The following is a 118586-nucleotide window of genomic DNA, read 5'->3' on the forward strand; positions in this document are numbered from 1 at the left end:
TCGTTAGGGTTAGGGTTTCAGCATATGTTTTTGTTAAGGATAGGGTTAGGGTTAGGGTTGGGATCAGATTAGAGGGTTAGGGTTTCGAAAAGTCGTTCAGAACCAGCTAGAGAACGGGTTGAAAAAGTCACGTGACAGTCGAGTGTAGAGTGATTAATCATCATCCTAAAAAGCACAAGTAATAGCGTACGCGAGAAGCTTTTGTCGAGGTCCCTCGAAAGTGATCTTAAACGATTCCCCGTTCAATTTTGGTCGAGGAACGCCAACTTAGTGCACAACCAAGGAAGTTATAAACATATTACATATTTCATACGTATCAAATTGGATGTGCTTTTGGCGGAAATATAACGTGCGCCTTAACTTTAATTGACGATGTCAATTCATAGCAGCTCGGCGCGGCACAGTTAAGTAGCGCATCTCGCCGATCTAGCCAGGTAACGGCACAGTAACTAGCACAGTAACGCATCGCGCTACAAGCCTTAACTGTAACCCTAACCCAAATCCCAATCCCTATAAGTATAACTGAAGCATATTATACTAAAACCCCAACCCTAACGAGAAATTAGGCCGACTTCCATAGATGGTCTTGTCACGTGATCAAGACAGTTTTTCGCCGATATCTCGCCAGGGGAGCATTCTATTATATATTAATCCTATATCATGTGAAACGATTCGCCTTCGGAATCAGCGTTAAAAAATACATCAATACAAGTCGGTTTCAACTGTAGATGGTCCTGGGTCCTGTTAGTGTTAGAAAATTGAAATGTTCGAGTATTGAGTGATTTAGCATATTGCTCGAGGGCTGCAGACGTGACCCGGCCAGAACCACCAAATCAAATTAGCTGATAATAAGATAAGAATCCTAACTCGCCCCGCTGTTTACTTTTTATAGTGCAAACATGTGAACGTTATGAAGATCTCGAGTATCAACTCTAGAATTGCATTATCGAACCTTAATTCATGAATTGGGCACGCCACAAAGAGTCACAATATATAACCTGAACGAGCTGGGTTCATGTTATACAGGGTGATGCAAAAAGAATTTTGGTATTTTAAATGTCCATAATTTCTGAGACAAATTAAAAAATCGCTCTATGTACTCCCTGGCGCGTGGGGACACGTTTTTGCTAGTAGTAGTAGTTGGCTACGTTATTTTACGGGTATCGAATCTCGCGACTTCAACGAAGTCCTGGGGACAAGTTTTCAATAATCGATAATATTTTCAGCCCCTATCGTTCTAAACATCGTTAGGGCTTTCCCAGAAACTAACTCTCATCATCCTAGGATAATCGTGTGTCGCACAGCACTTGTTTCAGTAACGATAGTAGTCGCCTTAACGACAGAATGACGTGTACGTTTCGGTCACCTGTGAAAAAAGTAAGTGAGATATCAAAAATCTGAGAAAAACCCGTTGGATAAAAGCCTTTTAGGTAGGTGCTAGTCAAGATTTCATCTCTTTAGACCTTAAGATGGCTTCTAATTGATACATGTTTCGGCGGCGCGCGCTTCGCGCGCGAAAAGTGGCATGCAACGTATGTCAAGCTTCTAACACCTCGTAAAAACTTTTAAAAAGTAAAATTCGCCCGCGACTTACAAAAAGCAACATAAACGTGTCCCCAAAAATCTTTGGGGACACGTTGAGTCGAGCGCTTGAGGAGCGCGCTTGTTTCCAGCTAGCCAAGTAGCTACAAACTTATATTATACTAACCACGGAAACTGAAATTGTGGATATTTCGGTTCTCGTTGTGATAGGACTAGTTTGGTCATACATAACAATGGCACACAGTTAATTACTGTGAGATAATAAAAATAAACTACATTATATAACTGTAAGTGTAATATAACGAGTAAAATGTAGTTATTACAAAGTGTATTGTACTTATCATGAAGGTAGCCGAGACATAGAGGCGGTGTTTTGATTTCCTTGGAAGGAATTCAATGTATCGGTGAGTATGTGTGTGATAAACAACACATTCTTAAAAACTCTAGTTAACTGGGAACGACATACAGCCGGCGTGAGTGTATGCTGTGAAACGGAGCGCTGTCATTGGCTGCGCTGTCATTGGTTGCAGCGACCAATCAGGATCCAGCTGGCTGGCTTCCAGAATAACACCACGCCACGCTGCGGGCTTTTCAGTTACATCTGTTTCTATTTTAAGAATCTTTACTTTTGATCTTGTCGCCATGGTTAGGTGTTTTATCTGTAACGAGGAGTTTTCGACAAAAGCATGGGTAGATAAACATCTCAGGTTAGTCTATTGTCTTGCAGCGCACGCTTGCCTGATTGTTATTGAGACTTAAATTAATCAAAGTTAACAGAACAGTTGTAAAGCTTAAGATTGTAACCATGTCATAAGATAAATTAGATACCAGTTGTTATTTATACAGTTATTATAATTACAGAATCTTAAGTCGTGACATTCGCTGGATTAATTTATTTCCGGCTCAAATAATCGTATAATGATTAATATTTGCTATGCTTTACAGGTCCATCCATCCTGGAGAAAAATCAATTAAGTGCCAGGATTGTTCATCGCTGTTTCTTACCTATGATAGCTTGAATGAAGTAAGTGTTTCCTTGATCAGTTGATCGTCCAATTTCTGTTTTTATAAAATTGTATTTGAATTATGACTATATTCATGACTACAAAGAGCAATTAACTGGAAAATGATTGCACGTGCAAAATCGTTGGCTTGATAATTGATTGAAGTTGTCACAGCGACTGTTGAATTAATGGTAAAGAGCCAAATCTGATTAACAAATAAACCTAATTGCACGTGGAAAATCATTAGCATGTTTGCAGTCGTCATAGCAACTACCACTCGCAGTTGCCCACTGAAACTAATTTAAGGAATTTAACAGTTCAAACTTAGTTCAAACTTAGTTCAAACTTCTTATTTACCTACGTGTACTTGAAAAGGTCTCCTCCTAGTCGTTGGATCGAGTGGCCTGCACCACATAGTAACTCTTTTCTCCGGTGTATTAGACCTCTACAGTCTCCAGTGAACCCTGTCTGTTGCTTGTTGTTCTGCATCTTCTATCGTGATGTTATCGACACCTGTGAAGATTGCTGTATCCTCCCGGACACATGACAACCAGTTTTTTCGAGGTCTACCTCTTGACCTTTTACCATGCTTTGGGATCCAGTGCAGAAGATAGTTGGTTATTCTTTCTTCTGGCATCCTCATCACATGGCCAAACCATTGGAGCCTAGCTGCTCGTACGAAAGTATTAACATATATATATATTATACTTAATCTTAATCTTATAGTTATAGGGATCATTCACAGGGGAAAGCCCGGAAAGAATGTTGAGATAGGCCTTAAAAGATTAAAAGTTATAAGATTTTAACTTGATTTTCAAATTGACGACCCTCTAAAAATCATCAAGAATGAAGAAACCAGGTTCAACATCTTCAAACTTTTAAAAAATCTGCCTGCAAAAATCTTGTCATACGTTGTATGACCCGCCGCGCACGAAGTGCGCGGCTCCCCCTGTATCGTCGTTTCACCTAGTGAAACGACCGTGGGTGTCACAACGTGATACAACAAAAATCAGCCGAATTATGAATCAGGATCAAATGAGAAGCAAGAATGAAGTTCAGAACGTTTACGAATTGATAGCAACTTACATTTCAAAATCATTTTAAAAATCCCAACATTCTTTTTGCATCACCTGTAAATTATTACAGCTGTAAGTCAGTAATCTGCTGAAGACATTTCAGTAGGCTTAACGTCGTTATGTTGAGACGATTAAACTATTTCTAGTAGTCGTTCTGTCAATCTTCCTTTTTGATCAGTGCAGAAATTACACATTTACACAGTGCAGAAATTACACTTTTACATTCGTTGCTAAATTGTAGCAAGTAGCTCTGATATCGCTTAGCTTATCTCTGTTTAATATCCGACAAGGCTTGTTTAACTACCACAGCCTCACCTTGTAATGGATAGTATTAAGGTATTAGTACAAATTGCTTACTGATGCTGATAATTATTGTGCTACTGTGTCTACATGGATCCTGAATGCGATGTCAAAGATGAATAAAGATGAACTTGCTAATAAAATTGACAACTATGCTAAAATTGGTAAGAGGGATATTAACAAGTTGGAAAAGCCTGAGCTGGTCAAATTGTTGTTTTATGTGTTTTCCTAGTACACTGGTGAAAGTTTGGATTATGTTAAGGATTTACGGAATGGGGCCATCTTACAGCAGAACAGTCTCATAGAATGTCAGAAGCAGTTGATCAGTGTCCACTGTCCAGGCAGAGCTTTCAGACTGTAAAACTGAACAACTTGATACGTTGAAGAACACTGTCAAGAAGTCTGTTGTTGACTCAGTAACGTATGCGGAGGGTAACCATGGCGACGACACCATAACTGCTCTGCACGTGGAGAATATGCATTCAAATAACGTATGCGGAGGGTAATGCATGTTTTCCTTTGTGACACGTGACACGAAAAACCTGCCTACCCACTATACCCATTCTCAAATCCTACCACTTCTAACCATACTTATATTTTTTTAAAGAAAAAAGAAGTCGATGGAAAAAAATCTAAAAAAATCTGGATGGGTAATGAAAATACGGATTCAAAATACCCCACCAAGGGGTATAAATCAAGAGGCTTGCATATAATGAACATATTGACACGGGTGCAGAGTTGAGTCTGTACGGAACCTAGTAGTTTCAGATCCTTGTTTAACTTGCCGTACAGCAAGGTCATCCACTACTTTATGTCATAATATAGTACAAAGAGACGCTACTCAAATACAGTAACGAGATTAGAAACACTGTTAAGTTAACTTGGTTTGCAGTGTTCAGTTGTGGGTTTTCGTGACCTCCAAAGGCTTTCTTTATATAGATCATCTGAAGAACCATGCATACGAGCACGATCATTCAAGGCAGACCAAACTGAATTAAAGGCACAATTATGTCCATGATATCGTACATATGTGTTGCTGCGCCATAAGACAATGCAAAGTAACGCCCCATCAAATCCATTACAAATTGTATTGTGCTTTTCCCGATTGTTTCTAAGAGAGTGATAGTGTTCCATGGACCTTTGAGAGCACCACATTTTGGGTTATCATTATGTTTAGTTGTGTAATCATTCCAGAACCAAACATCAATAATGCACAGGACCAGGAGAATGGACGGGTAAATGAAAAGGACTATTTTCAAAAGTCGGTTATTCTGCCTGTAAAATGGACGCATTATGTTGATAGTCTTCACAACCGTTAGCACAAAAACACAAAACGTGGACGTAACGTAGCAGAGTACACAAAACTTTTGGCACACCAGAAATATCCAAGGATGCATCCTCGTAGAAGGGTCCTTCAAGCACAGTAGTGATATTGAGCCTCGTCCTATCTCTAAACACGCACTTCCAATGTCCACAGCAGCAACCAGAATGAAGAATAGGGAAGAAATCCTTCTCTGGTCCTTGTGGTAATCATATATGATCACGGAGTTCTGGATCATAATATAAAGAGCAATCGTGATATTGATTGGGGATATATACTGAAAGCCAAAGTCATGACCGTGCAAGATGGAGGTGGTGCTGGGAGGCAAGATTGAAGATATCGAACCTTGCAAGACGGACGTGATCAGTGTAAAAACGTGGATTAAGATAAAACTGCCCAAGGGGTTACAAGTAAACATTTTAACGAAAATAATGCCTTCCTCTGCATCTCCTTGCTATCTATAAGCAAGGTAGACAGGTTAGCATCAGGTGACTGTATTCCGAGTTTCGTATTGACGTGATACAGCTACGGGCACGTATCTACTCATAGACATGTTTCAAACCACCAGGCAATATTGTCTCCTTATTTGGATGTAAACAAACCGATACAATCGAGCATGCCGTCTCCATTGTCAGAACTTCGTGTTTACTTCTTGGCTCTGCACGTTTCTCACCAAGATATTGTACGGAATATTGTAAGTTATTATTTCTATAGGTATTACACCAATGTAGAAGAATGACTGGAATAATCATACTGCTACCTTCAATACCATATTATCTAAGTTAAGAAATGTTTCACAGTAATGAAACGGAAAATTAGTAAATTTTAACAAACATTTTTAATTTGGATCAGGACTGTTAGTTAAAGAGAGAGATTATAATACAGCAAGAGACATTTTTTTAGGTAATTTTCTGCAATGGTTTTTTAGAAAAGGAGCTTCTAATTTAGTGATTTAATAGCCATTTTGCCACTTATTAAATTGAAAACATTTAAACATCAAATCGGCAATTTGGGGTGACACAGGACGCTACCCTTTGGCGATAGAGCTATCATACCAAGTTTATAACTACTCGGAAAGATTAGATAAAATGGAGAAAGCTGGATCTAACAGTCTTGTGCGACATGCCTTCAAAGAGCAACGCAGCCTCAGTCTTTCAATTGGAATACCAACATCGAGACTGCACGGTCGGTTCTAAACCAACTCAATGGATATCAACTCGAACTCTCACCTTCACAAATCAAAGAAGCAATGCGTTCCAACTTCCAACTTCAGACAGATATGGAACACTGAGAGATATTTTGGAAGATTTTTGAGGAGGAGCTTTTTTGCCGTCCCATTGACCGAAATTTCGCGGTTTCGACTGAAATTTTGACCAGTGACCAATCAGTGAGGTCGGTGAGAGTGACACAAGTCGCCATCAAGGTACTGGAAGCAGTATATCCGGAGAAAACTTTGATGCAATGAAAATTTTGAATATGTCCCACCGGTAGGACATATTCAAATTTCAGCTGTTTGGATTCAATTTTTCTTGAATGACCAATTATTATTGTTATTGAGTTCACGCGCGGAGGATGGCAAAAAACAATCTGTCCGCGTTATATTTACTTTTACTTTTCTTGTTGTCATTATTTGACGAACGTGCAAAATAAAATAAAATTTAGGGTGCTTCCTTTCCTGTCAATTGCACCTCGCCGTCTAGACTCTAGTGGGACTCCGACTAGAAGTAACATTTTAAGTATCTTACTTATATAATCATAAATATCAATACGTAGTTGCTATTGGGTGGCGGTCACAATTTGGAGACATATCTGATTATCAGATATTTTCAGACAGGCGGAAAATAGTCGATTATCCGATATGACCTTACAGAATAATTAGCATTACGATACACTTGGAGACTTGGCACTGGTTGATAGGTCACGCGCGGAGCACGATTGAATGAGCTGTGGTTTATTTTTAGAATGTAACCGAACTGAATGCCAAACAAAATGCCCTCCCTTTAGCCCAGACAAAATCGTGTCATTAGTTCAATATTATATCACTGCTGTTCAATAGCTTCTATTAAATTTCAACACAGTGCAGTGTAGTATCAATTTTGACGGGTCAATAGTATACAATACTATAAATACTGTAAGCTATTATAATATCCTGTACATTTTGATTTAGAGGTCACCTAGAAGTAGAAGAGTAGAAGCCATGGTGAACCTCGTGATGTTTGAAACAATGTCTACGCTTTACCAATCACACGGAATGTCTCTATTCTTCACTCGAAACCAGAATATTTAACACTTCAGTGCATTTCTATTTCTGAATTGAGGTCAAACTCTTGCAGTTCCTAATTTAATCAAAATCAGACATCACGAGGCTTATATCATATATATTCCTTACTCAAAAATAAATCCAAATTTTCCTACCTCGCTGATCTGTGTGTTGTCCGACAAACTTCACCCACGTAATAATACTGTACACGAGGGAAGAGGAGAAGCTTTAAAATTTACCACTCTCGGATAGCCTTACAATCACTTACTTTGGCTGATAAGTTGCGAGGGAGACGTGAAGAGGCACGGCTTCGCGTCTGGCCTGGTCTATCTCCGTTTCTGATAAATTGTTTTTAATTAGAAATTATATTATCTGGCAGGAGAGTCATTTTTTTCTGTGGATTTTTCATTTTACTAATAATAGCGCTGAGACCTCAATATTATCACCTTTTGCATTGCTAAGAGTTAAGACGCATATTTTAAGATGCACTTCTGTAGACCACTTGTTCGCTCTTGAAGCCTAAAATCTAAGTAAACCTTTATACATATATATATGTATAAAGGTTTACTTAGATTTTATATATATATATGCTAATAATTTTATATATATATATGCTAATAAGTTCATATATTTTCGTTCGCCGACATCGCACTGACTGATAATGATAATGACCCAAAGCATAGCAGGTATTCATAACAGTTATTTCCTAATTCCTAGCCAGAAGTGCTTTAAGTGCCGGGTAAGAGTATTCATTAAAGCATTAATCAATAACCCTGCCTTTCTCGTCCTTCAATAAACCCTCTCACTATTTTACAAGGCTTGTCTCACCTTTAGCAGCTTAAGGTTTTATCTTTAAACTTAAAGTTCAATTCACCCTTTGTCTTTTCTATGAACAATGGGTTATGCCCCTATAATTATATAGTATATAACTATCGTATAATGCTGTGAAGTAAGAAGTGCTCAGCTTTTATTTATCTTAGCTTTATTTACCTTTGTCTGGCACACCCATGAGGCGTGTGCCTGGAATATTTTGTTTTTCTGGCCAGTTTCCGAGCCCATGTAAGATCATTAGTGATCTGTTGTTGTGTAGGGAAGCCATCTGTTAGTTCAGACTGGTACTCAAATCGTTCATTTTATTACTGTTTTACGAGAGCGCAATAACTTTCTCCATTGCTCCTTCATAAGTTCATAAAAACGATTGTTTCACTTAGTTTGATTTAAATTTGGATGACATTCAATTCAATGGGACCATATCAATTTCACGGTTGAATTCACCAAATTCTAATCAGAGAGCCATAATTCATTGTGAGGGTCACCGTCAATGCTGGCTAATTTCTAGGTCTAGAATTACAAGCCTTCCTGTGAGCCTGCTAGCTACGCGGGTCAATTTTCAGATAATAGAAAACCGCTTCCACTTCACTTAATTGTCGAAAATATTGTGCTGCCCTTTGCCAGACTGGACATAAATGTCCACGAATCGAGGGGGGAAGCAACGGCTAACTTTTATCAGTTTTGTCTATGTCTATTGTCTAATTGGTCACCACTTTCCCTACTTTTTTTCATTAATCGCTGTCATCCTCAGAGACGTAAAATTGCACTGAGTTTACCAAAAAATCCGGTGACAATGGATCAAGCCGTCAGTTATATGAATATTTCAATGAATATCCATATCGGAATTTTCTGCATAATGATAATTCAATGAACACGACCTTTGTATTGCTATTTTAAATTGTTTTATTGTGCCGTAAAAATGATTTATTGTTTTATCATTGATTGATTAAACTGATAAAGTAAGACTTATGAAAAATAAAATGGCCATCTCCTACATGCTCTCATCCGGAGCCAGCCGTGAGCACTACTCATATCTACATATAATTAAACTTTTCTATTTTGGCTCATTTTATTGCCAGTCACTAGCCCAGTAATGGTCCAAATTATCACAACATAAGCTTATGATACTTCGGGGGATACACTCACGTTTCCACGCGGGCTATAGCTCACACACAATTTCCGCTAACAAAATGGCAAATATAATCATCAAATCAGAGAGCATTAGTCATTTACCTTTAGCTATAACTGTCTTCTGTCGCCACTCGATAGTTGCTGAATTTAGTTAATTATGTGACGATTGACATCATATACAGCCCTCAGTTTGCACTCGTTTATTCTATTCACAGCCGCTCTGCGTGTATTTAATAAGACCGGTTTACATTTCCTGTATTCTGCAGTCGGATTTAGGTTATGAAGTGGCTCATGCACGTGGGTACTGACCAGGTAGTCTGAAGTGCACGTGGGTAGTGAGTACTGACCAGGTAGTCTGAAGTGCACGTGGGTACAGACCAGATAGTCTGAAGTGCACGTGGGTACTGACCGGGTAGTCTGAAGTGCACGTGGGTACTGACCAGGTAGTCTGAAGTGCACGTGGGTACTGACCAGGTAGTCTGAAGTGCACGTGGGTACTGACCGGGTAGTCTGAAGTGCACGTGGGTACTGACCAGGTAGTCTGAAGTGCACGTGGGTACTGACCAGGTAGTCTGGAGTGCACGTGCACGCTAGAAGATCAGTCTAAAGTGCACGTAAGAGCACTTGTCATTGCGTCACCTCATATCCCTCCACATTGTGTCAGGGTCGGCGAGTGTACAAATCACCGGCCCCCGGTCAACGCCACCTGCTCGAAACCAATCCTCAGTACCCGGAGCGGCCGCCCTCACAATGACAAATATCTCCGACACATTTCGGATAGTTTTCAGTAAATTTGTCGCTAGCGTTGTTACTGTTAGTGTTGTATTGCAAGTTAATCTGGTACACGTGTTTGCCCCATTTCTACCGTGGTTGCTGTAATTCTGTAGTATGGGATATGCGACTAGAATTAACACCCGCTCTCACCTCTTCAAAATTACTGCATAATACTATTTTATTGATAACATTACTGATACTCATAGTAGACATTTCCCATTATCGAGTTATCGGCAGATGTTGTTGCATGACTCGATGGTTGGCAGGCGAGAAGGCCATTTAGCATTCAACCTTCCGTTATTGTTGCCTGAGGCTAGATGAGTACCATTCATTATGTTACCTCATAATGACATAGTTGACGATCACTGACCCCATCAGACGACTATGTTGGTTGAAGCTATTCCAATGCGAAAAGTGAATGACCAGGTCACGTTTATAGTCCAACATCATCGGAGTTATCAAAACCACAACGCTTTCTTTATTGATATTGAGTGTCAATGGAATGTATGAAACCAACGTCCAACATGACACTGACAGTAACAATAATAATAGCTCAAATTCGTGGAAACTTTTGCAACGTATCAGTAAAATGCCATCCTCATATTCAGTACAGTATATTCCGTTTAGTAGAATATCAGTAACATTACTGCAGTGAGTAAGGACAGTATTTCCGCTAAATTGCCGTTTAGAAAGGATATATGGTTTACTGAAGAACGTGAGAAATCGTGGACAAAATTCGAAGTAATAACTCCGAAGTCCGGCGGCCGCCCACGAAGTTGCAGTTTAACCATGAGCGATCTAGCAGAAGTCCTGGTTAATGGTTAAAACAGTTATACCTCTGGTATTACCAGCAACCTGTCTTGCTGCAGTGCTACTCCTAATTAGAACTTTCCTTTCGATAGGGGCGCATTTTAATGGACATACTAATTACTAATTACTACATACTAATTACTAATACTATATAGGTCCTTGCTCACCATGCTGCTCAGTAGGTAACGCAGTCCGTAACCTGCAGTTCCAACATTTACATATCACAGTTGTTAGCGGCAGTAATGCGGCACTTTATTGTTGTAGACGGTATTAAATTACCGGGACAACGATTTAAAATAGCATCTAAAATTACAGCACTTATTATGCCATATTACACCGATCTGGGGCAGAAATAATATTCGACGCTTGCTAGTATAGTTAGTAAAAGTTGCTGCCGTGGCCTGGGTCAAGTAACATGGTGATAACTGATGAACATGCTACAAATCCCAAAGTTCACATTATTTGAACTTTACTCCGTAGATTCATGTCTGTTTTAAAGATTTGTAGTGAGCGTGAACTAGCACATAATACAGGTGAAGCATGAAATGTCAAGCTTTCATATAATATATGACCAGCGCCCTACTGACACTGTATACCGGCAGCGGTATCCCCTCAAACTACCGTGTATTGGCTGTGAAATACGAATTTTTAGCAAATGCGACAACGACCTTGCCTAGTTTTATGTCAAAGCTAAAGAGAAATCGTCAGGACTGAGGACAATAAGATTCCCAGACAAGGAGCTGATAGTAATAGTTAACTTATATAACTTCTAGTCGGAATTAAGTTCATTATTTCATTAAACTTCAGAGAATAACATTTATGTTATTTGACGACTGTTGTTATTTGACTTATATTATTATTAATATTAGGCTAGATTCCTTGGCTCTCCTTGGTTAATTAAACGATATATCAATTGACTGTGATAATAGTTATACAATTTGTTAGACTTAAGCTTAGAGTAAGCACACACCTTTGAGCCATTTCATTTTTAGCAAACTAGTTTTATCATACACTTACACACTTACTGTAACCGATGCCCCAAAAAGTCCCCAATCATGAATATTATGTAAGATTCATAATTTTTAAGGTGAACCAATGCACACCTCAAAGATATGATCCTTTTCTGACTCTAGCGAAAGCTGAAAACGATTTGTAGCATTAGACAAATAAAGGCCAGATGAATTGTTCATTAATTTGGGCATTTGCAGACCTCCCAGAGCATCTCATGCAAGTTACATCTCAGAAAGATCAAAACTTGGACTTTTGCCCGAGCTCCAATCAGTCGAAAATGGTTTGTCTAATAAGAAACCATGCAAAAACAAACCTTACTAATGCTTGAGCATGTTGAGGGCGTTTGGAATCAGTCTCATTTTTAATCCATTACCCGTTATTGAGTTACCAGAGCCCTATTCTAACCACTCATTTGTATTTGTTGTGTCATGTGTGTGCTTATATTGGAAAGTAATCCAATAAATGCCAGAATTACACATGGATATTATGGTTATCAGGTATAGGGTTGTTAGGCGACCCTAAGAAAGTTTAGTTAATTTGCAGCATCGAAAATTAAATTAGTGGGTGCCGCACCATTCATACATGCCATGGCATACTTCATGAGATTGCCGGTCCTATACCCCGAACATATTATTAATCCATCATACCGTTTTTCATCCCACAACAGCTCTTTCAAGCTCTTGAGGATCGAGCTTTGTCGATATTCATTAACGTTAATAGAATGCTTTTTTAATTAGAAGCTAGAGCTGGCATTTTTAGATTTGATTATTTCACGCGCAGTTCATCTGATCGATTGGAACCACGCTTCAGCGGACAGCGATAGAAAATGAAATTGGCGGCAGTGTTCTAGAATCCAATAAATAGTTAGAGTACTTTTAGTTTCTTCAGTCATAGTAAGCAGAGGGTAGAGTTACATGGACACTGCCTTCAAGATTTAAACATAACATTTTTGGCAATGCTTTGCAGGACAGTGACCACAATATATACCATTATATATTAACCACTCCTATATGTTTTACTATTAGGCAGACAGGTAAGAAAGGTTAAACTAATGTCATCACATACGTTTGATCGTTCTTTTGATCAACACTTTAAAACGTTCTTTACAAGGTCAGTGCTGTCTGCAATCGCACAAAATAAAGCGGCAAAACTACAAATAGTAGTGTAGGTTTTAATAGTAGTGTAGGTTTTAAACCTTCTAGCCGACAGAAAAATGAATAATTAATTGGATACAAACTGCCATCTACATGAAAAGAAGGGGGTACCCAAGACATGCCCAAGAAAGGTGAATACATAGTATGGGCTATAGCTGACAAAGTGACAAGGAGTCTAAAACTTATCATTTGCCCTTTTCTTGTATTACCTTACCTTGCTTTACCGTTGTATAGGAATACTGGATTCCCTCTACTTCCCTAGAAGATTTGATTAACACATACTGTAGTTCGACACATTAAAGTGATTATAGGGGAATTTTATATAAATATTTTTTGCTCTTAGGATTATTTAATTGTTATATTCATGGAAATTGCTTCTATTATAATTGCGGGTTCAATATGGCTGGCTGGAAATAGTTTCCCAATTTTTGTCTTCATTCAGATTGGGGCTTCAGATTTTTTTAAATCATTGTGTGTCCGTCACTGTATCACAACCATCACCTCTACCCTCCCAACCCCCTAACCTCCTTCTCTCTCCACGGGCTCTATGTTTATAAAACCAGTGTTTCAGTACCAGACACAGCTCATCACTCACACCTCCTCCCCCCCCCTCCTAAGAACCAAAACACAATGGTATTACTGAACAGTTAACAAAATTACCCGGTGTAAGTTGGACAGCATCCCACCAGCTGCCACCGGTCCTCGCAACCTCCAACATTCGCTTTGTGTGGCAAAGTACAACAAACCTCCGCCCCCTCCCTCCCTGCTGTCAGGACTCTCTTAATCGCTGTTTATGTCCAGACTTTGTCGTTATATATTACTACTTTTTTTACTATTATAGCTCAGTGGCGCGCGAGCGATCCTCCCAACATATTTAATTAATTACCGGTATGGGTGGGATATGATTTCGGCCTTGTGGTCACCGCCAGATGTCCCAGAGTTCACTATTCAGAACATTGTCCACCGCACATCCTTCAGTATATTCGTGTGGTCAACCTCGCTCACTGCCGACACGCAATGTTATCTTTAGAGAATCACTGAGCGGAGCTTTGGGCGGCTAGCACTAGTAGTACTAATGATATTGGAAAATATTTACTACTAATATTTTTTGTTAACGTGCAGTGATCATGCGATTGCAGTAAGTTATATAAGTTATCTAAAGTAGTTTATCGTCTACCTAAAGCATTTTTTGCGCCGTAACCTACTCAGTACTGCATTTTCTGGCGTCATGAAAATTCTTTGGAAAAGAATATATAATATACAGTGTTAAACAATCAATGAAAATATGCAAAAGTCGCACCTTCAAAATACAGCATATTCTTTTCTTCTTGATAGAATTAGATATGCATTTTTGTTTTTTTGTTAATTTTCATTCAGTTCATTAATTAAATACAGCATATTATTATTTTTCTTTTCGACAGAATTGCATTTTTTGTTTTTTGTTTTTATTCGGTTTATTAATAAACCACAGCTGTTTATCGAGATCCGGGAGTCTGCATTATACAGTCTACATCTTTATTGTAATACTTGTTGTATTGTAACACTCGTTGTCTGAATTCTGATTTGTAACTGTACTCGCAATAAGCTTCTTACGTAAGTATGTAAGCGCATAATTATACTTATCTATACTAAGTACCTATACTTATATCTAGACCAATTATACTTATAGCAGTTTAACTTCTCTCATACCAGTTGATACCAGTCGTATATGCCTAAAAAATCAAATCAAATTATAGGAGAGTCTTAGAAAAGGATGAAGCAAGCCTACATTTAACATTGACACGGCTAACTTCGTGTCATCGGCTTCTTAATAATAATCTGTTCTGATCTTCTGGTTTCCTGTTTCGGTGTTACACGGATATATATCACAGTCTGTGGTATTGTAGTTGTAGGTATCAGCCTTTTTCCGGTTAGACTGAGCTTATGTTTGTTGTTATGTTTGTTGATACTTGTTTTAGATCTTGCAGTTGTTCTGTTTCTAATTTATATTTTGTTTCTAACAGCAAATTGATTTCTTGTTTTCATTGATATAATCTAGTAGTAGCTCCTGAGTTAAATCCATGATAGTAAGTTATCATACAAACCTAAAACGACGTATCTCAGGGCGAATCGCAGTATTCGCAGATCACCCTGAATGGAGTCGTTTCAGGTTTTTAATGATATTACCGAATATCTGGAGAAAAATCCAAAACTACCGATAAGTTTTCACAGTATAAAAGAGACTCATGAATCATATCATGGTTACATGATTAGAGCTTTTGCGCTGACTTTAAAAGTTAGACAGATCAGTGCCTCATTAGAAAGTATTCCTATTTTCTGGAAATCTTGTCACACCTTAATCGGTTTCCAGTACATCGCAAGTGTTATTTACCCCAGAGGGCACGCTATTTTTGTATTTTAAACGGAACTTCATGATATAATCATGTTGTGTTGCCTTGAAACTTGATGCCACTAATACAGGAAAGTCGCGGTAAAAGTCTCCAGTAAGTACATGCTGTCTAGAAGTCTACATACAGAAGTTGTCTGGTTTTTGTCAAGTTGTCTGTAACTTTTCTTGCCCAGTTTGCACTTTATGTGTCTCCGCGTTGTGCTCGTTAGCAGCTCCAGGCTGATCTCTCTTACTTTAATACTCAGATCTGTCCCGGAAATCCTGTCGTTTTGGCTATGTTGGAATAAATTAGGGTTCGTGCTTAACTTCCGTTATTCCTTATTTCCTGCCTTCCTGGTTAAGTTAATTGATCGTTTAACTTATAACTAACTATTTATAACTAAATGTTTGATAGATCTGGCGTCGTGAAACAGATACTAGTGGGAGTTGTGACGCAATTGTTTTATCGTAACTTTAGTTTAACAGTGGTTGCATGTCTTGTCTTATCATCCATCTGTGGCCTGATATCAGCCTGTGATTTATCCCCTGTAATTCATATGCAGACAAACAGAGAACACACAAGACCCTAGATAAGGGTGTGATTATAAGCAATACCAGACGCGCCCAATTCAGCACGGTCCACAATAGTTGGGATAACAAATACCAGAGAACCTAACTCGTTAGTCAAAACAGTAGGCTCCATTCAATTACCACCACGGTTGACGTAAGAGCACTATCATAGTGCCCCCTCCTCGCGGAGCTAAGTGCTCATGGTAACAATACTTGGTGGCCGTGATGACGTCACGTGGTGCATTTCATGACGTCACAACATCACACACTAACGAGTTGTTGAGTCTTACTGGATAATGAGCAGGATATTACTGTCTGGCATTTCAGTAACGGCACATTTCCGGGACCCGCACGTCACTCCCTGATGAGGTTCTAACCAGACATCAGGTTTAGCACTGTAACTCTGAGCAGACAGTGTTTGAATAAGTTCAAATTTCACAACATCAAGATACTCTTCGCTAGGAGATCAAAATTACCAGTTCACAGTTCATTCCCCCGATTTCTGAGTTTGTACGTGGTGAGGATTATGGGCTAGAAAGCAGACGCAGCTAGACTGACAAGCCCTATCCAGAGCCTTAGTAGCACAGGTAGTCGTTTCCAGTAATCGAATTCAGCACCCTTAGCCCAGTGTTGGGTGCTGGTTGGTGGCACTCACTGCTGATTGCTGGTTAATAGCAGGCCTGTATTATAATAGTGGCAGTTAATTGAGAATTTGAGGGTACGTGGTGCCCTGATTTACTGACTGTATATTGTGAGATATAGTAGTGAGACCCAGTATAGAGTAGTGAGACCAAGAACAGCAGTCTAACTCACTCATTACAACGGTTCTTTCGCGAGAGAGAGAGAATAGTCGCCGTTATAACCAGTATAAAGAGAGCTAGAGAGAGAGAGAGAGGGGCTGAAGTCTGCCAAGATTAAACGATGAACTGACACCACTGTGCTCAGAGAACAGAGACAAACCCACCCATTATAAACCTATCCTGTCTCACTTGTTCACCGTGATGTGGGCAGCTAATCACTCCCTTCAAGCTTTCTGTCCCCAGTTACTAACCTCGCCTGAGAACCTGCTCACCATTTGAATACTGTGCCGCTCACTTGATGCGTCAATTGGTGCGTCGAAAGACTCGGTGGTATAGCCAGGAACGGTGGATGAAGCAGCCGTGTTTTGGTGAAAGCTCACTCGTCCGATATCATGTTACAGCTCTAGTCTCTAGAGAGAAGAACGAGTTTAACAATACTCTGGTGATTTTACAGTCTGGAATTGTTAGGTGAATCCTTCGTTAACTTCATGTTTTTCTTCCTCCGTTGTGACATTTAAACTGGGTGTGAACAGTTTCAGTGACAGTTTTACAGCGTGCAGTGTTTAAGACATCGTGCTAATTTGGAATATGGGTATAGTTTCAGAGTATTTGGGACGATGTATTGGAGTTCGTTTGGTGTTTGTGGAGGAGTTGTCTTTTTAAGAACATGGTTCATTCTAAATTCCTAATCTCCAATTGTTACTTATCAGTATATTAGTAACTCATTACATCAATGCAACTCATTGGGAAGATACTCATATTTCATTCTCAAGAAATAGAGGTAGGAAGGCTGTAAAGAGTACAACTTAAAGTGCTAAACCTACCCAATATTGAAGAGCTTAAATACTTTCAACAATCAACATTTATACAATATGTTGAAAGTATTTACTCAAATGTGTTGTTTATAATAAATAGCTTGAGTTATAGTGTCAGTGCCATCATGTTTCACTGTGGTTTCCTTGTTTTTAACATAAACTGAAACATTTATTTCAAGGGTTATTACATTTTTCTGCCGAAAGTTTGGTTCTAACGCCCATGATATCCGTTCTTAGTCTGCCGTTTTCTGACAAATGTGTTTAAAGACAATTTTTGAAATTGCAAATTCTTTATAACCCAAATTCCTTTTTTTGGGTCAAGAATTATCCCTGAAAACCATTAGAATCAATCGCTGGCTCCCAGAAACCACATTTTGAAACCCTTTTAAATGCAAAAATTTGTCATAAGTGCTAAGAAATCTCTGATTTTTGAGTGATCTTTGAGCACTTTTGAAAAAAACCGGTAGTATTCCATGCATAAGTCCCGAAACAAAAGTCAATAGTTATAAACGTTTCCGCTTAACTCATTTCAAAATTTCATATCTCAGCTACTAAAGTTTCTCCCAAAATCAAAGATCTAGCTCTATGAAACTATAAATCCATTAATGCACTTTAATTTCAATATTTAATATTCCAAGGACTGACTGGTCGGGTCCCAAAATCAGGACTCGAGGCGTGGCCTGTATGGGGTGTTAAAATCACTCTGTCCATTAAACCATGCTCATAAACCATAGATGTGGATACTGGCGGGGAGGTGATAATTGTTTGTTTACATTAATAGTGAGCACATGTTAAGCAGGCTGAGGAGGTGATAATTGTTTGTTTACATTTTAGGTCGAGCACATGTTAAGCAGGCTGATGAGGTGATACATATTTTGTATTATAGAAGGCTTGTAACACTTGTAACGCCCTCTTGTTACCCCTCTTTGAGGGCCCCGAATTATTTTCTGAACGAAAGCTGAAAAATAACCGAGAAATCGACCTTCTTATTAACTCATTTTGATGACTGTTTCTGACCTAAAATTGCACGAAAAATCGATTTAGCTAGGTTCCAGAACCTATAAACACTTCCTTATCCCTCAAAATTGATGTTTTATAGTTGATACGAGCAACAAGCAACATATGTTTTGATCCTTCGGTTCTACTCATGACCTAGGCAGTTAAGCTGAACCCGACAGATCGAGGCAATCCTCGCCTTAACTGATCAAACTGGTACTAACACAATTTTCAGATATAAATGTTCTTTGCGATACGTTTATTGCAGCTTTGCAACTTGAGTGAAGACCAGAGTACGAAAACACACAGCAGGTAAGCAACTCACTTTTGGTGACTGTTCCTCACGAACATTCTAATCCTGTAACATATGAACAGGGAGATCGTCTCCTTAACAAATCGAACAGGTACTATCACAATTTCCAGAGCACAGCATGGGGGCAGGGGTTGTTTACGATAGTCAAACAATCTTGATAGTGTGTTGGTCTCTCCCCCAACTGACTGTGGTGCTTATCGTCCAGTCAGGAACAGAACATTATCATAATTTATTAGTTATTTAAGCAGACCTGGTCATTTAAAAAAAATCACTGTCCACCTCCCTTAAAAAAACAGGGTTCAAATTGACAAGCTGGGCGCACACGAATGCGATGTCGCTCAGATAAGGCAGCATCTTCGCCACAACTTTGTTTCCCAAAATCTTGTACCGCTTCAGATAGCCAATGGAGCGTTCCACGTGGATGCGGGCGATGCTGACTTTTCTGCTGGCTGCTACTTCTTCTGGCGTGAACTGAGTCTTGCCCCACATCCCCGCTGGGATGTTAAGTGTAACTCCTGAAAATTATTCCGCTTATTCTTAACTAACCGGACGATGATTAATCACTCTACACTCAACTGTTACGTGACGTTTCAACACGTTCTCTAGATGGCTCTGAAACCTTAACCACCCACAATGACCCTAACCCTAACACAAACCCGATTTCTAACTTAAGCATATGCTGAAACCTTAACGAGAAATTAGAAATCATAGGTCATAGCATGTTATCTCGCCAGAGGAGCATCATTTGGGTGATTCACAATCAGCATACAAGACTCCAGATGTCAGGAGGTTAGTGGTCATCTACCCGTGGTTTGCGTGGAATTAAGACCTACGAGTGTCTTTCTTGATGGTGGATGAGCATGATACTGATAATTAACGACGTGGTTCAACTTCCGAGTGGGTCGTTATTGACCCAGTTGATCGATTTTAAAAGTTAAATCAACGTACAGGAGTAATGACCAAGATATAACATTTTTTATACTAGTATTTGTAAAAGTTTGACAACATTGTATTTAATTAATCAATTTTGTGGTCCTAGTGGGTCGCTAATGACCCATTTAACCGATTTTGCACTTGTGATGTCATGTTTTAGGCTGAATTCAAGAAGTTACATGGACATATGTAGTAATAAGCAAGTGAGCCGAGTGGGTCGTTAATGACCCAAATTCTTTATTTTTTTAAATTTAGAGTCACACAGTATTGACCATATGTTTTTAACTTATGCTACAGTTTTGATTTTATCCTAACGTCTTTGTTTCAGAAGTAATAGCCGAAAAACCGTGATGGGTCGTTTGTGACCCGGACGAGTGGGTCGTATACGCCCATAGCTGTATCTTTTAAAGTAAACGAGATACAGATTAGCTTTTTTGCATATCTCATTTTTGCTGTAAAGTGACCTAGTGTGTTAAACGGCATCAAAATCGGCAAACTTTAAAACTCGTCGTCCCTAATGGGTTAAAGCACAGTTCATCATTTGGAATCTCACTCAGTTCATAATCGCGACCTCATATTAGAGTAAATGTTTTTAATAATACTAATCTCCGCAATTGAACAATTAAACCGAAACATGCTATTTATAGCATTGTTTAGTTATAACTAAACAATGTTAATGTTCCGTTCATGATTGAACGGTTAGCATCACAGTCAGTTGGAGGAGCGACCAACACACTATCAAGATCAGTTGTTTATCTTAAACCCCACCCCCCCCCGCCCCCACCCCCCAACAGTTTGTATTGTACGTGGGCAATGGGCACGGTTATATAAGTGTACAACAATCACACTATTTCAAGTTCATGGCGTAATCATGGCGTGTTTACCGCGGTGCAGATATTGCACGCGGACCTTGCCGAGTCAAGATGTGGTAGAGATAACAATGTGAACAGAGGGTCAAATAAAGATAAGGAAAGTAAACACACGATATCGATCTGCTCACTTTTCCTGTTTGTGATTGGACGGATCGGTGTCACATGACATAACACCTCTATTACAAGTGGTCGCTCGTTGAGGATCACGGAGCACATCAGGGCTGCCCGTCGTCAGAATAAATTTAATTCAGTTGTTATATTAGTATGATTGTTATATTGTGGTGTTGGTAACCTACCTTCATTGTGTTTCTTTTGGCTTTGTTATCATGCTGTGCTCTGGAAATTGTGATAGTACCTGTTCGATTTGTTAAGGAGACGATCTCCCTGTTCATATGTTACAGGATCAGAATGTTCGTGAGGAACAGTCACCAAAAGTGAGTTGCTTACCTGCTGTGTGTTTTCGTACTCTGGTCTTCACTCAAGTTGCAAAGCTGCAATAAACGTATCGCAAAGAACATTTATATCTGAAAATCGTGTTAGTACCAGTTTGATCAGTTAAGGCGAGGATTGCCTCGATCTGTCGGGTTCAGCTTAACTGCCTAGGTCATGAGTAGAATCGAAGGATCAAAACATATGTTGCTTGTTGCTCGTATCAACTATAAAACATCAATTTTGAGGGATAAGGAAGTGTTTATAGGTTCTGGAACCTAGCTAAATCGATTTTTCGTGCAATTTTAGGTCAGAAACAGTCATCAAAATGAGTTAATAAGAAGGTCGATTTCTCGGTTATTTTTCAGCTTTCGTTCAGAAAATAATTCGGGGCCCTCAAAGGGGGGTAACAAGAGGGCGTTACAAGTGTTACAAGCCTTCTATAATACAAAATATGTATCACCTCATCAGCCTGCTTAACATGTGCTCGACCTAAAATGTAAACAAACAATTATCACCTCCTCAGCCTGCTTAACATGTGCTCACTATTAATGTAAACAAACAATTATCACCTCCCCGCCAGTATCCACATCTATTATTTGTGCAAAATGTCGGACAAATTTACTTTGATAGCTGGATTCGCGGAGTAAATTTTGAATTTGACTCAAGAAGTAACGCGTGCCATCTGTCAAAGCATAAACTTTCCCTTATAATAACCATAATATGGTCCATGTATTTATGAATTTACCTGCGATTACACTAGGGGAACCCGAACAGGCAGTCCGTCAAATATATTAGCAGAGGAAATGTCAGTTCACTCTAACTTAATTTCTGTCATTACTGAAAACAGGCGGGTGTTAGTACACGACACAGTCAGCTAGGCGCAGATAAATCAACCAAACTGCCAGGTTCTTGAGTAGTTTTCATTTTTCGGCCTGATTGATGTTAAATGATCAATTTTAATGAGAGATAGATCTAAGAAGTTTGTACGTGAGATTACGAATGTCGAATGATCGGTTTTTATAGGAGAATCGTTTTATAAACATTTATTTAATTTAAAACACACTGTTTCTTAAAGATGTTACTTTCAGTGAGGTAATCTCTATTTAACTTTTTATGAAGTTTGACAGTAAAATAGTGAGCAGCTGGACGACTGAAAAGATTAGAAATCTTGCGCCATTTCCCACACATTAACAGGCCATTAACAATCAATGACATGATCTAATTCGTCATCTTCCCATGGTAGCTTGATCTAGATTGGGCGCAACTGTCCGGCAGCCGGCTATTTACCTACAAATTTCACTATTTTAATCATTTCTGAGAATTACGTATTTTGAGAATAAAGCATTGTACCTATAGACAGTATATTTAAAGTCTCATCCTTACATACATAGTTTACTACCCGAATAATAAGATCGTGACCATCTGTAGTTTTCATGACCATCCTAGCACTTTGAGCCATATTCCTACTAACGACCAAAGTTCACGGTAGAATTGTAAACTTTACAGCTCCTTCATAAAGAAACTCGGAACATAAATACTGCCAGCTGGCGCACCTGCTTTATTTTCAATCACCTTGTGACTTGTAATTTCAGACCGCGCGCTGCCAGCACCGGTGCAAAGTCTCAGAAAGGCTGGGGTTTCACTAGTGAGCACTGAGCACGTTTCGGTTGACTAATGTTGTTGCGTCGTTACTTGAGTTCTATTATTTTGCTCATGCATGCTTGAATCGTTGTGAGTTATTGTGAGTAATACTAATAGTTATATAGTAGCTATAAGTATAAGTAGTAAATACAATTCACAGAGACAGTTGTTCGCGAATGTTCGCTTATATACGAATGTTCGTTATAACACAAGTTCGTTTCTCTTTCTCGAGAATGACCTGCAGGACCTGCATCATGCAAACCAATCTACTGAGACGACTAAAGGTGACTTGTTAGAAACTAACATGATACTACTGTCTGAACTTATTCTCTCATTAGATTAGTTATATACTCGTTTAAGCAGTACGTGTGTTTTAGAGTCGAACTGTTTTAATCTTTCGTGGGACGTGGACACCCCTATTATTTACAGATTACATTAGTTGAATCATGAATATATATCATGGAATGATTTCTAATATTCCTAACTGCCAATAAACTAAAAAGTTACTGACAATATACATTACAATATATATTACAAAAGTAATACCTCAGGAGTATCTGCGGCTTTACTGGACCTTTAAACTTTAAACTTATAAACAAACCAGTAGCTGTGTAATTCCGGCAGCATGGTAGCACAGTCAGCACACTCTTTGTTTACAGTGAGAATGATTGAGTGGTGCGGTATTTGAGAGGTAGTAACTGGAGCTAAAGAGGACAACACCTGGCGACCAATAACGCTGCCTCTGTATTCTCAACTCAGATTCTATTATTTCATATTCGGCTAGCTTCGTGTTGCAAACATTCTACAGCAGTAGCCGCCACATTTAATTGTTTTCTTGATTTGACTGAATCTGTTCGAAAATTTATTAAATCTAAAAATTTTTATCGAACAGTAATTTTATAGCAATTATGCTCCATATGTGGAGCAAAATATGTTTGGGCTGTAAAAGTGATCCACAAACTCCAAAATATAAATGCAATTAGGCCCCTATAATAAATGCAGGCCCTTCTTTTATGAGTTAGTTTTAGGCCAAATTAACTGTGCCCAAAACTTCATTCAGGTCTAATTGAGGTGTAACTAAGGTGTACCTAAGGTATGACTGTGCTGTTTTTGGATATTAAAACGCTGCGTGAGAGAAGGATTCAACTTCAGCAGATCGTTAATGGATTACCTTACAATAGGGGACAGCCCCATTGCAATGCACATTAGATCAAAAGTTGAGGAATAAATGGGCAAAATGAGCATCATTTTCCATCCATGGGCATAATTTTTCAGTCAAAATCGGCCATAAAACTCCTGTTTTGAATGTTTTACTTATCCTCTGTACTTGTATTACTGACCTACTCTTTTTAGCAAATAAGTTTGTTCGATTTGATGAAAATTTGTAAATTTGCTATTTTGTAATTTAATCAAATCAAATCAAATCAAATATTCCTGAAATCATACTTCATTAAGTTGAAATTTGACTCTATTCACTAATAAGAGGTCAGCGAACACGATGGCAATGTCCATTTTCATCATAAATCAAGTTTTAGCTGTTTTTAAGCCCATGCCAAAATATTGCCAATTTTACCAAAATTGAGAATGAAAAGGCATGGGATCACCCATCCCCCCGCCCCAAAATTTCACGGGCTCAGTAACTTTAAATGTCTTTAAAAGCCTATTTAATCGGAAACATGACATAATTCACAAACACTAGTAGTCCATCTATCACATTCCCTACTGCAGCTGGGCACTCATTAAGCCCGATTGCCCCCCCCCCCCCCCCCCCCCCGACTGACTGTACTCACCATGCTAATGTGTATGTGATGCAGTGCAGCTTGATGAGTGACCTACACGCCAACGCGTGGATTTTACCCTTAACTTAAAACCAACGAAAATATGTTAACGAGCAGAATATTGGATTGGTGAAAAGTAAGCATTTTAGGATATATGTTGCAAATGCATATTATATATGTTTATCAATAGCTTTTGTAAAAATGTTAAGTGTTATTTTTTAAGCCTTTTGGCAGGTTTTTATCATACTAAAGTTAGCAACAGTGGGGGGCTCAGTGGCACGCCTTAAACAGTTTTTTTGCGATTTTTTATCCAATTTCAAAATAAAACGGTTCAAGCCTTCAGGCAATATGTTGATTCGTAGCTACTGTATTCATGTGCAGATTCAGCTCAGCCTTACCCCATCCATAAGTCACCAGGACTTTCAAAAGCTGTAACGATAAAATTGCGCCGGAGGACGAAAATGTGCGTGAACCCCTGGGTAAAGCCCATAATGATAAAGCCATACAACTTTTACCCGTCTTTCTCTATAGAATAACCCTTTCTACGAGTCTGATAAGTATGAGACTTTTTGCAGGTAGTGAGCCTCTAATGGGCTTATATTAACTGACTCATCTTTCTACTGCACCTCTATTATCTTATTATAATGTGACCTCTGTTTTACGAAATGTGATAAACGCAACTATTCTAGACACGTATTGTGCCCACTAAGGCAGACACGCTAGGAATGGAGTAACTGTGATTTTAAGATTCTTTAGATAATTTTCAGCTATTCTTGATTAATAGTACGTGCTACTCTATAAATACTTTAATCTATTATTTTTCCGTTATAATATTTTGTTGCTCTTCTATTTGACGCTTGTTGCGATCCTTTTGAGACATTCTCATTCGATACCGTGAATGTGCTTTGTGACTTTATAAATAGTCAATCTATCATTTTGCCGTTATCATCTATTGTTGCTCTTCATTTTTGACACTTATTAAATATTTATTATAAGTCATGTACTCAACAAACTCTATAAATAAATCATTTGGCTGTTATTATGTCCATTTTGACAGCTGCAGACGTATAGATAGCGTTTGGGAGTTACTTTATCGTTAGAGGGAATTATTTTGGGTTGGAATGTTGTTCTTTAATTGCATTAAATACACTCCTCCGAATTCATGCTCGCCGTTACGGCGTGCAACACATGCGTTGGGTTTTGGAGTTGCTGTTCGAACAGGTGTACTCGATTTACTATTATTATTAATTAAATGCCCATATTGATCCTACTTTAATTAATTATACTTTAATTAATCACGAGTGTCTGCAGTATTATATTTATTACTGTTGGTATTTACCGTATTTACCTTATGATTTTTGTCCTGGCAACAATATTTATAATTTATGGAGAATAGGCTATTACTACATATATTAAAAGCATTAGTTAAGTTAAGTTGTATCAGCTTATGAGCTTATTCTGTTTGGCATCAAACTGCTCAACTACGCTGAGAAACCTGTCGTTATAATTAAGTTAAATGCAGTTTAATCGTTTTCTGGCTTTGTTTTAATTTTTGTGTTAAGCGTACTGATGGTTTTCTCCGATAAATTTTTCTCCGATAACTTCAAACTGTATCTGACTTTTGAAAGAAAGGCGTAGGCTACTATTCATATTTAGGCGATGAAGACCCATAAGTACAGAATCTTTAAATCTTAACAAGCCGGTATTTTCAGAAAGTTGTTCTTGCCATTTGGATTTTTAAGAGTCGCTTACAACTAACTTTTCCAATATTCGACAATCTGCCAAAAAAAAACATTTCGTCGAAGTATCTTTAGTCTTTACTTGCTGTTACTGTTACTGTTAGCTTTTATTCTTAACTTACAATTTTTCCAAGTGCTGAACATTTAATTTTTCTAAATAACCTGCCGCTAATTAAGCATATTATTAATATTATTAACAGCGTGATGTAACAGGTGTAATGGCAGGATCAGAGGGTATATGTGGAGAGGATTACGCGGGGAGGATGGTGGCTATCACCATCCTGTCCTCCGTGTGTGTCCTTACTGTCTTCGGAAACACCATGGTACGTACTTGGAGGTGTAGTAATTGGAGGTGTAGTAATCGGAGGTGTAGTGATTGGAGGTGTAGTAATTGGAGGTGTAGTAATTGGAGGCGTAGTAATTGGAGTTGTACTTGTAGTAATTGGAGTTGTAGTGATAGGTTTTAAGTTTAGATTGAGAGCTGCTATGTCACTGCACTGATATAAGAACGTGTTATTAAATATTAATCAGGTGTTCCGGTTTTAAAGCAGTCTGCTAATAAGTGACTGATACTAAATTGATAAAAATTAAAATGACTGATGATCCGATTGTGACTGCTAATAATTACATTTACGTAATCGCAATAATTACTCTAATCATAAATTATACCCAAAATCTCCTAATAATCTCTAAACACCTAAGGAAGTAAGGACTGGTAATGTTAATTAAACATAATTTGCAGGTGCTGCTGGCCTTCTTTCGAAACCGGAGTCTCCGTTCCTTTGGTAACTACTTCTTGATCTCACTGGCACTAAGTGACCTGGTTATGGGGTGCTGGACTTTTCCTAACACTATCGCTAACCTGGTTCTCTGCAAATCATGGATGTCGGTAAGATACAAACGCTGTGTTTTTAATACAAAAGCGATTGTTGAGTTGTAGTAATTTAAAGAGTGCACGCCGACATTTAATTTAAAGAGTGCACGCCGACAATTTAAGGGCTGAAGTGAAGAAAGCGGCTTTAAATTCTCAAAGGAATTTAGCACAATTTCCGGGGTGGTTGAAAACAATGAGTATCCTGAATATTTGAGATACCTAACATTTCACCCTATAAGGCGCTGCTATGCGAAATGTCTGGCTACATAGACAACGTCATCCTGACGAACAGTTTGGTGACGTTAGCAGCTTGTAGCTACGACAGGTACCTGGTGATAACCCGACCTCTCTTCTACAAACGGTGTATGACTGGCAAGCGTACCCTGCTTATCTTGTGTGCCACGTGGATCTACTCCATGTCGCTGTCACTGCCACCATTCTGTGGTATCGGCAAGTTCAGGTTAGATTTGATAAGTTCAGATAAGATACGGCAAGTTCAGGTTAGATTTGTTAAGTTCAGATAAGATACGGTAAGTTCAGGTTAGATTTGTTAAGTTCAGATAAGATACGGTAAGTTCAGGTTAGATTTGTTAAGTTCAGATAAGATACGGCAAGTTCAGGTTAGATTTGTTAAGTTCAGATAAGATACGGCAAGTTCAGGCGAAATTTGGTAAGTTCAGATAAGATACGGCAAGTTAGATTTGTTAAGTTCAGATAAGATACGGCAAGTTCAGGTTAGATTTGTTAAGTTCAGATAAGATACGGCAAGTTCAGGTTAGATTTGTTAAGTTCAGATAAGATACGGTAAGTTCAGGTTAGATTTGATAAGTTCAGATAAGATACGGCAAGTTCAGGTTAGATTTGTTAAGTTCAGATAAGATACGGTAAGTTCCGGTTAGATTTGTTAAGTTCAGATAAGATACGGTAAGTTCAGGTTAGATTTGATAAGTTCAGATAAGATACGGCAAGTTCAGGTTAGATTTGTTAAGTTCAGATAAGATACGGCAAGTTCATATTAGATTTGTTAAGTTCAGATAAAATACGGCAAGTTCAGGCGAAATTTGGTAAGTTCAGATAAGATACGACAAGTTTAGGTGAGATTTATTAAGTTCGTATAGTATGACACAGTGAAACTATCGGACTACGATGTATGGGGACTTTCCACCCCATGGCAACATAAGATACGGCTAGTACCGGCGAAATTTGATAAGTTTAAGAGGGAACAGCTTAGTTAGAGGTTAGATGAGATTGTTGAAGTGTGTGTGTTCAGTCTAAAAAGTTCAAGTGGCTATTTAAAAAAATTAACTAGGATGATCTATTTTGGGCAATATTTAGTTTCTGTCGATCTTTCGATGCCCATCCCTTGAAAAACCCCTGAAAAGATAACTTTTTAAGCGATATCAGGTGAGATTTGGCAACATCCTCACAATTTACAGCCGGGCACTGGAGATTATTTTTAGTCGTTACAAAATTTGATTCCGTTAGAAACTCAAATTATCAGAACTGGTGTTACATTATTCATCATTATATTATTATTTATCATGGGAATCTTCACCCGTTGAATTTTTGTTACTGATTCATATACAAAATGTTTCAATAATTTAGCAATTCAATGGCTAAATTATCACTTTTATGTGACTTAACCCCAATATTAAGTCATATTCTCACAGCCACTTCCCGCACTCAGACTATCAGAATTCTCCAGAACCTGCGCCCTAACAGTAACTAACACGGAACCTTTACAAAATTTCAAGATCTACTTCTCGTCCTACATTATCTTTACCTTTATTCCACCTCTCTCCATCATGATAACTTGCTACTACTTCATCCTTCAGACTGCCAGAGAGGTAAGAAATTATTTATATAATTAGTATGGGATTATTATTTATGAAGGAGCAATGGGTATCATATTCACTCTCCTCGCGTCCTAAGATGACGTTTCTCTTGTCGCATATATGATGAAATTTATCGATAAACTGCGAAACCTTTATAAAGTTACAGTTACGATATTTCACTGCTCTAGCCATTGAAATTATTGGATAGTTCCACAGTCCATACTTGGCAAAATCGATAAGCGATCTAAGAGATGGTTTATTCCATAAGATAGATAACCAATGCATCTGCCACGCCTGTTTGAATAAACCTTCTAGAACAAACCTGTTCTTCACAGCTGCCTCCAAATTGTAGGCACGCTACATAGTTAAATGTATAGCCGGACTTCTGACAGCATTCTAGCGCTATGACATCTAGGAACAGCCTCGCTCAGTACTGACATGCCTTAGTCATAGAGTCACAGGAATTAGGATTGTAATGTGGCTTACTAATTTTAACATGGAAATACCTCTTTTCAAGCTTCAATTAACACTAAAGATTGTTTCATTAAAATAGCATAATTTAAAGTTAGAGCCTACAGCTACCAAATATATAATATTGCTTGACCGACTATATTGAATTTTCAAATGATAAATATACTGCTATAATCTTTTACCATTATTGAATTTCCTTGTACTCAGGTTAACGCCAAGTTCCGTGCCCAGGTTAACGCCAACGACCCGAATGTAATAAAACAGGGAGGGGCATGGAAGGGTATCAAGAACTACAAGGCTGGTCTGATGATAGCTGTCATTATCGGAGTGTACCTAGTTTTCGTCCTCCCGGTCATGATATTCGCTACTCTACAAGTAGTTTTTAATGTGAGTACAGGTAGTATATAAACACTTAGGGTGATAATGATTTTAGTGTGAGTATTGTTTATACCAATACTGTATTCTACTGAATTAGGCCAGACTACTCGACTATTGGATTATTTATTTTATTTATAGATGTGATGACAAATCCCAGAATATCCTCTAATTATGTCTATAAATATAATATTCAATATATTTTCATTGGTTAAACATTGTTAATAAGGAGAAGTTCTCGTCTGCTTCTGCGGTTTACAAAAATCATTTGCCATGGCAATCCGCAATATATACAAACTTGAATTAAGATTAAACGAATGTAACTAACTTAATGTTAAGATAATCGTAAACAATAATCTCCACTTCAATTCACACATTTATCAGGTCCACGGAATACCAAAAGATGCAGCTCTGATAGTAGTCTACTTGGTCATGTGTAACTCCTTCTGTAACCCTATTATCTATGGGATCATGAACAAGGAGTTCCGTAAGGTAACACACAATATTTCATCTTATCGACTATAAATATTTCTACTATACTTTTTTCCACTAAGCCAAAAGCGAATAAACTCTAGTAAAGTTGTTGGGCCGATACCTATTATTAAATTATCTCCCCTGAATGAACTTCACCCAAACTGCCCATACCCCTCCCACTGACACCTTACCTCCGCAGACATTCAGGAATATCCTGTCCTGTAGATCAGACAGATCCTTTAGACAGATGAACTACCGGCGGGAGAGTCTGGCATACAGCACCAACTCTTGTAACGGTACCATGCTCCTGAGGAAACGAGATCTCAGTCAGAGTAATAACTCCTCTATTTCTCTCGGGTAAGTTTAGTTCAAAATAACTGAGACTATTTTTAATTGTTTCGGACCTTGATTTGCCGTTTTTACGTCTTGATTTTAAAATATAAGCATCATTTAGATACACTAGCAGGAACCCGTATAACCATGCAATGGTGTCAAAACTCAAGAGACTAAAATAATTATCATCTATTTAATTCGCGTTTTTGACACCACTTGGGGGTCCAAATTTGGGGCTCTAAAACTTTTATTTCTTGGCCAATTTTTTATTTTTTCATGCTATCACTATACACCCATAATCATATGATCAAAACACAAAGCTTTGAAATATACTTTTTTCTGTTTGAGATTTGAATAACGTTACTGTAATGTTCCAAATTATATTTTAAATGTTCAAAATGTTCAAAAAATGTTCAAATGCTGATTTTGAGGCTATTAAAGCATTTGGCCCAGTCAAAAAAGTTTCAGTTGTATATCTTTTACGGTTTTTGCGGAAAGTAGCGTTAAAGTTGATGCCGTGGTGTCAGTAAAATGGCACGGATAAACATATATCGTCTCGCTTTATATATAGTAAGATTTTGTAAATACAGTAAAACCCTGACTTACCGCCAACCCCTGTTTACCTCAGTTGACTTCTATACTCAAAATTCTGCGGTAAATCGGGGTTTAACTCTACATATATACTGAGGTTATCAAAATTGTTAAAAAATTAAATAACCCCGAATGACAAATACATTTTTTCCTGAAAACTATTGTCACTAAAATATCAAATTTAAAGCCCCGACAGGTCGTCCACTATGAGCTCAAACCAGAGTGTCAGCAGACAGAACTCCGAACTAAAGAAATACTTCAACGGAAAGAGAAACAACAGTTTAGGGGGGAACAAAGATCCCTGTGTCTTACCCCAAGCAGGCGGGACCATCATTGAACTGTCAGAGCACAGCACGTCGGACTGCTATCGGGAGCATGTCAATCCGAACTTTAGGACCAGTTCAGAGGCCGTAAAAAACTTAGCCATCTCAGAGTTTAATCCCTTTAGATTTATTTGGACTATCAAGAGTTCTAGTTATGAGTGTGTTTGTAATAGGAAAGGCAGGAAACGAACAATCTCTTTCTGAAATAATAGTATATTTAAAGTGTGATCAATTTGAGTTGGCACCGGTGATGAGAAAGGAGGAGATAAATTCCAAATAAAAAACTTCAAGATGCCATTTCCAGTGATCACATCCGGGCCAACTTTAACTGACAGCGCTATTATAATACAATTAATGAATAAGAAGCTCCCAACCGGACCCTCGTCCCTCTATGTTCCCTCTATAGAGCATTTTAATTTATCTTAATTGTCAATGATTATTGTAATATTCTTCAATCAACAATGTTTGTTTCAGAAAATCAACAATCAAATTTATGTACTGTAAGTCATGAATTTTGATAATTCGGTGAGTGAGCCTGTGCTCAATAACATTACGACGTCATGTTTTAATTAAATATCAATATAACGTGACCAATAATATCCCAAACCGCTTCACCAAGGATTCTCCTTCTGAAAATAATGTTACTGATTGAGAGTATTTGTTAAATAAATTATGTACATATGCATAGATCGTAGTTTAGATTTATTCAAGACTGAAAGATTAATTCAGTGATTGTGTCGCTCTTTCGATTGAACTTTATTGGTAAGAATTTGAAACACTTTAGTTTCAAACGAAAAGGGGCTATCAAAAAACGAACAGAAAATATACAACAATAAAATAACTGCTTGCAGGGTTAAAACTTAACTCCTATCTCATTCTATACGAGTTAGTATTTAACAAAAGAATAACACAAATAAAAAATACACGAACGTTTTTAATACTTAATGTATTAAAAACGTTCCAAAGATTGAGTGCAAGAGTTCTTATAGTACAATCGTCATCAAGTTCATGCTCGCATGGTCACATGAACTATAACGACGATTTTCTAAAAGAAATAGATTAAAACTATATTATAATGTTTTCTGTATGGAGTTAACACAAACTAGAAACTTTTACTTTAACTGATAACTGTACAACCAAGTCGACAAAAGCACCGACCCAAAACAGTAAATCCAAAATTTGCAAGGCACTGATTAATAATTACAAGGTTATCTCATTTATGGGAATATTTACACACACACACACACAATTTTAACCTAAATCCGTTCCTGAATATCTTGAGATATTTGCCGCCGAGTCCAGACCGGAATACAGCGCAAATTCATCTTAGAACTGTCATGACGCATCAAAAGTTAAAAAATCATTTTCAAAAATTTAGATACGTTTTAACGCATCTAAACAACACACGGACATAAAATACCTAAAAAAACAAATTTATCTCACGTATTAATGAATCTCGTTAAAAATAATGAAAACTTTCGTTTTCTTGACTCATTTTCACATGATAATACGAAATAAGGAGCATTTTTGTTGTTGGAAATAATAGCAGATCCGGATGAATTTCGTATCATCATGTGTTTACTTGAAAAACTTAGCATTAAAATTGACTTACAATGACTTATGTATACACACTCAAATAAATAAAAATTACAACAAATATATCATAACGAATAAAAAATCCTACTTTAATTCTGATTTAAGCTTTTTGTACACGCTGTCGTATTTGGTAAATACAGTGACATAATCTGATAGTTCGTCATTCAGAATGGTTTTTCTGATAAAACGCTTGCAGTCAGCAATCGAACTCTCGTTAAATTGAAGATTATGAAGCTGTCTCAAAGCAGGAACGAAAGTGCTAATTTCGTTAAGAATATCCAAAGAGGACACAGCAATTTCTGATGGTTTCCACTGAAGAGCGGGGTAGCTTACAGACATAAGTTCGCAAAGAAACTTGCCACAATAATACTGCTGGCGGGAGCAAGAGAACACTTTCACAATGTACCGAAGGAACTGGATCGTTGTTGGGTATCCCAGGTCATAATCAAGCGCTAGAAGAAACTTACTCTCCATTCTTTCAAGCTCCTGAAAATAATTATATAATTATATAAATGCGTGAGTGGTATTGAAAATTATCTTTATCTTTAATGCATATCTACAATGTTCAATTTTATGATAAGTTTTTCATGCACAAGAACATGTTTTTAAAGGAGCGCTGCTAACCTTAGGGGTGTAAGTGTCTTCGGTAATGTAGCATAGATCACTCATGCTGGGAACACATATCTCCTCGAATTTACATGCAATAAAGATAGCACCAATACCAACCAGCTGAAGATTCGACCTTTCAATCAACGTTGTCGTCAAGAAACGATCTATATACTGTATAGCATAGTACTGCGTCTCATCGGTTAATTTGAACTTAGTGCATGCTTGAATTATCCAGTCAACAAGAATAGATCTCATCACAGGCTTCAGATCATGCTGCTTGTCCATATAATGAGGACACACGTTTATGGACTGTTCTAAGCGAACAAGGTAGCCAAAAACATCTCCAAGGTAAGAGTCGTCTTTGGATGAATCGGATTTCTTTGATACAGGACTCACTGTTGATTTCTTAGCTTTCTTCGAAACCAAGTTGTTCCGCTGGCTGTTGCTGATGTTAATTAGCGGGGCTCTACGGCATCTTGTTACTCTAGTCACTTTGCCGTCATTGACATCTCCGAGCTCATGGTTTTCAAAGTTCAATGTGTCCATTTCTTAAGGTTTTTAACATTAGTTATGACGAAAAAAATGTTAGAATTCAAATTGTAAGGAATGGGAAAGTACAGTTATGGTACTCAGTACTGTTTTTTTGCGTTTAGCGACGTGATGAACAACCTTATACTTATGTCATGCATGATGATCGAAGGAACCCCTACAAATACACATATCACAACTGCTGAAAATGTTCCACTTGGATTGTGATTAAAGAATGATAGGCGTTACTGAAAAATAACAAAATTTCATAATAAATTATAACACAAGACAGTACAATTCCGGTAGATTTAGTTAAATTCAAACCAATATAAATAATGAAACTAAACGTTTGAATTCCTTATATGAAATACTGCCACAACATAAGGCCAGGGTCACATGGAGAGAGGCGTTATTGAGTGTTTAGTAATTCGTAATCCGCTATTCGAGTAGACAGTGGACACCCTAATAGCAACACGATACCGCCTTAAAATATCAAGCAATAAGCAGGAGATTGTGATTAGAGTTGAAAGCTAGAATGACCAATGCAAGAAGAGAACGAATACAATCACGAAGAGAGAACTTCATTGATTGTACAATTTTTGCTCCTTCATAAATTATCTTTTTCGTATGACCAGGTTCAAGTAGCACGAAAACATGCTTTGTAGGTTCCTTAATTTTGCTCACATGAATGATGATCAACTATAAAATCATGTAGCTGAGCAGAGCGCTGGCCAGCTCAGTTAATTTAACGGCTACAAAATTATTAGGTCGGAAGAAAGGGGCCGGGGAAACGTGACTTTTTATAGTGGTAAGGATAGTGCGTACACTGGAAATAAAACTTCGCCGCCGCGCAAAGAATTTACAGTAGACCGTTTGTGCGTTGAACCGCACTGGATAATAATTTTAAATTGATCTAAAAATCAACAGGAGAGGAAAATGACGCTCCTAAAACAGCCTATGAGACTTTGAAATGTTCACCAGCGCTGATTTTGCACACGTTCAATATAAGAAACTTTGCGTTCCATCTCTTCTAATGTATTCATTGGATATTGTCTCCTTAACACATACTTCTTCAGTCCTGGAGTAACCTGTGATTTTGAAGTGTAATGCACAATACATGATATGTATATCAATTACGTGAACTGGAGAAGGGTTGAAGTTTTTATCGGTCGATAATCATTATCTGATTAGGTTGTTGACAGCTGAAAATTCCCGGAACTACATAATGTAATATGTAATTTAAGTTAGTACTTAGTATAATATCTTACCTTGGTTGTCAACTGAACAGAATCCTGGATGAAGTTCATTTCTGGGGGTGCATCCTCGAGGAATAATTTCATGTTTCCTTTCTTTCCATGTCTCATGAGCTTCTGCCTGAAAATATAAATTTGTTGATTTTCAGAAAAACGCATGAAGATAAACTTTCCCCTTACAGACACATTCAAGTCATTGCACACCAAACTCTCTTAATTCAAATAAATTGTAGCGAATATGATTGTGATAGCTCACCTAAAATACCAGGCTCGGAGCCTCTTTCTGAACTTAAAACTTGGTGCTGAACCTGTAAAAATATTGATTAAATGGAAGATGGTACTCCATAATTTCCCCCTATTTCATTGAGATAACATCCAATCTAATAAGTAATTGGATACATAATATATTGAGGATTGGTATTGTTTTCTACATATCATGAAACAGATCGTTTGCCCGTCAATTTGAGTGTTTCTCTTTGTTTAAAATATAATGCTCCTGCTTGATTGCAGCAACTAACTAATAATTAATATATATTCTATATATCTTTAAAGAACTAGTTTTATCAGTTCTAGCCTTGAAACATCTTGGTTTCTTGGGTATCTTGCACAGTAATGAAATAATAATCGTGTGTTTACGAACCGACGGCTTTCTGCATGATTCCAGGCGGCGCAGGGGGAGGAGGAATATTTTCTCCCGCGGAAAGATTATCTTGAGCGACAACGGGCTCCTCATCGTGTTGTCCCAACTTGAATATCGGAGAATAAGGAGTTTCATAACCAATTGATCTTTTTGGAGTTTCCTCAGACTTTTTACCAGTGAGTTCTTCCAAAAATTCTAGTTCCGATTTTTCATCATGCCGTTGAAACCTTTTGGGCGATATTCCAGATAAATCTTCGGCAGCAAAGTCTGACTTTTTATTGTCTGTGATGTCATCCATTGTGATAGGAACGAGTGGTTCAAGACGGGGGAGTTCCTTACTCAGTCTTATATTCTCGGGGGGAGGAGAAGGTTTGTAGGGTGGTGGAAGCTTTAGGAGATCGTGGTTTGTACGTTGTATAATATTTAAAATGGCTGTACACCAACATGATATGGCATAGTGTAGACACATTACCTGAAAAGACAAAGATTATACGGCTAACTGAAAATATCTAGTATCTGATAACGAAATTTAAAGTATTTATTGTACTCAAACAAGTATATTGTACACCAGAGAAGTTAAAAGAAAAAATATCAAGCAAACAGAAATATTACCAACAGTGGGAAACTTACCACAGACGACTTCCCTATGAAATAAGCAAAGATACCTCCAAGTGGTGTTATTACCAAGTACAATCTAGGATTATACCATTTCTCATGTCTGAAATTCACCTGAAAGTTGATCAGAGCTTATGAGATTTGCAAATCAACTATTACACACTTTGTTAATAGAATTATAGATAACCAATTATAGATACTACAAAAAAGTTAATGAGAATGATAATGATATTAATTTTCAAGACATGAATTTCAGTTCAATTAAGTAGACCTTATGACTAAATGCTTCAAAGTTCAAGAGGCAAGACACTAAAAAGTTTTGTAGTAAGAAAAACCTAAATCATTATTACATGCATGATAGTTCCTAAAGCGGTGACGATGCAGATGGGGAGACAGTAGAAGCCTACACTTGCATTACTGTTAACTGTCATGTCTAGGAAAGGACCAAATCCTCCATCCAAGAGTGGCTGAAATAGTGAAACATGTAGTTTATATAACGAATATCATAACGTACAGAGCAAAGGTGCATCAAGCAGCCTGCAGCATACCACTCGATCAAATTATATTTTTGAATACCCCAAATTTATTAGTTAAATACCAAACAATAATAGCAGCAAATCTGGGGAAACTTGGTGGACATTGACTTTTTTCACACATTTTGAGTATGTTGACTTCAACATGATATTGCAGCTTATTGTGGTTAATCTCAATGTTGGAGTGATGTTTTTCTGGTGCACAAAACACTGCAGTACAGTTATGTTGAATAATTGTGGTTAATGAATCCTCTATGTGGCCACTATGGTGGTTAAAATAGCATGGTTAATAAAGGTCTAAAATTGACCTAAATCAGTGTTTTTGGTCGTTTTAACCGCCATACGGCCACACATTCTGTTGCATTATCTTTAAAATCACTAATTATCCTCCAGCTATCTCTCATAATCAAATATAATCAAAACAAAATAAGGCACCAAAAGTTCGGAGGTTGCTGAATAATGGTTAATTTGTGATGGCTTCTGTAGACCGAAAGTCCAAAATAAACATGTTTTAACCACATTGAGGCCACATCTAAGGTTTTATGGTATTGGGACCATAGCCAAAAGTTTTGGGCACCTGGATGGTGTCCTCTGCCTTTGAAATTATGGTGATATTTCAATGCTGTGCCATACCAGGTGGTTAAGTACGCGCAAGCGCGCGCTTTTAATATATCACAGTTGGTGGTTATGGAGGAGGACTGAGAAGGGGAGGACTTAGGAGGACTGACGAGTGGAGGAAGAGGAGGATTGAGCAGGAGGAGGACTGAGGAGTAGAAGGAGGAAGAAGACTGAGGAGGATCAGGAGGACCCAGGAAGAGGAGGAAGAGGAGGAGGACTGAGGAGGAGAAGGAGGAACCAAGAGGAGGAACCAGGAAGAAGAGGAGGAGGAGGACTGAGAAGGAGGAGTGAGACTGAGAAGGAGAACTGAGGAGGAGGAATGAGTAGGAGGAGGAGGAGAAGAAGGACTCAAGAGGAGGACTGAGGAGGAGGAGGACTAAGGAGAAGGATGAGGAGGAGGACCCAAGAGGAGGAGGACCCAAGAGGAGGAGGACCCAGGAGGAGGAGGACCCAGGAAAAGGCCCCAAAAGGAGGACTGGGGAGGAGGAGGACCGATGAGGACTGATGAGGACTGATAAAGAGGACTAAGGACGAGGAGGAGGAGAAGGAGTGAGCAGTGAGGAGGAGGACTGATGAGGAGGAGGTGTATGAGGAGGATGAGGAGGAGAAAGGAGATGAAGGAAGGAGATGAAGGATGAGGATAAGGAGGACTGAGGAGGAGGACTGGTGAAGAGGACTGATGAGGAGGAGGACTGAGAATGGGAGGACTTAGGAGGACTGAGGAGGGGAGGACTTAGGAGGAAGAGGAGGATTGAGGAGGAGGAGGACTGAGGAGTAGAAGGAGAAAGAAGACTGAGGAGGATCAGGAGGACCCAGGAGGAGGAGGAAGAGGAGGAGGACTGAGGAGGAGGAGGAGGAACCAGGAAGAAGAGGAGAAGGAGGACTGAGAAGGAGGACTGAGAAGGAGAAGGAGGACTGATGAGGAGGATGAGGATGAGGAGGAGGGTGACTGGGGAAAGGATTGAGGAGGAGGAAGACTGAGGAGGAGGAAGAGAAGAAGGACTGAGGAGGAGAAGGACTGAGGAGAAGGAAGAGGAGGATGACCCAGGAGGAGGACCCAGGAGGAGGAGGACACAGGAAAAGGCCCCAGGAGGAGGAGGATGACTTGGGAGGAGGAGGACTGATGAGGACTGATGAGGAGGAGAAGTAAGTGGATGAAGAGGATGAGGAGGACTGAGGAGGAGGACTGGTGAGCAGAAGGAGGAGGACCCAGGAGGAGAAGGAGGAGGAGGAGGATAACTGAGGAGGAGGAGAAGGACTGAGGAGGAGAAGAGGGATCCAGGAGGAGAACCCAGGAGGAGGAGGAGGAGGACTGAGGAGGAGGACTAAGGAGAATGAGGACTGATGAGGAGGATGAGGAGGAGTGTGACTGGGGAAAGGACTGAGAAGGAGGAGGAGAATGCGGACTGAGGAGGAGGAACCAGGAAAAGGAGGAGGAGGACTGAAGAGGAGGACTGAGAAGGCGAAGGAGGACTGATGAGGAGGATGAGGATGAGGGTGACTGGGGGAGGACTGAGGAGGAGGGTGACTGGGGGAGGACTAAGGAATATGAGGAAGACTGAGGAGGAGGAGGAAGAGGAGAAGGACTGAGGAGGAGAAGGACTGAGGAGGATGACTGAGGAGGAGGACTGAGGAGGAGGAGGAGGACTGAGAAGGAGGAGGACTGAGGAGGAGGAGGACTGAGGAGGAGGAGGAGGAGGAGGAGGAGGAGGAGGAGGAGGAGGAGTGAATAGGAGGAGGAGGGGGACTGGGCAGGACTGAGGAGGAGGACTGAGGAAAAGGATGAGGAGGAGGACTGAGAAGGAGGACTGAGCTGAGGAGGAGAACTGAGGACTGAGGAGGAAGAGGAGGAGGATGAAGAGGAGGTGGACCCAAGAGGAGGAGGACCCAGGAGGAGGACTCAGGAGGAGGAGGAGGATGACTGAGGAAGACTGAGGAGGAGGAGGAAGCATCTAAATATTATTTCCATTTTTGTTATTTTTTGTCCGTTTTTGTCTGTTTTTGTCCGCTCTATTTTTTGTCCGTTTTGATAATATAGGGTTCCGAACGAAAAAAACGGATAAAAAACAGGATCCCCCTGGAGGAGGAGGAGGAGAAGGATGACTGAGGAGGACTGAGAAGGAGGAGGACTGAGGAGTACTGAGGAGGATCGCTGAAGAGGATGGCTGAGGAGGATGGCTGAGGAGGATGACTGAGGAGGATGACTGAGAGGGAGGAGGAGGAGGACTGAGAAGGAGGAGGAGAAAGAGGACCCAGGAGGAGGACTCAGGAGAAAGAGGAGGACTCAGAAGGAGGAATGAGGAGGACTCAGAAGGAGGAATGAGAAGGAGGAGAACTGAGGAGGAGGAGGAGGAGGACTGAATAGGAGGAGGAGGGGGACTGGGGGAGGACTGAGGAGGAGGAGTACTGACGAAAAGGATGAGGAGGAGGACTGAGGAGAAGGACTGAGGACTGAGGAGGAAGAGGAGGAGGAGGACCCAGGAGGAGGAGGACTGAGGAGGATGATGAGGACTGCAGAGGAGGAGGACTGAGGAGGACTGAGGAGGACTGAGGAGGACTGAGGAGGATGGCTGAGGAGGATGGCTGAGGAGGAGGAGGAGGAGAAGGTGGAAGAGGAGGAGGAGGAGGAGGAGGAGGAGGAGGAGGAGGAGGAGGAGGAGGAGGAGGAGGAAGAGGAGGAGGAAGCATCTAAATGTTATTTCAATTTTTGTTATTTTTTGTCCGTTTTTGTCCGTTTTTGTCCGTTTTTGTCCGCTTTATTTTTTGTCCGTTTTGAAAATATAGCTGCCAAACGGACAAAAACGGACAAAAAAACATGAGCCCCCCCCCTGTAAAATAGTCATTTGAAATAGTCATGCAAAATTTCAGCTCTGATACGCTAAAATATCAAGTTAATCTTAAACAATCGACAATCTAATATGAATCCTCCCAATCCTCCCAGCCATATTAACTGGTGAACGGTGTAAATATAGAGCGGTATTTTAAAATGTAGCATTCAAAATTTTATGGATTCAAGTTGGCTCCTTTAGTCTAGATTCATTTAGAAAATTCTCGAAGTTCGAGTAATACAGTATTCTCAGGGTTTGGCGCTTAAGGAAGCTTCACATCCGAGACCGATTTCCACGAATCAATTTAATATTGTAGCTACTAGTCAACAACAGTGCAAGTGGGAAGGAAGTGAATCTAGCCATTGCTACTATATCAGGGGAACTCGTGTGTTCTAGGCTTAAGCAAGTTTCACATCCTAGATCATCTAGAGTACAGTGCAGACAACCCCCTCCATTATACATCCCTATCCCGCTTTAAGTCCGAAGTTTATCATTGTTAATTGTCCAATATTGAATCTAACCTGGCAGAAGCAAGCTTCAGCTCCAAAGTCAGGCCATTAATATCGACACAAGGTCGAAGCCACTTTCAGAGTAGCAAATCGTTAATCATGCTGATGTAAATTAAATCATAGAACTCGATGTTCCGAGTTAGTATGAAGAAAAGTATGGGAGCATCTGTGGGCTAGGCTGTATAGTTCTTTTAAAAAATATTTCCTTCCGTTTCAAATAAATTAAAGAATTCTCAGAAATTTTTTATTTAATTTCAAAATTTGCAATTGCATATTCATCCGGTAATTATTCTAATGGATACGCTAAGCATTTCAAACTAATCTTGACCTGGGAGAAGAGCTGACCAGTGACAAGTCGGCCGCAAAGCGGCCGAAAAACATGTAGCCTTTTTTTCTTCCCAAAATGGATTCCTAGTCATATTTAAAATTTATTCCACTGGGGACTTTGGGTGTTAGAGGTATGAAAAAATGTCCACTAACAAATCAGTCATATAAATCGACTACTTAACCACCTAACTCAGCACCAAAATGTTCTGAGATTTTTTTCGTTGCACTATCATAAAGCTATGACATTTTTGAACCTATGTAAATATTCAGATTACTAGAATTCATATTCTGTGATTTTTAAGGGGTGGTTAAATGCTTCATAGTGGTGTATTTCAAAATTTCCCCAGATTTGCTGCTATTGATGCATACAGAGGGATCTAATTCATCGGAACTAACGTTGTTATCTACATACATTTCAAGTGTAGCAGCAACTCAAAGGATATGTATCATCTGAACGTTATAACTAACCGTTAAATGACCTAAATGACGTAGACCTCTGTTGATGCTCATCATGATTAGCCCGTTAGCAACAAATGCTACCATCGTGGAACCGCCATTCATGTTTTTTGCTATTTCTTGCTGCCATTTCAGAACCTTTTTAGCCTGGGTAATTTAAATTGTTTAAAAGGGTATTAAGCATGACTAAATAATAAAAATATAGATGCGTAATTATCGAAACATGAAACAACTTGAACTCCTGAAGAGGAATACATTTAGAATAACTTGACAAGTGGTTAGAAAAATTTCAGAGATAAAATGTTCTGACACCTTTCTTTCTTAATTCTGTAAAAATACTCACTGTCTCTTGTTGATTATTCTTTTTCAGGACTTTAGCCATGTCACCGTACGACTGGTATGTTGGTATGCGGTCCCTTAACAGCGGCGCTATCCTCAGCGTACGTCTGGGGGTAAATGACAATTTGATGATCTGTGTGTTTGATAAAAGTCATCATGCATTACCAGTACATTACCAGTACATTACCAGTACATTACCAGTACATTACCAGTACATTACCAGTACATTACCAGTACATTACCAGTACATTACCAGTACATTACATGTATCTGTGTGAATCTGTTAAAACATTTGATCCCAAATACAGAATTTATCCTGTATTTTTCACAAAACAATTACCTAGTCAAAGGAAGAAGACAAGCCCTAAGGGTCAACGTTCCGAGACCAATCACCAGAAACCATTGTGCTCCACTATAATACTGAAACAAATATTTTTATGAGAGTATTATCAAATTGGTCCTAAATTGATCTCAATTGGATGAAGTAAGATATCAAAACTTCAAACTTTAATAACAAATAAAGAAATAATAGACTTTTGATTTTTTGTATCATACCTGAACAGTTTCATATATGGATGGGATGTAGAGATGAGTTAATTTAGGGATCACTACATCGTTCCAGACCACTTCACCTTTTCCCAAACTTGGTAACCACCCTTTTATATAATCAAACGCTCCCAAAACATTATTTCCAATAAATGCCAGTCCACTGTCTGAGGAAACGTTAATTAAATTGTAGTAATCTTATAAAGGCGTCTAATTCAAGAAAACAACACATTTTTTTCAAGAAAACAACAAACCAATCAGAACTCACTGCAAATAAATATATCCAATGATTTACTGTTCTGAAACGAATCTCAAACTTTCTTCCTCAAACATTGATTGGTGCTATATTCCCAGCTCGGGGAACACAACAGCAAATAGTTTAGGTACATAAGTAAGGTGCTGTAAATTTTGAAATTGAGAAGTGCTGGAAATGTAAAAATACTAACTTGAACCAGCTTCCAGCGCAACTTGGTCGATGCCCACATCTGCAAGGTCCTTGAGACTGACAGTTCCTTCAGGGGTGATAACTCCTTCTGGGGTACCACTGACTATCTCTGTCTTATCAGCATACAAGGGGCGGGAGGTTGTCAAGGTTCTACATCCAATGTTCCTGTAGTGACACAGCCGCTTTGACGACCTTATCTGGAATAATTTTAAATGTTAAATCATTCTTCAGCACATGATCATGGTAATAATAATGTAAACTGTTAAGTTAATCTATATTATTATATATATTATGTATCTCATAAAATAGCTTTATATAAGTATGCAGTGTGAGGCTGTGATTGCCGATAGAGAAGTCTTAGATAGTTGTTGAAGATCAGAGTTCATGTGCCAAACGTTGGAATGATAGATTAAACAGTGCCTCAGCAGCTTTCTAAATTTAATAGTAGAGGTTGCTTAATGCTTAGCTTACATAATATAGTGTGCTATCTAAGCTCTTTGCTTACGTACTGCAATTTTTGTAGTTTCAAAAGACGTGTATTTTAAAAATCATATTATGATAGAAAATTTGATAATCTCAATTTACTCACAGATGTCAGGGCCAAGTGTTGCCTCATTCCACCTAATAGTTTATCACAGCTGCTTCATAAAAACTTCATTACACTTGATGAAAGGATTTTTATTAAGGTTACTTCAAGACGTCTAGGCAGAAAACAAACTCATCAAGAAATAAGTAGGTATATTGGATGTTTATTGTTTAAATTACACACTTAAGGTCGGGTTATCAAGTGCACATTCGTAACACAAGGTTAGTTAAAGTCAGCACAAGGTAGGAACATCTAAACATTGTGTAAATCCTGAGCTATTTTATGTGACAGTTTTACTGTACTAAGCGTCATGATATGTGTTTATAGTATAGATAAGATTCTGGAGAAATATTTTAAGGAAATATGTGGAACATATTTTCGTGATTCACCTTTCATGTTTACACTCTTTGACAAACTGTCTGAAAAATATGAATGTCACACCAATAGAAATTTCAAGATCCTGTAAAGAGGGCTAATTGGTCACTGGTCGAAATTTCATTAAAAACCGCCAAAGCTCCTCTTCAAAAATTTTCCAAAATCCCTTTTTATATTCTGATGATTTTCCGTTTATCAAAGCTTTATTTGGGAATAGAAATTTGAGTACCTCGATCATGTCTTGTGCCATCCTCAGTGACCCTGTAAGATGGTCATTCAAGATCAATTCAGTCAAAACAGTGAAATTTGGGTTGTGGTAAGCTGAAATACGATACCCCAAATGTCCTCCGCCGTTAAGACAGCTAATGCATAAGGGCTAACACACGCTAGACACAGGCTCGTGATAAGACAGAGGGATTTCAACTATCTCACTCTGACTACGAGGACACACTGATAGCGAGAATTCCTGGCACTTCTTCCTCCAGTAACCACTTTTCAGGTCTTCTCAGCAAGACAGCTAAGGGCTCATCTTGAGGACATCACATTTAACCTAGGATTAGGGGACCGGGTTAGCTTTGCCACATTCTTCATTGAAGTGTGACTGGACGCTCTACAATCATCTAGTAGCAGCAGAGTTTGACTGACACCCTTACTGGTTCTAATCAGTTTCTACACCGGAAGATCTCAACGCTTAAAAACAGTTCATCTCGGACATCCTGCAGAGATGCTTTATCACAGCCTTTCCTATTACAGGGGGAACCCTTAGATCTACAGTACCCTGGTGGACAGCATAGCTCAATAAAGCATAGCGGACCTCTTTAGTTCTGTGACGCAAAGCTAACGGGACCAGGCATAAACAACAATGCAATGCTTCGTGGATGCAAATAGGATGTATACAACTTTTAACGAATGCATATTACTCAAACTTTGGGTTCAATTTGTAAGCTCGACGTAACATGGTAACGATACAGGACAGACAATCCTTCTTCAGGTTCATTGAGGAAATTGTACCCGCTATTTGCGTTACACATGACAAGTATCTGGACTAATGATAACTTAGGATCCCCATCAATCATTAATTCCTCTCAGATTCCCAGGCTGCATTTAAAGCGCTTAACAGCACCAGTTTTAACTCCAGGTTCGTTCTGAACATCTCAGACCAACTCAACTCACTAGGTATTCACATCGAATAGAACTTAGATGTTCCAGGACATGAAGGAGTATACGGTAAAGAACTAGCGGACCAATTCGCAAGGGACGATCAATCCAACAACATCCCCATAGGACCAGAACCCTTCCTCCCAATCAGGCCACACTCAGTGACAAAGGAAAATCACACTTGAGATGTTCCTCCACAAATATAAATACAGGAACTTTAATTTTTCTGGAACTCACATCAGATGGCTAACATGGCCGCTGTCAGGATAAGTCACAGCCCACTAGTTTACTTTCAGAACGTGGCGAACAACATCAACTTCGAGACGCAAGATTGTGAACACTTTTCAGGAGAAGCAGAAACATCCCAGCACTTCCTCTGGAAGGTATGGTGCTGAATGGAATGACAAAAAATTTCACTGAATTTTAAGTTAAACACAATATAATCCAGGTATCGGCAGGCGCTGCCGCCAAACGACATTATTATGGATACACTTCTTTATTTTCAGCAGCAAGTATGTTAGCGCGCACAACAAGGCGCGCTAGCATTTTACCGCCATTCTAGGTTTCACTGATTTCTGGGCCACAATACACATTATGTCCCATTTGATTCTAATTGTTGCTCCGATCCTAATCTGATAATTCTAATGACAGTGACTGCTCCCTATTAACCAACCGACCAACATTTTCGGTCGAACCCTAAAATTACTAATACCAAATTTAAACCCCACATATGCGTGTATAGTCTCCAAATCTTCTCTCTGCTCTCGGACTTTGTTCTTTTGAATGGAACTGTTTGTATACTTTAACAAATAGTGATTTTAACTTAAAGATAAACTGCTATATTATTATATTTTTGTACCAATGTTCACCTAACTTAACGTCTCTCACTGACACCATTGCCCGGCAACCAATTTTAAATTAAAATTTATTAACGATCTGACTACAGACTGGCGATGGTGTTTTGAAGTGAATTTTATACTCAGTGTTATCAGCTCCAGGAGTTGTGACGGTGAAGTGCCGTCCCAACATCATGGTTGGTGTTATAGGTCTCTTGTTGCTCTAGGTGGTACAATGAGATCTGCCATGAATTGTTTATTGATAGTGGTATGATTTTTGATAGTTCCCTTCCTGTAGGCCATAGTTTTAAGAGTGAGGCTGCCATCGTACTGACGTACCAGTAAAAGACTTAAAGGTCATTCAAACAATATATACATTCAATTAAATCAAGTGATGCAATCGGCAGAGCACAATACATAGGTTGTAACGGAAATGGTCCATTATTATGTATTTTAGGACGCTGATTCCGAATCATCCCCATGACATAGGGTTAAAATGTTCCCCTGGCGAGATATTTGAGAAAAAAGGGTTAGGTTCATGTATGAGACTTCTGATAGAATTGAAGGGTCTCATGTTTGCTGTCCATCTTCCATCTTCTTTCCTTTGTACCCACATACGTAGAACAATAAGTGTTCATCTTAGCGTATTATTATTATCAAACATGTCAATCTTACAAATGTCAACAATCCTAAAATAATTTAGAACCGAAACGTAATCCTTTGTAAAATTATATGTCCCAATAGTCAAATTGACTTGTACTCAAGTATAAAGTTAAACAATTTACTCCAATAACAGATATTATCCTCGTTCTTACATGCCTTATCACATCACAATACCTTTCTTGATTTACTATTATACCGCGACCATTTCCTCATCCCGATTATACTTTGCGCGGCGCTCTCTTCTATTTAGCTACTTGCACAGGTGAGAAAAGCAATTAAAAAACTAGCAAACTATATAATAGCCAATTTTAAATGCTTCTTTTGCAAGTTATAAGCAAAAATTGTTTTGTACTAACATAAATTAATTTCAGGTTTAAATTGTAACTTTAAATACATTTTTGTATTTTTACTGGATTAACCAGTTGCGCGCTACTTTGAAGCAACGTAGCATTTGCATTAGGCTAATATTTTGAGAAGAAAGCGATGCGCGCTACTTCGAAAAATTTAAACGAGCGCAGTGAAAGCGTGCTGGGCCCATAACCCAGAGGTCGGTGGATCGAAACCACTTCCTGCTACCACTGTTAAATTGTGTATTCTGATCAATCACGGGAGACAAAGTAAAGCAAGTTGTAATTTGGGTTAGTAACTAAATTGGTAACAATTGGTTAAATGGGTTAGTAAATGAATTGTTAACAAATTGGTAATGGGTTAGCACACTAACGCTGCACTCACTATCACTGCACGTCACTCTACACAGACCTCAAACACAACTCTCACTCACTTAACCTCGTGAGTGGTGTGGTAATGTGATTATAAACAAATCTTCCCAAAACTGTAAATCCTTCTTAATAACAGTTCAAACTTCTTATAAACTACTTCTTCTAACTTCTTCTAACTTCTTAGAAACTAATTCTTCTATCACTTCCCCAGAAGTGATGTGAACGTGTTGTGATATTCCCTTACTCACAAACACTAGATCTTCTCTTTAGGTTCTTCTGTGTGGTCCCCGTGACACACACACACACTGGAACTTGACTTGTCTGGCTTTCACTCTTACAGCAGCAGACACTCACTAGAACTAAAAACAACCCTGTAAATATAAGAAAGTATGTTAGAAAGTAGTAACCCCAAAACTACAAACCTAGGACTAAAGGAACTACTACAAAGAAACTGAAACTACTACATAGAAACCAAAATAAGCTAAACATTACACTACCTGCCCTTAAAAAAAAAAAAAGAAAAAAAAAAAGGGGGGACCCCCAACCCATGTAGCTGAGACACCTCACAGCAAGTAGACCAAAGTGGCTCTTGCTTGTGAAAGGTGCGTCAACTACCCGCCGAAGCGGTGGGTTGGGAGTCCCCCCTGGGATCATTTCGTCCGTAAAATTATATACAACATAAAATAGTACAGTAAAATATCAAAATCTACATAAACAAATCTAGGAGACCTCAAAGCTCGTCTTCTGGGGGATGAGGTTGAAGGAGATGTCATGCAGTTCAAGATGCTGGGCCGTTGATCTTCCTCTGATTCCTCTTAGTGCAATGAGTGTACTTCTTAACAGATCAAATCTGAATCGTGTTCTGATATGATTTTTGACTTGGCTCTTGGCTTCTTTTTTATGGTCAGCTATCATCTCAGAGACACGATCTACAAATACAGTGCATAGGGGTCCCATACCTCCAGAGGTTGTGAAGACTAGAGGGACAAAGGATCCTTTCTCTGACTGAAGGGTTAGCTCTCGTTCAGGGTTAGCTCTCGTTCCGTTCACCTGAATCCTCTATATTTACATCCTTGTTGTATTTACATGCTAAGGGAATGAGTGTGTGTGAAACAACAATACATAACTACTCAGACATGTCTATGAATATAATAACTTAAATATAAAATATGATAACATCATCCCCATCTGTCAAATAAATTTATGTTACATTTTAACAAGTTTGAGATTTTGATATTTTAATTGTTTTATGTCGGGTTATAAAACAATTTAATTTTTGAATATATCATATTTGCATACGAATAAAAAGTTGTTGTACGATAACTGTAAACTTTTTGTTAAATAGTGATAATCATAGCTTTTTGCTCAATGTTATACGATTGGTTTCTATGATAATAAGCAAAATAAACAATATAAATAACTGCCCATTTTATGAGCATAAGATATAAAAATATATTAAGTTTCATTATGGCTATGTAAATGATGATAATTTGCTCTATCCAGAGCCCTTGCGCAATTGTGAAACAAGCGCGCCTGCAGTGGCGCGAAAGCACATGGTTAGGTGAAGGTGATAGTGAAGTGGACACTAAATTAATGGTTGTCATACGTTGTATGACCCGCCGCGCACGAAGTGCGCGGCTCCCCCCTGTATCGATCGTCGAAGACGATACAGGGGTGTACTTAATGGGTGTACTTAATGGGTGATACTCGTAAAATATTTATTTCAACGAAACAAGAAATTTCAAAGAAACAAGAAATTTAATTTTAGCACATTTTTACAGAATAAAAAGATGTAAAACAATTTATAAAATATAATGCCCATTTGGTGTATGACTTTTTGTCCTTGACTGCTAGTTTGGTTTAAGAAGGACAGGTAACTTACGGGGCAAGGAATTCGCGTGCCTGGAAGCTTTTGCACACACCAAAACGCTAATTCAGTTTTACCCAGGAAACCTTACTGGTAGGGGCCTAACTTTGGAAGTAAAAGAGATAGAAACGTTTGGTTTTCAACAAAATGTTCGCCTTGTAAAAATAACATTTCCCCCCAGGGGGAAACTTAAAAACAACGTAGATTTTGAATTTGTAATATCGCTAGCCAGTAAGGTTTAGTTTGCTGGGTGGGCCTGAGATAGCCGAGAAGCTGCAAAACACAAAAGGGGGGGGGGGGTGGTTGATGGCGAGTTATGCTTTGTCAAAGTGGATGCTTTTAAAAATGAAACCGAAAGTCTTTAAACTGCTCGTTGTATTGGTTTTATGTATATCGAGTCGCATGACTTGTGACGAAATACCCAATTAGAGTTAGTACAAGCCAAACACAAGGATATCTCGTGTCACAGATCAAGTGACGTTAAGTGACCGGTGAGCCACACTTCTTGACAATTTTTTTTAGAATAACGACCCAATCATAAGGTAAAAAGTGTAAGCTGTATTTTAAGGGCTAATCTCAGTCCATCTAAGTCGTAAGTTTATGGAGGAATAATACGGCTAATTTTGCGATTCTAATTTAAAGTCTTGAACCAAAATACCCTGCTACGCGTCAACTGGGCCCAGGAAACCTTACTGGTAGGGGCCTAACTTTGGAAGTAAAAGAGATAGAAACGTTTGGTTTTCAACAATGAACAAAATGTTCGCCTTGTAAAAATAACATTTCCCCCCAGGGGGAAACTTAAAAACAACGTAGATTTTGAATTATCGCGAAAAGTCATATTTTAGGCCTTATAAAACTGCGCAGCTATAACTTTGCAGATTGTTGTTCTCTGATTGGCTGAATCGTATCACGTGGTACGCGGTACAATTGCATCTTTGGAATGTTTGAAGCGTGCAAATGCAATGAACTTACGAGCGCGCGCGGAGCTCAACAAGCTTTGAAAAGGCGATCACCCTGTAGTAATATCGCTAGCCAGTAAGGTTTGCTGGGTACCTGAGGACCCCAGGCTATTATGTTCATTAACATAGAGATTAGGCGGAATGACAGGCTGAGCGCGGCCCAGTAAGTTCAGTTAAGTTTATAGAGACAAGGCTCAGATTAGGACTAGAAGAAAAATTGTTAGCAGACATTAGGGGTTCTGTTTTTAATTGTTACTATAGGTTGCAGTCTTGTTGTGACAAAAAGTCTACACTAAAATATGCTTTAGTTTATATTGTGTAGTTCAGGGATATAATAAATGCAGCTTCAAGGTGGAATATATTGGAGAGCTGGCGAAAGATTATGGTCTTTGTATCAATGGTTATAAGTAAAACAAATTTTTAGTAAAACAAATTTAAATTTTGGTATTTATTAATAACAATCAAAACATATCATATCATAAAAATAAAGCCGCGCGTTGGTTGACTGCCTCAGTATGGTGAATAATTTAAGCTTGAAGGTGCCCTGCGCATTTACAGAACATTATGCGGCGATCACATGATCACGAGGACCTGTGAGCGCCAAATTTAATTTAAACTTTCTAGAAATCGTACATCACTACGAGTTACTCATGCTTTTGAATTATAGGAGTGCGGATTGTCATGTATTTCATTCATTCATACTTAATCGGTTTAAAGCTGTATATTTAGAGCTCACTATTGTTTGAACTATGAAAGCAGAACGTAAATAATGGACAATATACTGACGACAATACCAAGGACCCGAGTGCCGCATTGACTTTTCCGGATCCGTTTTTACCGAAGGCTTATCCACCAGTTACTCATGCTGCATGTATAGTCTGATAATATTTTGTTTTATCTCTAGCAAGCATTCTGTAAGTTGGAGTGTCGTATTTATTATAGAAGAGCCAGCCAACCTCCACATTACAATCTTTTGTATGCCAGGTTCGTTTATAAAATCTAATCATATAATAAGATTGATCCAATAGTCTAAGATGAACGGTATATCTTAGCTCATCGTTATTAAAATCCTAATGGATGAATTAATCAAGTAATGTTCCCTTCCAACACAACTAAACAACAAACAAATGCTTGCTCACCAGTGGTGACGCAATCGTAGGGGCATGCAGTTGGTTCAGATAACTCTCACCCCGACGACAGCGTCGAGAAATTATCAAATGATGCATTTGCGCCATACTGGACACATTTTATATTTAATATTTTGTGGTTTGTAGAAATTAGTGTCATCTAAAGTATAGCTTAACTGGCGAGCAAGCATCGTCCCACTCGGCGGGGACGAAAATACCGAGTCCAATCACAGAAAGTTAACCAAAAGATAAAAACAAGAGCTCGGATATCAACAAAAATCACACGCTCCAGACGACGGGGGAAGAGAGGATAGGAAGTAAGCTGCTGGGCTCAACAAATTTTGATAATTGTAAACAAATTTGTTCTTGTGCCCTATAATAATTTGGTATTGAGGTATGACCCTGTACTGTGCGTGATAGTGAAAATGAAAGTGAATGTGAATCTGTAATGCGAACGAAATGAGTTATGGCCAGACGATTCTTCAATTTCAAAATAATAAAGTCAAAGGACTCTGTTTTAAAATACAAGCTCATTCTTATCGAAGTTTAATTCTGTCCATTCTAATTCTTCGTACCTGGACTGTATCTTGAGTAGCTCACTTTTCAGTGTTACTTTAACTAAGTTCGTTGACTTAGTAAAGCTTATCATACTGTCAATTTTTCGACAGTCGTTCCACATTTTTGTTGATTGATAAATGAAAGAGGAGGATGGGTTCGGGGTGATGAACTGGTCTGAACGTCTTTGTGATGGTGATCTGTGGAGTAAAGATAGGAGTGAGATTGGAGATTCTAATCTGACAATTTTGAACAGTTCTAATAGACATGTGTATTTGTACAGGTTGTGGACGGTAAGAAGGCCGTTCTTGTTAAACAACGGCTTTGTATGCTCTTTTTCAAAGAATTCTCTTCCTAGGATTTGTTCATCTATACAACGTGTTCTGGCACATGTTCTAAATTTATCTAGATATGCTTCAAGGTCACCAAATAGTATTCTGATACATTTTTTCTGAGTGATGAAGATAGGTTGAAGCATATTATTACTCGACCCACCCCATACCGATATTCCAAATCTTAGGTGTGACTCAAATAACGTGTGGTACAATTCTTTATGGTGTTTTTTCGGGATAACGTGTCGTATTCTACTGAGTCTTCCGATCTCACACCTAAGTTTCGAGTTGAGGGCTCTTATTTGAACATCCCATTTTAGCTTTTCGTCAATAATAACACCTAAAAACTTGGTCTCTTTAACTTGCTTTATTACCGTATTATTTAGAGTTAGTATATATTCTGATTCGTTATCTGCCTCATTATCAGTAGCTGTACGTGACGGATTGAAGTGAATGTAGCAGCATTTCTTTATATTTATATGTAATAGATTGCATTTCATGTACTGGTGTAACAAACGGAGAATTTCGTTTGCTCTTGCATACAGTTTTTTTCTACATTCATCTACTACGAATATGTTTGTGTCATCTGCAAATAGTATGAACTTGCCCAGATCAGTTGTTCTAAATAAGTCGTTAACATATATTATAAATAGCAAGGGTCCGAGACAAGAGCCTTGGGGAACTCCAAAGAGAACAGGCAGCTTGTCAGACTCTTCGCCCAGTACAGAGACATATTGATATCTATTAGAGAGATAACTAGCGATGAGTCTATTGGCGTTTCCACGTATTCCATAGTTGTCTAGTTTATTAAGTAGTTTTTCATGTGAGATCGTGTCAAACGCTTTAGATAGATCAATAAATATTCCAAGTACATGCAGTTTTTTGCTAAGACAGGATTCTATGTAATTCACTGAGGAGTTGAGGGCATGGCTTGTGGAGTGATTTTTTCTAAATCCGTACTGGTCCTCGTAAATCATTTTCTGGGACTGAAAGAAGCTATACAGTCTGTTGTAAATAATTTTTTCAAATATCTTACCAAAAACAGCTAAAGTTGATACTGGCCTATAGTTTTCCAGCAATTCCTCATTATCCTTCTTATAGATCGGACTGATTCTCCCAGTCTTTAAATCATCTGGGAATACTCCATTCCTCATGCATTCACTGTATAATAAAGATAGTATAGGACAGATCACTTTAGACGATTCTTTAACTACATGTATTGGGATGTCGGATGACTTCCCATTCTTCAGTTCAGATATAATCATTCTAACCTCGTCAGCTGTACAGTCATTAATGAAAATACTGGACGTGTTTGCTCTAGGCAGGTAGTCATAAAAACTAGGAAGATTGTTAATAGTTAGTTCTCCAATTTCATTATATGCCCCGTTTAAATTAGACGCTAGAGAAACAAAATACTTATTAAATTCATTGGCTATTACTCTACGATTGGTTATCTTCTCATTGTTTATAGTAAACAGTGGTTTTATTTGCCGTTTCTGTTTGCCCCGTATTTGATTAATCAGTTCCCATGTCTTCTTACTATTACCGTTTGTGTCTGCAAATTTTCCCATGAAATACTTAGTTTGAACATCTTTGCGATCTTTTTTAACCATCCTTCTATAATCCTTATAAGTTTTGTATCTAGAACGTTTTTCACAACATTTCAAGCATTGACATGTTCCACCTTTATAATCAGTTTCACCGAGTTTACATTTTGTCTTTCTAACTTTAGCCCAATTGTCATAGAGTTGGTGCTGATGCTTGATTTTGGCTATAAGCCCAGGTGTGATCCATGGATTATTTTGTGTAGTTCTTTTGGAGGACTTAGGGGTTGCCAACTTACACGTTTTATCGATACTACTTTTGAAAACATCATGAAATACCGTGAAGTTGTCAATTACTTTATTCTCTAATTCATGTTCCAAGTCCTTTACAAAAGAGGTAACATTAGACTTACAGTAGTCGTAATATTGTTTATATTTTAGGTTACTCTTAGTGGATCCCATACTCTTTTCAAATATTTGAAAGACTGGTGAGTGGTGGGATATACGATCAGTAAGTGTGCCTGAGGCTATTATACTCTCTACATCGTTAGTTATAATATTGTCAATACACGATACTTTACAACCTGGCTTCTCATGAGTTGGCAGAGATATTAGGGGAAAAAATCCTCTACTGAACAGGACTTCCTCATAACGTTTTACAATCGCATTATCCTTATTATGTAGATCAATGTTGAAATCACCTGCCAGGTAACTGCATTTCGGCAAATTATCGAGAATTGCTGAGAGTTCTAATAATGCAACATTTACATCACCACTTGGAGGGCGATACACTACACCAACAGTGACCGGAGTATTCTTGCTGCTTATCGTAACAAATAGAGTTTCTAGGTTTTCAGATATATGGGACAAATTGCCATTTACTGTAGCACTGAGGGTATCACATACATAAAGAGCGACTCCAGTGCCTTTTCTTTTATCTTGCAAAGTGTTTTGGTAGAAACTATTGTATCCAGTCAGTTGGTAAAGGTCACTTAATTCGGGGCCTTCATTTGTTTCTGCTAAAGCAATGATCGAAAATTTCATATATCTCTGTAGTTCTATTGCCAGAGTATCAAAGTTAGATTTATTACCATCGATATTTTGAAATAATAATGATGAGTACTCGTTCATTTGGTTGCAAAATGTTTTATTAAATTCTTTAACACTATATGGGTTACAGTTATTGAGTAATCGGTTGATGTTTACAAGTGTTTCATCAATGTCAGTACTATTATTTTCAGAGTCAGTATCTTCATATATAAACGGATTGTAACGAGTACTTGCTAAGTGTACACAGTTAGGGCAGTAAAAATCTTCATATATTTTGTTTGTACTGGATTTAGTATAGCATTTATGGTGCATAGCACAGTCACACCTACAACATTCAGCAATGAATTGGCCAATGGAAATGAATTTTGTACAGACAGGGCATACCTCTTTGGTCAATTTATTCATGGGTACGGTACGTAACCTTCCCCATGTTGAGTCGCAGCAGCAGCAGGAGAGGAACCACCCATCGTCTGGGAGTATAAGCGATTGTCAACTTTATCCGATCTCTTCTTCCTTCTATCAGTCCCTCCATTCATCCTTAAAAGTATTGTATTACGTATAAGAACCCCAAGTTTTGCTGTACCACTCCAATTGAGGTGTAAATAGTCCGGTCTCTGGTTTCGTCCAATGTTCCTAGAGAATTGCTGGCTTAGGAGCCCAGCCTCATCACAGAACATGTCAAAACCAGGTACCAAAGTCACACCAAAGTTGGAATGGAGCAGCTCCTTAAAAATTAATTCATTATAATGTGCAACTTTACGATTTAGCTCAACGAGTTTGGTTGGCAGCAGCGGACACACAAATATATTTGCTTTGGGGTTAAGCGCTTGGATCATTTCTACTTTCTGAACAAATGGTTTAAAAACATTGTTCTTTATATCAGCGGTATTTTTGATCTCAGGTTTCCTGATATCATTTATACCACACATCAAGAGAACATTCCTGTATCCACATGAAACTGTAGGATTTATATCCCCCACTACCGGAGCAAAATACTGTTTTCCGGGGAGCCACTGCCCAAATGATTTTTTGGGGTCCAGTCCGAATTTGAGACCACCAGTATGCGAGTCTCCGATGATACATGTAGAGTTCCTGTTTCTAAAGCTAACTGAACGAAAAGTTAGGCTGTATCTCACCCCACCAGTTATTGCCCCATCCTCGATACAGTGGCTGTAGAACTCTTGGCTGCGTCGAGTCATGCGATACATGGATCTTGGCACACATGTATGGTCATGAGCCATATGATCCGTCTTCTTATCAAAGAATTTGATGTTGCACTGGCCTCCAATAGAAACAGTGAAAATTTCGGATTCAGGGTGGATGGTAGTTTCATCATCCGAGTGTTTCGGTAGGGAGCCATCCTCTTTGAAGCGATTGATCAGCAGGCTATTGATCTTCGGTTTTTCACCACTACAGAATGCACCATTGATTTTGTCCACTAGATTGGAGAAGCTAGTTGAAGCTAGTTGGCCATTGGATGACTTGGAGCCATTATACTTGTATGGTTCTCCCAAAGAATACACAGCACGAGCTCCCTCCACAACAAAATCCTCGTCAAGTGATTGGCAGGCAAGGAGGAGAGTTTCCTGCTCTTCTGTGGTAATAAACTCTTCTATAGCGCCTACAACTGGTTCTTCTTTTGATTGGAGATGCTCATTAGCTATTAGGTCTGGGCCAGAGGCAAGTGAAGAACTGGTAATTTGGACGTTTAAATGGTCAGAAGAAGCCAAAGAATTTCGCTCAAGAGTGTTCAAAGACTGTCTAATGGCTGTTAGCTCCTGATTCGTCTCCAGAGACTGCTTGGAATTTAGCTCCTGGAGATTCTTCTCTATTTTTTCCATGAGATCGTTGGTCTTGGAGGAAGATTGAGCACTTACTTGAGGAGTAGAAAAGTCCTGCAGTTGCTTGTTCAACACTTTAATCTGTTCTGTTAGGCCACTATCAGACTCAGAAACCTTTCCGAGTGAAGAGTCAACTGAAGTTTTCAGCTGCTTTAGATCTCCTTCCATCACTTCAACCCATGCTGGAGCAGTGCCCTTGTCACTTACCAGTAGGTGCTTGATATGGAGGTCAAGGTTCTGGATGGCAGCAATGCTGTCGTTTAGACTGTCAAAGTCAACCTTTGCAAGCTTTTCACCAAAAGCTGTGATGGTATTAAGCTTCTCTGTGGCAATAGCTGTCTCACACTGACTGTTAGATTTTTGAAGTGTCAGAGTGTTCCTACACACATAACACACATCTTCAGCAGTTTCGAATGTGGGGATTGGTGAAACCAAACAAAAAGGGCAGTGCCAATTGGTCATGCTGTTGACATTTTTCTGGTTGAGTCCATTCATAGTTAGACAGTCTATGTGCCAATATTGCTTGCACTTTACACAGTCAATCTTCCATGACGATATTGACTTACTACATGGACATTTCGTCTTGTCCCTGTGTGAACTGTCAAACTTTGGGGGTGTTACATCACTGTCTACAACAATAGTTTCACAAGATACATCCTTTCCCTTCGCCTCTGGTCCTGGAGTGTTGTTCTTGATTCGGGACTTTGCCTTTTTGTCCGCAGGGGAAGGAATCCGAGAGTTATTGGTGATAGATGAGGCTCTCTTGTTACTATAATAAGCTATAAATATCTTAATATATAAACTATACAGTGCTAATTAAAAATGTCTTTAAATTTCATTCTCAAATTAGATTTTAAAAGTTCAAAAATTTCATGGATTTCGTCAAGTTTAAAATATAGTAGTTAACTAATTTAAAAAATCACATGTTATCTTTTTCATTTTCAATGAAAACAAACGATAAAATAAAAAAATAATCCCGGTAGTTTAAACCTACAAACAAATTAAACATGTCAAATAGAAAGAGAGATACCTGACTTTAAATAAGAAATATACAATTATACAGGAGTTCAACATTATAGGAGATTGTATTTGATGAATAAGCAGTGGTACGTTTAGGTGTGGTACACATTAACAACTGAAGATGGCACTTAACCAAAATATGCTACTAGCATTGCTAGCAATTCAAAAGTTTAATGGTATTTATATTAGAACACCTCTAAAGTTTAAATAAATTGGCTCCATAGTCCAAGTAAAATTTACCAGAATTATGGTACATTTCCATCTACTATATCTTTAAATCAAAATATCCGAAGATTTACTAGCGTCGAATACTGGTCGTCCTGAGATGGACTGGCAGCATGCAAACCAGTTTATGGAGCTTTAGTCGGTTAGCTTTGGAACTAAGGTGGTAGGCATTGGTGGGCTGCGTAAACTGAAAAGGCCGAGGTCGTATAGTATAGTAGATGAGCGAGGACAGATCATTATTCATTGAGCCCTTCACGCACACTGTTATTGCTTGATAAAGATGTTGTTCATTATAAAATAGCATGGTTGAAGCTAGTGACTAGGGTTGGCAGTTTATCTACTTAATTGTTTATCTAGATAAGTAGATAGGATTTCAAAATTATCTAGATAAAGTTTTAATTGCAAAACTTGATTAAGACACAACCTAATGACTCCTATTTGTCTTGTAGGTGTCTAAAACATGCTGTAGCTATGACCTTGCTAAAAATTTCTGATGGATATATTTTGAAAATGTTGGAAATAATTAGAAAGAGATCATAATTTTTGGGTGAATACCAAGGAATCCTATCTAGATATTATCTAGATGCCAACCCTACTAGTGACTAGCTTTTCGTAGCCATAGAAGCTGCAGTAGGGACATGCTCATTTCAATCTGACTGAAGAGGAACAAGCAAAAAGATTGTTCTCTTATAATAATTTAGGGGGCAACTGGTATACTACTGATCCCGTCTATTTTGATTAGTCAAGTGCGGTTTAAACTTTTTAATTTTCTCAAAGTAGAGTAAAGTTTTCTTACAAGAACATTCTGATTGCCATGTTTCTTCAACTGTATATTTGAAGTCTAGAAATAAAATTAAGTTTCAACCCCATTTGATTGCCCCATATCGGCAGGACCAGTAGCGTATCTGCAGCCCAGAGGCAACATAAGTGCAGCAAATTTGGCCAATATTGTGGCTTGGGTGCACAGTGAAAATATGTGGCAAACGCGTGGCAAGTATCTGTGGTAATGAGTATCAACTTGCCCCAATTGATTTGAACTGACCCCAACTTCTTTCAAATGAACCCAAATCTCTGATTTCACGATCGGTCATTGGTTTTTATAATTAAAATTATGAAAATTTTGCTTAACAATTGTGGAATACGACTGTTCAGACCATCAGATTACTGTATGCATTCATGCTTGATTCAATTTAATATTCATATTCCCATAGCATGATTCATGATATTTAGAGTAATGAGTATAATATACTTCTCCATTTTCCAGGTGAGTACAAGCTCAAGTCGTAAGCATGCCTGTTACTGCATTATTATTAGTTATATTTCGATACCTTGCAATTTACGGTTTTTCCCATTTTTTCGTTAGTACAACCTACATGATTATCGATCTCATCATAGTGATGCAAATATTTGTAAATATTTGTAAATCATGTCCTTTAGATAGGAACATACCGGAAAGACATCTAATCAGTTCTCAAGACATCTTATTCGGGAGATGATGTCTGGTAATTAAGTTACATGCCGGGTCTATTATAGCTTCGGATCTCAGCCCTCATGGTCTAATACCAGATGCTCTGAACAGGTGCGGGACATTGTTCTTGCCAAGTTAAACAAATAATAGTACCACACTTTTAAACAATAAAGGGATTAATATTCATTTTCCGGTATCCTTAAATTTTGACTTGTAAACGAGATTGATATCCAACCGTTTCGGGTCTGGCAGCCTAAACACAAGACTGGTCGGTTACTACACTCATGGTTTCCCGAAAAAAACGCTTTTTGACTGAATTTCATTAACAAAATTCACTTTTATCTTTAAATAATTAACACTTAATCAATACAAATAAGTAGATTCATTCAAGAGTGATACAATAAAAACTATCAGTGTTCATAGTGTTAGCTTTCTTACTTCATGAAACTTTTCATGATATCCACAGGAATAGGGAACAAGATGGTGCTGTTTTTCTCGGCTGCAACTGTGCAAAGAGTCTGTAGATATCTCAGCTGTAATGCTGCTGGTGACTCAGAAATAATATCAGCTGCGTCTTTCAATGCTCGGCTAGCTTGCAGTTCTCCCTTTGCAGCTACCACCTAGTGAATACATTTTAGAAATGTATTTAATTGTAAATATTACGAGAGATGATCTCTCTCGTTAGCGGTTTTATGATCTCTTGGAGGGATCATAAAACAGCTAACACAGTGAAAGTTCAGAAACACTGCTCATTTAATTAGGGATCAGTTTTCACAATTCCTCTGACAGCGACATAAGCCCGAATCCAGAAACACGGCAGTCTGATTTAGAGGAAATTTCGGATTTGATGGTAATGAGGAAATTTTTATAAGATCTGATATTTGTCAGGACATGCGGAACTTTCTGAATCTTTATAGAATTTCCCATGCAATGATTCAGCAGTAGCCTTCTATCAAATAATGTTACACTAATGACTTGTTCAACCAGAGAGTACTAGACTGACATGCACGAGCCTTTTAACAAGCAATATGGACTATAAAAACTGGTTTAAGATTATTATTTGTCAATTTCGTAGGTTTTATCACGTGTCCAGTCCATCAATCCCAGGTCAATATCATTAAAAAATGACGTATATCGGGGTAAATATGTCGTGGTTTTTATCACCCGATGGGGCATTTTTGAGCCCCACAATGATCCAAAGGGGCAGAGCCTGATGCAGGGGGGCAAAGTCCGCTAAAGGCGAGTCCTGGGAAAATTTAGTGAAAAATTCTTAACTATTTTGATATAATACTTCGAACTCAAGGATATTTATTATATGATATCGCCCATCAGATATGTCATGCGTAAAATTTGTTCATGTTTTGTGTAGAAAAGGCAGGTAAAAATATTCTTCAACTTTCTCAGATATTTGTATGCATCATGTATATATATATATATGCGAAATTTGTCATGATATTGACCTGGGCCATCAATTAAATCGAATTAAGTTTATTTCACGATGAAGCGCGAGAAATTATGTAATCCATTCTTCTTCTTACTTGGTACCGATGATTGGCTTTTTTTTATAATTATCATGATACGAACTCTAAATGTTTTCCATATTTTTTGATTGTTTCAAGTGAAAAATGTAACACTAACAGAATGTCAAGGATAACGGTCTACTTAAAGTAACCTTGTTACAATTATATAAGCCAGGGGTTCAATCCACGTGGCATTCAGACCTCTTTCGCGTACTTAAACGGAAAAACGTTGGTCAATTAATTGAATTCTTTCAAACGTGAACATTATCTAATGTATGCCTTAATATTATAATTCCAAAATTCTGTTCTTATCACCAACAAACTAGACTGTGAAGGAGATAAAGGCAGCATTGGTGAGTTTTGACAAAAGTGTTGAACAAAAATTTGGGGAGGGGGTGTGTCATCTCCATTCACTCTTTATTTAAAGGATTTGGGCTCTGGCTGCAAGGAGAAGATCACGAAAATTTGTCCACAATTTTTGCCATAATGAAGGAATTCCGAAATTTGATAGCTAAAATTTCGAAAAATGGCGTACCACCTCAATATTCGAAATTTCGAGAAATATGTCGACATTTTGATATCTGAACTGGTTGTAACAACATCGTTACCAATGTACAATGAAACCGAGCGTTAAATATAGCTGATTGCTCCTTCAAAATTAACCTACATTGTATCGTGAACACCCTGTATATATTATGATTATATAATTCACACAGTTTGAGATTAATCACTCACTTTAGCTCTAGCATCTCTGTCTGCCTCTGCTTCAGCAGCCATAGCTCTTTGCAGCGAAACTGGTAATTTCACATCTTTTCTGAATTAATCGTGTATTACTTAAAACAAAAGTAAAAGCCGACTAGTGATATACAATATACATGTTCATCTAGAATTTTGAACAAAACATTTGCATAAAATTATTAATTACTAGCCCATTGTTTTTCATTTTAAGCCAACATGTTTTACTTGTTCAACCCGGGATTCCACTAAGCTTAGATAGCATTCCTTGATTCCAAGTTAATGTCTATAATTTAATGATTGCTAAGTTTTCTTCAATTGAATACTATTTAACAGCCAAAGAAGTTGCCAAAATCAATCGGCCAATCGTTCTGCAGTTATTAACCAGAGTACATTATATATTGAAATTCTTTTTTAACCCGCGTGATGTTCTAGTTGACTAGTCAGAATGTGCATGTTTTAGCCTACCTTGGCTAGTGTTTACCAAGAAACAGACTATTTCTAATTGCTTCTCGAGTCGTTTTATTGTAAATTTATCAACTTTACTGGATGTTGACTTTTCCTATTCTGTGAGAGACTCGTAACGCCGTTGGGTCTCATTTTTAATTCCAGTTTTTTGTCATCGCAAGTGCTAGAGACGAAATAGCCGATTTTTTGTGAACATTCTAGTCTGAGTCAGAATGGACTGTAGCTGTTTTTGCTAGTGTTGTTTACCAAGTAGCAGACTATTTCTAATTGGGCTTCTTGTGTCATCTCATTGTGGATTCAACAGTTTACTAATACTTGGGTCTCACTATTGTGTCATGTTGTTTGCCCTTTGTGATACTTTTGAATTAGAAGCCCGATCGTTTTGTGTCTAACAGTTTGAGCAATCAGTAGTTATAAATCCTTATAAATCCTTATAAATTAAGGAATTAACCGTCAAAAATAACATGTTAAAAAACTGACAAGGAAATTAATGTTTCTTGTTTTAGTGGGTTTTTTACTGTAACTACGTGAAAATGTTTCGACTCACACTTCAACCCTTTCCACGACAACTCCCCACGGATCTGTGGCCTCATCAAGTGTGTTCTGAATACCATTGGCTATCATCTCCCTCTCGCTCAGTATTCCCGCTAGTGTTCTGATACCTTAAAGCAAATGTGTACTTAGAAAAGTTACATTATAAGAACTTTCAAGACAAACAAGATAGGCTACAAATTTAATAGCTAGTTCCCCTTGATATGTGAATCGTTAAATATGAGATCTGGAACTTTGCGATGTTGATGATTCTACAATATAATGGTGGATTCCGGTTGAGCAAACAATTAAATATTTAACTCCACAGTTGCTAGGCCGCAGCTATTGAAAAAGAATTACAAAGACTTCAAATTTCCGTGCAATCCTCCGGAGAGAGAAGTGCTCAATACAACAATCATAATGAACCCAACCTTCACTCTTCATTGGTTGACTTTTTGAATTTAGACACAGCATAATTTGCCGAATACCTCAACTGAAGCTGGAGAGACTAAAGACAAAAGTTAATTCAGCTTGGTCTCTCCCTTTCCTTAGTCGCAACAATGACTCTCACAGCAGCTCAATATTGCCTGCCTTTACCTAACATGTTACGAAGCGTGGTCTGGGCTAGCAGTTTGGTTGCTTTCTGTACGTCGTCAACGTTGCAAACACTCATGATCGCATCGTGGATTCTGTAGTAAACTACCGCATCCACCGTTACCGTTACACTGTCCTTTGTCAGAATCTGGGGTATGTACCCGTTATTTATTTAAAAGAAGGGCGGACTCAGTCTGGTCCCGTTAGACACTAAAACATAATCCGACATATTTGGCCGTGAAATAGGGCCTTACGGATCAAAGGTATGTACCGTTTAGTTAGACTTAGGGTTAATTGATACTGACTGATTAAAGAATAATCCAAAAGAAATGGTGACCTCTTGCGGAGCTACATCAAATGAAATAGTCCTCATATCCACGATTCTCATATCGTCTAAACAAGGCAGGTAGGTGAACAAGCCCGGGCCTGCCCCCTTCTTGTTCTTAATCTCCCCCAGACGGAATATAACTGCTTTCTCGTACTGCTGCACTACCTGTCACAGGGTAGAAATAAATAAATTAGGATATTTTGAATTATTATTATTGTCAAGTTGACAGAGTGAATTTCGGCTGCAAAGTCACAATGTCCACAATGTTTGAAGATTTCATGTAGGGATCAAGTCAAGAGCTTATAAACATGATTAAACTTATATGTTATTCGTAGTTACATATCAGGCCTGATGAAACTGCCTTAGGTGTGCGAAATCCGATGCCGAATAATTTGAAAGAAGCACAAGATGGTGAATTTTTAAAGTTTGTATTATATAATTTGCTAGATATCAGGTTAAAAGAATCCTGGGCTTGGTGCCACATTCCACAACACATAGGTACTTGAATCGATCTCCCGTCTCCGCGTCACGCATTCTATCATGTTTCAATAAGTTGGTGCAAATGGAAATTATAAAACGATCCAGGTTCAGATTATTTTTACTACTTAGTGCTAATAGATATAGAGTTTTGGTTGTATCTCATTAGCCCAAGCTGTCCCGTGGATTTAAAATGGGTAGTCGTAGAATTGGTTTGACCATCAGATTGCATGTATCAGTATGGGACTCAGATTGTGTTCAAGATTTGGGAGCAATCGACGAAAAACGCTGAAATATGGGCTATTCAACTGTTCATTTTCAAATTTCAAATGCGTGTTTATTCGACGAATTTTCTTGTAGTTTATTTTATATTTTTGAAACTACATTAAAAGGTTATGGGCTATCAAACTATCAAACTATCAAACTAAAACGTGTAGTGCGTATTAATTATTAGGAGTGTTCGAAAATATCAGCCCGATAATGATACCACTACCAGTCCGCCCTGCTTCTTTAAACTTCATAGTTGGATCGCAGTTGACCTATTTGAACAAGGTTCAATAATTTCGACTTTTATCCTTGCAGTTACCCTAACCCGAGGTTATAACTCATTTTCAAACTCACTACCCTAAACTCCAACTCACCTTGATGACAAAGAAGAGAGACAGAGGGAAGGTGAGAATAGTGATGAGCATACTGGTCAGTATTAACAGGTACCCAACAACCATGTTACTTCCACTGGATGGCTCAAAGTTGTCGTTCAGTTGGAATGCTTTCTCCGGATCTTTCTCCGGATCCGGAACTAAGTGAGCGTTTGTTAGTTTATTATACAAGATTTAATGATATCAGTGAAACCGCATAAGTCACGCGACCAAGGATTAGCGAAGAAACCATGTTTCATAGCGAGGAAATATTGTTTTGTGACGTACTTAGATGCATCACATCAGCTTGGAAGCTGGAGAATCTTACGGTCTCAGGATTCGAGTCGCTACTCATCTCTCATCACATACTCTGCTATATTTAGAGCTCACACCATATTAGGTAAGGAGGATCTTAAAATTAGGTCGTATTGTGCGCAGTCTTGACTTGTACTGTAACAGTGTAACAAGAGAGCATGTCTGTAACACATTGCCATATCACATGAAGCATTAACTCAGCTATTAACAACTATCACGATCATCACGAACACTGAATCTGTTGACTCCGCGTGACCGTTAGTTTAGTGATCATAACCTTAGCTCCTAACAAATCATGTATGTTATCAAATATCCATAATATAATAATAATACGCTTGGCTTCTTGACTAGAGGGAGTGCCGAGTAGAGTGCCGAGGTAGTGCCGAGTAGTTACACATGGTAATCTGAGTACAGTCGACATGATCATCCTAGACGTTGCATATTGTGGTGTATAACATCTTATACCAATATTATGCCACTGTCGCCCACTGTTGTAGTGATGTGTCTGTAGATACCCAATTTATCGTGCCTATATTTAGTTTTACCCGTGTGATGGTCTCAGATAAAATTAGTTTCTGCCATTGATATCTCGTTTTACAATACTCGGTTACTCCGTCAAATTACGCCTGTAATCTGTATATACGGAAAAAAGTTGCTTGCCAAAACAAACCTTGTTTCTCTTCATCTGGCTTGTTTTTTCGTTCAAGCTGAGGGGTAAGTCTTGATTCTTTAATTTTAGCAGCAAGTATTTCCTCTGTGTCGCCTGACATGCCCTTATCACGTGACATGCCCTTATCACGTGATCTACACCTCTGCTGACTTGCCTGGATAGCAGGGTAATTGGTTAACCTAACTGTTGTGCTATTTCAGAGGACTTTAGACTCTGCTCAGTTTTGTCCATTGGACGCGTCAAGCTTCATTAAAATAAGCCTCCAGTAAAATGGGATGCTGTCAAAATCATCTTCATCCAACCGCGTCAGTTTTCATTCAAGAAGTAACAAGTACACGCCACTGCACTACCTTAAAGCTCGGTGACAAGCTGCGACAAGCACAGGTTCGAAGTCAGAAATAAAACGGGAGGATTACTTCAACACTTATACATATTTTACAGCTCCTCAGACCAATGACGCGTCTGGAAAACGAAACAATGGAGCAGGGAAACCAGGCCACGTCAATATTTGCAATATCAGAGCAGTATTGCATCCTGGTTCTGTTGTGTGCGGTTTTCTGACTTTGTTTCATCACACCGGGACTTTGTTTCATCACACCGGGACTTTGTTTCATCACTTTTTTCATCGCACCGAGACAACATACATGTGTGATCATTAAACGCACTACCGAGTACCAACCTAATATATCCTCGTGATATTTGGTAATCGTGATATTTGGTAATAACGGTCTATCACTTTGAACCCAAGAAAGCGGCGACTGTGTTTGATAACCTAATGAATGTATTCGACATAACTTTCTATATAACTTTCTGCAAGATTCGTGAGAATATTTCTTTTCTAGGTGTCCGTGGCAGCCCCAGTGCTCGGCCCCCGGTACCCGTGCCGAGAGAGACCGGGCATCGAGAAAACGTGCCGACACGTGCATTTCGGCACCTACCTGCGGTATCCAACAAGCCACAGCGAGGGGAAGAATAGCTTCAAATCGTTATCTACAATACGCAATGACTAGCTCACTTATCATAAATTATGACTCATCACTCATAAACTATGTGATTGAATGGAACAGAGTAGGGATTGGGACAGTGAGGTGCTTGTCTGTTTTGTCTGGATCTGCTAATGACGTAAGATCCGGTTATTTCCTACCATGACGTCACGCACCCTCCCCTCCTCTCCAATACAACCCAGCTCCCTCTCCCTCCCTCCCTCTGGCAAGGAAACACTGCTCACTGATCTGAGTGTTACACATTGGGCAGATTTCAGAGACTTTCCACCTAGCTCATCATTTTAATAGGTTAATTGACAGATAAGAAGGGAGTATTGTAGGGGTGGGTAGGTGTGAAATTGCCGGGATATCCGTGTGTAGAAAAGTGTCTGCTGTGTAATGTACACCGGGGCGATTGACCTAATCCTTCATTCTGTACCTATAAAATATAAATCCCTAACTCTCTTATACTTCCACCTCACTTCACGTATCATTGTTTATTTAATAAACCTCAGACCCGGCTGCCCAGACCTTGATCTTATTTTGTCAAGTATCCTGCTTTGAGCCTCTCCGTGCTTACCTGCCGTTTTGTGTTGCTCTCCCCGTCTATAATGATCAGTTTCGCTCTTTGTAACTGTCGGTGTCACGATTGTAGCCCTATAATGTGATCCGTTTGATTTTCAATCGGCTTTTTTGCTCAATCGGCTCCACATTGAATCGGTCTATTGTTCAAATTTTGAAGCCCGTGCAATGTGTTTTTTGAGGATTCCTGTTTCCAGCTGTATTTTACGACATGAACCCCAGATATTCATCCGGATTCTTTCAAACATAATAATTTTTTTTACATTTCGGTAGGGATTCTTGTTTCTGAAGTTATTGATACGAGGTCGTTGTAAGGACTGGTGGTAGCTAGCAGTGCAATGTTGCAACAATATTAGATCACGATAACGTCGGGCGACTTCCAATCTTTCACAAGATCCCAGAACAGCCTCGTCATAAGGTCATCTTACCTCCCCTAACACAAATAAAACTATATTTCATGCAATCAACTGAATTTTCATTACGGTCCCCCGCCTACCAGGGCCACAGTTTCAGTGTCAACTCTCTTCGACCAATGAGGTGGAGTCCGCCGACATCTCGACCAATCACAGCTCTCGTTTCCCGACATCTCGACCAATCACAGGCCTCGTTTCCCGACACCGTCCTCCCGGGAATCCATCCAATGAGCGACGCGTGTTACGGGTAAAATTTAAAAAGTCTAATCGGCAAACAAATAAGTGTGGGGTGATATTATGTTCTTTTAATTTGCGGGTTGAGTAGTTGGGTGGGTTGGAGCTACGGAGCGTATAGTGTGCCGTTAGTATATACCAACCTATTGTTCCTGTCAATATATATCAAAACTATTGTTCCACCTCCGTGATGTGGTGACTCACACCGCCGTGCCTGGCTGAGGGATCACTCTTCAGTGGTACTGTCGTCAAGATTGTTCTATTTTGCTCTTTCTTTTCACAATACAGTGTAAAAGTACGTGTGTACTGTGCCCTATTGTCGGATTTTTGCGTCCAGTTGTATGAGAAGATACTGCAGCTCGGTTTAGTTGGAGTCGTGAAATATTATCAGTGCGTGTCATGCTCTTATAGTTTATAGTGCTGTTAACGAACTAATGTCGTCGTCATTTAGTCAAGCTTTTCTGTTGCTCGAATAATGTCACTGAGTGGTCATGTGCCTCTAGTTTAAATATAGCCTTAATTAATAATTTAGCTCATGTAACATATCCTGATTTTAAATTAGTAGTCGCTTATGCTTATTTGCATAATTTATAGTAGTTACAATTTTCAACTCATATGATTTTAATTTAGTAGTTACAATTATTAATTCCTATTCAGGGTAATTTAGTGGTTACTCAATCTTGGCTTAGTAGTTACTAATCGTAATTTAAATTTTAAACCTGCCAATATTTTGACATGTCCATGAATTACAGACGTGTACTCAGGAACATCCCGCGCCGTCCAATCACAGCACTGCTCCCACCCCACGTGTTCCGTTGCCATGACAACCAAAATTAAGGTCACCCAATCACCAGACAGTCCTCCGGTCACGTGTTGTTGTTTAGCCGTACAATTATACAAAACAAGATCTTTGCTAATTGAAATATAAAGAGTGATTTTGTAATAATCATAGCTTGCTTTGTCTATCTCGGTGCATGTAACGTACAACATCTCCGCTTGTTTAACGCGTGGTTATATGGTCGTGTATATCTCAGGACGGACCTGATCTCTTCTTGTACACGTATTAGTATCCCTCCGCCTCCTGTATTAGTCTTTTGATAATTAGAGGTGTTTTAATGATACGTTCCTGAAGTATCTACTGTAGTGTTAGCTGGACGACAACAAGTGTCCCTGTACTACATGTATAATTAGTGAGTGGTCCTCGATGGAGTTCGTCTTAGATTTGCATGTTGAAGTTAACCGCAGGGCGCTGCTGGGCAGTGTGGCCAGTGTTTGTGGATCCCAGGATCTGGTTTGGATCCTGGCTCCAGCTGGGCGGAGTTGGTTGTAAACAGAGCACACTCTTTGAGTCTTCTTTTCAGGGTTTTTTAATTGCTTGGAGGAATGTTGGCTAATTGGCCACTGTTATTAGTATATTATGTTTTTATTGTTTATTGTTTAACTGTGTAATTATAGACCAGTCATATCTTGTATTCTTTGTTGGGGTCGTTTAAAAAGATAACAGTCCAACCCTTCATTAGACCTGATCAGCGACTTCGTTTTTAACTGAACAAACAATTTCTCTTTTTTCTAATCACCCTGTCACCTGCATGTATGAAACTTTAACCATTCCAATTTACACCAATCAAACTTGAACCTCACTTTTGCCCATTAGTCTTGTGTTTAATTTCAACTGAATTGTTAAATGTGACTGACAACAGTCAAACACGTGCCACTTTGTTTTAACTTTTGTTTCATGACCGTTTGTTTTATTTGCAACTCTTACATATTGAAAGTTTATTGCGATACCACGTGATCAATCTAAAAACAGCTTCTAAAACCTCACGTCACCCCTCCTGATACTTATAACCCCACTATGACATCACACCATCTCTGAAGACTTACCGCTTCATCCCCCCTTCTTCAAATAGACAGATATCACAGACAAGTGAGGTTGTCTGCTTGTCGCTAAGAATGTGTTCCACACACCACCGCGATCGTATTTAATTCAGTTCAATTACTGGAGCCCGCCCTCTCCTCCATCTCCTCTATCTCCTCCTGATGCAGTGTCTCCGCTGTACCAAATCTGCTGTTAAACGTATTTTTGTTTTTAAGCTGTTTTAAGTATTTTATTCTCCTCGCAAACTATGGTGGTCTCTCGACAGGCGTGGAGTTTTCACGATTGCAAAACGTGATTGTAACTCTTCTTTCAGGCTTAACTTCTCGTGGAGTATGACTGATTTTAAAGAAGCTTGCAAGGCTAGGTATTGTTTACCAGTCATAATCAGCTTATTTAAACGTTTAACTTATAGCTCACCAGACGTCGTTTGTTCTTTTGTGATCTAGTAATAGGTACCATGTAGCAGGTAGCTGTGTACTGTGATATGGGATATGCATAATGCATATACTCAGTTATAACCGAGGTATGTGTACTCTAAACCTGTTTTATTCCCTTAACCACATTTCTGCGGGTCAGATGTTGAACTACTCAGTACTCAAATTAGTATCACAATGGCTAATAAGTAGTGTCGTGCATCCCCAAATCGCTTCTAGATGTTAGTGTTGCATAACTTTTATGTACTTCCCCTCACTGTACCCCTCACTGTACCTTTCACTGTACCCCTCACTGTACCTTTCACTGTACCCCTCTCTGTACCCCTCACTGTACCCCTGACTATACCCCTCACCGGACCCCTCACTGTACCCCTCACTGTACCCCTCACTGTACCCCTCACTGTACCCACTTTATAATTCCCTGTACCCTCCATGATTACAATGATTATAATTATGACAATGATTATAATGAATATTATTATGACAATGATTAGAATTATTACAATGATTAACAACGATCACAATGATTATAATGAATATAATTATGACAATGATTACAATTATGACAATTATTACAATGATTACAATGATTACAATGATTACAATGATTACAATGATTACAATGATTACAATGATTATAATGATTAAAATTACACCAACTCCACCCAAGATTACACACACCGCTCCAAGTACCCTCCAGTACTTCCCTGTCAGTACCTGATTACCTGATTCAGTGTCCAGAAATACTCATCACCTCTAATATCTGCTAATGACTGTAGATACTCCTCTGTACACGTTCCTGATCATCATGTCCTATAGTTACAGTCCGTAACGCGTATCAGGACACGAGAGAGAGAGAGAGAGAGAAAGAGAGACGTGGTCTCTTGACACATCATATCATCATACCTATATATCTTCATACTTCTAAAGAGGAAGAGGGAGAGAGAGTGCTGAACTTTACATGTGTTATCGCCCTTATTTGGGATCGTTATATACGTTATATAGTCGGTATAAGTTCGGGAGTACAGTTTTACAACTTCCGTCTCCCGGTGAGCCTGGTGTCTACAGTCCCGACATAAGCAATCGGTATTCTGTGCTCTCCGGGAGATCAACCATTCTACCACCACGTGTTAGAGGGTTTCGGACCTCTTGTATCTTACCACATTGGAACACTGATGTAACTCTTTTGTAACGCTAATGTAACTCTTTTGTAACGTTTTTGTAACGCTTGATCTAGCTGCTGTACTCACCAATACCAGAGTCAGTGATCATCGGAATGGATCTTTTCTTAGCACTTCGTTCGAAATCTTTCAACTGTTCGAACATATCAACATTATCCGGCTCTTGCAATATATATCGATACTAATTCCTCTGGTTGGTGTTGATCAACGCTAATCATTTCTCATCGCTCTGCCTGGATCTCCTTATATTGCTTTTTGTTATGTAAATGTTGGTAAGTTGTCGTTATACTTGTTTAGCTGATACCGTAGGCACTGTAGTAGGCACTGGAGTAGCCATTGTAGATGCCGCTTCTTACGATTTCTCCTTTAATCCATTATTTATACCTACCGTCTCGCGCCTTATCTTGTAAAGGATAAATGCTCGACCCGCAGGCTGGAGTACGGGAGAAGTGCTCCTGAAGTTGAATCTGCAATTATTTGACTAAGCATTAACCAGTTCATTTATTTAATAGATGCCCCCATTGTAGTACTAGTCTATAATTAGTTATAGTTATTGCGATATCAGCTCCAGTCACTCTCGTGTTAATTTAGGCAGGGCGTGCGCTGCGCCCTGGCCTCAGTGCAATATAGGTCCTAGTGGTTATTGTACGAAACTTGTAACGCCGTTACCTGAGAATCTGGGAGGCTCATCCTAAATCATTGCAACCTAGCTGTGGTTGGAACCCAAAAATAGTTTCTAGCCGTAACCGCAGGTTCCCAATCCTATGATGACGAGCTGTAACAGTAAGTTGAGTTAGGGGCAGACCGACACCCTTCAAACCTTATTGCGGAGTGCCACCCTCCACACACACACTCTTCTCACACACGCCACTATTAACAGCTATACTCCCACACGTGACACTATTAACACGTGACACACAGCTGAGAATCTTACAGAATTAACGTTAATACCCAGTAATTGGGTGCAGAAGCTAAAAGCTGTCGTGTTTATACGTTTGTGGGGAGTGAGTAGGGAGAGAGGGAATGTAGAGGGGAGAAGCTGTAGCAATGGGGTGTTGCCTTGACATAGACTGTCTAGTTCGCAATGTTCAAGTCTAGTTTTGTATACTGTTGCGTGTGTGTGTGTGTGTGTGTCAGTAAGTGTGTGTGGGTTGTTGTGTGGACTTGCTGGTTGTATTAGTGTTCTAATATCTGGTGTCAATTGCTGTGTTCTTTCTTTACAGTACGGTTGTGGTATTGTAGTTCTAATTTGCTGTTCCTTGTAATTTGTGTTTCGTAATTTACCAGCAGTTGTAATTTGCTGTACCTCGTAATATGTATTTCGTAATTTGCCTGCAGTTGTAGTTGTAATTTGCTGGACTACCACCGTGTGGTTTATTGTATTACAATCTCCTATTGTTTAAAGTTAATCGCATTAGGTTCATTGCATGACTGATACCAGGGTACTTCTCGTAGGTGTAGTTGTAAATTGTAGTTGACATAGTTGATATTAACAATATCATTTTAGTATTTACTGTAGTTGTGATACTCGCTTGCTGTCACCTCTCCAAATGAGTTTTGAAGAAGATCATCACGCTTTATTGAATAAGTTTAGCCGATAATTAATTTATCCTCGACAGCTCCACTTGAAACGTGTTGTGCATGTGAAATTCTAGTGTTAAAACGTGTTAATCTGGTTGTAGACCGGAACACTGTGTTTTTAATTGAAAAGTAATGAGAGAGTTGGTGTGCAGGCGCGGGGGCTCATCAAGCATAGTAGAGAGACTGCTTCAGACTTACTGGCGACCTCAACATATACAATTATTGTACTTACTACTTACACTTTTACACAGGTACATTGATAATTACATTCACAGACTTGTACTTTCACATACCTTACTATTGTACTTACTATTTTACTTACACTTACATTACACTTACATTACACTTACATTACACTTACATTACACTTACATTACACTTACATTACACTTACATTACACTTACGTTACACTTATGTTACATTTATTTTACACTTACATTACAATTACATTACACTTACACTTACACTTACACTTTGACTTACACTTTGACTTACACTTACACTTACACTTACACTTACACTTACACTTACACTTACACTTACACTTACACTTACACTTACACTTACACTTACACTTACATTTACATTTACACTTACACTTACACTTACACTTACACTTACACTTACACTTACACTTACACTTTCTGAAAAATAAGACGCAACCTTAAAATGTCAAATTGCCAAGATTAAAGCTGGCGAATATCCGGTTAGACATGTTCCGTCGCATAAAATAATATAATTCGTATTGATATGAAAAGCTCTAATAATAAGCTTTTTGGTCATTCTCTGAAAGTATTTCGTCTCCGTTCAAGCATTATACGGCCTTACCACTTCTCTTTTGTTAACGATCCTAAACACTTCCGATATTTATGAGAATTAACGACAAATCTTTTAGGACACCACGTTCTGATTTCTCATCATCTATGAGGAAATTTACTGGATATGAGCTATCAATATTACAAGTTAATCCTTTTAGAAGCTGTCTGACATTGAATTATATCGTGGAATTTAATGTCGCAAAACTCTTGAGTTCCATTCTATTTACCCTTGAAAAGAACATGCCGTCAAGACTATAGTGGGAAACAGAGATGAAATTATCGAATAAGGAAACTTTTTTAGACCAAAACATGGGAGATTGTCAGAACTAGTGGTATGATGTCTAGACCCATATAACTATAAATAGAGACCACCAGACCAAAATCGCCGCCCATTTAGCTGCCTTCTAAATCAACTTGATACGACCTAACTACAACATGAACTCGATATCCCCCTCTCTCTCTCTCTCTCTCTCTCTCTCTCTCTCTCTCTCTCTCTCTCTCTCTCTCTCTCTCTCTCTCTCTCTCTCTCTCTCGCAGATGACCGCAAAATCGAGTGATCTCCAAAGCTGTGATAGCTTTGGTGTCCGTATTAAATCCGTCTACATCATTTGCTTCAGTCTGTGCATTATTTCCACTTACAGCACACCTTGTACAATGGTATCCGAACCAACCCAACCTATTGCACAGCTTTTCAAAGAGCGGTAAAAGGAAACGCCCCCTATTGAGCACCACCTTTTAATTTTGTGAGCGCGCCATGAACCTGACAGGTGTAATGTTCTCCCACGATCATGATGGATCCCTTCTTCTGATCCCATCAAAGCGTCCTTAATAAGTCTCTAACTTATGGCCTAGACAGATGTTTCCTGAAACCACGTTTAGTCCAGCGACCCGTGACGCACTTCTATTATTACTCCAGTGTGATTCCCTTGCTTTTTAGACGTCTTTAATAGATTACCCTTAATCAAATTAGACTTTTGTGTAATTGAAACCTTTATCAATTAAATTCCCACTATTTACGGCAGCCCTACAACGTGCCATTGGTAATAAAGTGACACGTGATACAGATTCTGACACCTGATTGGTCCCCGCTGAGCACATATCTTACACTTACGAATTCGAGATAATATTTTCAAACTCCGTCAGTTAGAATGGGGAAGGTCCGTTCAACCTTCCACGGGCAAGCGCGCTCAGTTCTGTTCACGGCTACAATACGGTAACCTCTTCATTTAATAGTCTAAGCAGAAGCCCAGTGGATGCCGAGTATAATTTTCACCCCCGCCGAATGCCTTGGTCAGGTCGGTTTCGGTAGTGTTAACGTTGAGTTGGTCACGTGTCAAATCTCAGTCTGGGGGGAGTATAATGTTGCGTATCATCGATTATATGTACTTACAATTCATTTGTATACCGTGTAACTGTTGCTGGCTGTTGAAACCTGTGTACCACCCGTGTCCGAGAGACCCTCCTGTTTCTCGCCTATGTTCCTGGTCCTGTATTTTTATCTCTGTTCCAGTATATATATTAAACAATTAATGCCTTTCGTTCTTGATGAAAACTTAACAGATTTTTGCGTTAAAACTTCTTTACGGTTGAATATACTCAGCAGATTTTTGCGTTAAAACTTTTATACGGTTGAATATTTCTACCCGAACCCATTCAAGATGATCGTTAAATTATTAACAGTGTTGAAATACTAAAACTGTTAATCAGTTGAGCAACACTAGCCTGCTACTTAGAACCCTGTTACTTCTTTACATGTCACTGCCCACCAGTAGTGGGATACCTTACAGACGTGACTTGGATCCCTCGCCTTTCTCTCTCTCTCTCTACTTGTAGTTCTGCCCACGTTTGGCACTAGTCTCGTGCTTAGTTTCCAAACGCTGGATTGATTCTTTCATGCGACACACTCGCGACTGTCGCGAGAGTTGCGACGCTATGTCACAATCGTCCGACGTTTACAGTTTTTTTTTCAGCATATAATCGTTTTCAACATGTGTGAATGTTCCAGCTGTCTGGTGACGGGTTACTTTCCTCCATTATTTTGATTTTATTTCCTGTGATGTCACAAGAAATAACAAATAGAATGACCTAAAAGTTTTACCTGGTTCGGACTTGGCTTCCCCGTTCAAACTGCTAGTGTCTCAGAAAAACAGAGCTGTACTTCATGTTCAGTAGGATATTGTACTTGACAATCCGAAAGCTGATCTCTGATCTAGACCTCCCTCAAATCTACCACCTTTTCCAACTTTCTGGTAGTTTTAATTATAAGTATCGGTTTTTAAACCTTGCACAAAAAAGTGATTTCCTTTGATCCTCCCAGCCCACGCTTCTCCCTAGACGTTGAAAACTGTATATTGATAATTACTTGCTTACTTTCACTTTTAATAATTTAAATTTAGGAATGCGGTTTTCTTTGTTAAGTGTTTTAATACGTTGTTTAGCTGCTCGCATGCATAGTTTTATCCGATTAATTTTATAATGTGTGTTCCATTAATCTATTGTGTTCTGAGCTCGTGTCTGCTGCTGCTAGCGAATTATGTTAGATTTCAGCCAGGTCGGCTCCAAAACTGGTGTCTTTTTAAAGTACCCTTTTTACTTTATCATTCATTTAACTTTCAGTAATCGGTGTGAAATGAATTTTAAAATTGAGGGTTTCTTTTGGTTCATTTAATTTCATTCGTTAATAGCTGATTGAGTAGTAGAAATATTAACATGCAACGATGCCCATTTTGGTTGCCAGCTTGATTTGCCGCGGGGCTGCCAAATATATTGATGCCGTAGTAATATCAGCAAAATATGCTACGTATGTTGAATTGAATCCAGACAAACCAACTCAGAAATCTTAACCGGGCTTTACATACCTACTTTAAATGACTCATTATCAATTTAAATATTACTTAGGATATTAACAATATCAGACAATGATAAGAATACGGGTTTACATTCCTAATTTTCTATTCGAATGTGCAACATATATTTCTCATTTGCGTGTCGAAATCTCAGCAGAAAGCCTCCTCTAAGCTGGGAAAGAATTTTAAAACCCGGATTATAATTGTTGTAAACATTATTAACATATCCTAACCCATCTCTGATATATCATGATGTGTATCTTTTAACTTATCTTCTCTTATTAGTGGATAGTTTACCTAAAACTACTACAAAGTTAACTGTATTATACCTGGCCTATAGTGGCAACTTGCTGATAGCTTGATTGATATTAGGCATATCTAGACATTTTTGTACTCTGGCAGCTTTTTAAAATTCCTATTGGCTTGGAAAGGAAACTTATCTTGGGAGGGGGAAGCTGAAACACTAGAAGGGTTGTATTTTATCTAATAATTTGTATATAATTTAATACTTTAATTAATTGAACAGGTGAAGTGTACAAGGCTCAGACTTCTGAGAGGTATATTAAATTCCTGTCGGATAAGAAATGTCTTATTTGGGGTATGAATTAGTACACGTTACGTAACGGTTTTTGTCTTGTATTAGGTCCAGAATATGAAGAATTATTGGACATTACTGGACAGACATCGGTAATACTAAGACTCTACAACTTGAAGACAGGAAATCGTATTTTAAAACGTAAGTACCTATTATATATTTGACAAACACGAAACTTCCTGTACTTTTTTTAGACGATCTCACTCTAAATTTAATCACAGTATAATATTTCAATTTGTGTTCAGCCTATTGTTGGGCAGATGAATCTAATTATCACAATTGATAAGCCGCACGTGCGACCTTTGTTGGGACTCCCAGAGGTTAAATGACATATCAATGAATGGAAGAATTGTATTTAAAAGGATTATAATATTTATTGGAGTTTCAAGTGCATATGCCGCATACTTTCTAAATCGGCTGGTGACACGAATCTGAACGATGAGTTTGTAATAATATTGATTAACCAGGCAGGACAGATCACAGATAACCGTTAACTGTTGCTGATTGGCGTATCGTTCAGATTGTGATCTACAAACGGCCTGACCATTGAGCGAATAGACCACCACCCCTACATTAGTTGTAGCTCCAGTCTCACCCCTATGGAGAATACGGGAAGCAGTTCTGGTGAGTTTATACAGTCATATTTACCACTTTATTGTTGTTTCAGTGCCGTTATACGGCAATCCACCACACGGCACCACACAGCACGGCATCATGTTGTACTGCATGACACGGCACCCAAAAACACGGCACTGCATGGAACTGCATAACACTGCATCACACCAACCGTTCCAATTGACACCACTTCTATGTCCTAAATTTGACAGTCAAATTTTCAGTGTAGTTCTAAATATATATCGTTTGTTCTTATTTTGTGTTTTGTCTTCCTTAGTTAATGTTCTGTATTCCGACGAGCAAATATTCGTCCCCTTCATCTTTATAATTAGACATGGAATTTGACAAATGTTCAATGATTTCGTCTTGTCTAGAGATAGAGGTAACCCATCCAATTTGCAGCATCAACAGACTGTTTTTTATCATCTAATCAATTGACGCGCGCTGGAGTAAACTAATGACAGGGATATACCTGTTCATTACCATCTGTTGCGCAACTAGAATGCCAAGATGTCGGAGCAGGAAGTAGGTGTCTACGATATCTCCCCCTCCCCTTCCTCACCTTCCACACAATTTGTCATGTCCGTCGGCATTATATTGATCGCGAGCTGCACGGCGTAAGCGCATCTTGGTACGCAATCTTATGAGATAATACCCCGGTCTAGGATCTCAATGAGATCACGTTTTCGTCCGGGCTAGGATATGACGTCTTATTGGGGAAAGCATCAGGATGAGATGTAACTGAAATTGAATTGTAATAAAGTAATTGGGGTAGATAACGACTCCTGCTAACACCTTCACACAAACTCCTCTAATAGTGGCCGATTAGAAGAGAGGCAGTGTGTGTTGCCTGCTTGGCGCGCAGGGGCGGGTTCAACAGTCAGCTAGTCTCATCAAAGAGAGCCAGATCTAGACACCAGTTTGCTCGGGTAATGACCTGAAAACGTTTGATAAAGGGGACCAGTCTTTGACAACACCCGGAATCCACCTTCTTCCTTGAATTTAGGAATTCAGCACCAAATTACAAGAACTGATGGTGCTGAGGACGTCTGGTAGGAATCAATCAGCGAGGGGTTGTGAATGACCGGGAACTAGTTTCATGTTTTAATGGGGTTTTGGAGCTCTGTTCGTTCACTTTTTATTGGGTCACGTGATGGAGGGATCTGTTGTGATTGGTTCGGGGAGTTTTCCTGATTCCTGATTGGGGGAGATTCCCCAAGCTAGCATTGTTTGTGTATAGACAACCCAGGGTTAAAGTCCCGGTATTAAATTATCGCGTTTACATAAAGTAAATATCGCTTGGCACAGTGGGAACTCGCGCTAATAACCTGTGCCATGTGATCTCATTGTTGCACGCTGATTGGTCGTCTGCCGTCCTCCTGGCCACGTGATTGGCTGGCGGTTATCACATGGGCGCGTCGTCGTCTTGTCATTGGTTGTTGACAGGAGCTCGTTTAGTCGGGCCATATCGACCGAGTTATCGTTGTCAATATGTTCTTCAAAGTGGAACCATCCTCCGCTACCAGTAACTGTAAGTATGAACTGAGCATGCCTTCCACTTCACAGCTGTTTTGAACACATTCCATCGTTTTTAGTGCACTTGTTACGCCAGGTTTTCATCCTTTCAGATCGTATTTTAGGCGTGGTTCCCCGAATAATGTCTGTAATTATGTTTACAAGTTGATCGTGTTGTAATTATTGTCTTCGTTGGTGATGATTGATCGACCCCTGACAAACATATTTTATCTGCACTAGCTGCCTCCATTGTTACGGAGACAGGAGTGTGCCTGTCTCAAGACATAGCAAGAATACAATTCGGTATTTCTGCCATTATTTCTGACGCCACTCAAGAAATTGCCGGATCACTGGAGTATGCTCTTTGATGATGTTTTTACGAGATATGATGGGAGATTTTACATTTATAATAGACCGAGACAGGTCTGTGAGATCAAGAACCCATAGTATGAGCCGAATGTGAAGATGATGTGCACCTATTATAGTAATTACACAATGACGTATACTAGGTGATATATATGGGTGATATCGGCTGTGGATTTATTTGAGCTTCACTAATTCCCTCAATGAGAACTCTTATTCTTCTTATCTCCGGGAAACCATACCAAATCAGAAGTCTAGAACTTATCTCTTTCCTGATTCCTACATGGGCTGTTATGATTCACAGCGGGTATCTATTCAAACTGTCTCTAATCGGTTTAATTTCTGATCCGAAGACTCCTGATTAGAGGCTAGCTCATATTTCAATGCCAACAAACTGTGATAAAGTAAAGTTAACATTCCAAAATTTGATAATTTGAGGTATTAAACCGTGCCGGCCCCTCCTTTATAATAGTCTCCAACATGGTTTAGATATGTCTAACTCTGATTCAGCACTGTCTCTTAATAAGCAATTTGCATGTCGGGGCAATGTTACACGAACACCGAATACACGGGTTTGGTCACTCTAATTTTAAATGTCTAATGAGGTCCTAGTTTACTAGGCAGCACGTCGCATTGTTAGCTCCCCACCAAGCAAGATTTCAGTCTAATTAGAAGACCTCGTGACGTTCACGTGGTTGTGAGGGTTCCCTTGATTGGCTGGATGAGTTATCAGAGCTCTGTGATTGGTTCCCTCCCAGGGACCACTGCCTGATCTCTAGTCCCTCTACATGATGTTGTACTTGCCAATTATAAATGTTCTGTCACTTCTTTATCGCTCGATTGTAATCTCATGAATTGATCGTTTTGTGCTCTCGAAGCTGCCTACTTTCAACAAATCTTGCTAAGTTTATTGGATCTTACCGCTTCATCATTCTCCGTAAGTACATGACCCCATGCTGAAAATAATAAAATAATTTTCATCTTTTTCTCTAACTTTTTGAACCTTGTTACGGATAGTGGGTTCAAGTTTAACAAGGGGAATACGGACCAGCCTGGCATTAGCGCAGATTATTTAAACCTTTGTATCGCTTCCCTATGTTACTGTAACGTCAAAGTGTTGCCGTAATGTCACCACAGAGGGACAGTGTTAACTGTTAAGTGAACCCGACCTGGGACGGGTATCTTGGCACGGTTTACTCCCCATCATGGCGCCCGAGTGCACTTTGTCCAGGCGCTGCGCTACACCCCTCCTGGCACAATACGCACCATCACCGAGGAGCACTTAGCTTGTCCGCACCCTCTCAAGTGGAACTGACATCCAGTTACTGTTACATGATGCGCGGTTAGGACAATGCGCAAACCTGGTCCTTGTTGCACGGCAGGAGCAATGCGCACGGCAGGAACGTTCTGCGTGGGAGGCGCGGAGCGCGCGACTAGCTGACGCTTCGCTAATCTGGAAGAACCCCCTTGTGTCAGTGTAGGGGAGGTTGTTATAAATATCCGGTGTTGGGTATAATACCCTAAAAATGTAGGTCATACCTGGCATTCCAATAATATGTTATCATCACGTTCTCACTTGTTATATATATTGGCACACGTGTAACTTGACTTATCAATCTTCTGAAACGAAGTTATATCAGTAGGATATCGTCAATGACATTCCCAATAATATTAATAATATTCGTATATAATTGAAAGAATATTCCTTTGTGGTCGAAACAATATTCCTAAATAACTGTCATAACATTCCTCAATAATGATACGATTGTGTTTTCTTTTCCGTGTAATTCCGCTGGCCACGCAAAAATCCTTAATTACCCTACATAGAAAACATCATTGCTCACAAAATTCGTCCAAGAAGAAATGCATGACGCTATAAAACGGCGTATATAATCACAATAGTGACTTTAGTATATAACAATTATCAGTTATTTAATATTCTAATAATAACTGCTTACCTGGAGAGCGGGATATCAGGTGCCGGGTTAAGGGACTCTGCCAACCTCCCAACACCTTCAGAGGTGACTCTGCCAACCTCCCAACACCTTCACCTACCTTGTCAACTGGTACCAAACTTAGTGCTTGATACCAAGTGACCATCAGTGGGTGGAAAACAATTAACTGGAGGGAGATTCAGGGTTATTGGGAATACTTGGTGGTCCGCAAACCCGCGCTGTAGACGGAGAAACGAGACTAAGATCAACTGATACAGAACTTGCGATCTAAATTATCCTATCGTAATCACATCGTACGTTGATGATCCTGTTTTTGTGCTCGTCTCGTTAATTAGCAAGTTCTCGAAACATGAATTTAGAAGGCATAACATTTCACTCAAAGGGGGGTAATGATTAAATGATGAATGGGATAAAGATTACACCATTAAGGGGAGAGAGTAAAGATAATGAGGCGGACGAAGGACGTGAACTAAGTAATTCTAACCAATATAATAGCTGATAAGGTCAAGTAATAAACAAATTCTAGCAGTAATTTGTTGAACCATGTCACGGGACCCCTACCGTAGCAAGCAAAGCAGGCATGTCAGTTGTAACAACCTTTGATGAGCCGGACGTGCATGCCGGATAGCTACGGGAAATCATGACTACCACCTCGAATATCACTTAATGTTTTCACTTGTTTTTTCTGGTTCTCTCTCTCTCTGTCTCTCTGTTTACAGAGTTATTGCGGCACAGTCCAGCTGATAATATGAAATTAATTCGGTTGGGAGGGAGGGAGAGGAAGGCAGTGCTAGGTGACTCTATCGCCTGGCAGTACTGCCCACGTGACCCTTGCACGTGACCACAAGACTTATCTGTACCAGAGACTGATGTGTGCTAAGCAGTGTCAGCGCGGAGAGAGAGAGAGAGCAGCCCCGCGGTGTGTGACAGCATCTTGAGATCTTGAGAGAGTTGCTTGTTGTGGATAATCTCTTCCGGAACTCCTGTCCGGTACTACCTGCTTCCTGTTGTTGACGGTGTTGTTGTTGTCGGCGGGGTTGTTCTTTTTGTCGGCGGCGTCGTGTTGTTATCCTTGTTCTTGTACGCTAGTTGTCATTAGCTGAGCTAATCAGCTAATATTGTGCTATTTGTTAGTCGATTAGTTTCGTACAGCCTGTCAATCTGGTGACTGTTGGAGATGTTGTAGTTGATGATGCAATTTGTTGACCGATCTAGACTCTACTCTCTAGAGGTTAAGTGTTTTATCGCGCGAGAATACACGGTTTGTTGTCAGATCTGTTCTAACTGTTTGAGCTCCGTCATTCGTTTCAATTTATATCCTAGCACAGTTCTGGACCTGTTACGTTTGGAGATCCTTCTTTGCGATTTGTTTGCAGCCCTCGTATTATTCACCGAGTAACTCAGCCGGCATACATCTCTTTCCGCCACACTCCACCCCACAATCTTATCATCCATGTGTACCACAGTGTGTCGGTCACAGTTTGTCGGTCACAGTGCTGGTCACAGTGTCTTTCTGGTCACAGTAACAGTTTAGTCAGGGTGTCGATCTAGTCACAGTGTCGGTCACAGTGTCGGTCTCATCCCCACTAAAGTCGCTCTTGACCCTGCATGATATCGTGACGTCATCAATCCTCTCTCTAGCACCCATCAACACCACCCACGGCCAGTCACCCACCATCTGGCCCTGTCACAGACTCTCACGGTGCTGGTACTGTCTGGTTTAAAGTTTCAAATAATTCTCATCCCGATGCACAGGGGTTTTTGTGAGGATATAAGGTTGGGGTAGGGCTTCGGCCGCTGGTTACCGTAGACACCTACCTGTGTGTGTGTGTGTGTGTGTGTGTGTGTGTGTGCTTGGGAACATTTCCCTGGGAACTCTCGTGTGTTTGTGCGAGATTTGAGGAGGATCTGTTGGATCTCTAACTTTTACTACTGGGTTTGAGTACCAGGCTGAGTAGATATAGTCTGAACCTCTGGTTTGATGACGCCAGATTATATTACAACACCGGGTTTATCACACTCCTCACAGGGAGTTTAATAACCCCTCCAATGTGCGGGGGAATCCTTACAATCCTGGGTTTTGAGGGTGCATTTTCTTATCTTGCATTGTAGGACTTTAGTTTAGGGACTTCGTATTGTTGTGTAGCGCTTTTGTATGACCACACTCCTTTACACCTTTCGAGGAGGTGTCTCCATATTCTATTCTTCTCAGTATGTATTATTCATTTCTTCTAGTTTATGTTTGTACTTTGTAGCCTCCTCAGCTGACTTCTCCAAAACGAATGCCTCATTGTATGTGCCCATCTTTTAACCTCCAAACCCTCATTGTAACCGATCTAGTAATCTCCAAACCCTTACTGTAACTCATCTTATAGCATCATTTTGACCCTCAACGTAAGGCGCACAGTGCACACTATACACTGTTTTGGTTTAACATATTATGTGTATATATTATATTATATATCTATGTAATTGGTCGTAATCTGTATCTACTAGTAACATGTATCTAATGTACTGTAATGATTGCTGTTATGTTTGTTAGGAGAAGCGTGATATGCAAGATATTTTAACTTGAACGGATCTCGTTCAAATGGTGTAAATGTTATATCTAGTATGCTATATTGAATATACACGTGTTATTATAATTTTAGTAAGCTGCTTGCTGCTGATTTCTGTATTTCATTCCCTCGCCTCAGTCACCGGCTGGTACAGCATTATGTGGGAGTCACATATGTTACTCTCCGAGCATGTTGGTTACATGTTACATAGTTGTAGTGTGCAGTTCTGTAGTTCACATTGTTTACATCGCAGTGTCAATGTTGTCTCTGCAGCTGTCACTTTCGGCAGACTTAGTTTTAGCTTTTTAGGTTTTCGTGTTGTTACCTTCGAGGTTACAACATTGGAACAGCCTACTTTAAACTGTAATAGTTAAATTCTTTGAAATCTTGACTAATTATAGCGGCTGATATTCCATGATATATGCCTTATGATTGTCTTCTTGTTAAAAGTTAGGGCGGTCTGTCCTTAGTCAGTCGTGTGGCTTTAAAACAATCATCCACCCTAGTCTGCAGAATTTAAAGTGTCCTCAGTATTTCTAATCGAAAAGCTCGCCTAAGGTCATGTTCTATTGTTCAGACACGTTACTATGTCTCCAGAAAGTCAATGCAATCTTTTCATTACAATGGTCAGTCTATCTTTGAATCTTTGGATCTTACCTCATCTTACTCTAAACCTAAAACTATAAAAAGTCGGGAGCTCTGGTCAAAGTCAGTGCAAAATTTTAAGTGTATCTTCCTTTGTGTGTTCCCACACTTATTAGTTATTAATCAAATAAGTTAAGTTGAAGTGGAGAGTTTAAAACAACTAACTTAAACACAGTAGTGTGATATACTAACATACTCTTTGTAGTTCGCATGTGCTGGGATATTTTGGACGTGGTCACACTTGACTTAAATTTAGATCTTTTGACTTTTCAATCTAAGAAAGCCGGTCTTCTTTTCAGCTATTTAAACTTATCTCCATGAAATACCATTCACATCATAATAACGGTATTTACCATCTCTTCAAAGGCTTCGTTCATCTTTATTGAATCCTTTAACCTGACTGAAACGAGACACCAAGCTAACCGCTCAAACATTTTGTTTAGTATCCAGTACTCGCCAACATACCTTTGTTGTTCACTAATAAATATGTTGTACTTTTGCTACATCTACTTATCTCTGGATAATGAGATCCTCAGTAGCAAATGAAAATCTACTCAAGTATGTAATTCTCTTTGTGCCAGGCAATTGTCGGGCAGATGGTAACTTTATAGTGGCCAAATCATTCAGGAACACTCTTAGAACTTACTTTTTTAACTCAAGAAAAGGTTGGAGGGAGATTGAAAAGGATGCAAAAGATACGGTCAAAGAAGAATGACATCGTATAGATGACCTAGAGATTAATTGTATGTCATCAGGCAGTCATCAACCATATCCTTTATTGAGGTCACAGAAGAAGGATTTCCATATCCGATACCACGTCAATGTCAATTCTCATAACTTCAAAGTTCAATGTCATTAGCAATTACCATCGACATCATGACGTAAGCTTTGGTATTGCTTTATCAGTCCTCTGCAAGTAGCGCGAATTGGTGAAAATTGTGCGAATTGAGTGGAATGAGATCATGACAATCGTGGAATTTAGGGTATGCTATCATTACTGAACGATGTAAATTCAAACGCAAAGTTTCATTGTCATCCCCAAACAGCTGATTCAGTGTCTGCAGCTATTCCACGCGACAAAATTCAGAACGAAGTAAAATTTGAGGAATTTGGGATGAAAATGGGGCTGATCCATGCAGAATCTCCTCCTTTGAATTAAGTTCCTACATCATCTTTTATGCTGGATTTATGAAACAACAGATGTAGTGTTGTCCCTATTATCATAAGCATAATAAACAACGTGGTTTTACACAGTGTTACAAATGCCTGCATTCAGTTATACCCTGAGGAATGTTCATACCAGAGAGTCCTATTGAGTACTCTATTAGTCTAGGGTATTAGCGCTTACCGTATCCTAGACTTAGATATACACGATTCTCAGCAGTGCGAACACATGACACACCCGCCATTGTACTTCTACTCGTACACTATATAGTATGAGTACACTATACAGTCTGAGAATATCTGAATACAGAATGTGGTATAGTATAAGTTGTATTGCTGGACCCTTGTGAAATGTGAACGTATATTATTTACCTTCTTCGTCTTGACAACCTGTCGACAACAACACAGAGAACAACTAGATATCTCTGTACACCAAACTAAATGTGCACTCTAAACCAGGAGAGAATATTGTACGTGCTGCTAAATATCTTGTACAACAAAACTACCGGTCTGAACGAACTAAACAACTGAACCCGGTCGCTTCTTCATGGCATGTCTCTAGCTTGTTCGATCATACCGTCACAGTAATGATGATTACAACGCACCAGATTGTTCTGATCCTATCCCGTGTGTCTCTATTATATCTGCTAGTAACCTGTGAGCTGGGCTAGTCTTCCTTTTTTCAACTATGTACAAGGCGATACATGGTTCACGATAGAATTGGAAGCTGGGTTAACAAGTCTAGATATAATTTGTGTTTGTAGATCTGGCAATTACAGGGTTGGTGTCTCTTGTCTTCAGAGCATCACCTTGTCTCTACGCTCCACATGTGACCCGGTTACCAAGCCAGTGATTAGTGTACTGTGGTTCTGAAGAAATTGTTTCCAGTTCCTCTAATTCTATACAACTGTGGGTCACGTGATGTTACTCTTGATTCTGCAGAAAATGTTAAGTTCTGCGAACTTCTCTTGGATTGGGCGACTTCTGTCCGACAGCGACTCCTGTCCGACTTCAAAGTTAGGTTTTTCGGACAATAGTTTATGTCGGATCCTACCATACGATTTTCTTGAAACTTTCCTTAAAGTATGATGGTTATAGGACGGTTAATCTGTGTAAGTTTGGGCGAATTTCTATGTGCCTAATTTGAGATATCACTTCAAACACAAAAAAGTGCTGTCGGACAAGAGTCGCTGTCGGACAGGAGTCGTGAAACCCTTCTCTTGTGTTCCCAAAAAAGGTATTGACCTCACTCCGGAAAACTCCGGAACAGTCATTGAATAAGGTTTGCAACATTGAACAGACTTGTGAAAATTTTAGTAAAAATATTAACTCATTGAACGTTTACAGAATGCAACACACTAAAATGAAGTAACCATTACACAATTACACACAATGGGATATCACTTACGATGCTATTGTGACACGAATCTCTCCACATCTAAAACACGCCATGTTGTTCTGAGGAAATGAATGGCCTATATAGTATGGTAGAGCTGTTGTTCTGGTTTGGTCTTAGTTTCTGATAGCATCATCTGGTAACTGATATCATCATTAATTGTTAACTGATAGTATCTGGTAAATTCCATTCGAATAGCGATCAGTGGTATAAATAGCCACCGGTATTTTTTGCTAAAAACTGTTGATGAGCACAGCTATGCTCCATAAAAATCCATCTACACGTCATATCGATGCAGACGGATCGTCGAAGCAGAACCTTGCGTCCGACAGAAACAAACAAACTGACGCATCAAATAGTTCCAACTCAACGTTATCATGGTCACTATGGTTACGGTCCCTTTTAAAACTTTCCCTGTCCCCGTTTTAACTGCCGGTATATTGTAAACGGTAGCTTGTTGATAGGGCATGCTATCACCGGAGATGGCATGGGTTTAGCCTTGGTCACGTGACAGGACAGTTAAAATCGGGTAGTTGTCAGTTCATCGTGGCTTTACGGTTGAACTGACAACTGTTCGACACATACTGAGTGAGTGTACGGCCTGTTAGGTGTTACCGACCGTTCCGAGAGGGGGTTTGACCGGCCGTGTAGCCTTTTATCTCAACCATATGCCGACCATTTACTGCATGTTACAGAGTGGCATTAGCAAAGTTTTAGAGTCTCTTTTCTGAACACAAATATGTTTATTCTTTTTATTCTTCTTCTTCTTATTCTTATTATTTATGAGAATTTCCCTCTTAGGGTGTGGTTTTTAAACTCTGTTTCAATAAAAACCTATTTTGTCTTCTTGAAGCTACTTACCAGTTGAATTTACTTATTTTCTGTTGAATCCACCCAATCTATCATTTGCAAGGCTCCGTGAATCACGGTGGTCTTGTTAAATGGCAGCCAATACCATCTTTTTTACGGATTCATCTTCCCATAATCAAAACAGCACTGGTCATCATTCTTTCATTATGTTTTTGTTGGCAAGGGTAACGGATGACATCACTATGATTACCGATCAATTACAGAATCGTTATCATATCAGTACATAATGGCTGGAGAACACCAGTTCAGAACCACACAGTACAAAATTAGAAACCGTAACATGTATAACCTGACGTTCCTGAGGACCGGAACTGAGTGCGATCTGACCACGTGATAAGAAACGCGGGGCGACTAACAACTTGTATCCGTAGTAAATATAATGGGAAGTTGCGAGCTGTTGCCAGGCTAACTGCAACTGCGAAGAAGGCCGGGTACCAGTCACGGAGTGGGGTGGGTTCCGTGGTAGTGTCATGCCCAGTCCTCCAGAACAGGACGTGTTAACGGCAGGGTACTACCTGGCTTCACTTCAGCTCCTGCCACACATCCTCGCTCTCAGTCAGGACTGTTATCTTTACGTTAGTAGCTAATGATCCTCCACTAACTCTGGAGGTGACCAGTGTCCAGTGACACCTGCAGTGTGGGGGACGCGGCGGCGCTGCTCGCCGCGCGCTCTACGCCATCATCCCTTGATACCAGGTGTATTGTTTTCGAATAAATGTAATTAATAATAGGTTGCCGCATCCGTTTTGAGATACTGAATGTTCTATTATAATGGGAAAATTATCCACGTGCTTGGACAAGCTGCATATGTTTGCGTATATCTCTGGGCTAGACGTGTATATCCCATGATGTGACACGTGCTACCACATGACATTTACGCTGGAGCACGTGCGAGGAGTTCATGTCACGTGGTTAATCCCTGCACCAGGCTATGCAGGGGTAGAGTTGTCTTCAGGAGCTCGGCTGAGTGTTCCGTGCCTGGCTACCCTCCTCTCCCTCCTATTGGTTGAGGAAAGGCAGGCCGCTATCTCACAACTGCTCATGTGATATCACGTGACACGAGCTCCCCCCTGTGACTGGCTGGAGGCGGTGCGCCTGATATACTCTGCGCGCTCTCATTCGCCGGTTTTGTGGGGCACGTGGGCCTTTCTCCCTCGCTGGTTAAATTCTCGCAATTATCATTCGAAATAATATTCCATAGAGCACGGGTTGTCCTATTTCTGACCAGTCTGTTTGCATTTGTCTATTTCTACTGTCTATTTCTCTCGAGGTCGTCTATTTCGGTTTCCTCTAAATATTTTGGATAGTATCCAATGGTAGGACCATATAGTGAGTTACATCGTCTTCATATGGCAATACACGAGCACGTGATGTCTGGCTTACTGAAACTCTAGTCTACTAGACGTTGCGTCCTTAACTAGGGGCTACTCTCCACACTCCAGACCTCCAACACTTCACCCCACGTCATGTGACCAGCCGCTCTAGATCTGACTAGATGTATCGGAAATAGAAATGAAATAGTCTGCTAGGCAATCCGAGAACGTCGTTGTAACGACAGTATATTGTTAATCAACTGAGATATATATAATATAGAGAGACGCTTATAATAGTGGTATATATTATGATATGTAATATTATATATCCACGTGGAGTAATCGTCACGGTGGTGGAATTAAAATGTGGGAAATGGAATGTGAATAAATCCTGCCTCTAAATTTGACTTTGAGCAGTTTAGGCTGGACGCTAAGTTACTTGCTGCTGATGTATGCGGTAACTTACAATACCATACTACTAAATTATAACAACTAAATAGATGAGAGAGAGAAAGAAACTATTGCTTTGAGTGTTGAGTCGTTGATGCTTCTCAGTTTTTTATCAGTTCTAAAAGAACCTGTATGTAGTGTACTGGTGATATCACGCCCTTCAGTCACTTCTCAAACTGGGTGTAGCACCAGATTTATCCTCATTTTGTGTCCACGTTTACTGTGTCCCGCGCCGTTTTGGCGCCCTTGTTGTGTCCCGTAGCTTATAGATGATGTGTCCCTGATATTCAGGGCTGTTTGGTCGGGTTTGTTCCACATATCCAACACAGTGACACACACAAATGACCACTTTATCAACAAACCATCTCATTGTACTCCAATTTGGTAACCTTGTATTGTGTGTCAATTAACCTTCCTTCCTTCCTGCCATGTTTCCTACCATTCAGTACATGGTGTCTCCAATACCCCGACCTCTCTCTCTCTCTCCTGTAGTATACTAACACTGTTACTTACTCACTCTCCTGCACTCTTTGTCACGCGTACACAATTACTTTATCTCATCGCTGTAGTCTGGATGTCTGCACCGCTTGTCTGGTTTGGCTGATTGTTTGCTGGCTCATCCTCATCTTCACAATCATCAATATCAATTGCTTTTTGTCGTTTTTCATTATCTGATCCCGTTGGTTACTTACTCGCGGTTGTAATTTTGTTCATGTTTGATTGTTGTTATTTTGATATGTATTTTGTGACGAGGTTTGCTAATCTTTTCTTCCATTTTAGGCTACACTGCTACACCCTACAACAACTTTAATACCCTTCAAAGGTGGGTTCTACGTTACTTTTTCTTTATTTCAATTATTAGCCAGAGTAGAGTTATCAAAAATATGTCGTAGGAAAAATGTTTAGAAAAGGTGATTACATAAATAAAGTAAAGGTTAAGTAAATGTTAAGTAAGGGGTAAGTAAAGCTACCATGTCATCGGTACAATTAAGATTGTCCTCCAAGAGGCTGCTGGTGGAAATAAGTTGAGGGAAAACCCTGAAAAAAATTCTTCCTTCCTATTGGCTAATCTTAACATGGACATTTTTTCCATTGGAATTATTGTTCTTTAGAAAGATGAGTAAACGAGATATTGTTTCAGTCAGCTGCCAACACCCCCTGGATCTGATTCAGCTTATTCACCTGACCAACAAAACGGTAATAATTTTACATATCTTTACTTTACTTTAATATTAAATCAGTTATGATTATTCCAACATTGCGTTAGTCACTACAATATATTCTGACGTAGTTGATCATGATCAGCATTGTTGCTGGTGTTGCCTCGTATCACTAACGTATAATAACATACCTACACATACACCTACTCAACATTTTAACGTTACTCAACCTTGCCGCGTTCAGAACATTGCCCCTAAAATTTCTCACAAATATGGTGTGCTGAGAGGGCACTCAAATTGAGACTTATAGAGACTTGATAAGGTGTGTAAGAATGCTGCTACAGTGTGTCACACCAGTGTGTATCAGACCTTGTTCAGCGTTACTCCACCCCATTTTCACTTCCTACCCCCAAGTTAAAACTCGGTCCCCCTGGCCGTGCAAGGCGCTCAGGTCGATTACCACGTCGTACCACCCACCCTCCCTCCCTCTCTCCCTCCCTACACCCCACACAGCCCCCCTTACCCGCGAATTAACGATAATCATATCTGTAATTTTATCACACGTGTTCATCAATTCTGTTATATATTTTCTGCTTTGCCCCTGTTTCAAGAGATTGGTTTAATTCGTAACACCCGCTTGCTGAGTCGCTTATAATTATACACTTTTCTCTTTGGCTGCGTCCCACCACGTTACACACCATGGGCTGATTAGGCAAAGTCAGAGCCGCGAACTCGGCCATTTCTCATTAAAATACCGAACTCCACCAGGTACAGAATTGCTGTAAAAGTCAGTGGTAAAAAGTAAAATATATGAAATTAGGGATGTTGTAAGGTTTCTTATCAGTGAGTATGTGGCTGCTGATCAGGAGAGGATTGGTTATAGGACATACTGGACCACCAACATATCCGCTTTGTGTTGGTGCAAGAGTAGCGTAAGATACCTGGTACGTAACGGGGATGGTTGGAGTTGCGCATGTGCCGATATAGCCCACATTTTTAGTCCGGCATGGAGAGTGTTGGGTAGAGCTAAGTAAATCCGCGTATGATTCGAGGGCACTGGCACGGGAAGAGATCTGCCAATGTTCCGACTTTCTGAACAATCAACGACATGTTGAGCTATCAAACCTCTGGGCGGTGTGGTGCTAGGCGCGCAATAATCTGCAGCTGTTGAATCCAATTATATTGAGGAGACACTCTGTGGTTGTAGTCTACGTCAAAACCAGGAAAATCTAGCCTTCCAACTCCAGCCAACCTGTTGGAACCAACTGTAAGACAGTTTCTTGCCTTGTAGTGTAAAACATTAACGTCGGCACTACGCTTAGACTTCCAGCCTGTGCGCGGTTGCGGAGTTCCAGGCACGCCGGTCACTGGGTCCCAGGTTCAAACATCGGGTAGGGCACTTCCTTTGATTTCCTCTGTCATGCGGTGAGTGGTACGTTAGTCAGGAGTAGGTTACGGTACGCTCTGACAGGCAGTTTGAAACTTCTGTAGGGCAACTAGAACTCACCACTAGGCAATTGTATACACGGGGGTATATTGGAGTACAGCACAGCATTACTCACCGATTACGGGAAAAGGTAACGGCTTGGGGTTAGATTTCAGAATATCGTCCGTCAAGCCGCTAATATCGGCTTCTTTTTGTAATTTGTAAAGTTGTAACCGTTATGTTTCTTCTGGTCCAAAACCTGTCATCCCACAAAGGATAGGATTGTATGATTTCTTCGGAGTTAACCCTGGGGCTATAACTTAGACCTGAACTAGTAAACAGTAAGTCGCAACTCTTCTTTTTTTCCTAGATCGGCACGTATTTGTCTCTAACTGATCACTAGTTGTCCTCTACGACCAGTAGTTCTAGAGTGTTCCAGTTCCGTCTTTGTCGTAAACGTTATGTCATGAAAATAGGGCTTTAAGACGCCCAAAACTCCCACTAATATGTTTGTGTGTTGAGTATCTAATGCCAGGCCAGAGAAAACTGACGCTGAAATTAACTGATAATATTTTTCAGGATATTACAGCCCCGAGCAGATAGCGGCCGATGCACTAAGCTACAACCAGTGTATGCAGAGTGCAGAAAACTCGCAAATACCGAGCACAACAGTATTACATCAGGGTACCCAGCTTGGTCACCCTTCTAACCTGTCACCCGTCAACCAGGTTGGTAACTTAGTAACTGAGTTGGTAACTTAGTAACCAGATCAGTAAATACCGAGCACAACAGTATTACATCAGTTTATTCAGCTTGGTCACTGTTCTAAGCTATCACCCGTCTACCAAGTTGGTAACTTAGTAACGAGATTGGTAGCTTAGTAACTACAATTAAGTAACCACTAACCAGGCTGATACCGTAATTATCAGATTTATAACCAAACATCCATATCTGTAAGAAAGTAATAGTTTTGTATCTGTAACTAAGTTTAATATCTGTAACTAAGTAATAGTTTTGTATCTGTAACTAAGTTTAATATCTGTAACTAAGTAATAGTTCGATAATTCATTATTCACCACTCACCAGGTTTTACAGCTTAGTAACTGAATAATTAACCAAGCTACTTAAGTACTGTAAAACTGTTAGCTGCGCCTGACTGACTGGACTAAATATTGTTGTGGCGCCATCATGTCTCACTTAAACCTACCCCGTGGAATACTGTGCTAACTTTAAGCCAACACGTACTCTTATAAAGACTGAATATGCTAATTTAGTCGGCATTCAGATGAATGATTTATGTTTTTATTTCAAAGGTTGCGTTAATTAACAGACATTTTTCCACAAAAGAACTTGCTCTTTTGAATAACATGTTTTGGATAGAACGTCCTGGCACCGCACAACTCGCTAGTTTATTAGCTTGTGAACAAACGTCGTTTTCACTTGGAGATAGTGTGGCCTTGTACTTATTATTATAAATAAGAAGTGGTTCTGATCACCAAATTCTTGTCACTTTCCAGGAGTACACCACCGATCATATTGAACATAACGCTATCCTTTCTTTGTCTACTGATTTGGTTTTTCTTGAACCGCTCCAATGCTTTGTACAGTATTATCTTATCACTGTTGGGATCAATTATTTTCCTTTCTTGACCTACTCAAATCTTTATTTCGAACCGGAATGAACTTTTACATGTCCAAATAAAATTGTTGTTTCTCTAAAATGAATACTGTAATATTCGAGGCGTTCTAAGGATCTCAATTCTAATATTATATCCATTATCGTTTTCACGGATAATTTCTAAGGCATCTCTCTCTTTCTTAGTCTTTATACAGCATGGGGTATGATACGCCTACAATTAACCGAGTAAAATGTGTTCAAAACTCAAAAAAAAAGAAATCCAGCGCATTTTAACTGGCCGTACGCTGTATGTTTTTGTAGCTCAACTAAAACTGGGCAGCATACGATGTCAACTCAGTTACTACTTTACTGGGACCCATATAACTGAGCGTTAGATGCTGTTAAATTGTCACATATTGATCTCATGATATGCTAGTCGCGTGGATACTAGTGATAGTTAAACATCCGCATAATTGATACGGAGTAGCGTGTAATATATGGTATGAGGTAATGAATAATATATTCACTGAATTATACAGACGGACAGTTCCAGTAAATTAAAATAGTCGGTTTTCCTTATCTGCGTCGGGGTGTTTTTTATTACGAAACTGTAACGTGTTAGCATATTCAATTGTACAGTGCAGTAAAACGGTTCCGTTTACACAAATGGTGTAACAGGTTTCGAAACGGCGTGATACTTAGCTCAAGCCTTTTATTCCGACGATAACTACACTAAAACTTAGGGATATATATTGAATTGTGTGTAACTTAAATCCGGCCCGGTGTATGCGGTTTCATGCGGTTTTCGTAACTAAATGACACTTTAAGTATCGTGGATTAAACACTTTAAAAAACCTTATGCAGCAAGTTGCTTGTCTTTTATTAACATGTTTCTGACACGGTTGTTCTCTTTTACAGCAGGTATCGCCACCTCAGCAAGTGTCGCCTGTACAAGGGACCATGACGAGCAACCTGACCCCTCCCACACAACTCAATACCCTCTTCATGGTGAGTAGTTGGTAACTTAGTAACCAATTTGGTAACTTAGTATTTTAGTTGTTTCTCAGTTTCCTCTAAAAGTCACCTCATGGTCTAAACCTGGAAATGTTTGTGCCATCTTCAGTTGATTGCACAACTTCTCATACATTCCCATACATAGTATCATGCCCTTTTTTACTCTAAAGTCTTAGTCTAGCGTATTCCATTAAACACATGTTTTCAGCGCATGCAGCAGGATGCACGACTAGCCCACTGCACCGCGGAGCAGCAACAGCGCCTGCTACTGCAACATGAGCAGGAAACAGCTCGGAGACTGAGCCACATGGGTAACATTGCAGGGAACATTGCTGGTTATGGACAGGCTTTACCAACCATTGAGATCAACCGTGTGGGAAAGAAGCGCAAGATGGAATCACCAGCTCAAACGATTAAATCGGAGCCTGGTGGCAAAGGTCAGCCTGAGCATGGTAATGTGTCTTTTTTCTTTCTAAAAACTGCGTCGAAAACTCAGTAGATTGTCCAAGGGGTCAAGGGTTCTACTATAATTTGCATTCTCTTATTTTAAACAACAACAAAAAACAAAGCCTTATTCCTTGATTGTGCTTTTATTTACTGTATTGCTCTCTTGCTGAACTTTGTTCTAAAAGTCTAAAGCCCGGAATATTCCCTCTAAGATTTTGCATCCTTATTACTCCCAAAAAGCTTATACTCTTAAAGAAAGTTGAAAATGATTTAGAATTGCTCTAGCTGTCTGCTGTAATCTCACCTAACATCAACATATTTTCAGAATACAGTGATGTTGATCAGGAGACGTCTGAGAACTACAGATCGCTTCCATGGACTGATTACAACAAAGACAAATGGGCACTTATGCTGGACGCTAACTGCAGGCCTATGTAAGTACAAACTACAACCGGAGCATCCCTTCACCCTCTACACGATTTGCTAAAGTCTTGTTATTGTCTGTAACGCGCGGTTCTAATTGTAGAATTTGTACTAAAAGGACCTTCAAATATATTTACATTAACAATTGCGCGGCTTCAATGCGCGCGTTGTTAATTAAATTAATTTGATATTCAAACATGTGCGCTGCTCCGCTTCATTCGATTTCGATTGTTTGAGCAGTTTGAGCATCCCTTTGAAATAATTAATTCCCGCAGATCTGGATTTAAGTACACAGTCAGTGCTGATAAGGGGTTTGTTCACTCCGAGGCCCATTCAGCGTTCGTTAGTCAAAAGAAGAACCACTTCCAAGTTACCGTCACTGCTTACGGCTTCAGTAGTCCCAAGTTCATCAAAACTGACGTAAGTGTTTACTATAGAAATTCCCAATTAATTTCGGAATTTTTCCTTAAGACGTTTCATTATGATTGTTCATGTTCAATATTCAAGAAAATTGGGATAATTCTAACAAATTCTAACAATAAACTCATTACAGAACACCGTATCTGAGATCAGAGCTTTCTATGTCACTCTGTTTGGGTTCAAGAACGAGAGCAAGAATCAGATTATTCCCATCAACCAGAGTACGGTTGAACGACAGAAGTACTGCCTTGATCCCCAGAGGTTAGTTAAATTCGAAATATTATATTTATTTCAAACCATCTGATCTATAATAGCCACAGTAATCTGACAATGATAAACTGGTTCATGTGTCTAATGAAACTGGCTTATCAATTCCATAAGTTATTATTTTTGGAAAGTAAGGTGTCGATATCTTTAACTACACTGTTCGTTTTTTTTGTTTTAAACACTTCTAGTTCTACCTAGGTCCTAGCTACCTCCTAAGAAATTCTAGTAAAAACAAACTTATTTTATAGCTGGTTACTATATTAGCCTACTTTTTTTGCAAATTATCAGCAATACAAGTTTCTCACAAAACAAATTGAATGTAACCGGACTCAAACTAATTGATGGTTTGAATTCTGCGACTAATACTCTGTTTTCTACAACGTAAATCTAAATCTCTTCTTCACCAGGGTTGATTTCCATAACGGTAGTCTGACCAAGACGATTCCCCGTCTTCACTTCAGTGCTACCACAGAAAACAACATGAGAAAGAAAGGAAAACCCAATCCCAACCAGAGGTTTGTAAATTTACTCATGTTTTTGTTGGGTGTTACGGATATTTTAGTCCGAGACAGCTCCATCTTTTTATCTCGACTGATCTCAGCGGTCATAGTAATGAAGTTTGAAAAGTAGTTTGCAACGCCCAGCACGATAAACCTCAAGTGAGATCTACTGTGACCTGCTCTACTAGCAGCCCTCTCAAGTGGTGTCACTTGGCGATGCTCTTACGTGGTGTCACTTGGTACTGTGGAGAAGACTAACTTGTATTTTGTCAGGTTCTTCTCCCTGGTGGTTTCATTAGAAGCGGAGACTACTAACGGACAGAAGCACTGCCTGGCCGCGTGTATCAGCGAGAGGATCATCGTCAGAGCTAGCTCTCCTTCCAACTTCGACCTGGAACAGCAGCTCTGGGAGAGAGTAGACAACAGTTCCATCCGATACATGGTCAGTAGTAGACATGTTTATCGTAAATCCGTCTCGTTATTCCTTCGTAGGTTGGCTCCTGGGTTTAACTCATAAGAATGATAATTAATATTTTACGCCGTACAAGCTCCTTACCTGTTTAATATGTCATTCTCCAATAATTATTTTATTATTTTATAACATATTAATTCCCGATCAACAACGTTGGTTGACACCTAATTCAATTCGTGCTACAACAAACTTGACACTCGAATATCGGTTCAACAAAAAGCCTGTTACTCTTATATATCTGTTCAACAACTTACCTGTTACTCTTAAACCTGTAATTCGGTCCAACAGCCAACCTGTTACACTTTAACTTTTCGCACTTATCACCACTCCACAACTCCTTCAAAACCCCTGGCGCGAAATATTAACCTCTCACGTTTTGTCAGGGTAACGTGGGTATCAACATAGAGCGGCCGGACCACGCGACACTGGCTGTCGGCGGAAACGTGCTGGTGTCAGGTACACTAAACCACTACTCCGACCAGAGGGTCAAGGAAAATATCACCATCGCAGACTGCAAGGAAGAGCTACAGAAAGTTAAGCAGCTGAACCTCTACAACTATTCGTACACTGATGAGTTCTGTGATTACAGTAATATCGACCAGCCGGAACAGTTTGGTGTACTGGCACAGGAGGTGAGGACAGTAACTAAAGATTGATGATGACATTTTTATTCTGATAAAAAGTTAGAAAAAACGATGTTTTTTACGGTAGTTTAATAAAACTTCAAAACCATCTGTACCTGGATTTAAATGGTTAAAATCCTTGCAGGTGCAAAACATCCTTCCTGATGCTGTCCGCAACAACGGAGCTGCAACCCTCGAGAGTGGAAAGATCGAGAATGTCTTGACGGTGAACAAGGAGAGAATCTACATGGCAGGGGTCGGGGCTGTGAAGGAGCTGAGCGGAATTACTGATAACATCATAGACAAGATTGACGAGCTCGAACAGGTACGTCATGAAACAAACTGTTTCGCTGTACCATAATATTAGATTTGCGTGACAAACTTTAAATTCTGTACTCTGCACAGTTACTGCTCGGACGAAAATATCACTATGTTGCAATGCAAGCTGCAGCAGTTAAATTAAGAGATGTATCTCATCCTGACAGCCTCCCCCGACAGGTGAACACTAACCTGGTGGACAGATTCAAGAGAAGGTTTGGCAGTAAGAGCACCCTCAATTCTAACTTCACCAAGTACAGCAAACAGAAACGGGGCCTCTTCTCATCCAATGGTTAGTTTTAGTTCGTTGATAATAATTTATGTATTGGTTTTATTTGTTTGCAGTGAACATGAATCTGTATTGCTGCAAGTTCCTTAATCCTGTTATTTCATATAACATAGAGTTTGGCCATTCGTCTGCAGTGCTCTCGTTTTGATAAATTATCATAGGTTTCATTTATGTTTGATAGAAGTTTGGGTTGAAAAGACTCGGCATAGAAATTGCTACAACACTATATTGGTGAAATGCTAATAATGGCCCTTTGTAGAATATTGAATTATTGCGATGTGCCCCCCCCCCCCCCCGACTTGATAGCAAAACCCCCGGTTGACACGAAAGTCTCGTATGTGATTGTAGTCTAGCTGACTGCTGAGTAGAGGTTGATGAAATCAAGGCTTGTGCTGATGAGCCCATGATCAATGGTTAGAAGCAGGATAGCTTGGCTCCGATCCAACTAATTTTATAAAACCTGGCCGGATACTAAGATTCCTCATTCCTGCGGATGATACCCGGATTCCTCATGGTGACAAATGGGCAATGGCTCATTTCGCAGACATTACCCCACTTCATGGTTGTGGAACACGTTCAGCAGCAACCCCCAGCGATTAGGTGTAATGGAACCGCAACATAGCACGTCATACGCCAAACATTTATAGATTTTCACAGGTATAAGGGCCGGGGTGGGCGCATGTCGAGATGTAGAGGGAGCTGGCAGACCGTACAATTACCTCCAAATTCCTGGAGCACCCAGGGTAAATCCAATATCTGTATTATCCTGCCCTGGTGGTACTGACTAGCTCTCACTTATATGGGTGTCCGGGCAAGTCACGTGCGCTCTGTAGACAATCAGTGTGTGGCACGTGATCCGATCTGCAGACAGTCTCGGTGTGCTTGGAGCTGAGTAGCTCGGGTTATCACCAAACGGGCACGCAGAAACTCCCTCCCTCAACCTGTAAATCGATAGGTTTTAGGTGGTGCGGGCTTTTGCATATTGTCAAGTCTGTTGAAGCTGCTGGAGTCCGTACGTTGTTGTATTTGCCTTTATTTGACCGGAGTTTGAGTGTTTTGGGTTGTGATAGTTCTGCCTACATTTTAAACTTGAGGTGCGTTGTTGGAATGTGCTTGTCGACTCCGGCAACCTTTGAGGCCTGGAAAGATGACACTATATATTCGTGCTGCATCATAACTTCGGGTCACAGATTGCACACGAGGAGTGGGCATTAAGAATGTGCATAATTTCGATATTTATAGATTAAATAAGGCTGCAATTCGCATTATTCAATATCACTTCTTTTAACACAATGTGTCATATCAGTATATGCCACAAAATATTATTGCATTTGCGAGTCAACTAATATTATTGCCAAATATTAGTTAACTTTCAACCTATTCCTTAATTCATCTCTCCACCGGTTTTGTTCTATACTCACCACTATTATACTCACCACTTTACGCACCACTCTTCCTTCCCTATACTCACCACTCTACTCACCACTATACTCACCACTATACTCACCACTATACTTACCACTCTACTCACCACTATACTCACCACTTTACTCACCACTATACTCACCACTATACTCACCACTCTACTCACCACTATACTCACCACTATACTCACCACTATACTCACCACTATACTCACCACTATACTCACCACTATACTCACCACTCTACTCACCACTATACTCACCACTATACTCACCACTATACTCACCACTATACTCACCACTTTACTCACCACTATACTCACCACTATACTCACCACTATACTCACCACTTTACTCACCACAATACTCACCACTATACTCACCACTCTTCTTCCCTAGACTCCATCCAGTCAACCTACAGCGTGAGACGATCTCTGAAGATGATGCAGAAAGCAGTTTGTGCCCTTTCTGGCGTGGTAATCCTATGTTTGGCTGCCATCGTCTGCCTCTTTGTCGTCATGCATAACAACGCCAGCATCGTCTCGTCTCATCACGACGAACTACAGATGCCTACTGAGTCAACGAGAAGAAACGTGGTGAGTTAGAGTAGTGTAAACCTTCTCTAGTGCTTCAATAATACTAATTACAAATAATTTTGTGCCATGGCAAACACTTTATCTTATTTTTCACTGAATCAAAATGTTCATCCAGTTTATAAACCAAAGACACTCTATTTAACGTATGCCCTCCCTCAGTCAACAAAACCACAACGTGGCGCGACGGTGACGCCCCGGAAAACGTACGGACCCAACACTACCACACCGGGTCCTCCTATAGACTACTTTGCAACCATGGGCTGTGACATCACATCATTCCCTGGTCTGTCTTCTGCCAATGTCAAAGTTCAGTACTCTAGGAGTCAAAAGAGGTTGGACTGTAAATACTCCATTAGTATGTCCCCGGAGGAATTCTACCTGAAAACTAACGAAAACCACTTCTCTGTGGATATCAAGTAAGTTGTCCCTTTTTTCAGTTTCTATTTATATCTGAAAGTGAAAGTTGTACGTATACATTAAGTTTCATCATAACTCATAGGTAAAAGTACAATAAATCAGCCCTAACAGTTGATATATAACTTCAAAACTACCCGTAACTATAAGAACGTTCGCTAACCCCGACCCTCTTCACCAGGCCCGGAAGTGATGCAATACTGTCCCAACAATGTCAATACAAGACCAGTCCCTGTGGTTCTAACAACGCCTTCCTCCTCACAAACAACAACCTCAACAGTACTTTAGCTCTGGTGAAATCTGCCAACAGTCATACTGCTGATAAACAGGTTAGTTGAGATGTGTTCATCTTACATCGCCACTATCATCTTCAGTAGTCCTCTTAGCAGCCTTTCTATCGTTATTATATTTCCAATCACAGAGGAGGCACAAAGACTCACTTGAATTGATCTTACAATATTCTGCAGTCATAGTCACTGCTGGTCATTAACAGTCACTGTATCTGAAAACCTGAATAATATAACAGATTTCGTATATCATCTCGTCTATAAGTCCTCGTTTCCTAATTGATAACTTAAGTAAGAATATTATTATTATTAATAATTGTACGCTAACCTCACATTCACCTCGCAGAAGAAAGGATCGGAGCAGCAGTATAGCTATCTCCTAGTATCAGGAATCAGCAAGATAACAGCCAAAGTGCGACTCCTTCCGTCGCGAGTAGCATGTACAGACTGCTGTCACGTGTCGCAGGGCACCTTCCTCGATGTTCATTACACATTCAACTTCGAGTGCCCCACTTCTGCCGGACACAATAACAGTAAGTTTGACATATTTAATATTTATGCCAAGTTTCACATATTTATGCCAAGTCTTACATATTTATGCCAAGTTTCACACATTTGATATTTATGCCAAGTTTCACATATTTATGCCAAGTTTCACATATTTATGCCAAGTTTCGCATATTTATGCCAAGTTTCACATATTTATGCCAAGTTTCACATATTTATGCCAAGTTTCACATATTTATGCCAAGTTTCACATATTTGTGCCGTGTTTTGGACTGCACCCAAATATTGGACGTCATTTTTTCACAGTTCAATTAGGATTTTTTGGTTTTTGACAGACGACCCTCAATTTTAGTCAGACTTGGGAAACATTTTCGTAGACTGGGAGGCCACGGTCGTGAGGTTTCGTTTTGAACGGATCTCTGTACATATGGTACGTGGGTTTGTGGAGAACCCCAACACGCACCAAAATATAATCAGTCAGCTAACACTTCCGTCATGATACCAGATAATTCTAATCCTCACATCTTTCAGATGGATATAAGATTGGCTCTAACTCGTGACGTGACTGTGAGCTCCCACACGGGACCACTCCACTGCTGGAAAAATGTTGTTTCATCTGAACCGGTGTCACGTGAGACGATGTCATATGAGCCGGATGTTGTTCATAACAGAGAACGGAAATATGCTGTTAATATAACTCTGTAAATAGATCCTATATCAAGATGAAATTTATATTGAGATATTCGAGAAAGAGAGTTCTAGACTAATAGGAAGTTGAGAAATTCAAGCTCCGCTTATATGAACCGAACATTTGTGACCATGACGTAACAGTTATGTGGATATGTCAATACGCTGACGAAGAAATGATATATTTTTGATGAAAGATATCGAATATGTGCATGGTTCAATTCTCTGAGATAACGATAATAGGTGGCGCTGTGTTATCTGCTCTTTCCAACCATCGCAGGTTCCCACTGCGGTCATTTTGAGAGTTTTTTATTTTGCACGGTAATGCGAAAACTTAATCAAAATAAACAATTCCAAGCCGAGGATAACTTAAATTTGAAATGATTATTATATTTGGTTTCGATTCGAAATTGGAGGCTGATATTTTGCATCGAATCTTGAGTTTGATTTAATCGTTGATGTTTATTTCTGTGGTTAATTTTAACTTTTTTACAGTTCTTACAACGTGATAAAAAGCATGTGAAACTTTTATCTCTTTCGATTTTATTTTTTACCATTATTAACCCTTGTTGTTATTCCTAGTAATTTCTAATTTCTAAATATAAGAAATACAATACAACGCGTGGTGAGGCTAGATAACTCTTATCTCTATAAATTGTTCAAAAACGCTCGGATAGTGATTCTGATAATTCATAATAACAAACTGTTGAAAGTTGAAATCTATATGATATCAAGAAACTGAAATACAGTTGAGACTACAACCCCAAACTGTACGATTTTACACGTCATGTTGTAACGAATTCTCCCCCCAAGTTCGTATTTCATCTTATCGAAGAATGTGCCACTGATCAAAAATTACACGCGACGAAGTATTCACTTTTCAAGGACTTTTCTGTTGAAACTTCATTGACCATTGACTAGAATCCTATTATGGCAAGAATAATCCTGTTTTACTCTAGCAAAAATCTTGCATTTATTGATCCATTTAAATTTTAAGCTCCTCTGTTATGTATTAGAATGTATTAAGTTTGCTAATTTAAGCTATTGTAGGGGGGGGTCCACGTTAAAAAAGTTAAATTCTAAGATCGAGATTTTGGAATTTAACATTAATTACTTTAACTTTTTTAACTTTTTTAACAAAAATTAAAAATCAGATTTTGGCTGACTAATCGGTTCAAATTTTAACATAATTACCCAAATTAAACTCAATTATGAGTGTTGACCTTTAGTACTAGTAGTACCTCGCTCTTGCAATTGTTTTCTGTAGTTGTAACTGATTTGATAACTCTACAAAAAAAAACATTGTATCTATATATACACATAATTGTATAATTTACTAATATAATCATTCATATAATACGAAAAAAGAATATGGCTTGGCGGTGTAAGTGCGGAAGGGTTATGGAAAGTCTCACATACGACAGATGTTTACGTTGCAATTTAGCGAAGGCATCAGGAGAGTCGCTCATTCGCTTGAAGGGTTTCCTGTAGCTGTAATCCCTGTACCCGAACCATCTACTGAGGACACATCATCAGGTATTGATACTCCGGAGCTTCCTCCAGCTGTAATCCCTGTACCCGAACCATCTACTGAGGACGTATCAGTTGTTGTCAACACTTCAAAAAGGGCTGCTGATTCATCAAAACCTAGAACTCAATATGATTCTGAAGACGAATCATCTGCTGATGTTATCACTACTGCGATAATAACAAGCAACTCATTCAAGAGGAGAGCTGTCCCTACTTTTAGGATTCCAAAGATTAAGAAACCGACGGTGCAAAGCAAATTGACGATTATGGATAAATCTTCATCGACGGGTCTGAAGAAGAAGGAGCATTTGCGGGCTAACACTGATAATTTAACCACGAGAACTCCCACAGTAGACAATTCTAAATTCACAATTGGACGACCAATTGATGTTGATAAGATAAACAGCAGCAAGAAAGTGTTAAATTCAAAGAAGGAAACAGCACTTAACAAGTTGTCTACACGACTCATTGAAGGTGGAACTGCAATCAAGAATGAGAATCAGCAGGGAAATCGGGACAAATTGAACTCTAGAAATACTCCTCCAACACGTTCTCTGAGTACAATTAGACTGCCAGTACACGATGGAAAAGGTGATAAGCCTGTGATTGCGAAGAAAGAGACTGTTTTAAACAAACTTTCTACAAGATTCGCCACAGAAGATGGCACTACCACGCCGAAAAACAAACTTTGTAAGGAGAAATCCGGAAGAAAGGCGCTCGATGCCGAAACGATTAAAGATAGATGCACGGTCAGGACGAATTTTGAAATTGAATTGTGGAAGTGTAACGACATGGTACCTGGCCAGATTATCAAGGCCAAAGCAATTCAACGGGTTTTATTCAGACTTGGGTGTTCTTTAGAGGAAGCTTGCCTACAGAATATATACAATATTTTCGGAGGAAAAAAATCCAGGTGTCCTAACGTTATCAATTGTGCGATCCATGGAGCGGGTATTAAGACTAAAATCTAAGAAAACACGTCGTCGGATGATGAGTATTTTACCTACCCCGGAATGTCAGAATGGAACAAAGAGTACAGATGATGTGGCATGCAGAATACTGTGCATCAGCCATGCCCAATAGCTAGAGTGAAACCAATCTTGTCATCGGAAACTATTCAATCTATTCCAAAAATACAAGGAAAGCTGTCTACTAATTATGTCCATGCAAATGTGACAGGGAAGCATTCTTTTGCCTTTATTTCCCACATTGCGGTAATGCTAGAGTTAACTAGATCACTAGGTCCAAGCAATTTGAAAAGTTGTGACGATGAGGAACTTGTGCATAGATCGTTGAATGAAATAAAAAATAATCAGGATTCAAAGAAATATCTAAATGTAATTGATAGCGCGGAAGATATTGAAAATGAAGTCCCTGAAGTCTTAAAGCAGGTAAAGAACCTATTGGGGTGTGTGAAAGTGAAGCAACCAGATCGAAGTTCTGTTTCAAAACATAGATGCTCTCATAATCTAAAGAGCCATTTAGCCAGTTATATAATATAATAACATCTATAAACAAAAGAGCACCTAAAGAGGCTCAGCAAAGTGCTGGCCTATTTACGCTTACGAAGACTCATTCGTTCAATATGTCTCAAAGTAAATAAACTCCTCCATCCTCCATCCTACTCTATCTCTTGCTAAGTTCACTAAGTTGGTAAAATCATCTTCATTTTAAAAATAAATTTGTCTCTTAAATAGGTCCTTTTTCACAATAATATCATACAAATTAGTCCTGTGTCTACCCACTCGTCCCTTTAGTGTTTGACATCCTAGTGTAGCAAATAACAGAGACTGGTAGGCAGGTGTGTCGTTGTCACTGCGTAGAACATGACCTAGCATTGTCCACCGTGCCTTTTCCACTCTCTCGGAAAGGGGCCTGGTCTGGGTACGAGCGTAGAGGGCCTTGTTAGATATTGAGCTAGGCCAATATATGTGTAGGATGCGCTTGAGGTGCTTCCTCTGAAGAACATCTACAGACTCTAGAACATGCTGAGGTACGGCCCAGCAGCAGCAGTTGTACAGGAGCACTGATACTACTAGTGAGTCGTAGAGTTTGATCTTTCTCTTCTCAGTTATCTGACTCCTCTCTGATCCCTGGCACCACAGCTTGTCAAATGACCAGAAGGCAGAGTTAGCTTTATTTATTCTATTAGTAACATCCTGCTCTGATCCAAGCTTAGTACCAAGAAGCGTCTCGTTTCTCCACTCCTCTTTTCCTCTTAGTTCATTATCCCACTCGTCACAGGCACCAACTTCTTCTAAATACACTCTGGTAAACTTTTTCTTTGTGTCATTGACAAAGAGACTCCATTCACTGAGAATATTCTTGGAGATCTGAAAGATATCCTGTAACTCCTCCATATCTTCACCAATCTCCTCTAAATCGTCTGAATAGCCGGACTCAAGAGGCATGTGGTTATCGGCTATCGGAGGGTTGGGTCTTGAGGGGAGGACTGCTCTTATGTGCACTACAGCTCCAGCTAGATTGAGGGTAAACAATTTACCAGCTGTGCTGTCTCCTTGGGAGGCTCCTATGTTGAAAGAGAACATCTCTGAGTCAGTAGAACACACTCTGACTACTAGAGTGGTGTTAGCCATGAGGTATTGTACAAGCCTCAGGTCGTCTCTGGAGCATCCTGCAGCTTCTAGTAGTCTGATTGTTGTACCTCTGCGGATGGTATTGAAGGCAGCTGACATGTCGATACTCACTTTGTTCCATTCAAACTCCTTCTTCATTACTACAGATATGAGCATGCTCTGTGCCCAAACTAGGTCGGCACAGCTCCTGCCAGCTTTGTAGGCAGCTTGGAACGGTCCGGTGAAGTTGTCCACAGCTCTCTCTATTCTGTTTAGCACTATCAGTGACAGGATCTTTCTAGAAACATTCAGCAGGGTCAATTGCAATGGTCGTATCGACTTAAGGGGGGGGGGGGGGGGGGGGGGGGGGGGGGGGTGATTTTTCGAGGTCCAAGATTTTCAAAATCGAATAAAAAAATTTTAAAGGCCTATCTCAAAATTCCATCCGGCTTATCTCTTCTAAATGGTCCCTAGAACATATCCTGAAAGTTTCAGAGTGATTGCTCAAAAAATGTAGGAGAAGATAGATTTTTAGAGTCGATTTTCAGGACGCGCGATCAAAAATCCCTTGCGCAATACAATTACACACAAGCGCTGACCTTTGACCGGCAATAATTTCGGCTAGGAACAATATTTTTCTATGGGATTAAAAGCATCTGATAGACATCACTCCCCTCTATTAGAAACAACTAAAAAATCGATTTTGAGAAAATTTCCATGAGGACCCCCCCCCTGCCCCCTTAACTGGGCCACGAGTTTTACCAGGCTTAGCCAGTGGTGTGAGGATGCCTGCTCCTATTGCTTCAATGTGAATGTTTTTCTCGAAAGACTCGTTGAACACATTAGCCAGCTCTTCATGAAGGAGGGGGTTGTTCAGGGCTTTCATGACCTCGCCAGGAACTTTATCAATACCCACTGCTTTACCAGACTTGAGTTTACTGATGGCTCTCTCTATCTCTGCAACGGTGATGGGACTGTTAAGGCTAGATGGGGGGTCAAGGAAGGCAGGAAGGGTAGGCTCATCAGCGTCGTTGAACTCAGCTTCAAAGTACTCCTTAATAATCCTCGCTTTCTCCTCATTAGTACCTGCGATATTCCCAGCAGGGTTGTGGACGGTTAGAGCTGGTCTAACATATCCTTTGGCGAGTATCTTAGAGGCTCCAAAGTATCTCCGGGCGTCGTCTGTGTTGTTTACCTCTTCGACGAGTGTGTCAGCACTGCGGTTGTTGATATCTCTGAGTCTCTTTGTAATCTTACGTCTCAGCTGGTTGATGTTGGTCTTGACATGCTTCCTGTTGGTCGGGAATTTGTTCTGCATATTCGCAATCATCAGCTGCTTGCGTTCAAGTGACAGTTCAGCGATCTCAGGATCAGTACTGAAGGATTTGTGCTTTTTTTAGCCAGTTGTTTGGCCATAAGAGGTAGCCTCCCTAGTCTTGGGACATCAGGAATGTCCGAGGAAGAGATTATTGAGGAACATCTATTTTCATTACTGAATAATGATGTATGTCGTGATATAATGAAGATTCCTCAACCGTATGATGTTAGGCGTATTACAAGTGAAGTTCTAAAATATATGAACGACGATAAGGACTCGGCTGCACTATAGTGAAAATTATTTTAACGATAGACTTTTATATTCAGGTTAAATGATATAAGTAACTTCAAATTAGAACCTCAAGTTCTTTTATTTACGTTATTACAGTAACATCTGTAAAATTTTTACTTCATTGACACTGATTTTTAATTATGTAATATAATATATTGACAAATTGTTTGAGCGATAACTTTTACATTGAAACATCATTAGACGTGACTCTTTTTAACTTTGTAATATAATATCGTGACAAATTGACTCATTGTTTGAGCGATAACTTTTATGAAATATCATTAGACACTATTTTAAATTTTGTAATATAATATCGTGACACAGTGACTCTTTGTTTAAGCGATAACTTTTATGAAACATCATTAGAATTTTATTCAGTTATTAATTCATTACGATTAGTATCACTAGATTTATTGATATAGATTATCATAGCCCTATTTTCAGTGTTGACACTGTGAATGGAATCTGTTGTTTTTTAAAAATTATTTATGAATCAGCTGTTTATATTTCTATGAATTATAATTTATTATTGTAATGATCAAATGTATCAATTATTTATCGGTTGTACCTATGTTATATGACTGTTTTAATCTTGTCATGGGCATTCCTATATTCCTACATGTAATGACTAATGAACAAAAATACCAACGCATGACCTAAAAGTAAACTAGTCTAGAATATTCACTCCATTGCAATTTCAACCCAAATTTGAATTTATGTTAAAAAAGTTAAACTTTCTAAGCCTGAATTTTGAAATTTAACATTAATTAGTTTAACTTTTTTAACTTTTTTTAACGGGGCCCCCCCCCCCCCCCCTATTGTATGTGAAGCCCGCTGACCCAATTGCTATATATACATGATACACGGTACAGTTTACAGTTACAGTTACACTGTAAACCTATATCTAGCTCTTATAGTTATATAACTCTGGTACTTCAAGCTGCGCGTATTTTATGTCTAACGTTGTTCTGTGTTCTGCCTGCTGACCAATCCATCAAATAGTACATAGTATAGTAACAGGTTCCTGCATGGTTAGTTGCGTAGCAGATTTTAAATTTAATGTGCCTCGCTAGACCACATGGTGTCTAGAATAGTGATATGACCCATGCTGGAATAAGAGCGACAGGATGTCTTGATATTATTGTGAGTAGTGCGCGACCTGTCACAGAAGAAGGAAGATATTCTCACTATGATTACTAATAGTTATACTATACAGTTTTGGTTGAAGGAGCAGTAATTCCAGTAACTGTGTGAGTACCTCACATTGTAATCCTCCTTTGGCTCTGCTCGATGCCGTGTCTCAGTCTATATCTATATCACACCTCAGTGAGCCTGCAGGATGGCGCGAGCAGCATTCGCATCGAGATAATCATCAAATAAAGTGCCGTGCTATTATCTATTTTACTTTCGGAGATATACCCTAGCCGGTAAGTTTTCCTGGGCTGAGCGTTATGGTATATGAACACAGCCACTGTGAGTGTGTATGAACACCCTCGATAGTAGCAATAGCCACAATCCACATCTTTTTCAAGTCCGCTGAAGCTTAGTTTTTAGTTTTAATATTTTATATGACGTGCGATCTTATACACCCTTGTAGTTGTTTAGTTTTACTAATGCTATTAAAGACTGATATAGTCATTATGCATTACTTTTGATACTTTGGAGAGATTTGTAGTTTCCTCTACCGGGTCATCGAATAGTTCGACCACCCTTGCAGCATGTCGCTGCTGCCTTATTCATACTCAAGCCCAGCAAAGAATTTCCATTAGTTCAGTTGTCTGTTGTAATTGCTCACAGGTGGGTTATCTGGAAACTGTTTAAGAAATGCTGATAGCTTCGCTTTGAACAGCAGTGGGTATTCAATGAGGTGAAGATCTGATAGAATGATGTTCCATAAACGTGGCCCCATTACTGCAAATGAACCATCATACAATGACTGTTGCCGTTGAGTAATGCTCTTGCTGAGACTTGGAATGGTGACATTGATTCTGTGTCTTGATGGAGTAGAAAAATGGATCCCCAGGTCATTTGGGCAGTGTTGGTGCAAGATTTTCCACATGTGGATGATAATATAACGCTCTCTCTTCCTTTGCATCGACATTAAAGTTAGTGCTTTGAGCCGCTGCCAATAGTCAAAATATTGAACACCCCAAATCCTTGAGGTGAAAGAAAGTACGCTGTACTCCTTCAATCTGTTGGATGTCTGAGATTTTACTGGTATTCCACAGAGGGCAGCAGTACTCTAAATGACTACGGACAAGTACGCAAGTGACTTGTATAGTGTCAACATTGTGACTCTATTTCTGCATTTGAATGCACTGAGCACCCAGGCTGCAACTTTTCTAGCTCGGGATGCCATAGAACTGACATGATGTGACTGCATGACATATCTGAAGACACTATAACTCCAAGATCCTTAACTCGGTCTGTAGGATAGAGTATATTACCAGTGACCTGCACCTGAAACCTTGTATTTTTGTGCTTGACATACAAAAGGCAGCTCAAACAGACTCTCATTAGGATTCCCCTGGTGAAATAGAAACTTATCCTCGTGTAAAACTGTGTTAAGGAATTATTTTTACCGGTTTATATTGAGAAATTTAGAATTTTTCTAAGCAACTGATCTTAGTCATCAAACTTAAAGGGTTGCGTGTGGGTAGTTACTTCTGGGCTACCCCGTATATTGTCGTAACATCTTGCTATATATAAAGCGATTCGATATTCTGTTGTCATTTTACTGACGACAATAACGACATCAACTATAACACGATTTTCCGCGAAAACCGTCAATGATATTCTATTGAAAATTTGGTGGCTGGGTTGAATAATTTTATGGCCTTTTGACCAGTTTGAAGCAATAATACATCGGTAGAGTAATAAGTATAACTAATAAATAACTCAATTCCCGAAAATTAGACCCCCAAGTGGTGTCAAAATCGTAAAATAAATAGACATTGTAGTCTCTTGCACCACTTCATGCAGAATTGATATCGTTTCTTTTTGTTTGGGAAAAGGAGACACTGGCGACTGTCCACTTTACATAATTTTTGGTTTTGGTATAATTAATTGAAAGTATGTTTTTATCAAAATTAGAATCTATACAGCATTCTCAGCAAACATAATTTAAATAATAGGAGGATTTACAGGGTGTTCACGATACACTGAAACAGTTGTAAATGTCTATAAAAACATTTATGAAGGAGCATCCACTATATTTTCCACTCATTTTCTTTGCTAATCGATTAAAATTATGTAACTTCCAGTCCAGATATCAGAAATGTCACACAATTCTCAAAATTTCAAATATTGTGCTGCAAACATCCTAAGTGATAACTGCGAAGAATGTTTCTGCCAGAACTAGTTTGGAAATTGGCCCCACAATTTTTCATTGCGCTTTATAATCTAAAATTTAATCAATAGTGTGAAGTTAATATACGATTCTATATTGACTCTGAAAATTTCATGCGAAAATATTAAGGAATGGAGAAGTACCCGTATGTATGAACTGGGTAGCGAATAAACGAATGAAGGCACGTTTCTGTCCGACATGGTGTGGGTGATTTTTAATTCTTTATTTTCGAAATATGAAATAGTCTAGTTCAGGTAAAAATATTTCATAGATCAGGGAGGGTAGTCAAGCCCCCAACTAGACTAATTGACCAGTTATAAATACAGGTCACACAATTTATAAATTTATAAACTTGAAGATGTATAATTGAAATGAAACAATTTTATTATTGAAATGAAATAATTTTATTACGTATTGAAATGAAAGATAAAACAGATTTATCATTGAAATTTATATTTTTCTACGAATTTGCTAATTTTAAATAAATTTTTATAAATAAGTTATTTTGACTATTGAATTCCCATGCGCAAGAGTTATTTGTATTTTAATTTATTTGACAATATTCGAGATTTTAACCCTGAGAGACTTTACATCTATTTCATATGAATATTGGGCACTTATAGGATCTTATATAGTTTTTATGCATTCACTATTTTCATTGCTCCATCATCAAAACAGATCAAATTGAAAATTATCTGACCCGCCCTGTAGTTATACGTTAACATATGGACCTGGTGTCACTATTATGTTTAAAATCAAAATTAGAACTTACACAGCCATCAGCATGAACAGCAATAATGATTTGAAACACTTTAATATCAGCACTACATAGTACATATGTATATGAGATTATGTGTGTACTGGTAACTGGGTAGTGGGTAAAAAATTGGATGAATAAAGGATACATCATGAAAACAAAAATCGATACGTAAAACAATGTAATTTTACCATGTCCTTGCCTTTTGTCGAGTTTTAGAGTTCACTAAGTTAAACCTCAGCATGTATACTTCTGTAGGTTGATGTTTTAAACCTACCACCACTAATATAAGTACAAACAGTTGCTGTCTATGACTCATGCCAAGATGTCTAATTACATTAGTTAGTTGTCTATAAGCTTCTCAATTCAGCAATGGACGTAATGTTTTTCCCGATCCTTTTCATTTTTGTCCTTTCTTCAACAACGGCCTTCATGCCTTCTCTGTCCAGTAATCTACGAGCTCGGAGATCAGAAAGAATAACTCTTGTATAGTTGGTTGCAAAATGAGAATAGCTATGCCACATTTAGCGAGCCCAACATCAAGTGCCAAAAACCTAACAAAAATGTCACACTTTGTGCTAATGTGGGTTTGCTCGATTCCATATATGTCAAAATCAAATGAGAAGCAATTCATTGACCATGTATGTACTGCTACATACATGGTCAGCACAATCAAATCAAACAAGATTTCTATCGAGCAAGATATCATTGTTTTCTTGATACTCTTAGTTTGAGACTTTCCAACGTTTTTGTTGTTGTTCTTCCAATAGCCAATCAGGAAAATCATGCTCAGGAAAAGTGAGCCGACGTAGCCAAATAAAGTGAGTGACGTCAGGGCTATCTGCCAGCTGGCAGCCCGAGCCTCTATTCCACTACAGGACTCCTGAAATTTAAACAGCAGAATCATGGACCAACCGATGAAAGTCGCCAACATAGCTACTGTTTGGCCTAGAGATATTCGAAGTAACCACCTACTGAAGAATTTCCTATGCTCTCGAAAGTAGAATGGTCGGTAGAGCATGATGTTTTGAAAGGCATAAATGATAACGGTGAAGGCCTTCAAACTCACCATAAAAACCTTCAAAAGCATAGTGACAAGGCTACTTATCACGATCAAAAGCAGTTTAACCGAGAATTTAGGTTGAAGAGAAACGTAACGGGAATACTCAGGGACGATGGTCAATACTCCAATAATGATGCACCATATGGAGAAGCATACCCTTATCACTTTAACGACCCCTTTCTGAGAAGAAGCCCTCATTTTGACTATAATTCCTACCAGTCCGATCAGTAGAGTTACAGCTCCTTCTATGTAATAATAATGGGCGGTATCATGTCCTTCATCCATAATATTGTATCCAGAAGTGGTCCCGTTGTAGTCAAAAGTGTTGGAGTCATTAGCTGCTTTTTCCCAAAGAATCTTAAATGACTCATCAATTAATAATTGTTCCCTAAGATCCTTATGTATAAAGAGCAGCTCTATATCAACATTAAGATCTTTATCAGAGAAGAGTTTCTGACTCATCCCGTTTTCAAGGAGCTCTTTAGTAATGTCCCATTCAGCGTAAACTTTATCTCCCTCGTGCACGATAACTTCAAAGCTGTCAGGTATCTTTTTGATGTCAAAGTCCGAGCCATTTGTTTTAGAGAGTAACTCCTCGAACCACTTCAACGGGGCCATAAAACCTTGGAGCTGCCAACAAGTTTAGTTTTAGTCCCACAACTTACAACACCCAAAGATATAGAATTATAAATATTAAAGCGTGATAAATTAAGAGGTTGTAGAACTCGCGATTACGCCTTGTCTACAATTTAGCTTGCCAGTCATAAGAGTTTATTGCTCGCTTCTCACACTTATATACGTGAGAATAAGTAGAACGAATGCTTGCGAACGAATGGCACCCCAGGTATAGATTCAAAAATGATCATCCACGTTCTGATCAAAATAATGAAGGCAATAAATCAAATAAGGTCTAATAAATTTGTTCATTGTCATATTATAGCAAAATCTCTTTGTCTTTTTTTTTCACCACGCTGCGTCTCGTGGTGAGAGACGACAACAATAAATAATTTTCTTGTGCCAGAAAAAGAATCTAAATCATGATTCAAATGCGAATGCATCATCATCCAATATCCAATACAACGTATATCTAAAGGAAAGAAAAGGTAAAAATTATCTAGCTTGCTACTAGTCTATTGCTCACTCGATCCTCTCACGTATCGGTATAACTATATAATAGTACGAGAAGCTCGAAAAGGGCGCAGCGCATTGGGATTGGCCTGCCAGGCAAAAGGTCAAAGGAGAACCAACCACTCGTGCTTAAAATTAGCTGCAAAATATGTTGCAAGAATATTTTAATTTGATAAAATACTGTCAACTGCGAATCATGTATTTGTAGTACTATGCATAATTTGGCCGAGCGAAGGATTGACATCGTCTGCATGCATGAATCATGAATCATGAACTATCAAAGAGTCAAGTGTCAACTGCAAACTGTGAACGGTGAACCATGTTGCTACAAGTACACGTTATATTATTGGCCGGCAGCCGGCGCTCAGCTTGTTCACTCCCATCCTACTAAATATATTACTTTCACATAGCCACCTTCATATAGCCACATAGTCACTTTGATATCACATTACCACCTTCACAGTTCACTTACCTTATCGGACCTTATTTGGACGGACATTACTTGAACGCTGGAGGCCCTAGCGTTCATCTTAATGTCCGTTCAAATAAAGTCCGTTCAATTAATGTCCGTCCAAGTTAAAGTCCGTTGAAATTATTTCAAAAATGTTTCCATTTCGAACTTTTTTTCCAGAATATGACAACTTTGAGAACTTTATTGTGTCGTAAGTTAACGACGGAAAGGTTCTCCTTGGTCTGCCGTAGGTACAGAAAACTCTACTAGTATATGATGTTTTCAAGGGTCACTTGGCGGAAAAAAGTCAACAAAATTATGGCACTCAACAACATAGTTCATGAGCTAGTCCCCGCCAACATGACAAACTTGTTCCAGCCTCTAGATATTACGGTAAATCGTGTTGCCAAGGACATTGTCCGACGTTGTTATAGTTCATATTACTGAGGGGAGGTAATGAAATAGTGCTAGGAAAGCTCTACGTGATGTTAAGGTTAACCTAAAGTTGTCTAAGATAAAAACCACTTCACGCCGAATGGCTTGTAAAAGTTAACAATGAAATGCAGGACCGGGGTAGTTTGATAAAAAAAGGTTTCCACAAAGCTAGAAATCACTGATGCTTGTTTAAGAATAGACTATTTCATGCACGAAAACCCATTTAATGAAGATGATATGTGATATTAGACACTGATCATATACACATATTTTAACATTTTTACTGCTTAATGACTGCTTTTCTTACTTACTGTATGAAAAATGGATTAAAAAATCATTTGCTGAAATTTTTAAAAAGTCAAAAAATTGAAAAAAATTCGGATTTTTTTATGGTTTTGAATGCCTTCAAGCGTTCATATTAATGTCCGTTCACAATTATGTCCGTCCATGTAATGTCCGTCCAAATAAGGTCCGATAAGGTAATTGACGATGTCAATTCTGCTCGGTGAGGCCCAGTAGCGCATCTCGCCGATCTAACGAAGGTTGCGGCCCAGTAAGGCATCGCACTACAAGTACAATTAACAGTTCACGGGCGCGCTTGTTTCACAAATAAGTGTTTGTATGTTTATAACCTACAAACACATAATATGCATCCGCGGACCAAATATTGGAACAAATATTTTACGAATATCACCCGCTAAGTAGGGGGTGCACGATAAAAATAAACTTGCTCGGATTTTCAAAATTTGTGTATTATTGTTTTCTAGAGACTGTAAGAATTTTCACAGTACCAAATTTGTTATACCTTTTTGGAATGATCAGTGAGTTTCGTCTCTAATAGGGGTATTTCGTCTCTAATAGGGGTATAACTCTTAGGGCAACATCTTCTAAGGTTCTTCAAATGGTTCTTCTTAAGAGGCTGGATGTTGGAATAGAGTGTCTTCTTAGGGAAAATCAGTGTGGTTTCAGACGGAACCACTCATGTATTGATCAGATTTATTCCATCCGCACCATTATTCATAACTGTATTGAATTTAACATTCCACTTTATGTTAATTTCATTGATTTTAAGGCAGCGTTTGATTCAATCAGAAGAGAGTTTATTTGGTCAAGCATGAGACACTATGGACTCCCTGAGAAATATGTTAGAATCTTCCAGGCATTTTTAAACGGAACCATGAGTGCTGTCAGGGTTAATGGTGAAATGTCTGATTGGTTCTCTGTCAATTCAGGCACTGGACAGGGTGATATCCAGGGCCCTCCCGTATTTAATTTTTGTCTGAACTTTGGTATCTTTTTGGCTGAGGTTCACAAGGCAATCAGTCATGGTGCTGTACTGCAAAAGGAACTGAAGGGTGCAAATGAAAAATGTATCATGGATAGTGACTACGCTGATGATCTGGTAGTGATGGATAATACTGAAGAAGGGCTGCAGGAGTCCACTGATCTTATCGCTTATTACACCTCTTATGCTGGGTTAAAGATCAACGCTAAAAATATACAATGCATGGCGATCAGCAAGTGTGCGTCCCAGCGACTTTACCCCGAAAGAGACAGATAAAGCTAACAGTGGAGGGAGAACCTGTTGAACAGGTCAGTAACTTTGTTTATCTTGGTGCCAACATCAGTGGGGATGGTACCATTGACCGAGATCTTGACATCAGGATCCAGCATGCTAATGGTGCGTTCCATCAGCTTTGGAAGATATGGAAAAGTAGAACTATAAGAACGCCCACCAAGATCCGTATCTACAAGGCTGCTGTTATTACTATTCTGTTATATGGAGCTGAAGTGAGGAACACAACAAAGAAGCAGGTGAAATAGTTTGAGGTCTTCCATCTGACCTCCCTGAGAAGAATCTTGAAGATAAAATGGTTCTTCCATGTCTCCAATGAAGAAGTTCTCAGGCGTGCTGGAATTAAGTCTATTGAAACTTTCATCGGTTCGGCTAGACTAAGGTGGTACGGACACGTTGTCAGAATGCCAGAGACACGGTTTCCCAATTTTCTACTGGATTGGAAACCATGAACTATGGAAAGAGACTGAGAGGACGACCCCGCAAAGGCTGGATGGCCTGTGTACTTGAGGATGCGGCTGACTTTACAGGTGTCGATAATATCAGCAGAGATGCAGTAAAACAGTTAGCTCTAAAACGAGTGGAATGGAGGCACATAATACACCGTAGAAGAGATGTGTGTGTGATGCAGGCCACTCC

The 118586-nt window shown here is 39.2% G+C and overlaps 5 protein-coding genes across 15 annotated transcripts; 2 read left to right on the top strand and 3 right to left on the bottom strand.

The window, feature by feature from the left end:
- Positions 1 to 26675: 26675 nt before the first annotated feature.
- Positions 26676 to 32493, top strand: LOC134822901 (alpha-2A adrenergic receptor-like). Of its 2 annotated transcripts, XM_063834172.1 has the most exons (8): positions 26676 to 26794; positions 27214 to 27360; positions 27585 to 27805; positions 29033 to 29192; positions 29859 to 30038; positions 30411 to 30518; positions 30700 to 30857; positions 31612 to 32493. In XM_063834172.1, the coding sequence occupies exons 1-8, from the start codon at positions 26690 to 26692 to the stop codon at positions 31949 to 31951; spliced, it is 1419 nt and encodes a 472-aa protein (XP_063690242.1). In that variant the 5' UTR covers positions 26676 to 26689; the 3' UTR covers positions 31952 to 32493. The 2 variants fall into 2 exon arrangements, with proteins under 2 accessions (XP_063690242.1, XP_063690243.1); XM_063834173.1 differs by lacking the exons at positions 26676 to 26794; positions 27214 to 27360 and having other exon boundaries at positions 27518 to 27805; positions 31621 to 32041.
- Positions 32494 to 32963: 470 nt separating this feature from the next.
- LOC134822902 (uncharacterized) lies at positions 32964 to 34539 on the bottom strand. Its single transcript, XM_063834174.1, has 2 exons — positions 33968 to 34539; positions 32964 to 33829 (listed from the first exon to the last, which is right to left on the bottom strand). The coding sequence occupies exons 1-2, from the start codon at positions 34496 to 34498 to the stop codon at positions 33428 to 33430; spliced, it is 933 nt and encodes a 310-aa protein (XP_063690244.1). The 5' UTR covers positions 34499 to 34539; the 3' UTR covers positions 32964 to 33427.
- A 190-nt stretch (positions 34540 to 34729) lies between these two features.
- LOC134822899 (uncharacterized) lies at positions 34730 to 44267 on the bottom strand. The gene is made up of 12 exons (XM_063834171.1): positions 44179 to 44267; positions 43591 to 43786; positions 43154 to 43311; positions 42939 to 43018; positions 42603 to 42705; positions 42272 to 42406; positions 37339 to 37455; positions 37004 to 37102; positions 36374 to 36845; positions 35990 to 36041; positions 35749 to 35854; positions 34730 to 35568 (listed from the first exon to the last, which is right to left on the bottom strand). Exons 1-12 carry the CDS (start codon positions 44203 to 44205, stop codon positions 35455 to 35457), a joined length of 1659 nt encoding a protein of 552 aa, XP_063690241.1. The 5' UTR covers positions 44206 to 44267; the 3' UTR covers positions 34730 to 35454.
- Positions 44268 to 60348: 16081 nt separating this feature from the next.
- Positions 60349 to 75086, bottom strand: LOC134823608 (stomatin-like). Its single transcript, XM_063835139.1, has 8 exons — positions 75057 to 75086; positions 73771 to 73811; positions 65209 to 65260; positions 64100 to 64255; positions 63766 to 63910; positions 63185 to 63299; positions 62170 to 62248; positions 60349 to 60534 (listed from the first exon to the last, which is right to left on the bottom strand). Exons 1-8 carry the CDS (start codon positions 75084 to 75086, stop codon positions 60349 to 60351), a joined length of 804 nt encoding a protein of 267 aa, XP_063691209.1.
- A 2647-nt stretch (positions 75087 to 77733) lies between these two features.
- Positions 77734 to 104036, top strand: LOC134823036 (myelin regulatory factor-like protein). 10 transcript variants are annotated; one of them, XM_063834368.1, is made up of 20 exons: positions 77734 to 77878; positions 78205 to 78361; positions 91362 to 91404; positions 91723 to 91778; positions 93747 to 93895; positions 95704 to 95793; positions 96008 to 96251; positions 96572 to 96680; positions 96945 to 97089; positions 97223 to 97350; positions 97764 to 97871; positions 98130 to 98298; positions 98712 to 98960; positions 99097 to 99276; positions 99450 to 99561; positions 101382 to 101578; positions 101738 to 101994; positions 102174 to 102321; positions 102626 to 102812; positions 103318 to 104036. In XM_063834368.1, exons 2-20 carry the CDS (start codon positions 78337 to 78339, stop codon positions 103344 to 103346), a joined length of 2625 nt encoding a protein of 874 aa, XP_063690438.1. In that variant the 5' UTR covers positions 77734 to 77878; positions 78205 to 78336; the 3' UTR covers positions 103347 to 104036. The 10 variants fall into 10 exon arrangements, with proteins under 10 accessions (XP_063690438.1, XP_063690441.1, XP_063690439.1 ...); XM_063834371.1 differs by having other exon boundaries at positions 77780 to 77878; positions 96008 to 96236; XM_063834369.1 differs by having other exon boundaries at positions 77780 to 77878; positions 78258 to 78361.
- The last annotated feature ends 14550 nt before the right edge of the window (positions 104037 to 118586 follow it).

This window comes from Bolinopsis microptera, chromosome 11 (genome assembly GCF_026151205.1).
Source record: "Bolinopsis microptera isolate Bmic1 chromosome 11, MBARI_Bmic_1.0, whole genome shotgun sequence".
Taxonomy (NCBI): domain Eukaryota; kingdom Metazoa; phylum Ctenophora; class Tentaculata; order Lobata; family Bolinopsidae; genus Bolinopsis; species Bolinopsis microptera.

Bases quoted from the DNA above. Each gene is read 5' to 3' on its own strand.
- LOC134822901 (XM_063834172.1), top strand. From the start codon at position 26,690: ATGGCAGGATCAGAGGGTATATGTGGAGAGGATTACGCGGGGAGGATG. The intron at 29,193-29,858 runs GTAAGAAATTAT...CCTTGTACTCAG, and splicing joins TCCTTCAGACTGCCAGAGAG to GTTAACGCCAAGTTCCGTGC. The intron at 30,858-31,611 runs GTAAGTTTAGTT...TCAAATTTAAAG, and splicing joins AACTCCTCTATTTCTCTCGG to CCCCGACAGGTCGTCCACTA.
- LOC134823036 (XM_063834367.1), top strand. From the start codon at position 79,844: ATGTTCTTCAAAGTGGAACCATCCTCCGCTACCAGTAACT. The intron at 96,681-96,944 runs GTAAGTACAAAC...TAATTCCCGCAG, and splicing joins GACGCTAACTGCAGGCCTAT to ATCTGGATTTAAGTACACAG. The intron at 97,090-97,222 runs GTAAGTGTTTAC...AACTCATTACAG, and splicing joins CCAAGTTCATCAAAACTGAC to AACACCGTATCTGAGATCAG.
- LOC134823608 (XM_063835139.1), bottom strand. From the start codon at position 75,086: ATGATCGTGGGAGAACATTACACCTGTCAG. The intron at 73,812-75,056 runs GTTCATGGCGCG...GTGTAATGTAAG, and splicing joins GAGAACATTACACCTGTCAG to TGTAATGTAAGTGTAAGTAA. The intron at 62,249-63,184 runs GTGAGTCGAAAC...CGATTAATTCAG, and splicing joins GTCGTGGAAAGGGTTGAAGT to AAAAGATGTGAAATTACCAG.
- LOC134822899 (XM_063834171.1), bottom strand. From the start codon at position 44,205: ATGAGGCAACACTTGGCCCTGACATCT. The intron at 37,103-37,338 runs GTAATAATGATT...ATCAACTTTCAG, and splicing joins CTTTAGGAACTATCATGCAT to GTGAATTTCAGACATGAGAA. The intron at 35,855-35,989 runs GTGAGCTATCAC...TTATATTTTCAG, and splicing joins CTCCGAGCCTGGTATTTTAG to GCAGAAGCTCATGAGACATG.
- LOC134822902 (XM_063834174.1), bottom strand. From the start codon at position 34,498: ATGGACACATTGAACTTTGAAAACCATGAGCTCGGAGATGTCAATGAC. The intron at 33,830-33,967 runs GTTAGCAGCGCT...AATTATTTTCAG, and splicing joins AAGACACTTACACCCCTAAG to GAGCTTGAAAGAATGGAGAG.